Genomic DNA, 144,179 nt, shown 5'->3' on the forward strand with positions numbered 1-144,179 from the left:
TCTAAAGGCATGAAAAAGCTTCTAAAGAAAGAAAAATGAGGCATAATTGCACAATTATGTTCACTAGAGGTTCCCACATCGAAATCATTTATTTCTCCAGATCTCCAAAAAGACTTGGACAATCATTCCAAGGTATTTGAGACTCCCAAAGGCCTCCCACCTATTCGTGATCATGGCCATGCTAATGATTTGATTCCAGGAAGTGTTCGTCCAAACATCAGGCCTTACAAATATCCCTATGCTCAAAAGAGTGAAATTGAATGTATGGTTGTAGAAATCCTAGAGGTTGGTATAATTCAACCTAGTCACAGTTCTTTCTCTGCTCCAATAGTATTGGTGCACAATAAAGATGGATCATAGTGCATGTCTCCAGATTATAGGGAGCTCAACGAGCTCCCTATTAAAGATAAATTTCCCATTCCATTCATTGATGAATTACATGGAGCAATTTACCTCACCAAGTTGGATCTTCATTAAGGATATCATCAAATTAGAATGAAGACTAAAGACATTTCGAAAACAACATTTAACTCATGAGGGTCATTATGAATTCTTGGTCATGTCTTTTGGCCTTACCAATGCACCTTCTACATTTCAAGGATTGATGAATTCCATTTCCAAACCCTTAGAAAATTTGTGTTAGTATCAAATGTTATGCAACCAACTCACAAGATAGAAGAAAAGATAGATCAACAATTTTAAAATCAGCCTCTTCGAGGGGGAAACCTCCTTTACATTACACAAATGAACAATTCTTGGATGATACAAATGAAAAGACCTCCTTTCTATATATGAGTCTAAGGGGTCACAATATAATTAGAGCCGACATAAAAATAATAATGTAAGGGCACAACAATGACAATAGTGGGCTTCTATGGGGCACAATAATAACAATATGCAGACTACATGGGCACACAATACAATAAGGGGGTTGCACTAATAATAATAACGGACTATATCAGTAGTATAGGGACCTAACAACATCCGGATTAATCCCCTTAAGTTGGAGGCCATCATGAATTTTCCGCCTCCATCTTCTTTACATCAATTGCAAAGCTTACAAGGGAAAGAAAATTTCCTTCGTCATTTTGTATTGATTTACATTGAAATTTCCAAGGGATTTACTCATTTGTTCAAGAAAAGGATCTCTTTCATTTGGGATGAAGTTGCCCAAAAATCCTTCGATGCATTGAAGATTTCCCTCATTAGTGCTCCTTTATTGCATTCCCCAAATTATCACCATGATTATTTCTTGTACTTGGCTTTTGATGATAGTACTTTTGCTGTGGTACTTATTAAGAATGATGATGATGGAGACAAACACGTGATTTATTACCTGATTCAAAATATGTTTGATGCAGAAAATCGATATGCCCATCTAGAGAAACTAGCTTTAGCAGCTGTTCATTCTATTCAACGCTTTCGACATCATATTCTCTTACGAAAAACCATGTGAATTCTGGTTGCAACCCCATGACATATATTTTGACTTGTTAGTTGCTGGGGGGGTAAGTATTCTAAATGGATTTTTATCTTACAAGAATTCGATTTGGAATTTGTTAAATCTAAATCGAAGAAATCACTAGTTTTCGTTGGGTTAACTTGTGACCTTTCTTGTGTAACCACATCTACTGCATCCGACGAGCTAATTCCTGATGAAACTCTCTTCCTCATTAGTATTGTTGATCCATGGTACATAGATATCATTACCTATATCCAAACCCAAAAATTTCGACCGGAGTTATCCAACTATAAATGTCGATGCATCCGACATCAGTTCCAAAATTACCGAATTATCATATCTACTTTGTACCGTGTTGGTATTGATTCCATCCTTCGTCGATGTTTAACGCTTGTAGAAGCTAAGAGATTCTTAAATGACTATCACTCTGGGACCTTTAGTGGCCACATGTCGAGATATGCTACGAATCAAAAAATCCTTCGCGCCAATTATTTATGGCCTTCAATCTTCAAATATTGGATTTTAGCAATCCAGAAATGTCATGTTTTCCATATTTATGACCACAAATAGCGCACCCCACCCACACCCTTTCACCCAGTTATTAGCATTAGACCTTTTTCCAAATGGGGTATTGATTTCATGACATTTATCCCTTACTCGGCCAAGGGGCATGGTTATATCATTGTCATCATTGACTATTTAACTAAATGCGCCGAGACGATGCCCACATATGATTCTGAAGGTAAAAATGTGGCTCAATTCCTTTTTAATCATGTCATATCTTGATTTGGTGTCCCTCAAGCCATCGTCACTAACCATGGATCTCATTTTCAAAACTATAAGATGAAAGAGCTTACTACTCATTTGGGTTTGCGTCATGACAACTCAACTCGTTACTATCCACATACCAACGTCCAAGTTGAGGCAGTCAACAAAGTCATGCTTACAATGCTTCAAAATAGTGTTAGGATGCACAAATGAAATTGGCATCTTATGCTATTTTCAACTCTATGGGGTTACCGAACTGTAGCTAAGACATCAACTAGATTCACATCCTTTCAGTTGGTGTATGGTCTAGAGGTAGCCCTTCTGATTGAATAGGATATTCCTTCATTGAAACTAGTTTTTAAATTACTCCTTGACACTTCGTCAAAGGAGGAATAATTAATTTATGTAAGGGCCTGATTCCTATTATTAGATCCTCAATCTATTATACACTAACAGATCTATTTTCCTGCTGATTTAAAAGTAATAAAATGAGCTTACTAACCTTCTTACATAGCTTTAAACATTTAGCATCTTATCATTTTATCATAAGCAACATAAATTAAGGTGAGCATTCCATTGATATCAAATTAACAAGAGTAGTCCATGGAAAAATACCTGTTCCGGTGGTTGATGATGATACCTTTGTCTTATAGCTCCAGTTGAACACTCCTTATCACCGACCCAACCAGATTTACCTCCCAGCCAACTAGGAAATAAATTCCTAGCCCAGGAAACCTCCACAGGTTACCTAGCCCTCCATGCCCAAGTCCAACTAGATATAGTGTGTCCTCAAGAAGAATGTGCAAAACCAGATAACAATACTTTCCTCCTCTCAAACCCAAGAAACCTCCATAGGTTTCCAAGGTCTCCCAAAATCATAACAAGTCCAAACAATCACAACCAACCCCCACAATCATAAGAAAGACCCCCAACCCCATTTTCTTCCTTCCCCCTTCCCTTTTTATACCCTCCTTCCCTTCTCCATCTTAACCACCTCTCATTAATGTCATTAACTTCTCATCCATCCTTACAGTTGACTTATTTTCTCCCAAGTAAGCTAGGAGTACATTTGGAAATGTGACATGAATATAAAATTGAAAATTTAATGGGAAAGGATCATGTCTTCTCCCAAGTAAATCTGAAAAGTACATTTGGGAATGTGAGGTGAATATATATATATTGATAATTAAATGGAGAGGACTATGTCTTCTCCCAAGTAAATGTGAGGGTACATTGGAGAATGTGAGATGTAATTACATGGAGAGGACCGTGTCTTCTCCTTAGTAAATGTGAGGGTACATTGGGGAATATGAAATGAATATATATATTGATAATAAGATGGAGAGGACTATGTCTTCTCCCAAGTAAATGTGAGGGTACATTGGGGAATGTGAGATGTAATTACATGGAGAGGCCCATGTCTTCTCCTTAGTAAATGTGAGGGTACATTGGGTAATGTGAAATGAATACATATATTTTGAAATAATGGAAGGAGACCATATCCTACCTAATATTCAATTTGAGAAGGTAAGTGGGGAATTTGAATAATGGAAATCATGAATTTTATATTAGACCAATATTTCTCAATATTTTCAGATAATGTAAACATTAACAAAATTTGTAGGATAAGATTTAAGTGGGGCATTACATACACCCCTCCTTCAGAAAACTTCGTCCCGAAGTTAGAATGAAAAGATGCAAGGAGTTTGAAATCATAGCAACCAGAGAGAGTTATAGCAATAAAATCGGATAAGTTCGATAATGACATTTCTTCCCACCAAGAGTCTCCAACTGATCTATATCTTCCTATCCACCCTGGCCTACTTTCGTTCCCGCCCTATCTGTCCTCTGCTGCCTTATCAGTGGCAAAGGCCATACTGATCACTGATAAAACCAACATGGTGGGAGCGTCGAATGCCTCGACCGAACTTTCCCCAGCAGGCATCTGGCAATCGTCATCACACGTCTAGGGGGAGCGTTCAGCTGTCCTCCCCACGATTCCAGGTTTTGGAGGATACACGGTGGGAAACACCTCCACCCCTCCTTCAGAGCACAGACCACACTACAGAGCTGGTTGGACTTGTCATCGAATAATCCAGTCAGGTTGTCTTGCCACCTGTCATTTGCATTTTACTCGTGTCATAAGAGTGCATATCAAGTAGATACCAAATGTAATAGAACAATGTACATCGTACCTTTCCTCATTGGTCGTCTCGACCTTCCCCAATGGAATAGTAGATCTTGGTTATCATACGGTTCTTTCCAACCTGTAGTTTAGTTCTCATCCATGCATATATACAACCACAAAATAGATATAGATACATGATCTTAAACATCATGTTTATTAAGCCCAGTGTCCACATGTCAATTTTTGTTGTTCATACTGGAAATAAATCTTACATCAGATAAATCATAATTTCACTAAGTCATTGATTAGATAAATCATATCTATATAAGCCTATACGATGCAACAATAACTTTGACAAGTCATACACTAGATAAATTGTAACCAAGTAAGTCATACATTTGGTCATACATCCAACATGTCCATCATCAATACCAAATCCATCAATTGATTTTCACGTGTCCAACCAAATGTATATAATGTTCATAAATAACATAGAACTGCAAAATAGAACCTTAACATAGGTGGCTATCTATGTTAAAATGGGCATCATAAACGCTCATGTGACATCCTTGTGGAACCCCTTAATAACAATTAGAGTTGAAATAGATTTAACTGTCCGTCATGGAAAATAGCATTTGAACTTGGATATGCTATAAGGTGGTACCAAAACCAAAATAATGGCAAGCAACGGATTCGTGCACTATCAATTTCCACTAGAAGGTGCTAGTATAAGTTTCATGCATATAATTTCTTTAATACCTTAGTGAATATAAAAGTCCCACTCTTCCAATTTGTTGGTTTTTCATCTTCCAAACCAATTAGTTAATCTTGAAAATAAAAGACTCAAAACCTCAGAAATTGTTTCCAGCATGATTTTCATACTTTTTTTTTTTTTTTGTAATTTGAGATAAATGTCCTTTACATATCAAAGGTTCAATTTTTTATTTTATTTTATTTTTATTTTTTTATTTTTTATCATTGTTTACTAGTACTAAAACAATTTCATGATATATAATGCAGCTCACAATATGAGCTGTCAAATGAGAAATAATTAAACAAATGGAATAATTGCCTATATTAAAGATGTTTTTAAAGTAGAGTTGATTTTGAAATTTTTGTGTTTATATTTATATAATAATAAGCCATGTTTCCAAACAACTAAGAGGTTACATGGTTATTTTAATGCATGAACCAAGAAGACATTAACATAAACGGATTTTTGGAATAAGATCAATATGATTCCACAATATTCACCATCCAACAAATCTATGCATTTTATGCATATTAATGTTTGTGGAGAAGAGAAGATGAATTTATAAAATCTTCACCATAATATGATGCATGGCCACAACACATAACTTATACAATATCACTAAGATACCACAATACATAAATGCCACTGACAAGAGATGACAATTAATTTCATAAGGTTAAAATTTGATTTGATCAAACTAAGGTCCAAGAATCAATGTTGTTTTGTTCAAACTATAAATGACACCCTTGTAACACGTACCACATGAAAAATAAATGAAGATTGCATATTTATTATTTAAAAAAATGGACTAGTCAATTGGTTAGGCATTTTGATTATGAGAACTAGCATAGGCATTCAAATCCCACAAACAAAAAAAAAACAGTCAGTTTTCATTATATTTTGGACACTGCCCTCTTTCAATCCTTTCTTTTATTTATGTTCATGTGACTAAGGCCTAAAAAAAAAAGAGCTACGAATTGTACATCAAGCAACAATTTGTGTCCAAACACAAACAAAAATTGCATCATCTTGATGCCCTCAGATAATCTTTCTTGTGTGAGCCTCCTATTCAGGGGCTTTTCTTAAAAGCTTTCCCAAAGCATCATATTCTTGTCATATCTTCTACGGTCAACTTTGTATCTTTGCATAATTCTCAAAATGTTGTACAAGGGAAACGACTATCGGCTGCCATGTGGCAAGAGCACCCCTCTCTAGTGTGGTAGGTGCCTTTATAATATTGTATAAGGGCATGGGTTGTTTGGAATTATTCTCATCATTCCGTTCATACTTCCTATGCTGCATAACAATGCTTTGCTTCCATTAGTACTTAGCTGAACAGCCAGTGAGTGGGATGATTTTCATTTCGTTCTTGAAAATAAGCCAATAAATTTGAACTCAACCAGGGTAAACTGGTCATTGGAAGTGACACTCACCCAAAACAATGAGATCCCTTAGAAAGGAAAAAAATTTAATTTTATCTTTTCACATTACATCAAGGAATTATTCCAATTCAAACAACCAGCTTTGGAGATTATTATTCCATGATAAATACAAACACTATAATATTGTTGGATATAATTTCCTCACCATAATCCAGATCTCTCCTGGTTAATGAAAGTCAGGGTTTTCCTGGTATTCATATGTTCAAGGATACCTAGGTGAATATCTAATGTACACGATTGCAAATGGACAACAACATGATTGGAGATTTCCTATTGATGAAGCAGGGATTTAAAATGCATTTGAGTATCGTTGAACAAGCCAATCACACCTTGCTTACAAAAGTGGAAGAATAGGTAAATAAAATCTTACGACCTTAAAAACCACTTTTACAGTTCCAATAATGATATATGTAGGAAACATGAAGCAGTAATCCTGATTTTAAGTAATCGCCTCTAAAGGCAAAAGAAGTTGTACGGCAAACCAGTCAAGATGAACACAAGCTCTGGCTGCAAAACTTAATGAATTGGGATCGACCTAATTATCAGTTAAAGCAATTACAGTAGTGGCCACCACGCCCCATCTCATGAGTCATTTTACTTGCACACAACATAGGCCTCAAAACCAAAATGATTGCTATGTAATGATGGAGAGGATGAATCCTTGGAATGGAGTTGGATGTAAAACTCTATCCAGTCATTACCTACTTGCACACAAGGCATGCTAAACGCCAAATTTGGATGTAAAATGTTGCACCTGAGCTTCCTTCAAACACAGCAGAAAATAAAACCATCCAGGGAAATCACAAACACACTATGCATAATGGACATAATGGACATAAGGACAATTGCAGATGTACCCCAACTATATATCTATATATATATATATATATATATATATAGATATATATATATATCAGGTATGACAAGTTCTCTAGGTTAGGGTAGAGGGAGGTTTCGAAAATTTCAGGATTTAAAAAAAACAGATCTAAAGAATTGAATGTATGGAAACATAAAAAAAAATTCACTTGAAAGTATACACATTACTCAGAATTTTATTTGACGTAAATGCACGCCTGGGAACCAACAACAAAGTAAAATGTTATACAGTATGGATCTTAATGAAAACCCACTGAAGACAAGGAATTCAAAAGACTACAAGTTCTGGGAGATTCAAAATGAGTGATGTCCTCGGCTAAGCCAATTGCCAAAGCACAAATTTGACTCTTGGGCCCATCATGAACAGAGTATTGGAAATAAAAGATTTCTTTGATGTTATCTCTTTCACTCACATCAACAGAGAGTTCAACTGAAAAACAGATTAAAAATCTTCAGAGAGTTCAACTCAAAAGTAGATTATCTCTGTGAATCACCACTTACACTGCAGGAAGAAACCTTAATCATTCAAGAATACAAGGAGGACCCTTTGTCCACTGAATCTTCTCTCTTTTTTTTTTTATCCAAGCTGGAATCAAGGTTTTGTCGGAAACAAGAGAATTGTTTACTGTGGGACCTGCTTAAGGGCTTGCTCTGTTTTTGTTGCTGATTAACTGAAGACAGGAATGAAGGGCACTTGAACCCAATCTGCTGGGATGGATGACTGTAACACGTAGACTAAAATAGGACACATAGTGGTTATGAAATTTGATCGTGAGCTGTAAGGTTAAGCTGATCTATATTTTGATTTCAAGCACTGGGGCCAAGATATTTAGAGTTATATTGTTGTCTTCCTATCTGTCATGCATTTCTACAAATAGATAATCAGTGACTATAAAAGATAACTATATCCTTCTATTCATGTATCAAGCATCACATTCTAAGAAATTAATGAGAGTAGTTGCTGGTTTATAAAGATTCTCACAAAGCCAACTTTTGCTAGAAGTATCTATCATGCTGCCTTTCCACACAACATCTTGGGTTGTAAAAAGACAATAAGCGTCCTAAGAAAATAGATGGCAGTTATTTTGAAGCAGCTTAACATGAATGCATTTGTACAGGGCTAAAACATTTCAACTACATTGTTGAACATAATCAATTATACCGGTTAGATGCTTTACCAGAAAAAGGTAACCCAAAAAAAGACGCAAATACTGTATGAATGCACTTCACTTTAATGGCATCAAAATCAACAAGAACAAGTTTTGCATTTCTTGCTAGATAGCTCATTGATAATCTCTAAAATTTGGTTTCTCATCTCTCCAACTGTAGATGCTGTCACTCGGTTCTTCAAGATAGCTTCCCAATCATCACCAGAAATGTTTCCTTCATATGCACACAACTCTTTCACTATGGCTAAGACAAATAAACCACAGTCATGGATTGACTAGCTCTTGTAAGATATTTAGGTCGAAATAGCCAAAAAACCTAGTGGCATCACAGACTTCTTGCCATCATACCTATATATGAGCCTAAAAACAAAATTGGACAGGTATTGGCAAGGAACTTCTAGACTTTAATTATCAACCACTTACCCACTTGTAGTTGACCAAGTTGGCTACTCTGTATTTAAGAAATGCTATCCCAACATTCGCTGCTACTTCATCATACAAGGCATCATTATACTGATTACGGTCTTGCATTTGTAGCTATTATCCAGTATTCATCTGGTCAATTCCCACAGGACTGTAACATTCATTATGAATATACGGGCTACAGAGAATCAAGATTGATCCCTCCAAACATTATATGCAGGTGAGATATATTAACTGTTGGTTGTAGTTCTTCATGTTATACTTTAAGAGCATGATTATTGTTCGATCACTCACAATATCAACTACATGTGTACCTAAGGCACTATTATGGATGAAATTAAGTTGATACCGATACAACTAGAAATTGGTACAAAAAAGCAAACCATGAAATATTAATTGAACCAACAAGGTCAAGGATGGCTTAGACAAAAGAAAAGGTTCACTCTTGGAATTCTTCATTTGTAAACACTGTTAGTTGTTCACTTACCAAGCTTGTAAAATTTAAAGTAAATGTGAGTACAAAGGTCTTATGTTCAAATCCCCTATTATTTACCTGTGAACACCTACTGGGGGTGGCCCTGTTCACCCAACAATTATAATGGTCGCTGTTATAGTGGTAGTAGTAGGGTAGGAATCGACCCCATATCACACAAGTATGAGACCGGTCCAGTTGCTGATTCTTCTAATATTGCTGGCCAAGAATGGAAGTCAAATTGGAATTTCCATCTTTTTATTTGACAATTTTATGATCGTCACTACCCACCAAAGAAATATAGCAAGACACAGGTAAAGATATTAGCATGTCCCTGGTGATATGATAACCATAGCAAGATAGGAAACAGTTTGAAACAACTTATGTTTCTTGCCAGATGTAAATATTGTATATACAACTATACTATATAGACATACCGACAATTAAGCTAGTGTTCTGGTTTTTTTTTGAAAAGTCAATTTATTCAGAGTGGCATGTTTCAAAATTCTGCAATGATTGGAGTCAACGAGGATGCTAAGAAGAACTGTGATTAGAAAATACTCCATCAAACCAACTGGAAACACCCAAAATATCTATCTATATATATATATATATATATATATATATATATATATATATATATATATATATATATATATATATACATATACTTTCAAATTCCAAAATCAAACAATGGATTTACTCCCCTACAAACCTGCAATGTTGCCATTATTCTCCCAAATGTTTCAGAGGGTACAAGAAAAGTGAAACCTATTGTTTTTATTAATCCAGTGAACTCCGTTCATTTTGGAACATCGTACATGTTGGCACCACCTTAAACATATATCAGAAGGAATAATAGACACTAAATAAGGATTTCTTCGGTTGCAACTCTCATTTTCTCGTAGTTGTTTTTGTAAGTCTATTTTACGTTTCTGAATATTACATGGATGATGATGTTTGACTACTACAGCTTGTAACTTTCCTTTATTGCTGAGGTGATTTGCTTATTTTGCAACTTCACTTTCTCCTAGTGGTTTATCAATCTGTTTCGAGCTTCTGAACCTTGCACAATGATAGATTTTCACTAGTTTAGCTCAATCATTCTTCATTACGCCAGGGCATACAGTCAGCAGGTACATAATCAGATCCGTACAACAGCAGCAGGAAGTACACATTTAAGGAAGGCTCTTACAGCAGTAGCTCTGGCAACAGTTTGCCAAGGTCCTTGCGTGCATCAAAGTGTCAGCAAGGCATAGTTATGTAGAGTAGATGGCACATGCATGCACTGATCTTAGTTTATTTTCAGTTTTGCCACCTTCAATTAAACTTGGTTCCTTACTGTTCCAGATTTAAAAGTTCCAGTTCAGTTCAATTTCTATTTCAGTTCAGTTTAGTTAGACACATACATGATTTATTCAAGGGTGTAGATGCCAGGGTAATTAGAGCACTTGCATGAGGAGATAGTGAGAGCACAAATCCTGAGCAGTGTGCATGTTCGTGCATGCATACATGGCACAGTCACCCTCCGGTTGGGGTGCACTATCTCTGGCACTGTTATTCATCCAGGAGGGTGCACTGGCTGTATTGATTAGGGGTAGGGTTTAACTCTGTCAGTGGGGGCACTTCATGCATGGACCTAGTTATAATGTATCTTCTATCTTTTATTCTAGAAAATAGATGAGGGGCACACCAGTGGATTGGTTAGCAAGTAAGAGCTTTGAGCTTTTGCATTGTGATTTTATTCTTTTAGAGTTAGTAGAACACAGATGCTGTTTTGAGGATTCAAATCTGTGTGTTTGCTGTTCATATTATCAGCAGCATGTGCTTGTAGGTTTACGCACTCTATAGCTGTTATTTTGATTAGTGTTTTCTGTTTTAAGCTATCTAAAATTAAGGTTAAACTCCTGAGTGCAGAACTTACTTGCCATGGTCTAATTTGACACAGACGATGATCTTTGACTACTATGGCTTGTGACTTTCCTCTGTTGCTGTGACAATTTGATGTTTATAGGAAACAATATGAATAAGAAGCTAAGAAGCAGCCATGTACATATTGAAATGTAGACATAGCAGACAGATAGATAAAGATAATTTCAGTTGCAATCTCATTTTTCTCCTAGTAATTGTTCAATCTATTTAAGTTTCTGAATCCTACAATGGTGATGATCTTTGACAACAATGGCTTGTAAGTTGTAACTTTATTCTGTTGCTGTGGCAATTTGTTTTTATTGTGTCAAGGAAACACAACTTTCGAAGTTAATACTAGACAATATAAAAAAGAATCTAACAAGTCATTTACTCATTAAAAAGTAGATGTTCCAAATCATGACATTTCAGCTATTTCTGTGTTCATACTCAATAGTTTTATCTTGAAAATTTCAGCAGAGAGGAGAAAGATAAAAAACGACTATGAATCCCGTTAAGGTAGGATAACCTTGATGTGCGTGTCATATTATTATCAAACATATAGAAGTAGTTCATACACCCAGTTGGGGCAAATTGAGAATTTATCTTCTATGCCACAAGATGAAAAATGCAGATCACCGTAAAACATTCCAAATACAAACAACTTATTATCAATTTCGATACAACAACAATTAGAAGATTATCGTCATAAAGTATAAACAAAGCTCACTGTCTTTATAATGAATGTGATGCTGTTTTCCAATGATTTGTCGACGAATTAGATATATACCCCGAATGGCATTTTAATAGATCAAATGGGCAGCATGAACAAAAATTTCATATTTCCTACTAGAAAGAAAAGCAAGAGAGCAAGAGAATAAAGTGTTTATCCCATCCCAATTCCAATTTTCTCCATTTAAGCCCCTCTTCCCTCTCTGACCGCATGTCGTAGCACAAGTGTAAACGTGGAGACTTGGACACAATATACAGAACAGAGGGGTATCATAGACCCATGTGCATGTATTCTGATTTCACTGTTCTAAAAGAGGAGATGACAAAGATATACGTAAGAGGAATGCTATGATATTCTCCCCCATTGACACAAGGAGATATGTGCAGTAGTGAAATAGGGACCTGAAAAATCAATTTAAGATTGAAAAACAAATCAAATTGTCTCTCTACGGGGAAAATCAATCCAGCCAACCCAGAAAAACGAGTAGTAAATGCAGCCACAGCCAAAGGGGAGGTTGGACTTAAATTGAGGAATAAGCAGGAGTAAAGGGATTTGAATCGACATTATCATAGTAGCAGTCTGAATAAGATCCTACGATTTCTCACAACATATTAATATTTATCTAATAACAATTCAAGATCGAAGTCGAAAGCTCTAATGCGTTCAGTTTTACACTTAAAGACGTACGGTCTCTATTTCTTTGATCAAACTTGCAGGTATATATATATGTATATATATAGCCTCAGAACTGTGATACTTTGCCACAAGTTCTCGTCTTTTATGGCATTATACAAGACTGCAAAATATACCTTAAATAAGGTGACTATAATTTGATGACCGCTCTTGAGTGATTGTAATTTGACTTTAACAGAAGAGCTACTCTATATTTTCTATGTGAAACCGTAAAATCGATTATCCACTGATGTATATGATGCTTCGGATCTCATAGGTGGTTCAGAATTCAGATCTCTTAAATGCTTGAAAATTTTCTTAAATGATGAGACCCTTCGTTAACTTTGTCAATGCCCTGGAGTTTGGTCACACATAAATATGCACAAAATTCTGAGCTTCGGATTGAGGTAGCTCAGAGGCTTTGATTCTCTTCAAGGGTAAACACATACCTCATCTATTGTGTCTAGAACTGTGCTCTCCTTACCAATATATTTGATCATCTTTGGGCTCTAGAACTGGCCCCTCGATTTTCTAAAACAAGGTTTTATATGATCTTTATCTTGATCCACAAAACTGCAGCCTAATCACTGTTTGCAAAAGTCCCCAGAACTGCAAGCTTCTTCATCTAGGAGCTTGGTCCAGATTTTTTTTTTTTTCATTTCTATAATATTATTTATTCTGTCAGGAATTTTACAGGCGCATTTAAGTTGAAGCAAAACACTAGCTCTGTCATATCCCTAGGCACTAAGCCATTGGACTGCTGTTGAAACATTTTGACATTCTAATTTTCTGGATTTTCAACTATTTAATAAGAAATTTGATTATGAAATATCTATTTAGTGGGCTTTGGGTCCAGATTTTGAACCAAAGCTCTGATACCATGTGTAAGGGCCTGATTCTTATTATTAGAGCCTCAATCTATTATACACTAACAAATCTATTTTACTGCTGATTTAAAAGTAATAAAATGAGCTTACTGACCTTCTTACATAGCTTTAAACATTTAGCATCTTATCATTTTATCATAAGCAACATAAATTAAGGTGAGCATTCCATTGATATCAACTTAACAAGAGTAGTCCATGGAAAAATACCTGTTCCGGTGGTTGATGATGATACCTTTGTCTTATAGCTCCAGCTGAACGCTCCTTATCACCGACCCAACCGGATTTACCTCCCAGCCAACTAGGAAATAAATTCCTAGCCCAGGAAACCTCCACAGGTTCCCTAGCCCTCCATGCCCAAGTCCAACCAGATATAGTGTGTCCTCAAGAAGAATGTGCAAAACCAGATAACAATACTTTCCTCCTCTCAAACCCAAGAAACCTCCATAGGTTTCCAAGGTCTCCCAAAATCATAACAAGTCCAAACAATCACAACCAACCCCCACAATCATAAGCAAGACCCCCAACCCCCTTCCCTTTTTATACCCTCCTTCCCTTCTCCATCTCAACCACCTCTCATTAATGTCATTAACTTCTCATCCATCCTTACAGTTGACTTCTCTTCTCCCAAGTAAGCTAGGAGTACATTTGGAAATGTGACATGAATATAAAATTGAGAATTTAATGGGAAAGGATCATGTCTTCTCCCAAGTAAATCTGAAAAGTACATTTGGGAATGTGAGGTGAATATATATATATATATATATATATATATATATATGATAATTAAATGGAGAGAACTATGTCTTCTCCCAAGTAAATGTGAGGGTACATTGGAGAATGTGAGATGTAATTACATGGAGAGGACCATGTCTTCTCCTTAGTAAATGTGAGGGTACATTGGGGAATGTGAAATGAATATATATATTGATAATAAGATGGAGAGGACTATGTCTTCTCCCAAGTAAATGTGAGGGTACATTGGGAAATGTGAGATGTAATTACATGGAGAGGACCATGTCTTCTCCTTAGTAAATGTGAGGGTACATTGGGGAATGTGAAATGAATACATATATTTTGAAATAATGGAAGGAGACCATATCCTACCTAACATTCAATTTGAGAAGGTAAGTGGGGAATTTGAATAATGGAAATCATGAATTTTATATTAGACCAATATTTCTCAATATTTTCAGATAATGTAAACATTAACAAAATTTGTAGGATAAGATTTAAGTGGGGCATTACAATTTACCTCGAAAGGCTTGATGAAACTCATTGTATTGTTGCATTAGTAATTGAATCTCAAAATAAATGAGTTAAATCACTATATGTTAAAACTGTTACTCCCCATGTTTTTACTGAAGGTGATTTGGTCTTGTTATATGATCAAGCCCATGATAAATTGGGAGTTATGAAATTGGAACCGATATGGCATGGGCCTTACATTGTTAAACGAGTATTACAGAAAGGTGCCTATGAGTTTGTTGACTATGAAGGAAATTAGTTGGCTAAGCCTTGAAATGGGATTTACCTCAAGAAGTGTTACACGTGATTTCGTGTAAATACTTTGTACATTAGTGTGCAGTTTGGTTTTGGTGTGTTTTTTTTCTTTTGAAAACATGTTTTCCTATTCTTACCATGTGTTCTACTTGGTTTGCAAATGTCATCGAACATTTATGTTGGTTTTTTCTAATGGAGCTTGTTGTAGTACACAAAATTTATCTTTTCTCGCATGGGAAATCTATGACCCTAATGGTAAGTTAGTGAATTTACAAGGCATATGTTTAGGTTGTACTACTAATAACATTTTCAAATATAGTGTGGTTGTCGAGCTTTTGTAAGAAGCCATTGCTCTTGGAATTAGAGAGTTAGTCGTTAATCTTGATTCAGAGCTCATTATACTAGAAATTAATAAACAATATTCGGTTAGAAACCGTCAGATTTTGAGAATGTATTTACGAGTTCGTCTTTTGGAACAAGACTTTGATTATATCACTTATCAACATATTCTGAGACATTTAAACACATTAACAAATACATTATCTAATTATGAATTAGATAGACATCTGCAACATATGTAAAACAAAACCATCACATAGTGAACATAATAGGAAAACATGTATATATATATATATATATATATATAGATATAGATATAGATATATATATATATATATATATATATATATATATATATATATATATATATATATATATATATATATATATATATATAGAGAGAGAGAGAGAGAGAGAGAGAGAGAGTGTGTGTGTGCGTTTGCAAAAGTTTATTACATCAAATTGTAAAAAACTGTGTTATGAGACACACGGCTTCTTAAGCCTACATAAGTGCAGAAAATAAAGACTAAGAGATGACTATTCACCCACATGGTGCTTATGATAGAACAACACAAATCTAATGACGATTTAGTAACCAACATAGACTGTTGGGTACCCCTACAATGTGCCTCTAATATCGTAGTGGCACCTCATTAATCGAAGCATATTTTGGAATGCCCCTTTTCAAGACTTCCAGATTATCCTCCACCTTAACGATCGGATCTGCTCCTTCCTCATAAGGAGCATCCTCTATATGGTGTTCCACTCACCTAGCTATTGGAGAAACACTTGGAGGTATCTCTGGTCCAACATCTGCAAAAATCAAAAGTATCAAATCTCAGTACACTTATTAATTTTTTTTTGAAAAATTCAAAACTTTAAAAACGGGTCTTTACCTGCATCAGTCCACTATGCGTCTGGTGGAAGTGGAAGATTAGGATCTCCACATAGATTCGTGCCATCATATGCCCAATCATCTATCATGATCAGCTATTGTCATAACCACCCAAAAAATGTTGGGGGTAAAGACATCTGTTGACTGCCTCCTTATCGAGACATAAGCTCACCCCACCTCATCAACCGTGGATCTCTGGTGCTGGTGAATCCACTTCTATCCACTGATATCGAAACAATGGAATATGTTCCAAGAAGAGCATCACCAAGATGGATCTAAAACCAAATTGTTTCATCCTTCCTGACTTGCACTTTGTAAGTTGTCACTCATATTGACCAACAAACCCTCACACCAGTTGAAGACTGTGGGACTTAGACATTCGATTACATATTGGAAATGAGACTTTGTTGCTTCATGCAACACATGAGCCCTAGCTATTCAAGCCATAATATGCATGATTTTTCGTAGTGGGAGATTTGTGATGGTATTTATATCTATATTCCCAATTTGGGTCTTTCGAGTCCTTGGACAATGCCTTTCGATCAACATATCTGTGCTCTCTCCTCTAGTGTGAGAACCAGACAACTAAATCTATTGTCCCTTTCTAGACAATCCCCTAATGAAATAAATGTTTGTGACATCTATTTTGAGTTCTTGGTACACGATCATGAATAGTTTGTGATCCACATCCCACCAACTAATCAAATGTTGCAGTAGCTCTACCTAGCTCCTAATACCATGGGTTCAGAATAATTTCAACAACCCACAGTATCGAAGGGCAGCAATGCAATTTGGGTCCTAGGTTGCTTGATGGTCTTCAAATTCATGTCCTTTTTCTTTCCATTCAATCAACATTTTTGTTGATCAACCTGTAAAAAATCCATCAAACAACATTTCATGAGTTTCTATGGAAGAAAATATGGAAATAAAGCATTAAACTTGGAGGATTTTTTCAAAAAATTCGCTACTCTGCGCCAGCATGAATGTCCATGAATTTTTCCGTGCTTCCAACACCCTGCTATAGTTGGTTGCAGGGTGAAAAACGCACCCGTGTTGATCGCCCTCGACATAATTTTTTGCGAATCCCTCCATGCAACCTATATATTGATGAAAATGCATAAAAATAAAATTAAATTGAAGGGAAAGGACATATGTCTTACCTGCAACAAACGGCTTGGCGAATGGTGTCCGAGATTGATCGTGCTCTCTGCCTGAATATCAAGGTAAAATAGGGTAAAAATGCTCTCTGATTTGCCAATTCGTAAAATGGTGAAAATGATCTACTTTTTGGGCTTTTTATAAGTTTTTAAATGAATTTTTTACCAAATTAGGACATTTTTCACTTATATTTTAATATTTTTCCTCGAAATTGGTAATGTACATTCCACTTGTGTAGTGAAAGGTCATATAACATGGTGATGGTAAATAATTATGATTGATGCAACGAGTTTTATTTTATCACTTTTTCAAACTCGTAAAAAATAAACGAAAAAGAGATCCCTTGGAGTCATCTTTAAGCTCTTTTCTGACTCTCGAAACATGAAAAGATCATTGAGTACTTGTTGTTTCGAACTTGTTAAAGTAAATGAAATTACATCTACTCAGTATGATTTTAACCCTTTCCCAGACTGAGATATACGATTGTACGAAAAAGGAATACCTTAGTCGAATTTGGCTAAGAGGTTCTCTTGGATATCATTTTATACCTTTTCATATTCAAGAGATGATTTACGAAAAGGGACCTTTGGAGTTTTCTTTTTTTCCTCTTTTTCAAACTCTATAAACATGAAAAATATGTCAAGTTTCACCTCCGTCGAACTCATAAAACTTAAACCACACAGGACGTGGCGTCATGGCAAGATCGAGTTTCTCCTTCGAGGACTCATTAAACTTACTAGGATGGATTCATCTAAAGGATGAAATTATATGGTGAGCATATGTTATCCCCTTCAAGCTTGCAATAAAAAATAACGGGGTACTCACTAGAAATAGTGGGGGAAAAATGAAAGTGAACATCTCTTGTATTTTGTGTAAAGGCAACATGTTGCTCTTCAACATGACACTTATCTATTACTCGTGTTGGGTTTGGGTTATCCTCACTACATCACTTTCCTACTTGGGTTTGGGAAATCCATTTTTCCTCTTATATGATTATATTGCATTGTCATCATGACCTTTGATCCCATGTTGATTCAAATGATACCAAACTCCGGAGTCGTGTCACCGATGTGTTCAAGAGAAGCCATATTTGCAGTTTTTACCACTTATACATTGTCTGACCTTTCTACCACAGTCCTGAATCAAAATTACCTACTCTACCATATCCTTTGTTTCATGTCGATGATGTGGGATACGTTATGGCCCTCCTTTAATGGATCACTTCCTGTCAACTTCGGCTCATTATCCATGAAGATGATCTAGAAAGTCCCTTCCTGTACCTTAGAGCTTGCATACCTCAATTGCGAGTTCTTCGAATTCAACGATAGGTTTACTTCACTGGCCTTTGATTGAATAATTCTTCGGGTGTTCGACTTCAACTTCATTATTCACAATCATGGATTGTGCTGATTGTACCTTGAGAGCCATTATCATTATTGGTGGTTTCTCTTGTGCCTATTAACAATTTACATCATTTATCGGTAATTAGGTGATTTTCTATCATGTTCAACTTTGACACATCTATTCACATGCTAGAATTCGTACATTGATTAGATTGAGGCAGAGCTCAAGACCTTGGATTCCATCTGATAAAATCTAGGTTGTGTGGAGTTGTGAGTTATTCATGATTGTACACATGATTATACGGATGGCTACGATGATATCGTGGGTCCATATATATGATCCTTTCTATCTAGATGGTTACATCCATACCATGGATCCATACACATGATCCCTTCTATTCGAATGGTTGTGCCCATGTCATGGATTCATGTATCATTATGTATCATTAGGCATATTAGAGATATCAGATATGTATACACATATACTTGATTTGCAGGGCCCCTGGCAGTGTTTTTCTGGTCTTTGCCTTGACTTGTAAAGCTTTTCCCCCATCACTCCTTGTTATGCCTTCATGCTTTAGGGGGCATTTGTTACACATTATTTTGTCACACCTCCTATTCAATTCCTATTCCACATCCCAAAGTGAGAAAATGTTGACAATTGTGAAGTGTTTTCATTATGAAACACATACTAAAACATGCCTAAAGAATGGAAGAAAAATGACCTTGAGTCAATTCTAGAGAAGGTTGACTAAAACCTTAAATTTCAGGACCAACACTCTTTACTCCATTGCTTGCTCATGCTGATGGTAGGATATAGTTCTTTGACCTATCGCTGCCAACACCTTTTTTGATATGAAAAGTAGCATTCAACCTCTTATGGCATTTTTTGACAAAATGGAGGAGAAGCTTCATATGCTAGAAACTTCGAGAAACAATGAGTTGGATGTTGTTGGTTGCATATATGGTCGAGATCTCCCATTTGGAACTCTTGATCCTACCATTAAGGGCCTTCCCCTTGAGATGTGGACCTTCCTCCCTCTTTAGTGGATCCCTAACTCCCTCTCCCTTCCTATAAATCAAATCCCTTCCATCCCAAATGGTTGGTCATTGATTGCATGCATTCCTATGCTGATATTATGCCGAAATGTTGCCCATCTAACTTGGAGAAGGAGTGCTTGAAGAGTCTTGGCTTGGATGTGGAAATCCACCAAAATGAGGTCTCCAACATCAAGGAATTGGTTTTATTCTTCCCTTTTTAGTTTATTAATATATACATCTGATGTTCACTTTCCATAAATGTGTACATGTTTATTCATTTATCTTGATACTCCTTGATCTATTAAGTAGTTTATGTTTGATATATTCCATGTATGCTCTTGTATCTTGTATTGTCTTTTGATCTCTCTTGTAGGTACTCGGACATAAAGAACAAGCAAGGAGAAATCCTAGAAGCTAGGAGATCGAAGCCATCACCAAATGATTTAGCGATTAGCATCAGAGCGAGGTAGATTTCTTCTTCTCCCTGTATTTTTAAACATAAGCTAGGAAAGTCTACATTAGTTTGTTCATTTTGTTTTTAGACCCATTCATTGGGCTAGAGAGATCGCCTTTGTCTACAGAGGGGGTTTATATTCACAATAGGTTGTAACTCCTTTCAGTTGTAGATGATAAATTAGGGAGTAGTTTCTTCCTTCTGGTTGTAGCCAGAGAACATTATAACAACGTGTATAAGCTTTTCTTTGTGAACGTAAATTGAAGGAAAGTTTGAAGAACTTATACAATGTTTATTTGTGTCTCTAATGATTGATTCTTGTGATGTTAATTTGAATTAATTGTTGTAGTATTCATTAGTTTCCTAATAGCATGTGAAATTCAAAGAAGTTTTTTAATTCCTACAATACTAATTCATCCCCCCTCTCAACGTTGTCTTGGTTTCTAACACTCTCTTCATCAACAATGATTCTCCAAACCCTGGGGTATCTTCATGTGAAAGATGATTTACATTTTCTTCATCATCTCGTATTATGTGTTCACTTCTTTTATTTGTATTATTTTTTGGACATTAAAATTATCTATATCCAAGTTTGTTGCATCTATAACATCTCGGATGATAATATATGCTTCTTCCTCTACTTCTAGAATAATTATTTTTTCCTCTAAAATCACTTCCTCTTTATGATTGACTTGGTTGTTCAGAACCACATTCTTCTTCTCTTTAGGATTTGAATCTCCCTCTATTACATCGATGTCCTCTACTCCTTACTAAGCATTTCTCACTTCCTCTTTGATTGTATTTCCTTGCCAAGTTTTCTTCTGCTTTGAGGGAAGATTGATGTACCTCTTCATCTATCATTGGGGATAAAATGATAATTCCATCTTGAATTTGATACCATAATCCATTTATGTATCTACATACTTTTTTGATGTCTTCCTCAACATGTCCAACCCTAATATTTATCTTATAAAACTATTCAGTATATTCTTTTACTAAAATTATTTTTTTCTTAAGATTCTTTATTTGTTTGAAATTTTTTAAGATAGTCTTTAGGAATGAAAGTACCTTTTAATTTAGCATCCATTTTATTCTAGCTTTTAATCTTTGCTTTTCCCTCGTTCTTTTGCTTTGCTTGCACACCATCCCACCAAAATGATGCATGATCATTTAATCTAGTGAGAGCATATATTATTTTCTTCTCTTCAACTACATTCTCATAGTCAAAGTACTTGTCCATTTCATTGATCCAATAAATCAATTCGTCAATGTTTATGTTTCCCTTATACATTAGTACCTCCATTTTTTATCTATAACTTATTCATGTGAGCATATTGAGCAATATTTCCTCTGTGGTTTCTTCTTCTAAATATGTTTCTTCTTCATTGGAAGATTCTTCTTTGACACTGACATCTCCTATGCCAACACCCCTCCTCTATGTGGTTTTCATGGCTTCTATCCTAGTTTGAATAGACCTCATATATGTTTTAGAAAAACCAAATTTTCTACAGGTCTTCTTCTTCCTACTCCTACTCTTTCCCGATGTTCCATTCTCACTCTACGTAGCACTCTTCCTCTTGTACCAAATGATGCAACTAGACTCAGGCATTAAATCTCTATCTTAATATTTTCTCTTTGACCTTAGCTTGTTGTGCTATCAAAATATGCATTGAATGGAGTTTTTACACATTTCAATAATTAACATGAATTCACATCAGATACCATGATTTTTAACTAAACTTCAAAATATTGTCATCTATCATCTCTACTAACCAGGCCATTAGGAAATCAAGCTGCCATGGAAATTTATATTTTTCCTTTTGTTTTGAATCCAATCCTGTGGAAGTACCATCAATTAACATAACTCTAATTCTTATTACTTGACATTATCGTTAACCAAGCCATCGAAAATTCAACCCCTTGGAGACTAAGACTTGGAACTCATACCTTTAATTGATGGAAATCAAATAATGAAACTAGTTTTTTTCAAGTTAATGAACATCAAATAATGAAACTAAGTTTTTTCAGTTGATGGACATCAAATAATGAAACTGAGTATTTTCAAGTGTTGTTTTGTTAACCAATAATCAAGCCATTATGCCACTAGAATAAATACCATTGCAAAAATGTGAAACTTGTTTTCAAGTCTAGTGGACGAACTTCACTAAAGGAAATAACAAATTATCTTTGTCAAATAATGATAATGGCAACCAACCACAAGGGAGTTCAGAATCACCTAGAAATAAGAAAGGTTCCCAGTTTGGTTGATGAACTTTACTAATGGAAACAACAACCTAAATTTGTCAATTCATGTCAATGGGATATAACACCACTCATATGTGACACCACCACAATATAAGGCAACCAAGGAGTTTAGAAATTTTCTTTTTGGATAAGGACAATCTAGTTGAAACATAACCCACCAATGCCTGAAATAAATAAATTCCTCTAGACAGTCATAATTCAAACCTTTGTTTCTATTGTAAATTCCACATAAAAGACAGAGTTAACATAATACACAGATAATTATTTAGAGAAATTGAGCTTGGAGACAAATGTACATTTAATGGATCTGCAAATGCATAAATCAAATCTAAATAGTACATGTACTAGGGGGAAACTCAGTTGGTGATCGAAGTAGTGTGAAATCTATGAAAACTGAGAGATCAAATGTTCAAATCCCCATGTTTGTCACTTGGTATATGGAGAGGAGGATAGGTCATAGACCCCCAAAGGTTTACTACTTGTTAGGAGTGTTATAGACAATTTTGTGCCTTACAGAATTGAGCATGAAATGTCCATAATCTAAGGGATCCAATGTCCCTAAACATGTTGTTCCTACCCCTCGAGGAACAAGGCTAACAAACCACAACAATTCACAAAAAGTTCTCCACCTGAAACTGCTCAAAAACAAGTCAATTCAGGATCATGTCAACTGCTCCATTGACCATCTGCGCTGAATGTCAGTGGCTCCACTGTCTACCTGTGTTGAATGTCAACTCCAACACTAGCTACCTGCGCTGAGCGAGTTTGGACAAGTGGCAGACTCATTCCTCAAGGTGTCAATGCTCAGGAAGCTTCCAAAATGACACTTGCCTCAGGGAATTCGACTGGTGATGAGTAAGAGGTTCCAAATCTCCAAGTGGAAGCAAGAACCTCCAAGTGGACTCAAGAACTGAGAGAGGGAGAGGACACTAGTCAGATCTCAAGCTGACTCATCCTCTCTCCAAAATAACTATATATAGATCTCTCCTCCATGAGATCTAGAGGCTGGAATTTTGTTATTGCAAAGAATTGCTGTTGGTTTGAGACTGGAATCATTGGGTGCTTAATGCTTTGAAGGGGCTGAAGATAGGAATTCCATTTGCTGGGAAGGAGATGCTGGATTGGAGCCCTCTGGGTTGTATCTCTTCCTGAACCTTGTTATTCATCAATAAAGCTATCTTGGTTTCTCCTATATGCTGATGTATTTTGATGTATGAATGTATTAGTGTATTTGGTTTATTTCTAATCCTAAACTAGTTATGAATGTGAGTATCTATCTTTGTGTAGTGTTCTTCTCTTGTCGCAAGTAGCTGTTCTCTTGTGATCTTGCAGGAAGCTGTAGCTGGATAAGCAGGAAGGCAAGTAGCTGTGAACACCCAAAGAGAAGGGAGATTGGATCGAGGGACAAACGGAAGACACCGGTAAGTCTATTGATTTCTCTTCTTTCACATTTCATAAAGGAAGAAACCAGTATAGTTGTACTCGTTTGTTGCTAAGGCACTGTCACACCTTAGGTGGATAGGATCATCCTGCATAGGCATTTTTCCCCACAAAAAATTGGCGACTCCACTGGGGAGAATTTGTTTAGTCATTTTATTTGTGTTTCCATCATTTGTTTACTTCATAGACTTGACAGCAACAATCGAACTGCATCTTTCCCGGATGCAAAGTAGAAAGTTGCTGCTTTGATCCAGTTGCTGGACTTGTCTATGATCTGAACAATGGATTCACAAATGATTTGATGATCCTTGTGATAGATCTTAGTAGCTTTCAAAGCATCCCTTTGATTATACCTTGCTTGTGTTTCTGATTTGGCCTGAAACTGTTGATTTTTGAGCAATTTGTGACCCAGAACCGAGGAGAAACAAGAGTTTCTCCTTCAGCGCAACTGCTGTGAAGGCAGTCTGCATTTCAACGCAGGTCCCGTGAAGGCTACCTACGCTGAATGTCAAATCCTCAGTGTTGAGGTTGCGCTGAACCAGTTTGGCCTTGTGCAGCTGGGGTTCTCTGCTCTCTGTTGCCCTGTTTTGATCTCTGTTTTTGCAGCCTTTAACCAGCATAGGTACCAGTCAGATAACTCTTTTTCTTTGCTTAGATTCCACCTCCTTTTGTACAAAAAGACTGTGAGTGTTTTTTATGTGTTTGTGGCGTCATTTACAGTTTTCCTTTGCATGAGTAAAGTAGTCATCCTGTAGCCTTTGATTCAGATCTGATTGACTGTGATCTTAGAAGAGAGTTCATTGGCTGTTTGCAGATTGATTATACATTTACTTTTGCTTATTGGTTTGAATTTGTCTCTTTTAAGTGTCAAAACAAGTCTTTATTTCGAAAATCGTTAAGTGTTGTAATCTCTTCTATCTTCTCTGATTTCGAAAAAGTGAACTTGTTTGTATTGATCATTTAAAAGCAAATTCAAAGTTGTACAAAAAGCTTTCTTTGTAGGCATAAATACTAAGAAAGGGGAAAACAAACACCTGCATTGTGCATTTTGAATTTGATAGTTTGCATGTTGGATTTAGGAAAAGTGCATTAGAGTGTGCTGATTGCTCTTTGAGAAAAGATGGTGTCTTTCTTTTCCCTTAGTAGCTAGGATTTTCAAAGTTGAAAAGATATAAAGCTTGCTTATCATCTTTAGACTGCATTTAGGAATTTGTATCATACATCTCGTGGTGAACCTTGAAAGGAAAACTTTAAAAAGATCAACCTAAAATAAACTGAATGAACCTAACAACGCTTTGTAACATAACGCACAACATAGAGGTCTAGGCTAGAGACGTGTTCCGGCGTCGTTAAGCCTAGTGACTGTCGATCTCGTGGAAGGTGGGTGATTCCTCCTGAGGGACGATAGCGCTAGTACAAATTGTGCTCCCACGTAACGTCGCGTATATATTGGGGGACCCCTATAGGCATATATCCTTTATCCTTAGGAAGCCGTGTCGGCCGCCCTACTGATCGCAATGCAGTGAACACAACATTCACGAAGATCGGCCGCCCGTACCTTAAAAAGTATTCTGCGGTTTTGAGAAAAGTTTGGCACACCCTCTGCCTAGAACTCCAGAGCAGTTTCTTTTGGCCTTTTTCAGACTCTATAACAGAAAAAGTCCATCCGAGCATTTGTCACTTCGGGCTCGTTAAAACATCGAAGGAGACTAGAGTCATCTTTAGCTTTTTCTCGACTCTTTAAAACTGAAAAAGCAAGTTGTGTCTAAAGCGTCGTTAAAATTTATTTTAAACGGAACAATCACCCTTTAATTCTTGCATTGATCTTTAGGTTGAAAGATGGAGCACACCAACCAAGGAATTCCCCTTGGTGGAAATCCTAGTCCCTTCTCCTCTTGGGGAGATGTTGGTGCACCCCACATGGCCACATTGTCGCTTCCAGGACTGACAATTGGCCTGCCAGTTTGGCTCTTTTCAACCAATGTCGTTCAGAATGTCACCATTCTTGAACAGTCGAGTCAACAGTCAGACCAGACCAGAGTCGCCCACCAGCCTTCTACTTCATCTTCCTCTCCTCCTTCCTCTTCGCTTGACGGAACTGGTAAAACTAAAAACCAGGCTCCTAAGGAGAAGAAGGAGAAGAAGAAGAAAGAAAAGAAGAAGAAGGAGCCGAAGGCGATTGGGGGCAAATGAGAGTCGTCTGACAAAAATCCACACACAGCACTGACCAGGCCTAAATCGCCATGCGTCATATGCAAGGGAGACCACTTCCATAGAGATTCCTGTATCCCTCGAATACTAAGGGACTGGTCTCCCCGTTTTCACAATTGGGTAGCATCAACCTCTGATAGCCATGTTGATTGCTCACCGTCAACTAGTGGGAGTGAAGCCCCAGGACAAAGAGGGAAACTTAGATTTCCCTGCAAACTGTGTGAAGGTGATCACGCCATCCACCGTTGTCCCTTCTTAGATGAGGCTAAAAGAGTTCTAGAAGATCACCTGATTTTACGAGCGCAACTTCCTCCTGGATATCAAAAACTCCTGCCAAGTCCTTCACTAGTTGAGAACCCGGCTGGCCCACCCAGGTGGTCAGCCGAAGCACCTATCATTGAAGATGAATCGTCTGGATCCATGCCTGACGAAAGTTAAAAGGTTGATACGGCAGTTGACCCGGTTTTTCCTTCAGAGGCTCTATCTTCGAATGATACCATCACAGAGGAGAATAAAGACGACACCGTCCAAATTCTCTTCATTAACACTGACTCTGATGAACAAGGGGGCAATGCCACCATTCCTTTATCGCAGGAAGGAAGTTCATCAGAGCAATATCCGGCCATCTACTCGGTCCCACCACCAAGCAACCTAGTTGTCTCGTTCGACTGGAACCAACTAGGCAGACCCCGGTTGCCAGCCAGTATACCATTCAGAATTATTGTTCAAATATACAGAATGGTAATGGATGGCACTATCGTTGATGAGGGGGCATCTGTGAGTATCCTTTCCTCTATTTCTTGGAAAGCGCTTGGTTCGCCAGCGCTTTTACCTGAAATGAGAAATCTATCAGGTTTTGATAAAGGAACCAGTCGACCTTTAGGGATCCTCCCCAATGTGACTATAACATTGAAAGGGAAGACCGTTCAAATGAACGTGATGGTCGTTCAAGGACCCTTGGATTATAACCTACTCCTTGGACGAGACTATATATATTGCATGAGAGCTATAGTCTCCTCACTCTTTAGAGTAATGTGTTTTCCGCATGAAGGAAGAATGGTCAAGCTCGTAGACCAACTTTCGTTTCCCGGATCACGCATCGCAAATAGTCATGTACCATCCCTAAATGGTCTATTCATGCAAGAAGTGTCTCAACCCACGGTCCGCCCTCCTGATGAGTGCGAGTAATCCGGGAGGATATGACTGGAACCCAGGGGGCATGCGTCCTGGTCTGCTTCGGCAGAGAAACTTTGGGTATAGAGTAGGTTTCCGCGGGAGAATATGACCAGTCTGTACCCCGTCCATAGAGGAAGAGGGGTTATTCTAGAATAAGATTCTTTTGTCAAAGCTACGTAAGTTGACAAGAGTCGTCACTCACCTTTGTCTATTTCGGTAGACACTACCGAGGAAGTGTTTTGTTTGAAAGATTAACGAGACAATCTTTGGGTAACCTGAAAGAAGTAGGCCTCTCCCAGTGAAACGAAAGTTTTGACGGAAATGAAGTAGAGGTAACTTTGAAATCATACTTTATACTTGGGGGCATGCAAACCTTTTGGAGTGTTAGCAAGGGGCGGCTATTTATTTTTAAAATTTTTAGGACCTCTAACCCTTTAAACTCGTAGGATTAGTCGTTTCCAAGCTTGCATAAAAAAAGGATCCGGAGCAAAGCTTAGTGAGATGAAGCTCCATAAAAAATAGAATCTTGATAAGACACTCTTATCATATGACTGGGTAATCGAGCAGTTTTAGCATAAAGTTCATGCTCGTTAAAAAATAAACATAAGAAATGAGCAAGAGTTTCCTGCAGTGTTTAAGCTCATTTTAAAATAAAAAATGAACCTACCCGGTAAATAACCATCGTGAATGTAACCTCATCAGCCATTAAAGCCTTGGTCGTGTTTGCACCTGTCACCTCCACTTTTCATTTGGCCGATCGTTCACCTCCATATGATTGTTTACCCATTTTGAGGAACAGCTGCGAAGAGTGATTTCACCTAGCCATCCTTGTGACACTGCCGTGATTGGAAAATTCCAACCTGTACCTGGAATCAACTGCTAACCCTGTTTATCACTCGTTCCTCAAAAGATGAGTCTTCTTTAAGCTCTTTTCAACTGACTCGTAAAATATGAAAAGATTACCGAGTTTTGGCCTTCCAGCTCGTTAAATCGACCGGAAGAGCTATCCCTCCTCTAGATTTTAATCTTTTTGGACCTGAGGGATTATTGCACAAAAAGATCGAGCGCTTGTTTTATTCGGCTCGTTAAAACTATCGAAAACTCATCCCTTCTGTATTGTTTTATACTTTTTCGGACTTGAGGGATTAGATGACGAAAAAGGAATTTTGGAGTTGACTTTATGTATCTTTTCAGACTCTCTAAAAATGAAAAGGACCGAGTTATCCTTGTCATTAGACTCGTTAAAATTATTAAATAGCGACAAACTTGTCTTTAGACGAGAATGAGTTTCACTATCGCTAGGCTCGTTAAAACATAGCGATGGGCTTGCCGAAGGGTAGGTTATAGAACAAGCATATGTTATCCTCCTCAAGCTTGACAAAAATAAAGAGGTACTGGTCAGCAATGACTGGGGAAAAATTGGGAGAAACTAAAGAAAACTTTGATGGTAGCAAGTCGCTCTTGAACATGACACTTTTCCTCCATACCACAATCAGGTTGGGTTGTTTCATTCACCGGTCACATCACCATGGTCTCGCCATACCATCCATATTTGGGGTAATGCTACCGATCCATCGCATCAGTGTCACCATATGTTCAAGAGAAGTCGTTCAGAAAGAGTCAACCATGTCCCATCCACTGCCGTACATTATCCTTCATCCATTCATGACCGCCACCCTGAATCATATGTCACAGATGGTTTTCACCTCCATTAAAATCATTAGCTCCGTTCCGTGTCACTGATGTGGGATTCATTAAGGCCCTCCTATGACGGATCGCTTCTTGTCGACATCAGCTCATTATCCAAGAAGTTGATCTAGGAACAACCCCTTCAGTACTTTGAAGCTTGCATGCCTCAATGGCAAGTTTCTCACTTCCGGCGACAGGTATACATCAATGACCTTCGACCGAAAGATTTTGCGTGGTGTTCGACGCCAAGTCCTTTATTCACACCACGTGAATTGTACTGCAGTACCTTGAGGGTCATTATCATTATCGGTGATTCCTCTCGCGCTTGTTAACGGTTTACATCATTGACCGGTCTTCAAGCGATGTCTTTCCATGTTCGACTTCAGAACAATTCTCACATGGATCGACTTGTACTTAGAGTGAAGATCGAACGAGTTTGAAGACCTCGGATCTAGTTTCATCCATCTGGGCTGCGATATATATTCAGGAAAGATAAAGACATTGACATGTACATCATTGCAGCAGATAATCATCCTACTCAAAGGATGATAATTTCATCAAAATTATCAGTCTATCATCAGACGATTGTCTGTTCTATGTACAGAAAAATGAATTTATAAAGCTGAGCATGGGAATGCCCGCCTCAGCTAGATCATGAAAGCAGTATGGAAAATAATGTATTGTATTGTATTGTATTACAGGTCTCCTCCCAGCATTGGATGAACTTCAGATCCCCCTAATAAAGCATTTCGCCCGATAAACAGCCTCATACTTTAGGGGGCAACTGTTATAGACATTTTTGTGCCTTACAACATTGAGCATGAAATTTCCATAATCTAAGGGATCCAATGTCCCTAAACATGTTGTTCCTACCCCTAGAGGAACAAGGCTAACAAACCACAGCAATTCACAAAAGTTCTCCACCTGAAACTGCTCAAAAACAAGTCAATTCAGGATCATGTCAACTGCTCCATTGACCATCTGTGCTGAATGTCAGTGGCTCCACTGTCTACCTGCGTTAAATGTCAACTCCAACACTAGCTACCTGCGCTGAGCGAGTTTGGACAAGTGGCAGACTCATTCCTCAAGGTGTCAATGCTCAGGAAGCTTCCAAAATGACACTTGCCTCAGGGAATTCGACTGGTGATGAGTAAGAGGTTCCAAATCTCCAAGTGGAAGCAAGAACCTCCAAGTGGACTCAAGAACTGAGAGAGGGAGAGGACACTAGTCAGATCTCAAGCTGACTCATCCTCTCTCCAAAATAACTATATATAGATCTCTCCTCCATGAGATCTAGAGGCTGGAATTCTGTTATTGCAAAGAATTGCTGTTGGTTTGAGACTGGAATCATTGGGTGCTTAATGCTTTGAAGGGGCTGAAGATAGGAATTCCATTTGCTGGGAAGGAGATGCTGGATTGGAGCCCTCTGGGTTGTATCTCTTCCTGAACCTTGTTATTCATCAATAAAGCTATCTTGGTTTCTCCTATATGCTGATGTATTTTGATGTATGAATGTATTAGTGTATTTGGTTTATTTCTAATCCTAAACTAGTTATGAATGTGAGTATCTATCTTTGTGTAGTGTTCTTCTCTTGTCGCAAGTAGTTGTTCTCTTGTGATCTTGCAGGAAGCTATAGCTGGATAAGCAGGAAGGCAAGTAGCTATGAACACCCAAAGAGAAGGGAGATTGGATCGAGGGACAAACGGAAGACACCGGTAAGTCTATTGATCTCTCTTCTTTCACATTTCATAAAGGAAGAAACCAATATAGCTGTACTCGTTTGTTGCTAAGGCACTGTCACACCTTAGGTGGATAGGATCGTCCTGCATAGGCATTTTTCTCCACAACAAGGAGGATAGGTCATAGACCCCCAAAAGTTTACTAGTAGTTAGGAGGATAGGCCATAAACCCCCAAATGTTTACTAGTAGTTACGTGTTAGGTGGGTTGTTACATTCCTCTAAAATACAATAAAAAAAATCTAAATAGTACATCAATTCTTTATAATCACTCCCATTTTCATATCTACTCCCATTTATACATTTTCATGCGTAATAGTTTTATTTATACTGAAAAAATATCAATCTAAACATATACATTCATATCCTCTGAACTAAAAAAAATCCAAGCAAGGTTCCAACTCTCCCTATCTTATATAATTCCTTCAACTTACTAACTAAAATAAACATATATATTACATTACATGAAAAAAAAACTCCTTGTAAATGCACTTGTAATTTTCTAGAAATTTGACAATCTTGAGAAAATAAATAAAATTATTTAATTTCACGACAATGAAGAAACCAATTTTCTCACAAAAAAAAATTCGAAAACTTTTGGAAGTCAATTACTAGCTTGACTTTGAAAAAAACACCTGCAATAAATGTCCCTCAATAGTGAACTCCATGTTAACACTTTGAGCCAGCTCAACATTAGACCAATGCCATACCACATTAGTTTCCATGTTAAAGTTGTATCACATCAACCTATGATTATGCTAAAAAATGAATCCTGAACCATTGTCACGTCGTTCCATTAAAATAACATGTATACCCATGCTAAACTAATCACTAGTACTTTGTGTTTAATTAAACTAATCACTAGTACTTTGTGATTAATTGCATTCCATGCTTGCTATTTTTCCATAAACAATTTCAATATGCTAAATCACAAATTACCTTTGTTTATTTTCAATTAATGATTTTCTAAGTTTAAGAGCATAAATGTATTGGAAGTCAAATTTTGTATGAATCAAAATGAAACAACACATTCTTTTAATGGTCATGTTTGGTATTTCCCATATTAAACGACACAAATATTATTTGTCAATGTTAAATAATAAATGAACCAGTTGATGGAATGAAAGTTGATGGTTATCTTAGCTATTATTACTTTATACATAATTAATGGGAGTGTGTCTTTTAATATAGTATTGCTTTATATCTAAGATGTTATATTAAATTAGTATAGATAGTACATTATCTTTTTTTTTTAATCTACGACAGGGCCTTTTCTATTAACATCAACCAGCAAAACTATATACAAAAACAGGGATTCTCCTCCCGCCCCGAAGGGAAACCAGGTAGGAGGGCCACCAAAAGTTAGAAGTTATCAACATAAAGCTGAGACAGTACACGATCAAGTTTAAAACAAAACCTTCAGTCTACCTACCAGCTGGAACTATTTCCCTATCATCTTATGCATTCCACAGCCTATGCCAAAACTGATTCTATTGGTCCTAACAGGTGAAATTTGAAAGCAAAACAAAGACATATCAATCATCCATGATCTCCGGTTTCACCTCTTCCTCGCGGTGCTCCTTGGTTATCAGCTTCAGAATGTTTTGGATATCCTCCAGTTTTCTATCCTGTTTCAGAAGTGCGACGTGCAGACTCTTCATTTCCTCTTTCAGGCTCGGGTACCCTTGCGCAATCTCTGTCATTTCTTCCGCAATATGTTCCATTGCTTTGGCTAGAAGACACTTCATCACCCAATATATATGCAGGGCTTGTTTATACTGGGAGAGGCGACCCTTGGTGTTACCAGGATCCGGCATAAGAGAGCTCCATTCATTCATCTCAGGGTCCGAGGCCTCCTCCAGGACTCTCTTTACCAAATTCTCTATAATTCTTCTTATCTCCACATTGCCCTCATTATTGTACTCACGCTCTGCATCTCTGGCCATCTGGTTCATAGTGCAACGACCTCTTTTCCGTTGGTTGGGAGACTGAGATTCAGAATCATAGTCGCCAGCATGCCCGGTGCTTCCTTGTCCCCTACTTCCTCTGCCCTTGCCTCTCTTAGAAGGCCGACCACGGATGTTACCCTGGCTACCTTGTCCGACCTTGAACCTCCCTCTCCTCCTGCATTCCTCCTGCATATTCCTCATCTCTCCTTCTCTGTATATTCCCTCTTCTGCCGTCACCTCCTGATCCTTCCTCCTGAACCTCTCCTCGCTTTCCTTTATGCTCTGGTGGTTATCAGTCCCCTGAGAGCTATCGTCCTCCTGTATCCTCTGCTACCTTGTCGTCCTCTTCCTTCTGTCACCCTCTTCGCTATTTACACTAGCCTGCCTGTCACCCTCAGCCATAGTCTCTTGCTCTTTATGAAAACTGTTTCCAGGAAATTTACTCCAAGTATCAACCGCCCTCGCCACCTTGCATGTCCTTAATTTGCTCGCATTAATGTCTATTGCTAATCCCTTTAAATTATTGCCACCTCTTCTGCCCGCTACCGCCTGATCGCCGTCATGTCCCATCCCTTCTACTACCATGATGATCTTGGAACCATGTCTCGGGATGCTCTCTTCACAGTAATCTCCCTTCACATCCTTTATTATGATTGCCCAAGAGTGATGCTTGTACTGACAAGCCCTACCAATTATCATTAGGCTACCTGGAGTCCTTTCCTCCACCCCAATTGCGGTCTGTTTGTATCCTTTAGCATATCTATACTCTGTCATTATTGTCTTGGTTGGTGATGGAAATTAATTCCTCCCAACGAGTCCCTTCCAGCTGTGGTGGTCATATGCTATCCACTTTGCCATTCAATTCATTGCAGCCCCAGTTCGCCAAGTAATCAGCAGCTCTATTGCCTTCTCTCCTAACATGATGTATGACCTTGTACTCAATATGATTCATTGATTCTGCTATTTCCTGGATGAGGCCCGCCGTCCTCCAACTTCTAGCCACCTGATCCCAAGCTTTTCCATTATTCAATTTTCTTATTGTTTCTACAACTAGAGTTGAATCCCCTTCTATTTCTAGATTCCTGTAACCATTTCTTATTGCAATCTTAATTCCTTGGTACGCAGCCATGAATTCTGCTTCATTATTACTCATCGTGCCTCCTCGGTCAGCATAAATCCACCTAGTTTGGCCTTGACTATCTCTGAAAATCCCCCCGAATCCAGCAAGACCTGGATTTCCTTTTGATGCTCCGTCAAAATTAAGTTTGATAAAGCCTGCTTGAGGTCGGATGAACACCGTTGGACTTTGGTTCTGTATAATTTGGGGTTTTTGCTGCTAGGGATATGTTAGCCTCCTATTGCAACAGGGTTTCATCTTTCATGATTGACATTTTTACATGCCAAATATGTCATACTTTGCACGTTGCAGTGTTCCATATTTCCACAGGATGCCATGAAGTGTGCTAGTTCAATGCCACTGCTATATTCCAATTTTGATGATTTGTTCCATTTTTGAAGAGTTTTCATTTAAGGGAGGTCCAAACAGTCTAATCTTGGTCACCCTAGGTTTCAATTTCATATTTTAGAATATAGAGAATGCATCTGACCAAACAATTTAATCTTGGCAGATCTGTAGATAGGTAGAGAATCAAAGGGACCCAACTGCTTAATCTGGGCCCTGACAGAAATAAGTGTAGATTTAGATAGGAAACATTCAAAAAGAAAAATTGTAAAGCTGGGTTTGCAAGTCTAAGTGCACCCAAACCAAAAAGAAGAAAAAATGTTAGGTGAGCAGGCTGGGTAGGTAGCTGTGAGGTTGTAGAATGATGACTTATGATCAATTTGGTGTTACAAAGTGTTTTATCTCTTCAGATCACAATGCAGACAGTTTTTCATTTGAAGGAGCTCGAGGTGGACATCACTAACTCCCCCTTCTTCTAATTCCCCAAGTCACTTACTAATTTCCCCAAAGAGGTCAAGATCTGCTTGGTTCCTCTTAGTTCATCATTTTCCATGTCATTTGCCTTAGTGGTGATCTGCTTCGCTCAAGGATTTCATTTCTTTACAAATTCTTTTCCCCAAAATTAGCCTAAGGTCCCCCACCTTAGCGCTTTCTTATAATTTCCATATTAACTACTAACTCTAGTATATAACTCCCCATCATTTTTTCCCCTTCCCCTACTAAAAAAATGTATATAAAACTCCCCTATGTAAATATCCCGCCCCTGGCAATATAGCCATATTTCTTTTAAGTCCGGGGAAAAACAGTCCATCTGGGGCTATTTTTAGCCCATCCGTGTCATAGCAGGATTTAGATGACACCTGGTCATGCTAATAACCTCCCCCCCTAGCCCTAAAACCCCTCAAAAAACCCACACTTCGACTTTATCTTAAGTTTTTGTGCATAAATACATTAACCCGCGCTCATTAAACCCTGTAACCCACTTTCCCTAATTCTAAAGACCCCCACCGCGCTATATTTAAATCGGAATATTCCTGCGAATATCCCCGCCCACTAACCTGCCGTCGCCCCGTCCTTTCCGCCAGCCGTCCAATCGTCTTGCACCCAGATCAACGACTGGCGGGCCTTCCCGTCTCCCAACGCGCCTGAAGGTTAGCGTCCGGGAGATGGGCGGTATTGCCGCCATACTCCCGCCACATGTCGCCTTCTGGGCTGTGGCGGAGCCCCTCTCTCCAAAACCGCCCAGGTGCTAAGGCGATGCACCCAAAACCATTTACCACTCCTGCGCAATGACGTCACCTGCCTGTGTCACCCCCCTGCCCAGTCACCATGACACGTCATCCGCCTGCGTGGCCCTCCTGCCACTGTACTGCCGAGTCACCCTGCCACGTGCCCTGCCACCGTGTCATCTGCCGTATTGTCACTTCACCTCCATACGTGATGACGTCATCATGCTGATGTCATCCCGCCACGTCATCTTGCTGACATCATCGCTGACATCACCCACCGTACAAAGTCCCATCATGCTGACGTCATCATCAGTTTTTAGTGCGAAGGGCGAAAATCGCACTCCGGAGCCCTGGAATCAGTTTCTGAGGCAGTTTTTGCCGCTGGATAAAATAGGCCGAAGTGGGGAATCTTTTCATTACGCAACCCCTAGCAAGCCCGAAAGGCGCCGAATGACCCGTTTTTATTCGCGAAGCATTCAGGAAGGAGCCGAAGACAGTTTTAAGGAAGACAGAGCCAAACAACGGCCATTAAATGCTGATTTAATGCATAGCACATCAGAACAGCATCCCAATTTATTGTCAAAGAGTATCAGAGAAGGAAGAAGAGCCAAGTAGTATCAGTCAAGATTTTCTAGGGGCTCGAAGCACATGAGCATTGATGAAGCCCCCCAGAAAGTCAAAATAAGAGGTGTAAGCCCGTCCTTTCCCTCAAATCACAGTTAAAGCTTTAAATGCAGACAGACAGCAAAGAAGCAGAAACCCATACACATTTATTGCAGAAAACACTGCACCAAGCCACCGAGGACTACATCATTTACTCAGTTTTGATACGGCCGCCCTCAGCGCAGCCCGAGATATTTTCATGCATTCATTTCTGATAGAATTAGGTCAAATTAATCATTTTTTATGACCTGTTTTAGGTCAAGATGTAAAAAAAGTAGTTGTAGAGAGTTTTTCCCCTATATATACCGCTCTCTACATTGTTTCAATGGTTGGTCAATTGAGAATTTTCACTAGAGACTCGCATTGTATACTTGAGTTTTTTCTATAACCAAAGATTGCTGAAATCTTGGAGAGCAAACTGCCTGTTGTTAATGAATGTTTTGAAGAAATGAAGATGGATTTCTTGTGCTGCAACCTGAAACAATAAGTGCATCTTACCTCTGTTTTATTGTTTACCACTGTCTAAATAGCAGGAAGAAAGAATAGCTTAGAATTTGTTTAAATACACTCTATGCTCAATTTCTGCTATTTCTATATGTTTTCCTCTGAATGAATTGGTTATGAATATGAATTCCTCCTGGCTCATATTTACCCCGATTCACCTGTGTTTGCCAATTATCTAGGGATTCTTTACTGCCCCTAGGTAGAGCTCTGTTACCTCCATCTGTTAAGCTGATTGAGATATTCTTAACTGCCTCTCATTACTTAGCATTCTTTCCATCATTACTACCTGAAACATTGTTTCATGCGCAGCTATCTTGCTCCATTTTTCCCTTATTATGACCGAAGAAATGCACCAGCAGTTCTCCTCCTCGACTCCATGCCCAATGGTTTGAAACTTTCAGACTATGCCTTGCCTCTCTACCTGAAAATATCAATTTTCCCACCAAAAACAAAACAAAAACCCTCTGAACTCAAAACCTAGCCTAAAATCCTTTTCAACAAAGCTAAATCTGAAAGAGAGAGCCCTCTCTGATTGCAGGTGGGCGAGAACCTGCAGTCCAAAGTTGGTCTGTGGTTACCTCGGCTGTATCCCTTTTTACAACCTGGGGACAACCTGAGTGATAACATAATGGTGACTCCATTGGGGACTTTCCTCAGTTAATTTCACGAAGAAGGTTGTAAAAATCCGTAGGAAAAATCGATTTTCTAATTGTTGTATATCCCTTAAAACTACAGATGAAGCCTGAATTTCAGCCAGGAAGCCTTTGAAACGGTTCTTGTTTTGCATTTACAGGAGTAGATAAAAGCTGCTTCAGTCAATCTTCATGCTAGTTTTAAGCTATACACAGCCATTCCAAAATCTGATCTGTCCCTTGTTAATTACAAAAATATTCCCATAAAAATACCCAAAAAACAATTCGGAAGATGGCTCCCAAGAAGAATCCACGATATACAAGGTCAAATCCCGATCCAAACCCTCCAGCTGTTTTTGAAAACCCTAAAATAATCCCGAAAATCCTTAGAAAGCAAGAAAGACAGGAAAATTTCGCTGATAAAACTCCTGAAATAGCTTACCCTAGCTGTATTCTGACTCCTGTCAAGGTTTCCTGTTTCCCCTAGTTCATCATCTACATCTCGAACTCCTCCTTCCACACCTTCATTAACTGCACATACTACCACTACTGTTGTTTCCAGCGTTCCAGTTACTCCTGTGATCCCCGTTACTCCAGTTGTTCCATTTATCCCCATTGTCCCACTTATCCCTGCCAATATGGCTAATAGATATGCACCCCTACAATTACCTACTAATGCTGGGGCTTTACCTCAAGAGTACCAATCTAAAATCACATATTTTGATAGTACTAGCCCTTTTACTGCCATTCAGCAGACCAAAAAGATGCAAGACTATTTTGAAAACTACGAAATAGATGATGATAGCGTGAGAATGAGAATTTTTGTTCAGAGTCTAACAGGTGATGTGAGAACTTGGTTCAGATCACTCGCTGCAAATTCCATAACCACCCCAGATGAGCTTTACCAATCCTTTACTAACAAATGGGAGAAAAAGAAAGACCCCTTGCACATACTAGCTGAATATGATACGATTAAACGAGGTCCTCAAGAGACTGTTTTGGAGTACTGTGCAAGATTCAATAATGTTTACAACGCAATACCATAGAACCTAAGGCCTCCCCCTGATCTGGCCTTGTACAAATTTCCGGATGGTTTTGACCCTGATATGGCATATCAGTTAAAAGAAAGAGCTCCTCAGACCCTTGCAAACATGCAAAACGTTGATGTCAGTGTTGAGGCTAACTTAATTGCCAAGAGAAATAGAGCTAGAATGGAAAGAAGAACCACCTTTAAGGAAGAACCCTCAGCCTTTGATCAAAATCTTTATGCTATTATCAATGGTCTACAAAGGCTAGGAGAAAGAGTAGAAAATGTTGAGAGAAAAGCATCATGGGAAGGACAACAGTCCAATACCATAAGGAATCCAAATTTTAGGAAAACTCAGAACACAAATGCTGGTAGGTCTACCCAAGACCATGACATAAGACCCCCTTTTCAAGACAACTATGTTGAAGGATCTACTTCTAGTGAAACCATAGAGGACACTCACATGAACCTGATTGATCTAAAGGGTGAGCACCAAACTGTCCTATCCCAAGAAGACCAAAATGAACTCGATTACAATCAGTTTCAAACTAAATCTGGTGATTCTTTTGATTTTAAACAAGGATATGATACTGCTGTGTATGAAGTACACAAAAAATATAAGCTGAGAACTAGGACCATTGACATTTCGGAACCTAGTAAAACAAAGGATGGCAAACAACCCAATAAGACTAAAGGCAAGGCTGTCATAACAGAACCCGCTGATACAAATGTTCCAAACCCACATCAAGTGACTGTAGAAGACATAACAAAAATACAACCTTCCAAAGATCAGCCTTTGCCACCTTCTTCCTCGAAAGAAAGCTCGAACAGTGTTCCAAAAAACTTTCCTGAAACTAAAAAACCACAAGCTATCAGTCCTCATAACACTGATAAACAAGAGCAAATCGCAGATAATTTAAATGAAAAGGAAAAAACTGCCTTTATCAACACCAAGACTCCATTGGAAAAACCATTTAATTTAGAGGCAGAAATATATAAGTTGAAAATATCCATCCCCCTCTCAGAACTTGCCAAACACGATGTATATAGGCAACAAATTCAAAGGTCACTTCAAATCCCAGAAAACAAGGACGATGTAAATGTTTTGGATGATTCCCCTGAACTACTGTTTGGTCCAGAAGTTAATGGAAAGTCAACATATGGACCTATTACACCCTTTTATGTCAGTTTGCATATACATGACAAAGTTTTACACAATGCTATGTTTGACTCAGGGGCATCGCACAATCTAATGCCCAAAGCAGTTATGGAAAAACTGAACCTTGACGTTACAAGACCTTACAAAGACTTGTACTCATTTGACTCAAGTCAAGTGAAATGTCTAGGCCTCATCAAAGACTTGTGTGTGTCCTTAGTTCAATATCCGAATAAGACCATCCTCATGGGTGTAGTTGTCGCTGACATTCCACCAAAGTACGGTATGCTCCTATCAAGATCATGGGGAGCAAAGCTCCAAGGATCCCTTCAATTAGACCTTTCCTATGCCACCATTTTAGTCTTTGGGCAACCAAAGAGACTGTATAGAGAAACACTCATGAAATATGTGGTAAGTAGTGAGAGCAAGCCATAAAATTTTCCCATTTACTCAATCCATTCCGATATGGATTCCTTTATTTTGTTTAATGACGACACAAATTCTCCAACCAAGAATGAGCCCTTGGCCCAAGAACAACAAGCACAAATCAATGAAGAACCGGTTGCACACACTGATAAGACTGTCACAACAGTTATTGCAACCAGCATGCAAGAAGAGCCTCCCCAAACAAAAATTTCAAAACTGCCCAATCCTAAGTTGATTGACACTTTAGGCATCAACCACAAGCAAGAAATCACATGGTATTTAGAATTTGATGGCTCTGTTAACAAGTTAGGAGCCGGGGCAGGTGTCTGGATTCACAACACATATAACAATCATGCAGAAGGCCATGCCTACAGACTGAATTTTAAATGCACAAATAACATGGCAGAGTATGAGGCTCTGCTGTTAGGCCTTAAACTGCTCAAAGCACTAGGAGCTGCTAAAGTGTCTATTTTAGGAGACTCCGATTTAATCATACAACAAATGAAAGGTAATTTTGTTACCAATGAAAATAGAATGAGAGCCTCTAGGACTACTGCCACTAATATACTCAATGCATTCACTGAATTCAAGCTTGACAAGATTTCCAGAAATCATAACATTCATGCACATAGCTTAGCCACCTTTGCTAGTACATGCAAGCTTCCTTTTGACCCAAACCATCACTTCACAGCTGAAGTAAAGCATAGGCCCGCTGTCCCAAATAACATCATAGATTGGCAAGTGTTCGAAAATGACGTCCAGATTAATAATTTCCTTACCCTTGAGCATGAATTTTCAAATATCAACATTGACTTGGATGCTATGACAGATCCAGAATAGCAAACAAATGAGAATCAACAAACAGTAACAGCTGCAACAGCCAAACAGATCCTGAAACCAACTATTTTTGACAAAGAAAACATAGAATAGCTGAAACAAATACACTTGGAAGAAGTAGACAAAACAGAGGCAAAGATCATTGACTTAAAGGATAATTTTCTGCCTGTTGGTCTAACCCCATTAGAAGACATGTTCGACGCCAATGACGTTCCTAGAAAGCATAAATTGCAACCCATAAACACTGATATAGAGGAACACAACATAGGGACGAAAGAGAATCCAAAAATGATCAAACTATCCAAAAATTTACCACCTGATCAAAAGCCCAAGTACATTGACCTATTCAAAGAATTCCAGGATGTATTTGCTTGGAGCTATGAGGATTTGAAATCCTATGACACCTCGGTGATCTAGCACACAATCCCTTTAAAACCAAACCAGAAACCCTTCAAACAGAAACTTAGAAGAATTAACCCTATGCTTCTTCCACCGATTGAGAAGGAAGTAAAGAGGATGTTTGAAGTAGGTATCATAGCACCCATCAGATTTTCTGAATGGGTATCCAATCTTGTTCCTACGAGAAAAAAGACAGGCGAAATCAGACTTTGTGTAGATCTCAGAAATTTAAACCAAGTCTCCCTAAAAGACCATTACCCTTTGCCTAAAATGGATCACATCTTGCAGAGAGTAGTGGGATCATCTAGAATTTCTTTGCTAGATGGTTTTTCAGGTTTCAACCAAATACTTGTTCACCCGGACGACCAAGACAAAACAGCTTTTACCACACCCTGGGGAACATTTAAGTATGTGAAGATGCCATTTGGTCTTAAAAACGCTGGTGCAACTTTTCAACGAGAAATGGACATTGCATTTGCCAAAGAAATACATGACTTCCTAGTTGTTTATCTTGATGACTTGACCCCATTTTCCAAATCTGATGAAGAACACCTCAAGCATCTTAGGCAAATTTTTATGACATGTAGGAAGTATGGCATTTCCTTGAATCCCAAGAAATCCCTATTTGGCCTCAAAGAAGGCAAGTTACTTGGCCACATTATATCAAAAGATGGGATCAGAATTGACCCTGAAAGAACCCAAGCCATCCTCCAAATTCCATATCCAAGAAACATAAAAGAGCTACAAGCATTCCTTGGGAAAATCAACTTCCTAAGAAGATTTATCCCAAATAGAGTTGAATTAATAAGACTGTTAAGCAACATGTTAAAAAAGGATGCCAAGGTAAGATGGTCCCTGGAAACCAAGCAAGCATTCAAAAGTATCAAATCGGCATTGACACAAACCCCTGTACTCACCAGTCCACAGTTTGACAAAGATTTTATCATATTTTAATTTGCATCTGATCACACAATAGCTGTTGTCCTTTTGCAAAAGGATGAATAGGGAGCTGAAAAGCCAATTGCTTTTTTTAGCCGAGCCTTAAGAGATGCCCCTTTGAAGTACCCAATCATGGAAAAACAGGCCTACACACTTGTTAAGGCCATCAAGGATTTCAGAGTGTACATTTTATGTTCACATGTGATTGCCTATGTCCCACACGCTGCTGTAAAAGAAATATTGACCCAAGAGGGATTAGAAGGCAAAAGAGGCAAGTGGATTGCAAGCATCCTTGAGTATGATATAGAAATAAAACCAACCAAGCTGATAAAGGGACAAGGTTTAGCTAAATTGATGTCCGAAACAAACTTTCAAGCCCTAGACATAAACCAGCTGGACAATGAACCGGAGCTGGTGACTCCACAGATCAGTGAGATATTTCTGCAATGCCCTTGGTACACTGATATTTGCTTTGTATTGTTAAACCTATGTGCTCCCCCAGGATTGTCCAGAACCAAGAAAAGATTTTTGAAAATGAAGGCTTTAAAGTTTTGTGTTATAGATGGTGCATTATTTTGGAGAAATCATGAAGGTATATTGCTTAATTGTTTAACCATGAATGAAACTAACAATGTCATGAAAGAATTCCATGCAGGTGACTATGGAGGACATCTATATTGGAATTCCACTGCTGATAAAACTCTAAGGGCTGGTTTCTATTGGCCCTCTCTTTTTGCAGATGTAAAGAAGTTTGCCATGTCATGTCACAAATGCCAAATCTTTGAGGGCAAGAGAAAGCTATTACCCCTGCCCCTGAAACCCATCTCAACCGAACAACCTTTTCAACAGTGGGGTCTTGACTTCATTGGAGAAATCCACCCTTCTTCCTCAGGCTAGCACAAATGGATCCTAACAGCCACTAACTATTTCACTAAGTGGGTTGAAGCCATTCCTTGCAGACAAGCCAATGACACCATCATTATCCAATTCCTTGAGTGCAATATCCTGTCTAGATTTGGCTGCCCTGAGAAAATCATCACTGACAATGCTGCTGCCTTTAAGTCCAAAAAAATGATCAATTTTTTTCACAGATTTCATATTACTTTAGGCCACTCTACGGCCTATTACCCTCAAGGTAATGGCTTGGCCGAATCATCTAACAAAAGCCTCATCAACATCATAAAGAAAGTGCTAGAAGAAAATAAGAAGAACTGGCACAAAAAGCTGGTAAATGCCCTATGGGCAGATAGACTCTCGAGCAAAAGATCCATTGGGATGAGCCCTTATGAGCTAGTATATGGCATGGAGGCTAGATTTCCTTCATCCTTGGGCATTCCTACTATCAAATTGTTACAAGAAATTCAGGCTGAACCAAATGACATTCAAAGAAGAATCAATCAGACCATTCATCTTCAGCAAACCAGAGAACAAGTTTATGACAGAGCTCAAATTTTGCAAGAAAAGCTTAAAAAGATGTTTGATAAGAGAGCTAAAGTTGAGGATTTAAATGTTGGTGACAAAGTTCTAAGATGTGACTCAAGAAGGGAAGACAAGGGCAAACATGCCAAGTTTGATTTTTTATGGAAAGGTCCATTCGTTATTTCTGTTGTTCAGGGAAATAACACATATTTTCTCAAATCTGTAGAGGATAGTTGTGCTGAAGAAGGCCCTGTCAATGGCCGTATGCTGAAACATTACCATGACCCCTTTTAAGGGACACAATGCAGTTTTGTATATATCTTTGTACAATCTTTTTTGTATATATCAGCACTCTACTCTTATTTTTGTATAAGAAGGCCGATTGTTTAAGGAAAAGAAGTAAATTTGTGAAAGACACAGTTTTTAAAGCTCTGTTTCTACACCAGTTTTCAGCAAGGCATCAAGAGAAAAAACTGTCACATTACAAGCAATTCATGGTAGAAAAGAACTATTTGAAGTCATTGTGCATAATTATCAAGCATGCAGAAGAAAGCAAGCGATGCTGCACAGTTCACAGTAATTCAGTTGAGGAGGAGGTTGTTCATAGTTCAAAGTTTTACATTTCTAGCAGCCAGAACAAATGTTTCCAGTCTACAGCAACCATAGAAGATCAAGGCAGTCTGACCTGTTGTTCTTGGCTTTTCACAAGGAAAAGCCATCCCCAAGTGGAGCCACTGTTAGCCTCCTGTTGCAACAGGGTTTCATCTTTCATGATTGACATTTTTACATGCCAAATATGTCATACTTTGCACGTTGCAGTGTTCCATATTTCCACAGGATGCCATGAAGTGTGCTAGTTCAATGCCACTACTATATTCCAATTTTGATGAGTTGTTCCATTTTTGAAGAGTTTTCATTTAAGGGAGGTCCAAACAGTCTAATCTTGGTCTCCCTAGGTTTCAATTTCCTATTTTAGAATATAGAGAATGCATCTGACCAAACAGTTTAATCTTGGCAGATCTGTAGATAGGTAGAGAATCAAAGGGACCCAACTGCTTAATCTGGGCCCTGGCAGAAATAAGTGTAGATTTAGATAGGAAACATTCAGAAAGAAAAATTGTAAAGCTGGGTTTGCAAGTCTAAGTGCACCCAAGCCAAAAAGAAGAAAAAATGTTAGGTGAGCAGGCTGGGTAGGTGTTGTTGGGAAAAGTATCTATTCAGAACGCCCCTATCCCACTCTAAGGTGTGATAGTGCCTTAGCAACAAACAAGGAAAACTACTTGAGTATTCTTCTTTATGAAATGTAAATGAGGAGAAAGGATGTAACTAACCTGTGTCTTTCGCTAGTTTGTTGATCCAATCGCTCCTCTCTTCAATAGCTCCTAGCTCCCTGCTCCCTTACCGGCCCAGCTTCACCGAATTCCTGCAAGATCAGAAGAGAGAGAAACTACACAAAGATATAGATATACATTCATAAAAAGCTCAGGATCAGATTAAGCTAAACATGCAAATATAACAAAACATCATTGATACACAGCATGTAGGAGAAACTCAAATAATTTTATTGATATGATAAGAAAGTCCAAGAGGAGATACAACCAAGTGAGTCCCGATCCAGCATCTTCCTCCCAGCAAAGGAATCCCTTCCTCTCCTCCAACAAAGCATAAATCACCCAATGTACTAATCTCAATCTCAAACCAATAGCAATTCTCTGCAAAGTACAAAATTCCAGCCTCTGGATCTCTGGGATGAGGGATCCATATATAGATGTAAGCAGAGAGGATGAGTCAGCTTATGTTTTGACTTGTGGCTTCTCTCTGTCAGTTATTGCTTCCACTTGGAGACTGAGAGCCTCTTACTCATCACTTGGTCGAATTCAGTGAGGCAAGTGTCATTGGAGAAGATTCTGGAAGCTTCCATGGTCTTTCCACCTCGTTGAATGACTCTGCCACTTGTCATTTCCCGCTCAACGCACCTAGGTAGTGCATTCAAGTGCGTTGCAATGCACCTAGCCAGTGTATTTGGGTGCTTTGCAACGTAGGCAGCTAGTGGAGCTTCTGAATTGATCCTGATTTGACTAGTTCTGAGTGGTTTTTGGTGGAGAACTTCTGGGAGAAGCTGTCATTGGTTGACCTTGTTCCTTTAGGGGCAGGAACAACACTTTTAGGGACTTTGGATCCCTTGGATTATGGACATTTCATGCTCAAAGCTGTAAGGCACAAAAATATCTATAACAGTTGCCCCCTAAAGTATGAGGCCGTTTATCGGGTGAAATGCTTTATTAGGAGGATCCGAAGTTCTTTCAATGCTGGGAGGAGACCTGTAATAAGATACAATACAATACATTATTTTTCATACTGTTTTCATGATCTAGCTGAGGCGGGCATTCCCATGCTCAACTTTATAAATTCATTTTTATGTACATAGGACAGACAATCGTCTGATGGTAGACTGATGATTCTAATGAAATCATCATCCTTTTGGTAGGATGATCATCTGTTCTGCAATGCTGTACATGTCAATGTATTTATTTTTCCTGAATATATATTGCAGCCCGGATGGATGAAACTAGATCCGGGGTCTTCAATCTCGTCCGATCTTCACTCTAAGTACAAGTCGATCCATGTGATAAATGTTTTGGAGTCGAACATGGAAAGACATCGCTTGATTACCAGTCAATGATGTAAACTGTTAACAAGCGCGAGAGGAATCACCGATAATGATAATGACCCTCAAGGTACTGCAGTACAATTCACGCGGTGTGAATAAAGGACTTGGCATCGAACACCACGCAAAATAATTCGGTCGAAGGTCATTGATGTATACCTGTCGCCGGAAGTGAGAAACTTGCCATTGAGGCATGCAAGCTTCAAAGTACTAAAGGGGGTGTTCCTAGATCAACTTCTTGGATAATGAGCTGATGTCGACAAGAAGTGATCCGTCAAAGGAGGGCCTTAATGAATCCCACATCAATGACACAGAACGGAGCAAATGATTTTGATGGAGGTGAAAACGATCTGATGATATATGGTTCAGGGTGGCGGTCATGAAAGAATGAAGTATAATGTATGGTAGTGGATGGGACACGGTTGACTTCTCTGGATGACATCTCTTGAACATATCGGCGACACTTATATGATGGATTGGTAGCATTTACCCCAAAGGTGGATGGTATGGCGAGACCATGGTGATGTGACTGGTGAATGAAACAACCCAACCCGACTCAGGCACGGAGTGGAAGTGTCATGTTCAAGAGCGACTTGCTACCAATAAAGGTTCTTTGAGTTTCTTCCCAATTTTTCCCCAGTCATTGCTGACCAGTACCTCTTTATTTTTGTCAAGCTTGAGGAGGATAACATATGCTTGTTCTATAATTTTCCCTTCAGGCAAACCCATCGCTATGTTTTAACGAGCCTAGCGATAGTGAAACTCGTTCTCGTCTAAAGACAAGTTTGTCGCTATTAATCTTTTTAACGAGTCTAACGACAAAGATAACTTGGTCCTTTTCATTTTTAGAGAGTCTAAAAAGGTACGTAAAGTTAACTTCGAAATTCCTTTTTCGTCATCTAATCCCTTAAGTCCGAAAAAGTATAAAACAATACAGAAGGGATGAATTTTCGATAGTTTTGACGAGCCGAACAAAATAAGCGCTCAATATTTTTATGTAATAATCCCTCAGGTCCAAAAAGATTAAAATCTAGAGGAGGGATAGCTCTTCCTGTCGCTTTAACGAGCTTGAAGGCCAAAACTCGGCAATCTTTTCATATTTTACGAGTCAAATGAAAAAAGCTTAAAGAAGACTCGTCTTTTGAGGAACGAGTGATAAAATGGGTAGCAGCTGATTCCAGGTAAGGGTTGGAATTTTGCAAGCACGGCAGTGTCACAAGGATGGCTAGTGAAATCATTCTTCGCAGCTGTTCCTCAAAATGGGTAAACAATCAAATGGAGGTGAATGATCGGCCAATGGAAAAGTGGAGGTGACGGTGCAAACACGACCAAGGCTTTAATGGCTGATAATGTTACATTCATGGTGGTTATTTACCGGAGGATAGTTCATTTTTAACGAGCTTAAACGCGGGTTGAAACACTTGCTTGATCTTATGTTTATTTTTTAACGAGCATGAACTATGTGCTAAAACTGCTCGATAAGATGGTTTTGTTTTGATTTTTACCATAAATAGCTTTTCTTTTCAAAGATAGTATTGTATCTTCAATTGCTTCATCAAACTAGTTAGAAATGGACAACATTTACTTGGAAATGAGATTAAAACGCTATTATTTCACTTTGAACTACATAAAAAGCAATTAAAAAGTGTTTTTACCTCTCATTTTACCATTTCATTTGAACTTGGTTTGTTGGAGCTTTGGAGGTGCCTCTTCCCCCTCGATTTTCATCAGCTGATTTCGGGAGATTTTGTGGACGATTCTCAGCACTGTCTAGACCAGGTAGGAGCTAATCCTGAGCTCTTTCATTTCATGGTTTCTTTTCTACATTCTGTGCTTCAGTCCCTACTTTTCTGAGCCCCTGGGGTTTGATTGGTGCGTTCTGCCATCAACGCACCCTAGGCCTATCGAAACCTGCGCTGATTGTGGGTCATCATGAAGGTGACTTGACATTCAACGCACCCATAACACATGTGTAGGTGCGTTGGGCGCAGAAAGGAAAGATGTAGCACAGTTTTTAATGAAAATTTTCCCTGTTTCTCATCAAAATTAGGATTTAATCTCCTCTCTTGTTTGTTTTTGCAGAGATATTGGAGCAAAATGACCCTTACATGGTGAGAACGAGAACATGAAGAAGAGGACATGATTGCCCTACATGATCCTATTACAGTGAACGCGCTGCGGAACTGTGGTTTGCTGAAGTTCTTCCGCATCTCTAGCATGAGATAGCAGATCAACCTACTGCAGTATTTTCTCGATGCTTGGGATCCTATCAATCAAGTTTTCCAGATTAGGGGAAAATCTATCCCCTTGACTGCAGTAGACATTTACTTCTTGACTGGCTTGTCGCGGCGGGGTGCCCCCATTTCTTTGTCAGGTTCGGCCCGAGGGAGTGACTCTGTGAGAGATTATGTCCGCCAGTATTGCAGTGAAGGATCTCAGCCGAGTAAAGACGGCAAGATCATCATCCGAGATGTTACTGACAGGTCCCTCAGGTCTATCCTATTTACTTTTGGTAGGATGGCCGGGAGTGCATCTCTTCATGTAGCCAACAGGTCCTATATGCAGCATGCCTTGGAATGCCTCCAACCGAAAATATTCAACTGGTGTGATGCAGTACTTCTTGTGATGAAGAGTCAGTTAACCAAGATAAAGGATGGGAGGTTGAAGAACTTTGGGTTTGGTTCTATTTTGACCGCCTTTGCCTTGGAGAAGATACCACTGATGCAGCCGCAGTACATTGCACTCGACATACCTCCTCCTACTGAACCACGTATGCAGAGATGGGTTGACCATATGTCTAGGCATGCTGTTCAGTCTCAAATTTCGTTTTCCGATACCTTCTTTAGGTGGTTTGATCGGTAGGAGATGGCTTATGCCGAGTATCCATATGTTGGCATGGATTTCCGGGGTGATCCGGATTTAGTACTACCGGATGGCGAGCAGTGGGGCGCTATTGGTAAAATCTTTGACCATATCACTGTTTACTGTTTTTATTTATAATGTCCTTGTGCTTTATTCTATCAACACTTTTAATCAAACTCATGTGTACGTGCAGATGTTGGTCCTGTTCGTCCAGTAGTCCATTTGAGAGTGCCAGCCGCTGCCCCAGCAGGAGAGGCTGCTGGGAGGGTTATCCTTCGTGACCTTGATGTGGTCGAGACTCTCACAGCTGTGCAGGAGCAGGTTGAGAGCCTTACTCTCGGTATTCCCGATGTGAGGATCGACGAGCTACCTTTTCAGTTACAGCGGCATACTACTGGTGTGCCTAGACGATGGACTCGTCTCTTACGCATGATCGCACAGGCTGTGACTTGCTATTACGAGCATCATTAGACTAGGGTGCCCCCTAGCATTTTGAGTTTTTGGGTCATGTGACCGATTTTGTCTTGGTTACAGAACATTATATGTAAACCATAAACAGCTATATATATATTTTGATTTTCGGGGTTTTATTCTGGTTGAGTTATATGATCCACATGTAAAACATTGATGATGTGTTTCTTTTTACAAATGTCGCAAATGCCTATATAACACATAGTTTGCTAATGTGTCGGTTAATGTGTTTAAGTTTCTGGAAATATGTTGGTATTGAATAAAATCAAATTGTCTTTCCAAAATCTTAACCCTTAGGAACATGCGATAAATAGCTGGGTTTCAGACGGAATATATACTATTGAGTTGTAGAATTACGAGTTGTGAGCCTAGCCTGACAATTAGTCGGCGTATACCATGGGTGATGGCATCAGAGAGAAGTTCTATCAACGCGCTATACTCAGCGATGTTATTCGTTGATTGACCGATACATACACCTCTGAAACTTACTAACTCGCCACTTGGATAAAAAATGACCCAGGCTGCGGAGGACAGGTTCCGCGAACTACGACTCGCTCCGTCGGCATATCCAACACATGTCTCCAAAAGGTTTGACATCTGCAATAAATGTAAAAAGGTGGATTACTCGACCAAAATGAACACTTTAGCGAAAACAAAATACAACAAAAGCATATTGGTTACTATTTAAGCATAGTAACGCTTGAGGTACAACCCATTACGAGGTTGCGCCAGTGGAATTCTGTCATAATCCATTAACTCGTAGGCTCCTTTTGCTAACACTCGTTTAACAATATAGGGGCCCATCCATAAAGAATTAAATTTACCTGCTCCCAATTTATCGGATTCTTGGTCGTAAAGCAAGACCAAGTCACCTTCTGAGAAGATACGGGGTTTGACATTTTTGTCGAACTGCGCCTTGACTTGTTTCTTATGGGCTTCGTTAGCCAAAGCGACATCACGACGGATTTCATCCAATTGGATTAATTCCAAGAAACGGGCCTCTTCTTCTGAAGTTCCGGGGAGGAGATCGATTGCGAGTTTAAGAGACGAGATTTCGCACTGGACTGGTAAGACTGCTTCCAGGCCATATACCAGTTAGAAAGGTGTGAACCCGGTTGCATTCCTTACCGAAGTTTCGTAAGCCCACAAGGCTGAGTACAAGATTAGGTGCCACCTTCTTTTGTGAACTCCGATCATCCTTTGCAACATATGCTTCAGGACCTTGTTGATCGCTTCAACTTGTCCGTTGGCTTGCGGATAATACGGAGTAGAGCTGTCGTGAGACAATCCTAGCTTGGCAGCTAATTCAAGCATCATGTGATTGCGAAAATGCGATCCATGATCCGTGACTATAGCCTGTGGTACGCCGAATCTAGCGACTACATGATTGAAAAAGAAAAGGGCAGCTGTTTCACCAGTGTTATCTAATGTAGGCATCGCCTCGGCCCATTTGGTAAAATAGTCAACTGCGACTATGATATACCCATGCCCCCCGGTCGAGGTGGGGTTACATGTCATGAAATCAATGCCCCATTTGGCGAATGGCCCAACAACAACTATTGGCTGTAGAGGTGCGGGTGGTCTTCTGGTTTTGCTATCAAAAATTTGACAAGCATGGCAACTTCTGACTGCGGTTATGCAATCTTTGAACATTGTTGGCCAGAAGTATCCTGCTCGTAAGATTTTTTGTGCTGTAGCATATCCAGATTGATGCCCCCGACAAGCTCCTGAATGAAACTCATTCAGGGCTTTCTCGGCCTCCTCATGGGTGAGGCACCTTCTTAGAACTGTATCAATACCACGACGGTAAAGTGTATCACCGACGATCATGTAGTCCTTTGCTTGGTATCGTATACGTTTCTGTTCGGAGTGAGAGGTGTTAGGCCTAAACTTTTGGGTTTGGAGATAAATTATTATATCTCCATACCACTCATTGCTTGTAGATATCAGAAACAGATTCTCATCCACGATTGATTCTTCAGATGTTTCATCGTTGGACGACGATGGGAGATCGCATAATAATTCTGCAAAAACTAGAGCTTTCTTCGATTTGGATTTTACGAATTCCAGATCAAACTCTTGAAGGATTGCTATCCATTTTGAATATTTGCCCCCCAGCAACTGTCACGACAATATATAAGTCATGGGGTTGCAATCAGATAGAATGGTAGTTTTCCGAAAGAGGACATAGTGTCGAAATCTTTGTATCACTTGAACAGCTGCAAGCGCTAGTTTTTCAACATAAGAATATTTACTTTCTGTATCATTTAAGTTTTTACTTAAATAATATATAGGGTGTTCGATTCCATTGACTTCTTGAACTAAAACCATCGCGATGGTTGTATCTGCTGTAGCCAGATACAGGTTAAAATCTCTTTGATAATCGGGGGCGTACATTAATGATGCTTTCATTAAGGAATCTTTTAAAGCATCAAAGGAAGCTTGCGCAACCTGATCCCAGACGAAGGGTACCTCCTTTTTCAAAAGACGTGTATAACCTTTAGCAAGTTCAGCGTAATTTGGAATGAACCTCCTCAGAAAGTTTGCTTTCCCTTGGAGTTTCTGAATCTGAAGCAAATTTAAAGGTGGAGGCAAATTTATGATTGCCTGTACCTTGCACGGGTCGAGACGAATCCCATCCTTGGAGACTAAAAAGCCAAGTAAACGACCAGAACTGACGCAAAATACACATTTGTGTGGATTGAGTCGTATCTTGTAGTGTCGGCAACGTAGAAATATCGCTCTTAAATGTTGCAGATGATCAGTCCGCTTTCGCGAATGAGCCGGAAAGTCGTCGAGGTATGGTTGAACGATGTTCTTGATGTCATGGAAGGCATAATTCATTGCCCTCTGAAATGTCGCCCCTGCGTTCTTTAAACAAAAGGGTAATTTTCGATATGCGAATGTGCCCCACAGACAAATGAATGCAGTCTTTGACTGGTCCTGTGGGCGGATATTTACTTGATTATACCAGGAAAATCCATCCATGAATGAAAATATTTCACATCCGGCGCATTCATCAATTATCTGGTCGATGAAGGGTGTCGGGTAGTTGTCTTTTGGACAAGCTTGATTTACATCCCTATAATCGACACACACTCTAATTGTCCCTTGTTTTTTCATAACAGGGACAATATTCGATACCCAATCGGTTAGAGGAACTGGGTAGATGAAACCAGCATGGAGAAGTTTTTCAACTTATGCCTTAATTGCAGCAGATTTCTTGGGGTGCACCTGCCTGAGCCGTTGTCTTACTGGTTTGACATCTAGATACATCTTAATTTCGTGTTCAATGATACTCGAGTCGATGCCTGGCATTTCACTGTATGACCAAGCAAAGACATCTCTGAATTCGTGAAAAAGAGCGTTATATATTTCCAGTTCTGAAGGAGAACAACATTTGCCAACATAAATATTCTCTACAACATCTGTTTTAGTCGAGATATTTATGGCTATAGTCTCTTCAATGTTGGATAAGTTTCGCTCGGAATCCACCGTATTTACAGTATTTGAAAGGAATTCAAAAACTGAAGGATGATAAAGGTCATCTTGAGTATCTTCTTCATAATCTGGAAGAAGGGAACGATGGTGGCAATCATTCCATGGTGCCCCTTCAATCAACATTGATTGTACAATTCCTTCGTCGGTTCCATGCACTCGCGACCAAGGATCTGAAGGGGTACCATATTCTCTAGACCTATCTACCCAAACGCTTGACGAGCATTGATTCGGGTTTGCCTCCCATGCTAGAAACATTGATTGCTATAATACTTCTATTGGGCTTGGGGGAAAAACCATTGCATGATCCATGTTGATATCGTTTTCTGAAATCTTTGTGGAAGATATCATATTGCAGGTTCCTATCGATGCTACTTCCGCCAGATTGATTGGAGGTGGAAGAGCGAAAGTTCCCATTAGTATAGGATCTTTCAGTAGGCCTACTCCGATATTCTGAAGCGAATGGGGGCTTCCATGGATCATGGGAATGCTTCCTGTAACTTGTGAGCCATTGGGGAGGAAGTTTTGTTGGTCGACGATTGTAATCCCCCCCTGAAAGGGAAATGCAATCTTTCTAAAATAGGTCGACACAACAGCTGCCATGGCATATATCCATGGTCTTCCTAGTAGGATGTTGTAATCAAGATTTCCATCGATGACTTCAACATCTATTTCTACTGTTTTTCCCCCTAGTTCAACCTTCAAGTTATTTAGGATACCATATGGGGTATATGACCTTCCGTCGAATGCTTTTAACGTCGTCGAAGATCGCGACAAGGTTGGAGATCCTAAAGTTTTCCAGCAACTCATCGACATAATACATGTAGATGCCCCCTCATCAATAATTGTTTGATGAACAGTTTTGTTGAGGGCTTTCACTTGAATAAGGAAAGCTAGTTGAGCGGGTAACTGAGGATCGTATCCTTTGTGGTCGAAGGATACAAGATTGGAATCCTTAGGATCAACCCCACCAATGGCTGATAACAAAGCCTACCTTTGGGATGGGCAATTTTGTAGCACCTCAAGAGTCGACATAGCGGATGGCGATTGGGCCAAATCTTCCACTATGTTATAATGCTGTGCCGCTCTAGCGTGGGGATTAAACATCGACTTGTGTACTACTCCCTTTGGCGGTTTTATTGTTAATTCAGGAATGATGGGTGGTACAACTTCTGTCGAAGTTGTTGTCGAACTACTTGGTTGATCTTTATCCTTGTTGTTCGACAGCTGCAGATTCCCGTAATCTTTGTTCCTTGTCGAAATCAAAGCATCATTCTACTGTTTCGAAATCGAAAGCATTAGCACTTGCGATGAGGAAGCATTTCCACTATCAACTAGATTTTTTCCTGGATTTGGAAACGGATCAGTTAACACAGCTGAGGTTTTCGAACTTTTAAAGAATCTTTTAAGCTCAGCTTTGTATGGACATTCTTTCATCCAATGATCCTCGTCACATATCTGACACCCAAAGGGGGGTTTCCTATTTCTAGGAGGGTTTGAGGAAGTTTTTTCAGGAGATGACTCACCCTGTTTCTTCTTCTTCCCTTTGCCTTGTTTCTTCTTGCTTCCTGGTTGTTTGGTTTCTTTGCCCTTGCCTGCTGATACGACATTTACTTCCGAAGCAAGAATTTCGTCTTTTGCATTTTGATCTGAAATCTTACGGGCTTTCTTGGACGTAGCCTTTGTCGATTTCGCGTTTGTCGTGCCAATCACGCCATCGCCGGCGTGAGAGTCATTGTTTGATTTAGGAGGAGGAGGAATTGAGAATTCCGGTTTAGGGGCGCCAGGTATTTTGTCGTAGAGTGTGCCAGACTGAGTATAGACCAAGTCCATATATTGTGCACGAGCGATAACTTGCTCTTCCGTTACGACTCCCCCATTTGCCACATCTTCCATTATGGCAGGAAGGAACGACTTGATAAACCATTCAGCTAATAGCTGATCGGGAACGTACGTTTTTACCATCCTACGACGACGTCGCCACTCATGTATATGATCAGATATGTGAGTGGTCGTTGTCTGTTTGAAGTTGGTTAGGATTTCCGTTCCCGTTTCATACCTTATTGGTGCGTTGAATGTCAAGTCACCTTCATGATGACCCACAATCAGCGCAGGATTCGATAGGCCTAGGGTGCGTTGATGGCAGAACGCACCCATCAAACCCCAGGGGCTCAGAAAAGAAGGGACTGAAGCACAGAATGCAGAAAAGAAACCATGAAATGAAAGAGCTCAGGTTTAGCTCCTACCTGGTCCGGACGGCGCCGAGAATCATCCACAGAATCTCAATAGATATCAGCTGATAGAATCTCAATAGATACTGTTTTCACGATCTAGCTGAGGCGGGCATTCCCATGCTCAGCTTTATAAATTCATTTTTATGTACATAGGACAGACAATCATCTGATGGTAGACTGATGATTCTGATGAAATCATCATCCTTTTGGTAGGATGATCATCTGTTCTGCAATGCTGTACATGTCAATGTCTTTATTTTTCCTGAATATATATCGCAGCCCGGATGGATGAAACTAGATCCGGGGTCTTCAATCTCGTTCGTTCTTCACTCTAAGTACAAGTCGATCCATGTGAGAAATGTTTTGAAGTCGAACATGGAAAGACATCGCTTGATTACCAGTCCATGATGTAAACTGTTAACAAGCGCGAGAGGAATCACCGATAATGATAATGACCCTCAAGGTACTGCAGTACAATTCACGTGGTGTGAATAAAGGACTTGGCGTCGAACACCACACAAAATCTTTCGGTCGAAGGTCATTGATGTATACCTGTCGCCGGAAGTGAGAAACTTGCCATTGAGGCATGCAAGCTTCAAAGTACTGAAGGGGGTGTTCCTAGATCAACTTCTTGGATAATGAGCTGATGTCGACAAGAAGCGATCCGTCAAAGGAGGGCCTTGATGTATCCCACATCAGTGACACGGAACGGAGCAAATGATTTTGATGGAGGTGAAAACGATCTGATGATATATGGTTCAGGGTGGCGGTCATGAAAGAATGAAGTATAATGTATGGTAGTGGATGGGACACGGTTGACTTCTCTGGATGACTTCTCTTGAACATATCGGCGACACTTATATGATGGATTGGTAGCATTTACCCCAAAGGTGGATGGTATGGCGAGACCATGGTGATGTGACCAGTGGATGAAACAACCCAACCCGACTGAGGCATGGAGTGGAAGTGTCATGTTCAAGAGCGACTTGCTACCAACAAAGGTTCTTTGAGTTTCTTCCCAATTTTTCCCCAGTCATTGCTGACCAGTACCTCTTTATTTTTGTCAAGCTTGAGGAGGATAACATATGATTGTTCTATAATTTGCCCTTCGGGCAAACCCATCGCTATGTTTTAACGAGCCTAGCGATAGTGAAACTCGTTCTCGTCTAAAGACAAGTTTGTCGCTATTAATGTTTTTAACGAGTCTAACGACAAAGATAACTCGGTCCTTTTCATTTTTAGAGAGTCTGAAAAGGTACGTAAAGTTAACTCCAGAGTTCCTTTTTTGTCATCTAATCCCTTAAGTCCGAAAAAGTATAAAACAATACAGAAGGGATGAATTTTTGATAGTTTTAACGAGCTGAACAAAGCAAGCGCTCGATCTTTTTGTGCAATAATCCCTCAGGTCCAAAAAGATTAAAATCTATAGGAGGGATAGCTCTTCTGGTCGCTTTAACGAGCTGGAAGGCCAAAACTCGACAATCTTTTCATATTTTACGAGTCAGATGAAAAGAGCTTAAAGAAGACTCGTCTTTTGAGGAACGAGTGATAAAATGGGTAGCAGCTGATTCCAGGTAAGGGTTGGGATTTTCCAAGCACGACAGTGTCACAAGGATGGCTAGTGAAATCACTCTTCGCAGCTGTTCCTCAAAATGGGTAAACAATCAAATGGAGGTGAATGATCGGCCAATGGAAAAGTGGAGGTGATGGTGCAAACACGACCAAGGCTTTAATGGCTGATAATGTTACATTCACGGTGGTTATTTACCGGAGGATAGTTCATTTTTTAACGAGCTTAAACACGGGTTGAAACACTTGCTCGATCTTATGTTTATTTTTTAACGAGCATGAACTATGTGCTAAAACTGCTCGATAACATGGTCTTGTTTTGATTTTTTACCTTAAATAGCTTTGATTTTCAAAGATAGTACTGTATCTTCAATTGCTTCATCAAACTAGTTAGAAATGAACAACATTTGCTTAGAAATGAGATTAAAATGCTAATATTTTACTTTGAACTACGTAAAAAGAAATTAAAAAGTGTTTTTACCTCTCATTTTACCATTTCATTTGAACTTGGTTTGTTGGAGCTTTGGAGGTGCCTCTTCCCCCTTGATTTTCATCAGCTGATTTCAGGAGATTCTGTGGACGATTCTCAGCGCCGTCTGGACCAGGTAGGAGCTAAACCTGAGCTCTTTCATTTCATGGTTTCTTTTCTGCATTTTGTGCTTCAGTCCCTGCTTTTCTGAGCCCCTGGGGTTTGATGGGTGCGTTTTGCCATCAATGCACCCTAGGCCTATCGAAACCTGCGCTGATTGTGGGTCATCATGAAGGTGACTTGACATTCAACGCACCCATAAAAATAAGGTGACTTGACACTGTCACAATAGCTGGTGTAGTCGGGATGTTCGACATAGGTACACATTGTTGCATAGAATACACAACCCTTGGTTGTTGGGGTAGTATAGGTACCCAACCACTTGATGTAACTCCAGTATAACCTGAATACTGTTGTGAACTCCTGTATGGATATCCTCCCGGAGGGGGCAATGAAAGGGCATACTGCCCCCCATATGGTGGCAATCCGAAACTCAAAGGGATTGTCTGCCCTTGGGGACTGGATTGCCCAAATTGACCTCCAAATGGATCAATTTGTCGAGTCTCAACATAAGAGTTGCCGGATATTATTCCGGAAGAACAAATAGGAACGGACCATAATGTCGAAATAGCCCCTGGGTGGACTCCTTCTAGCGGTTGTGAGCTAGTCGGGACAGATGGTACGCCGGCAAACATTGTCAGAGTGACGGCAGGGAGTTCTGCTATCGCTGTGTCAGTCGACACAGTCCTAGATGTTGACGGTTGTTCAAACATTTTGAGTCTATCCAAAAGATTACCTAGCGATTCTACAGGAACTTCCACTGGTGGTAGACTAACTTCTAATGTCGAAGGAAATAGAGTGACCCCGACTCCAAAATGTGTTGGAGTACTTGCTTGCGGATCTTCTACAATTTCCTCTATCGCAATCAAACCAGGTGGAAGGGGATGACCGTCAGGTCCATAAAATATTTCTGGTGCCGAAGAAGGGGTTGAATTGACAGTGACAGATGTTTGAAGAGCAAGACTCTCCGAACCGGTTGCAGATGGAACTGGTTCAGTAACACAAGTGTTTTCTCTCAGACTAGGATCAGTATCACTGTCCCTTTGTGGCTGTTGAACTTCTTTTGTAGAGGCAGGGTTTCCAGAAATGTTTGGAGTAACCGAAATCTCAGATGTTGTTGGAACACTTGTTCTAACTTTAATAGGAGATTTCGAACCGGTTAAACGAGTTCGCTTTGTTTGTACTGTTTTTGATTCCGGAGACAAAGACGGTTGACTCGTAAGCCTCCGCGAACGACGGGGTTTCAATTGACTTTCTTCCACGATTGCGGATTACTCGATCAACTAAAATAAAAAAGGGGAAATATGTTTCCGAATTAAATGAATTTTAGACACTTTAGACACAACTTGCTTTTTCAGTTTTTAAGAGTCGAGAAAAAGCAAAAGATGACTCTTGTCTCCTTCGATTTTTAATGAGCCTGAAGTGACAAGTGCTCAGATGGACCTTTTCCGTTAAGGAGTCTGAAAAGGAACGAAAGGGACTGCTCTGGAGTTCTAGGTAGAGGGTGTGCCAAACCAATCGCAAAACCGTAGAATACTTTTTAAGGTACGGGTGATCAATCTTCCCGAATGCTGTGTTCAGTGCATTGCGATCAGTAGGGCGGCCGACACGGATTCCTATGGATAAAGGTTTTATGCCTATAGGGGTCTCCCAATATATACTCGACGGTACGTGGGAGCACAATCCGTACTGGCACTTATTGTCTCTCAGGAGGAATCACCCAACCATCAGTGAGGCCGACAGTAACCAGGTTTTATGACGCCGGAACACGTCTCTAGCCTAGACCTCTATGTTGTGCGTTAAGTTACAAAGCGTTGTTAAGTTCATTCAATTTATTTTAGGTTGATCTTTGAATTTTGCCTTTTTGGATCACCACGAGATGTAGATACAATTCCTAAATGCAGTCTAAAGATGATAAGCAAGCTTTTATCTCTTTTCAACAATGAAAATCCTAGCTACAAGGGGAAAAGAAAGACACAATCTTTTCTCAAGGAGCATAGAGCACACTGTAAATGCACTTTTCCTAAATCAAACCATACAAACTATCAATATGCAAATGCACAAATGCATGTATTTGTTTTCACTTTCTTAATATTGATGCCTAAAAAGAAAGCTGTTGTACAAATTTGAATTCGATTTCAAGTGAAAACACAAACAAGTTTCTTTTTGAAATCAAAAAGACGATTACGAGGCTTTATGATTTTGAAGTAAACACTTGTTTCGACACTAGAAATTCACAAATTCAAACCAAAAGACAAAAGTAAAAGCGCAATCAACTGTCAACAGCAAACAAATTTACTCCTAAGATCAAAACGACACTTACGACAGGTCTAGATCTAAGAGCGACAGTATGATTAGTTTACTTTTGTAATGGGAAACTGCAAATGATGTAACAAATACACAAAAACAAATACAGTTTCTTTTATACAACTGAGGCGGAATTAAGGTAGAGAAAAGGGGTTTTCAGATAGGTACACACACTGATAACAGGCTGCAAAAAACAGAGATAAAACTGAACACAAGGATGCAAAGAACCACAGCTGCACAGGGCAAAGGCTGATCAGCGCACCTGTTGCACAGAGAAACTGAATTGCAGCGCAGGTAGCCCTCTCAGGACCTGCGTTGAAATGCAGAGTCTCTTCACAGAGCCTGCGCTGAAGCAGAAACGAGAATTGTCTCTAGGTTCTGGGTCACGGTTTGCAGTTTGATCTAAGGTTTTTGGCCGGATAAAAGCTATCAATAAGGTACAATTAGAAGGATGATTTAAAGGAGGACTAAGAGCTATCACAAAGGGCAGTTAGAGCATTTGTGGATCAGCTGTTCATATCATAAACAGGCCTAGTGAGTGGACTAGAGTAGCAGATCTCTACTTTGCATTTGTAAATGACAAATGCAGTTCGATTCGCCACTCCTAAGTTTATGAGAAGAACAACAATAGAAACACAAATAAACTAACTAGATACGATCCGCAGCGGAGTCGCCAATTTTTTGTTGGGAAAAGTATCTATTCAGAATGCCCCTATCCCACTCTAAGGTGTGATAGTGCCTTAGCAACAAACAAGGAAAACTACTTGAGTATTCTTCTTTATGAAATGTAAACGAGGAGAAAGGATGTAACTAACCTGTGTCTTTCGCTAGTTTGTTAATCCAATCGCTCCTCTCTTCAATAGCTCCCAGCTCCTTGCTCCCTTACTGGCCCAGCTTCACCGAATTCCTGCAAGATCACAAGAGAGAGAAACTACACTAAGATATAGATATACATTCATAAAAAGCTCAGGATCAGATTAAGCTAAACATGCAAATATAACAAAACATCATTGATACGCAGCATGTAGGAGAAACTCAAATAATTTTATTGATATGATAAGAAAGTCCAAGAGGAGATACAACCAAGTGAGTCCTGATCCAGCATCTGCCTCCCAGCAAAGGAATCCCTTCCTCTTGTCCAACAAAGCATAAATCACCCAATGTACTAATCTCAATCTCAAACCAACAACAATTCTCTGCAAAGTACAAAATTCCAGCCTCTGGATCTCTGGGATGAGGGATCCATATATAGATGTAAGAAGAGAGGATGAGTCAGCTTATGTTTTGACTTGTGGCTTCTCTCTGTCAGTTCTTGCTTCCACTTGGAGACTGAGAGCCTCTTACTCATCACTTGGTCGAATTCAGTGAGGCAAGTGTCATTGGAGAAGATTCTGGAAGCTTCCATGGTCTTTCCACCTCGTTGAATGACTCTGCCACTTGTCATTTCCCGCTCAACACACCTGGGTAGTGCATTCAAGTGCATTGCAATGCACCTAGCCAGTGTATTTGGGTGCTTTGCAACGCAGGCAGCTAGTGGAGCTTCTGAATTGATCCTGATTTAACTAGTTCTGAGTGGTTTTTGGTGGAGAACTTCTGGGAGAAGCTGTCATTGGTTGACCTTGTTCCTTTAGGGGCAGGAACAACACTTTTAGGGACTTTGGATCCCTTAGATTATGGACATTTCATGCTCAAAGCTGTAAGGCACAAAAATGTCTATAACAGTAGGTAGCTGTGAGGTTGCAAAATGATGACTTATGATCAATTTTGTGTTACAAAGTGTTTTATCTCTTCAGATCACAATGCAGACAGTTTTTCATCTGAAGGAGCTCGAGGTGGACATCACTAACTCCCCCTTCTTCTAATTCCCCAAGTCACTTACTAATTTCCCCAAAGAGGTCAAGATCTGCTTGGTTCCTCTTAGTTCATCATTTTCCATGTCATTTGCCTTAGTGGAGATCTTCTTCGCTCAAGGATTTCATTTCTTTACAAATTCTTTTCCCAAAATTACCCTAAGGTCCCCCACCTTAGCGCTTTCTTATCATTTCCATATTAACTACTAACTCTAGTATATAACTCCCCATCATTTTTTCCCCTTCCCCTACTAAAAAAATGTATATAAAACTCCCCTATGTAAATATCCCCCCTGGAAATATAGCCATATTTCTTCTACGTTCGGGGAAAAATAGTCCATCTGGGGCTATTTTTAGCCCATCCGTGTCATAGCAGGAGTTAGATGACACCTGGTCATGCTAATAACCTCCCCCCTAGCCCTAAAAACCCTAAAAAAACCCACACTTCGCCCTTATCCTAAGTTTTTGTGCATAAATACATTAACCCGCGCTCATTAAACCCTGTAACCCACTTTCCCTAAGTGTAAAAACCCCTGCCGCGCTATATTTAAATCGGAATATTCCCGCAAATATCCCCACCCACTAACCCGCCATCGCCCCGTCCTTCCCGCCAGCCGTCCGATCGTCCTGCGCCCAGATCAACGACTAGTGGGCCTTCCCGTCTCCCAATGCGCCCGAAGGTTAGCGTCCGGGAGATGGGCGGTATTGCCGCTGTACTCCCGCCATGCGTCGCCTTCTGGGCTGTGGCGGAGCCCCTCCCTCCAAAACCGCCCAGGCGCTAAGGCGGTGCGCCCAAAACCATTTACCACTCCTGCACAATGACGTCACCTGCCTGCGTCACCCCCCTGCCCAGTCACCATGACACGTCATCTGCCTGCGTGGCCCTCCTGCCACTGTACCGCCGAGTCACCCTGCCACGTGCCCTGCCACCGTGTCACCTGCCGTACTACCACGTCACCTCCGTACGTGATGACATCATCATGCTGACGTCATCCTGCCACATCATCTTGCTGACATCATCGCTGACGTCACCCACCGTACAAAGTCCCGTCATGCTGACGTCATCATCAGTTTTTAGCGCGAAGGGCGAAAATCGCACTTCGGAGCCCCGGAATCAGTTTCTGAGGCAGTTTTTGATGAGCGATTTGTACTAGGCGCAAATCGCTAATCGCTGGATAAAATAGGCCGAAGTGGGGAATCTTTAGGGAATCTTTTCATTACGCAGCACCCAGCAAGCCCGAAAGGCGCCGAATGACCCGTTTTTCTTCGCGAAGCATTCAGGAAGGAGCCGAAGACAGTTTTAAGGAAGAGAGAGCTGAACAATGACCATTAAATGTTGATTTAACACATAGCACATCAGAACAACATCCCAATTTATTGTCAAAGAGTATCATAGAAGGAAGAAGAGCCAAAGAGTATCAGTCAAGATTTTTTAGGGCCTCGAAGCACATGAGCATTGATGAAGCCCCCCAGAAAGTCAAAATAAGAGGCGTAAGCCCATCCTTGCCTTCAAATCATAGTTAAAGCTTTAAATGCAGACAGACAGCAAAGGAGAAGAAACCCATACACATTTATTGTAGAAAACACTGCACCAAGCCACCGAGGACTACATCATTTACTCAGTTTTGATACGCCCTCCCTCAGCGCAGCCCGAGATATTTTCATGCATTTATTTATGATAGAATTAGGTCAAATAAATGATTTTTTATGACCTGTTTTAGGTCAAGATGTAAAAAAAAGCAGTTGTAGAGAGTTTTTCCCCTATATATACCGCTCTCTACATTGTTTCAATGGTTGGTCAATTGAGAATTTTCACTAGAGACTCGCATTGTATACCTGAGTTTTTTCTATAACCAAAGATTGCTGAAATCTTGGAGAGCAAACTGCCTATTGTTAATGAATGTTTTGAAGAAATGAAGATGGAATTCTTGTGCTGCAACCTGAAACAATAAGTGCATCTTACCTCTGTTTTATTGTTTACCACTGTCTAAATAGCAGGAAGAAAGAATAGCTTACAATTTGTTTAAATACACTCTATGCTCAATTTCTGCTATTTCTGTATGTTTTCCTCTGAATGAATTGGTTATGAATATGAATTCCTCCTGGCTCATATTTACCCCGATTCACCTGTGTTTGCCAATTATCTAGGGATTCTTTACTGCCCCTAGGTAGAGCTCTGTTACCTCCATCTGTTAAGCTGATTGAGAGATTCTTAACTGCCTCTCATTACTTAGCATTCTTTCCATCATTACTACCTGAAACATTGTTTCATGCGCAGCTATCTTGCTCCATTTTTCCCTTATTATGACCGAAGAAATGCACTAGCAGTTCTCCTCCTCGACTCCATGCCCAATGGTTTGAAACTTTCAGACTATGCCTTGCCTCTCTACCTGAAAACATCAATTTTCCCACCAAAAACAAAACAAAAACCCTCTGAACTCAAAACCTAGCCTAAAATCCTTTTCAACAAAGCTAAATCTGAAAGAGAGAGCCCTCTCTGATTGCAGGTGGGCTAGAACCTGCAGTCCAAAGTTGGTCTGTGGTTACCTCAGCCGTATCCCTTTTTACAACCTAGGGACAACCTGAGTGATAACAGGATAGACCATCCCTTGGTCTATATTTAGCTTCCGAAGAATTCGGTTCTCTTCCTCTGTGGTATCCAAATCCTCCTGGTTCCAGGATTCCGAAAGGATTGTTTCTCTTATAAGAGTTTGAGTTCTATTCCAAAGCTCCTCTGGAGAGATAATCTTGTCTTGGAATATCCTTCTGTTTCTCTCTTTCCAGATGGTCCATATGTTGAATCCTGCAGCCAGGTTCCACGCTCTTCTCACAACCGGACTTTGAAATTGTCCCTTTCCCCATTGGAAAATAGTTTGGATCACATCCTGGGGATTACGATTCGTCTTTCCAAAGAGGCTTCTAGTCTTTTCCCACTGATCCTGAGCTATCGGGCAAGAGTTTAGAATGTGTTCCTGATTTTCTATGTTTTGTTTACATAAGCTGCATCTTGATGGCCCTTGGAACCCTCTTTTCTGGAGTTGATCCCATGTCAGGATGCGTCTTTTTCCCACAAGCCAAGTGAACAATGTGACCTTTGGCCACCATTTGTTTTTCCATAATTGTTTCCAGTCTTGTGTCTGTTCTTCCATCGCTTGTTTAGACTTTATGAGGTATGCTTCCTTCACCGTGAAGGTGCCTTTTGTAGATCCGCCCCATCTGAGAATATCTAGCCCAGTTCTTTTTTTAATCCTTCTGGAGTCCATCTCTTTTACTATCCTTGTTTTAAGATCATCACTAATATTATTATCCCACTCTCCAGGGTCTTTCCATTCCCTCCACATCTCATTTTCGCCTCCTTCCTTCCAATAATCATTTACATAGGTTAAGCCTTTGGCCTTGGCTTCTCTATAGATGGTTTGCAGCCCCTGAATTTCCACCATTCTTTCCCGCTACTGCCAGGCTTCCTCCCAGAATTTTGTTGTCCTTCCATTTCTGACCTCCCAAAAAGCCTGCGAATTTATAATATCTCTGTTCTGGCATGCCAGATCCCAAATCGAGGATCCTTTTGGCATCTCTTCCTTTCGAATGATTCCTTCAGCTGTAGTTGGCATTGAATATTTCTGCATCCATATCTCTTTCCATAAGTCTTTACCCCCTTTCATCCAGCGCCACCATAGTTTCGCCGCTAGGACTTGGTTCAGAAGAAGCGGGTCTCTAACTCCTAGTCCCCCTGCCTCCTTTGCCTTTGTAAGACTATTCCATGAGATTAAGGCCCACTTCTTCTGCTGCTTTGGCCCTCCCCAAATGAAGTTCCGGAAGATTTCAATCATTTTGGTACTTACGCCTTTCGGCACTGCCATGACCGAAAGAGGGTAGATTGGGATTGATTGAAGAGTTGATTTGAGAAGAACCACTCTAGTTGCTATATTGAGAGTCCGGAAGGACCAGTTAGATAAACGGTTCTTGAGCTTCTCCAGAATTGGTTGCCAATTAGCAATCCTTAGCGGACTCACATCAAGCATGGTGCCCAGGTATTTTGTTGGAAATTCTCCCTGTCTGAACCCCAACGTTCTTGTCAAATGGGCTTTGACCATTTCAGGAGTGTTAAAGATAAAGGTGTTCGACTTATCCTTATTAATTTCAGTACCCGAAGCTTCCATGAATAAGTCTAAGACCTCTTTGATCCTTTTCACCTCTCTCAGGGATACCTTACAGAAAATCATGATATCGTCTACGAACTGTTGGTGGGTGACTGGGATGTTGTTTCCCCACAACCTCAGCCCTTTTATCTTCCTCTCTCTAAGCTCTTTTTTGATGTATCTTCCCAATCCCTCTGCCGCAATTATGAACAAGAATGGTGACAGGGGATCTCCTTGGCGCAGGCCTCTTGAAGCATTGAATGTCATAGTTGGGGTACCATTCAAAAGAATGGAAAAATTGGGCGTGGAGATCATGCTGAGAATCCATTTCACCCACCTGTCACAAAATCCATAAGCCAGAAGGATTGACTCTAGATATCTCCAATTAAGACGATCATAAGCTTTAGAAAGATCCAGTTTTATCATCATGCCTGGTTCCTTTTTCTATTTCAAAGAGTGTATTACTTCTTGAGAGACTACTAAACCATCTAGAATTTGCCTCCCTTCAACAAACCCGGTTTGTTCAGGGGATATTATGCTGGGGAGGATTGGCTTCAATCTTTTGACCATTAAGGTGGCTATAATCTTGTAGATGACATTACAAAGGGCTATTGGCCTAAAACCCTTAGCAGTTTCCGAATTAGCTGATTTAGGAATTAGAGAAATAAGAGTAGAATTGAGACCCGGCCAAACCTTTTGTTGTCTGCGTGCTTCCTCTACAACTTCTAGGATTTCCTTTCCTATGAACTTCCAGCTTGCTTGGTAGAATTCTGCCATAAATCCGTCGAGTCCTGGGGCTTTGTTTCGTTTCATACCCATCACAATTTCCTCAACTTCCTCCAAGGTAGCTGCTCTCATCAAGGCTAAGTTTTGGTCCCTGGTTACCAAGTTTGGAATTTCATTGCTTATCCTACCTATGGCCTCCGATCTATTCCTCTGAGGTTCAGTGAGAATACCTTTGAAATGTCCTACCAGCTCCTGCTCCAATTCGTCATGCTGGGTTATGCATTGTCCTCCCGTGTTTTTGATTGAGAAGATCCTGTTTCTCTGCCTGTGCTGAATCATGGCCTGATGGAAGAACTTCGTGTTCCTTTCTCCTTCTCTAAGCCACTGGACACGTGACTTTTGTTTCCATAAGATCTCTTCCTGTTTTCTTCTTTCCTCAAGTTGGCCTATTACAATTCCTTCTTCTCTACTTCTCTCTTCATTTCTGCCCTCTGTTATATTCAGCTGTTGTAACTCATTCATTTTTTGCTCTAATCGTTGTTGATCCCTGAATATGTCCCCGAATTCTTCTTTGTTCCATTTTTTTATTTTCCCTTTAAGTTCTTTCAATTTTAGCTGGAAAGTTTGCATTTTGCTTCTCCCACTTTGCCTACTCGTGGTCCACCATTCTTCAACTTTTGGCAAAAACTGATGGTTCCTGAGCCAAAAGGCTTCAAACCTGAACGGTCTTCTTTTGGGGCTCTGCTTGAGGTCGATTTCTAACTTTATTGGCCAGTGATCAGATCCAACAGCTGGAAGAATCGTTGCCTCTATGAATACATCTTTCATCATGATTTGTTCCGAAACTAAGAATTTGTCCAGTCTAGAAGCTATTTGGTTTGTTCCTCCTCTTCGGTTATTCCAAGTGTGAATACCATTTATAGTTTGTATATCCACCATTCGCTGCTCCGTTATCATATCTCTAAAGGCTTCCATGTCTTGATCTGTTCTTCTTAATCCTCCTCTCTTCTCTGTTAGTGACACAATCATGTTGAAATCCCCACCGATTATCCAAGGCATTTCAGGATAAAGTCTACGAATTGAGCTCATATTCTGCAGAAAGCCTTTGCGCTCATTGGGTGAGTGTGGACCATACACTCCAGATAGCGCAACCCATTCAAAAGACCCTATCAGATTGAACATACATGAGAGGATCCGCGGGAAACTTATCCAATTCCTGAATTGTATTTCCGCCGAGTTCCATAAGATTGCCAAACCCCCTGCGCTGCCTGCCGCATCCTGCCCCATAAATTCATACCGAATTTTCCACTTGCTGATTATTTCTTCCATTTTTTGCATGCTAATCTTTGTTTCCTGGACTATCATTATACTTGGCTTGTCTTTTTTCAATCTGTCTCTCAAATGTCTTTGCTTACCCTTGCTATTAAGGCCTCTAATGTTCCAGCTTGTAATTATCATTTAAATAGTTTTGAGGTTTGATGAAATACCTCTGATAGAGGTATTACCCTTCCTGAGTTCACCAGTGTTTCTCCCACTTCTTGAATTGTTTCACTTAGTGAGTGCCGACCTCTTTTTTTCCCTGCTTTGCTAGAGCTGCCCATTCCAAGTTCTGAGGCCCTTGCTTTCCTGTTTGATCCATTTTATTTGCTGCATCTACCCCCGCTTTCTCTTTATATCTTTGAAACGCTTCTTTGTAAGCTTGTTTTTGTTCCTCGGGTATGAACCTTTCATCCAAATATCTCCATTCCTGCAGCAGTTTTCTCATTATGCGCTCTTCTTCCTCTCCTTTCTCTTTCTGGGAGTCTACCTCCATTTGTATTTGTTCCTCTGTCTGTTCGCCCTTCTCTCCTGCTCCTCCTTGTGGTTCTTCTTCTTGTCCTGTTTCCTTTTTTTTTTCCTTTTCATTTAATATCTCCATTGGTTCCTCCTCGATTTCCTCCTCTCCCATCTCTATTTCTTCTTCCTATAGGGTTTTGAACTTATTTTCTGTCTCCAGGGGGCTACTTTTGCTGGACTCTTGTCTCTGTGTGTTATAGACATTTTTGTGCCTTACAGCATTGAGCATGAAATGTCCATAATCTAAGGGATCCAAAGTCCCTAAACATGTTGTTCCTACCCCTAGAGGAACAAGGCTAACAAACCACAACAATTCACAGAAGTTCTCCACCTGAAACTGCTCAAAAACAAGTCAATTCAGGATCATTTCAGTGGCTACACTAGCTGTTTGCGCTGAATGTCAAAGCCAATACTGGCTACCTGCGTTGAATTTCAACTGGAACACTAGCTACCTGCGCTGAACGAGAATGGACAAGTGGCAGGCTCATTTCTCAAGGTGTCAAAACCCAGGAAGCTTCCAAAATGACACTTGCCTCAGGGAATTCGACTGGTGATGAGTAAGAGGTTCCAAATCTCCAAGTGGAAGCAAGAACCTCCAAGTGGACTCAAGAACCGACAGAGGGAGAGGACACTAGTCAGATCTCAAGCTGACTCATCCTCTCTCCAAACATCTATATATGGATCTCTCCTCCATGAGATCTAGAGAGGCTGGAATTTTGTTATTGCAAAGAATTGTTGTTGGTTTGAGACTGGAATCATTGGGTGCTTAATGCTTTGAAGGGGCTGAAGATAGGAATTCCATTTGCTGGGAAGGAAATGCTGGATTGGAGCCCTCTGGGTTGTATCTCTTCCTGAACCTTGTTATTCATCAATAAAGCTATCTTGGTTTCTCCTATATGCTGATGTATTTTTGATATATGAATGTATTAGCATGTTTAGTTTATTTCTAATCCTAAACTAGTTATGAATGTGAACATCTGTCTTTGAGTAGAGTTCTTCTCTTGTCGCAAGTAGCTGTTCTCTTGTGATCTTGCAGGAAGTTGAAGCTGGATAAGCAGGAAGGCAAGTAGCTGTGAACTCCCAAAGAGAAGAGAGACCGGATCGAGGGACAAACGAAAGACACCGGTAAGTCTATTGATCTCTCTTCTTTCACATTTCATAAAGGAAGAAACCAGCATAGCTGTACTCGTTTGTTGCTAAGGCACTGTCACACCTTAGGTGGATAGGATCATCCTGCATAGGCATTTTTCCCCACAACAAATTGGCGACTCCGCTGGGGACATTTGTTTAGTCATTTTATTTGTGTTTCTATCATTGTTTATTTCATAGACTTGACAGCAACAATCGAACTGCATCTTTCCCGGATGCAAAGTAGACAGTTGCTGCTTTGATCCAATTGCTGGACTTTTCTATGATCTGAACAATGGACTCACAAATGATTTGATGATCCTTGTGATAGATCTTAGTAGCCCTTCAAAGCATCCCTTTGATTACACCTTGCTTGCTGCTTTTATTTGGCCTAAAACAGTGAATTAAATAGCAATCTGTGACCCAGAACCTGAGGGAAACGAGAGTTTCTCCTTCAGCGCAGACCCAGTGAAGGGATTCTGCATTTCAACGCAGGTCCCGTGAAGGCTACCTGCGTTGAATGTCAAAACCCCTGTGTTGAGGTTGCGCTGAACCAGTTTGCTCTTGTGCAACTGGGGTTCTCTGCTCTATTTTTCATTGTTTTGATCTCTGTTTTTTGCAGCCTGTAACCAGCATAGGTACTAGTTTGAAAAATCCTTTTCTCTGCTTAGATTCCACCTCCTTTTGTACAAAAAGACTGTGAGTGTTTTTATGTGTTTGTGGCATCATTTACAGTTTTCCTTTGCATGAGTGAAATAATCATCCTGTAGCCCTTGATTCAGGTCTGTTGATTGTGATCTTAGAAGAGAGTTCATTGGCTGTTTGCAGATTGATTATACATTTACTCTTGCTTATTGGTTTGAATTTGTCTCTTTTAAGTGTCGAAACAAGTCTTTATTTCGAAAATCGTTAAGTGTTGTAATCTCTTCTATCTTCTCTGATTTCGAAAAAGTAAACTTGTTTGTATTGATCATTTAAAAGCAAATTCAAAGTTGTACAAAAAGCTTTCTTTGTAGGCATCAATACTAAGAAAGTGGAAAACAAACACCTGCATTGTGCATTTGCATTTGATAGTTTGCATGCTTGATTTAGGGAAAGTGCATTAGAGTGTGTTGATTGCTCTTTGAGAAAATATGGTGTCTTTCTTTTCCCTTTGTAGCTAGGATTTTCATGGTTGAAAAGATATAAAAAGCTTGCTTATCATCTTTAGACTGCATTTAGGAATTGTATCATACATCTCGTGGTGATCCAGAAAGGCAAACTTCTAAAAAGATCAACCTAAAATAAATTGAATGAACTTAACAACGCTTTGCAACATAACGCACAACGTAGAGGTCTAGGCTAGAGACGTGTTCCAGCATCGTAAAGCCTGGTGACTGTCGATCTCGCTGATGGTGGGTGATTCCTCCTGAGGGACGATAGCGCCAGTACGGATTGTGCTCCCACGTACCGTCGCGTATATATTGGGAGACCCCTATAGGCATAAAACCTTTATCCTTAGGAAGCCGTGTCGGCCGCCCTACTGATCGCAATGCACTGAACACAACATTCAGGAAGATCGACCGCCCGTACCCTAAAAAGTATTCTGCGGTTTTGCGAAAAGTTTGGCACACCCTCTACCTAGAACTCCAGAGCAGTTCCTTTTGGCCTTTTTCAGACTCTATAACGGAAAAAGTCCATCCGAGCATTTGTCACTTCGGGCTCGTTAAAACATCGAAGGAGACTAGAGCCATCTTTTGCTTTTTCTCGACTCTTTAAAATTGAAAAAGCAGGTTGTGTCTAAGCTTCGTTAAAATTTATTTTAAACGGAATAATCATCACCATTCCCTCGTTGATCTTTGAAGTTAGTCTCTTTTCATCGTAAGTTCTTGTAGAATCGCTAGAAAATCTTTTGGATAGACTAGATATGTCTGAACAACCGTCGACATCCAGGACTATGTCATCCGACACAGCAGCGGCAGAGCCTCCTGCTGCTACCCCAACGATGTTCGATGGTATACCATCTGTCCTGACAAGTTATCAACAACAAGCCGGAGTCCCATCAGGGACTGCTTCGACGACATGGTTAGTTCCTATTTCTTCATCCGGATTATCATCTGGTATTTCTTATGTTGAAACTCAACAAATTAATCCAATGTGTCTTCAAAGGCCAATCTACCCTTTAAGTACTGGATTGCCACCATATGGAGGGCAGTATGCCTTTTCATTGTTCCCTCCTGGAGAACAACCATATGGGAGTTTACAACAAAGTTCAGGTCAAACTGGAATTACATCCAGCGGTTGGGTACCAATACTGCCTCAGCAACCAAGGGTTGTATATTCAATGCAACCAGTCCACCCTGTGTTGAATATTCCCACTATACCGGCTATGGTTACTGCGTCGCAAGTACAAGTGCTACCTGTTGTATGTCAACCCCAACAGCCTCAGGTTGCAATACAACAGCCTCTTGTCTCAACGACTCAATCACAACCTCAGGTTAGTGCCTCCTTATCTGGAGCGACTCAGGATCAAACAAGTACTTTGACTCCTCATCTTGGTCAATCATCCGGTATTGGTCAACAGCAAATGGTTCAACAACCAGAGCTGGTTCAAACTCAACAACCCCCATTCCAGCAATCATATCAAGGACCTGAGCAACAAGTCTTTGTAAGTAATGGGCAATCGCATTTCCAAAGCGGTAATCAACAACCATATTATAATGGTTATGCCCATCAACCTTGTCAAAGTTGCCAGCATCAAATACATTATGCTGGTATGCAAAGACCCACTGCTCAGGCGATTCCATCTTATCCTGGGTATGCTTCGCCTAACCTGAATCAACAGTTGCCCTTTGTAGCAACTCTAGAATTACCAGATCTAAACCGGATGACGAATGATCCAATTGCTTATGCCCCTTGGTGGCCAGCGAGTCCGCATAAACTTCCGTCAGATATTCCTAAATTTAATGGAAATAGGGGTGAAGATCCGTCGAATCATGTGATGACATTTCATCTATGGTGTTCATCAAACACCCTAAACGATGATTTGATTAGGCTTTGTTTTTTTCAGAGGACGTTAACTGGCCCAGCGGCAAAATGGTATATTGAATTGCCTAGAGCTTCGTTCAACAACTTTAGTACCTTAGCCACGACTTTCTTAACCCATTTTCAATTACCGATAAGGTATGAAACGGGAACAGAATTCCTAACCAACTTCAAACAGACAACGGCCACTCACATATCTGATCATATACATGAGTGGCGACATCGTCGTAGGATGGTAAAAACGTACGTTCCCGATCAGCTATTAGCTAAATGGTTTATCAAATCCTTACTTCCTACAATCACGGAAGATATGGCAAAGGGGGGAGTCGTAACGGAAGAGCAAGTCATCGCTCGTGCGCAATATCTGGACTTGGTCTATACTCAGTCTGGCACGCTCTACGACAAAATACCTGACGCCCCTAGACCGGAATTCTTAATTCCTCCTCCTCCTAAATCAAACAATGACTCTCATGCCATCGATGGCGTGATTGGTACGACAGACACGAAATCGACAAAGGCTACATCTACAAGGGCCCGTAAGATTTCCAGTCAAAATGCAAATGAGGAACTTCTTGCCTCAGAAGTAAATGCCGCGTCGACCGACAAGGTCAAACAACTGAAGCAACCAGGGGGCAAGAAGAAAAAGAAAGGGAGAAAAAGGAAACCCCCTATGGGGTGTCATATATGCGATGAGGATCATTGGACGAGAGATTTTCCACATATAGCTGAAGTTAAGAAACTCTTTAAGAGTTCAAAAACCTCAGCAGTATTGACTGATCTGTTTCCAAGCCCGGGTACCAAACTGGTTGCTAATCAAAATGCTTCCCGATCCCAAGTGCTTATGTTGTCTATCTCAAAGCAGCAAAATGATGCTTTGGCAACGAATAAAGATTACGGGAATCCACAGATGTCGAATAACAAGGCTAATGAACAACCTAGTAGTTCGACAACAACTTTGACCAAAGTTGTGCCACCCACCATTCCTGAAAAAATGATAAAGTCGCCAAAGGGAGTAGTGTACAAGTCGACATTTAATCCTCGTGCAAAAATAGCACAGAATTATAATATAATAGAGGACCTGGCCCAATCGCCATCCGCTATGTCGACGCTTGAGGTACTGCAAAATTGCCTCTCCCAAGAGCAAGCTTTACTATGAGCAATAGGTGAAATTGACCCAATGGACTCCAATCTTGTGGCCTTTGATCATAAAGGATATGACCCTCAATTACCAGCTCAACTAGCTTTCCTTATTCAAGTGAAAGCCCTCAACAAAACTGTTCATCGAACAATTATTGATGAGGGGGCATCTACGTGTATTATGTCGATGAGTTGCTGGAAGAATTTAGGCTCACCACCCTTGTCGAGATCGTCAACGACATTAAAAGCATTTGATGGATGATCATACACTCCATACGGGATTTTAAGTAACTTGCAAGTTGAACTAGGGGGAAAAACAGTAGGAATTGATGTTGAAGTAATTGATGGAAACCTCGATTACAACATCCTACTGGGAAGGCCCTGGATATATGCCATGGCCGCAGTTGTGTCGACCTACTTCAGGAAGATTGCATTTCCCTTTCAAGGAGGAATTACAGTCGTCGACCAACAAACTTTCCTCCCCGACAGTTCACAAGTTACGGGAAGCATTCCGATGATCCATGGAAGCAATCATTCGCTTCAAAATATTGGAGTAGGTCTCCTAAAAGACCCTGCCTTAATGGGTACTTTTTCCCTACCGCCTGCAAGTAATCTGGCGGAAGTGGCCACAGTGGAAACCTACAATATGAAATCTTCTATATCTAATGGATTCGGAAGATTCCTAAACATTTTGTCAGCGTGGATCATCGCCCTAATAGAAATACTGTAAATACAGTGGGCTCCGAGGACGGTTCTAATCTCGTGTCAACCTCGTTAAAAAATGAAACAAGGAGTCATGAGGATAGTTCTTTTACTGTGTCAACCTCATTAAAAAATGAAACAATCTCCTTTCCAAATCTCAAAGGTAAACCTTCATTCCAACCACCAAGTTGAATGCAATGAAGCTTGGAGGGCATGCACCTCGATTTGCGTTGTTATGCTGGGGGCATGCAAACTTATCACGAGCAGTGTTACTATAGGGTTCAAGCTCGTTAAAAAATAAACCCGCCATGAGCAATGTTACCGCAGGGTTCAAGCTCGTTAAAAATAAACCCGCATTGAGCAGTTTTAACTCATAGTTCATGCTCGTTAAAAAATAAACATAAGATCGAGCAAATGTTTCCACCTGCGTTTAAGCTCGTTAAAAAATAAACTATTCCGGTAAATAACCACCGTGAATGTAATATCATCAGCCATTAAAGCCTTGGTCGTGTTTGCCCATCACCTCCACTTTTTTATTGGCCGATCGTTCACCTTCATATGATTGTTTACCCATTTTGAGGAACAGCCGCGAAGAGTGATTTCACCTAGCCATCCTTGTGACACTGCCGTGATTGGAAAATTCCAACCTATACCTGGAATCAGCTGCTATCCCTGTTTATCACTCGTTCCTCAAAAGACGAGTCTTCTTTAAGCTCTTTTCAACTGACTCGTAAAATATGAAAAGATTGCCGAGTTTTTGCCTTCCAGCTCGTTAAAAGGACATGAAGAGCTATCCCTCCTCTAGATTTTAATCTTTTTGGACCTGAGGGATTATTGCACAAAAAGATCGAGCGCTTGTTTTGTTCGGCTCGTTAAAACTATCGAAAACTCATCCCTTCTGTATTGTTTTATACTTTTTCGGACTTAAGGGATTAGATGACGAAAAAGGACTTTTGGAGTTAACTTTATGTACCTTTTCAGACTCTCTAAAAATGAAAAGGACCGAGTTATCCTTGTCGTTAGACTCGTTAAAATCATTAAATAGCAACAAACTTGTCTTTAGACGAGAACGAGTTTCACTATCGCTAGGCTCATTAAAACATAGCGATGGGCTTGCCCGAAGGGCAAGTTATAGAACAAGCATATGTTATCCTCCTCAAGCTTGACAAAAATAAAGAGGTACTGGTCAGCAATGACTGGGGAAAAATTGGGAGAAACTAAAGAAAACTTTGATGGTAGCAAGTCGCTCTTGAACATGACACTTTTCCTCCGTACCACAATCGGGTTGGGTTGTTTCATTCACCGGTCACATCCATGGTCTCGCCATACCATCCATATTTGGGGTAATGCTACCGATCCATCGTATCAGTGTCACCATATGTTCAAGAGAAGTCGTTCAGAAAAGTCAACCGTGTCCCATCCACTGCCATACATTATCCTTCATCCTTTCATGACCGCCACCCTGAATCATATGTCACAAATCGTTTTCACCTCCATTAAAATCATTAGCTCCGTTCCGTGTCACTGATGTGGGATCCATTAAGGCCCTCCTTTGACGGATCGCTTCTTGTCGACATCAGCTCATTATCCAAGAAGTTGATCTAGGAACAACCCCTTCAGTACTTTGAAGCTTGCATGCCACAATGGCAAGTTTCTCACTTCCGGCGACAGGTATACATCAATGACCTTCGACCGAAAGATTTTGCGTGGTGTTCGACGCCAAGTCCTTTATTCACACCACGTGAATTGTACTGCAGTACCTTGAGGGTCATTATCATTATCGGTGATTCCTCTCGCGCTTGTTAACGGTTTACATCATTGACCGGTAATCAAGCGATGTCCTTCCATGTTCAACTTCAAAACAATTCTCACATGGATCTACTTGTACTTAGAGTGAAGATCGAACGAGTTTGAAGACCCCGGATCTAGTTTCATCCATCCGGGCTGCGATATATCTTCAGGAAAGATAAAGACATTGACATGTACATCATTGCAGCAGATAATCATCCTACTCAAAGGATGATAATTTCATCAAAATTATCAGTCTACCACCAGACGATTGTCTGTTCTATGTACAGAAAAATGAATTTATAAAGCTGAGCATGGGAATGCCCGCCTCAGCTAGATCATGAAAGCAGTATGAAAAATAATGTATTGTATTGTATTGTATTACAGGTCTCCTCCCAGCATTGGATGAACTTCGGATCCCCCTGATAAAGCATTTCGCCCGATAAACAGCCTCATACTTTAGGGGGCAACTGTTATAGAAATTTTTGTGCCTTACAGCATTGAGCATGAAATGTCCATAATCTAAGGGATCCAAAGTCCCTAAACATGTTTTTCCTACCCCTAGAGGAACAAGGCTAACAAACCACAACAATTCACAGAAGTTCTCCACCTGAAACTGCTCAAAAACAAGTCAATTCAGGATCATTTCAGTGGCTACACTAGCTGTTTGCGTTGAATGTCAAAGCCAACACTGGCTACCTACGTTGAATGTCAACTGGAACACTAGCTATCTGCGCTGAACGAGAATGGACAAGTGGCAGGCTCATTTCTCAAGGTGTCAAAACCCAGGAAGCTTCCAAAATGACACTTGCCTCAGGGAATTCGACTGGTGATGAGTAAGAGGTTCCAAATCTCCAAGTGGAAGCAAGAACCTCCAAGTGGACTCAAGAACTGACAGAGGGAGAGGACACTAGTCAGATCTCAAGCTGACTCATCCTCTCTCCAAACATCTATATATGGATCTCTCCTCCATGAGATCTAGAGAGGCTGGAATTTTGTTATTGCAAAGAATTGTTGTTGGTTTGAGACTGGAATCATTGGGTGCTTAATGCTTTGAAGGGGCTGAAGATAGGAATTCCATTTGCTGGGAAGGAGATGCTGGATTGGAGCCCTCTGGGTTGTATCTCTTCCTGAACCTTGTTATTCATCAATAAAGCTATCTTGGTTTCTCCTATATGCTGATGTATTTTTGATATATGAATGTATTAGCATGTTTAGTTTATTTCTAATCCTAAACTAGTTATGAATGTGAACATCTGTCTTTGAGTAGAGTTCTTCTCTTGTCACAAGTAGCTGTTCTCTTGCAAGAAGTTGAAGCTGGATAAGCAGGAAGGCAAGTAGCTGTGAACTCCCAAAGAGAAGAGAGACCGGATCGAGGGACAAACGGAAGACACCGGTAAGTCTATTGATCTCTCTTCTTTCACATTTCATAAAGGAAGAAACCAGCATAGCTGTACTCGTTTGTTGCTAAGGCACTGTCACACCTTAGGTGGATAGGATCGTCCTGCATAGGCATTTTTCCCCACAACACTGTGGTATCTTTTTTCTTGCCTTTCTTTTGTTTTGTACCTCTTGGAAACCCTCTTCTTCCCTTCCTGCGACCTCAGTTGTGGGAATCGCCTTTTCCTTCCTGTCTATTGGTTCCTCTGTTCTATTTAAAGGGCATTTTCTGTAGAGATGGCCATATTCATGGCATCTTCTGCACCGGAATGGAATGTGTTCGTAGTCCACTGGTTGTTGCTAGATCTCATCATGATACTCCAGCTCAATAAATTCTGGGAGGGGTTCAGTTATATTCATATACACGCAAATCCTGGCGTAAGATGTGTACCTCCCTCTTTTGGTGGATTCAGCTACTTTCACAAATGATCCTATTGCATTGCCTATTCCTTCTAAGATTTCCGGATCCCAAAATTCCATTGGAAGCCCAAAGAGTCTGATCCAGACTGGTGCTGCTAACATTTTCTCTGTGTCTGGGTTATAACAGTCTTCCCAATGTCGGATGAACAGACCCGCATTATTCATGAAATAGGGGCCGCCTTCAAAAATCCTTTCTTTATCCTCTACATTTGAGAAGATGACTGTGAAGAACCCCTTGGCTCCCAGTTTTAATTCTACATGTCCTTTCGGTTTCCATTTCTACTGTATCCACTTGGATAAGTCTTTCTCAGTCGGCCAAAACCCTACAAAATTACTTATTAAAGCATAATATTTCATATAGCTTCTGTATTCTTCAAGTTTATTGTTTGGAATCACAAACCTGGGTTTTTTCGATGCCCTTGGATGGAATTTTCCGCTTAATCTCGTCTGCCAACTGGTTCCTTTTGCAGGGTTTTCCCCGTCATTTGCCCTCGGTCCCGTCTTGTTCCGTTCCTTACTTGATTCCCCCTTTGTCATATTCTTGTAGGAGGGGATCTCTCCCCTCCCCGCACTTGCTTCCATTTCTCCCTCAGTTCCCTACTGTTTTCTACTCTCTCTCCTCCACCGAAGGTAGTGGGATTCCGGTTTAGATCGTCGCAGGCGAGCTCCTTCTCCCCGCGATTAGTCGTCGCTCCCAAGCTACCACCCAAGCGTGCAGGATACAACCTCTCTATCGTTGAAACCCTAGCTTCATTGTAGACCCACGCGCTCTCCTCCGCTTCTACTCCATTTTCACTAGGCATCCCGATAGTACATTATCTTTACTTATGATGCATTATAAGCATTTTATTATTCATTCTTAAGTTTTGAGGATTTAGCAATACATTCCATTCTCTACTATAATAAATATCTATCATATTTTTTTTAATCTAATATAAATACTATAGTAAATAATATTCAAATATTTTGATATTTTTTTTTGCATGCATTTAACTTAAATACAAATATACATCTTATTATTCATTCTTAAGTTTTGAGGAGTTAGTAGTACATTCCATCCTCTACTATAGTAAATATTTAATATATTTTTTTATTCTAATATAAATACTATAGTAAATAATATTCAAATATTTTGATATTTTTTTGCATGCATTTAATTTGAATACAAATATACTTTACAAAATGTTACTTTAAATCGAAATTCAAACATGAGTGAAATTATATATTTTAGAATATGTGATTCTTTATTATTTTCTTAATAAAGTTTAATAATTTATTTTTTACTTTATTTTCTAACCATAAATAGTATCAATTATTTTCATCTATTTTTTTTGTTACCACTAGAAGTGACAAACTATGGAACAACTTTCACAAGGAAAAGTTTGATCCAATATAATATTTTGGGCATCAGTGGTGATGAGAGACCTTTGATTCAAAGTTGAGATATCTTATAACAAACAAGGGTATGGATGGAATAAAAACCATGTTACATTAGACATGAAATTTTGCAAATAACCAATCTAGGAATAAGGAAATAAAATTGTGTTCTTTAGAATGGTGTCAATTCAATTTCCAGGGCATAGAGGTATACTTTGCTTTACGCCTTATTAAAGTTTTGTTGTCTCTCCATTAGCATCATGAACAAAATTGCAATTGAGTGAACTCACACAAAATATAAAATAAGTAATCAAATTTGATGAAGTCATTGAAAGACCTGTACTTAAATCAATGATCAAATCTAATTAAATGTATATGTCAGCCAAGATAATTTTGTGCACCAAAAAAATGATTAACCTTGTGCACAATGCCTAAGGCTAATCATCAAGGAATACATGAGATGAAGCAATAATCTTCTTGTTCATGTATAAATATTGCATCATATCATTTCATTATAATTCCTAACAACATCTTATAGTTTTTGTTTTTTTTTCTTGGCAAAATGATTAACCCCACCTTGCCTCCCTACATGGATATGGGTTAATGGGTTCTTATACAATTTCACAATCATGACACTACATTGTGTAGTCAGCTCTTATATTGTGAGGATTTGTAATGGGATGATTTGAATGTTTATGGTTTATGTTTCATTAAATACACAAATAAGAACATTTTGTAATCATCTCTTATATGGTGTGATTTATAATGGGATGATTTGAATTTTTATGGTTTATGTTTCATTAAATACATAAATAAGAAATATATCTTCTTGCTATAGTTCCAAATAATAACATTTAAAATCTTAAGTACCTATGTTACAACATAATACTTTGTTATGTTCTAGTTCATTCTTTTCTTTGCCAATAAGCATCATAATTAACTGGTTACTTTACATAATAAAATTGTGCAATACTTTGTTTGACATTCTTCATTTGTCATTGCATAACTATCTCTCACGTGAGACAAGTCTAAGATAATGTCACTTCTACAATGTATTGTTATATTTGTTAATAAAGTTCCATAATATGATATGTTGATCCCTCACTATAGTTATTGTTTTAAATCTATCTTGAGCCTTGTTACCAAAAAATCTTGTAGGCCTTGAAGAGGGAAACCCTGCAAGGCTAAGAACTAGACTAAGTGATAACAATGGGACAATGACCCAATGTCTCCATAGCCAATGTCCCCTTCTCTTTATGTATTTTCACCAATGGGAGGAGTCCAAGTAAGATATATGGTCACCTTTGATGGATATTCTATGGTTTATGGTGTTAGGTGATAATGTAGGACCTTTCAAGGGAAGCTTTGTGTGATGATAAGGCAATTCTAAGAGTTCTTTTCTCCCTCTAAGAGACCTCTAAAATACTTTTGCAAGACCTAGGGTTTCATGAATTATCGTGGACAAAGGTAATCACAAGATCAAGGTAAGGAGGGGAAAGGGATTCTTATGATTTACTTCACTGAGTACTAAGCTCATACAACCCTCAAATAATTCCCCAAGTTGAGGAACTATAAGCTAGGGTTTCTCTCTTAGGGCACACTTTGGGCAATATATTTTATGGATGAAAACCTATGAGATGCTCATAAAAATTTGAGGAATGGGAGATAAGATCATAGGCTTGGTGTTTATGCTCTCAAAATCCACCAACTACTCTCTAATGCAATCCGTTGTATGCACTAGCCTAGTTGTCCTACTTTATGGGAATGAAATTCGGGAAAGGAAATTTATGGAGAAAAATTGATTTTGATCACCAAAGGCTTAGATCAGTTCCTTGTCCTTTAGGAATATAGAGTCCTAGATGCTTTAGATTAGCCAAAATTACCTTTAAGGAGGTAAAAAATACACCCTCAACAATTACCCACTCAAGAGTTATGGAGTTTTATGGAGAAGATTATTATTTCACCACTAGGAACATTCATCACATGTCATACAATGAATAATATATGCAATTTTCAACCAAATAGCTTTCAAAATTTATCATGAAAAAAATTAGGGTACAATATAACATTAATCTATCTGTAGCAATTTCATACATTAGACATATTTCAAGAGAAAATTTTCAACAAAAGGAACTTACAAGATGAGATGCAATATATCCATGCACAATCAAGAGATAGCTCTAAAAGAAGATAAAAAATAATCTCCAAATATTGAAATGCATCCAAGATACTCCAATAGCCAATCTAAGAAGAACTGTAAAATTACTAAAGAGGTCTAAATTCCCAAGTGATAATGACGATTCATATAAATGAATTGATGTTCTATTTATATGTGTTCTACTAAGTCGAATTATGCATACTATCCCCTTAAAATTATAAAAATGGGAAAGATACATCCCTTGGTCACAAGTCGACTAAGTAGCTTTGCAAAATTATGAATTAGCCATCCAAATGCAAGTCAAAATGATGACGTCATGCTGATGTAGGGTCATTGGAAGGCAACATTGAGTCCTCTTGGTGCTAAAATGTGTGATAGGGCTCCATAAATATCAAACACGGGGATGGCTCCTCAATATCCATGTCAATCATCATGCGGGCACCAATTTGTGTTTGATGCACAAAAACTAGTCTCATGGGTCCCTTGGTGATAGAACAACTTGTAAATTCTCCAATGTTGAGGGCTCTGGTGATGGTTCTCTCCCTCCCATGTCTCCAAAGGTGAGACAAACCTCCTCCAGGCCTTGGATCAACATCCACACCATGTGGTAAATGCTAATCCAATCGGAGAACACTAGTCCAAGTGCATCATTTCATTAATAATGTGGGGAAATGAGCAAACTATTAAAGGTGTTGAAGGTTCCCATGGTGTGAAATGATGCTTGGCACATGATGGGAGTCCCATGGATCTCAATGCTTCACCTGAGGGTGTCAATATGATTCTCTAGTGGACTTGCACCCTAATTAAGTTTCCAAACCCATGATGAAACCACCTGCCAATTACATATAATGTCCAATATTGCAGCCTCACCATCAGGGACAATAATTCATTAGTGCATCTAAGTGAACCAAACTTGTTAATCAAGGGAAAATTGAGACGCAATATGGGGCTTCCCTTCCAAGTTTAAGGCTTTGATCTCGAAGTAGTGTTACCTCCCTAGGTCGGAGTGGTTAATAAAAAACCCTATTAGGTGTTCCCAACCCCTAAGGGGAAAGACAAGTCCCTAGTACTTCCTTCAATTGATAGTTGTCATGTGAATGATGATGAATGGATGGGGATGTGGGGTTCTCAAGGTCAAATGTCATGGGTTCAAGGGTGGTAATGATGAGGGGTGTCCACATATTTGGTGTACATATATAGGATGGAGAAATCATGTATACATGAGTTACCATGACCTTTGTTTTTCCACCCTTATTTATTTTCATTTTGCCTTTTCTTGATTTTTTCTTTGTATTACTGCTCGAGGCTCTAGGAAATGAGAGCATGTTGTGTATAACATAAAGAATTTATTATCCCCTTAAGGTGGGGTATTTCATTTCCAACTAGAGGTTGGGACATTAATGGGTTCCTTAATGATGTGAAGGCACTCATGGGCTCTAGGAACTAGGGTGATGGCCATAGTGACAAGGGGTAGAGCTCATGTTTAGATTTTCCCATGTGATATATTAATGTCACAACCATATTTTTCATTTTATGAGATTCCCTTTCTTTTGTTTCTTTCTTGTGGCCATGATATGATTTTAAAATTATTTTAGTTGCATCAACCTCTGAGGAAACATTTCTAGGATTGGCACATATATGTGGACAAAAGGAGGGGGTGCGCCAATGCCTTATGGACCTAGTGGCCATGTGGACCCAAAAAATGAAAATGATGAAGTATGGATTGTAATGTGTAGAGGGGAGTGAAAAATGTGGAATGAGAAAAAGGACCACACTAAAAAGTCAGGGTTTCCCTAGTAGTGACATCCTTGAAACCATAGGTCAATAAGGGATATCCCACATGACCAGGATTGAGGATTAACCCCCCATTTAAGGTGAGGGAACAAAACCAAAATCAAAACCATTCCTTCTTCCAAGTCACCCAATAATCCATGCCTAAAATGCACAAGAAAAACACGTATAAGCACCCAATTGCACAATGAAAAACATACCTTTTGGGTTGGATTTCCCACCTTCTAACATGTGAAATCGACGGATGGGTGAGCGGACATATGGCTAATGCAGGGAGAAAAGATCAAATGGCATAATATTTTGGCTACATTGGTGGCCACCAGGTGTTGTTGGCTGCCAAAAAATGTTAGGCGGATAAATCCCTCTTGCTGACAACGACGATCTCCCTAGATCCTAAAGGAAACTAGAAACAAACAGAAAATTGAATAACTCTTTCCCTAAGATTACTTTGTTTTAATTATGAGTATAAAAGGAGGTGAATAAGCCTCTAACCTATTTGTGAAATGATTGATGAATATCCCCACATGTCTTAATGTACCTTCTCAATGCTTGAAAAGGCTGCAACCACAAACATAAGAAAGATCAAAGGCATATGCAACATAACAATTCAAACAAGATTAATTTAATGATCAAGGAGATTAGAAATGGAAATTGCCTTAATGAATATCTAAAGAACTATAAACCATTCATCATTTTAGTAAGACAATACAATGGAAAAAAAGCTTCATTTGTATTAATTCAAGGAGAAAGAAGAGTCTTACAACCTTTGCCTTGATTTCATGAGGTTCCTCCCAAATGCCTCCAAACCTTTCCTTAGATGATAAGCCTTGCAATCTTAATTCAATAGCATAAGTCTATCTTTTTTGACCTCCACTATCCCTCTACCCTCTGGTTAATTTATAGGACAAGAGTAAGAAGTTTCAGATCCAAAAGAGGAGGATGAGATCCCCTAATTGGGGGATTAGGTTTCCTTGAGGAGAGGGATTTAGGTCCATCACTTGAGTGGTTTGGCTTGAATAGATATGACCTAAGAGCTTTTAGTTGGGATATATTCGCCCAACAATGCTTTTAGATCTCCCTTTTTATTTTTACTTTTCTTTGATTCACCTACATGGTCTATAGTGGCAAACAAAGTGCAGTTATGTGCTTTTCTGAGGGATAAGTACACAAATGTGCAGAAACTTCTAAGAAAAGTGTGCAGGTCATACTTAATAGGGTGTACAAGCCTGTCACACGGAATCTGTCAAGGGTGCGGACACGACTGACCTTCCTAGAAGTCTAAGACATTCTAATGACAAACAAGACAAAATGGAGTGATCTTTCTCTAAATACACCTTTTACAACATGAAAACTACAAGTGTTTAGGCTTACCTTATTCCAAAACGCTGTTGTTGAAGTCCGTTCTTGACGATCCGGATGAGCTCCTCCTTCAAGTCAATTCCTGCAACCACAAACAATCAAACAATTACCAAGCACTTGCATTTCATATAATAAAACATATATTCAACATGCAGACCAAGGAACACATGAAATAACTCATTAACACAAGCTATTGAGAAAAATAAACCAGTTTGTATTAATAACGAAACAAAGAAACTGTTACAACCTGGCCTTGGTGTTGTGCAAGTTCCTCCCAGGGTCCATCAAGGGTTTTCCTCTACTTTGACAAAGCTCACCCTCTCCCAAGTAGAATCAAGTGAAGACAATCTCTCCTCACAAGGGCTCTAATGGAAGACCTAAATCCTGCAGCATTTACCCAAAGAAAATGTATAGCTCCAACCTCCTCTCCTTCTGGCTCAATGCCTTCATTTATAGTGCTGTAAAGAGGTTATTCAGGTCCACTATCAATGGGATCATCCCCCTCTATGGGTGGGATAGCTCCCTTATTGATGGGATGAGTTCCCCCTTAATAGAGATACATGAACCAACTGGAGGCGCATCCATTTCATCAAACCGACCTCTAGAATGTTCTAGAAGTAACCACAAGTAACTTTTTCAAGATAAAACTCGCGCATTTTGCCTTTTACAGAGGGACGCACCTGTCCCTTAACATACAGAGCGTCTATGGACGCGGATTTTGTGAACATGGTCAGCGTCCCCGCAGGTAAGGCTAGAGAGAACCTGCGACCCCAGAGATAAACATGATTTTTACAAGACTTTCTCTCTTCTTTGAGTTTGAGATGGATAACAGAGGCATGAGACTTGCCTAAGAGGGTAGCATGACTTGTTGATTTGAGCCATACTAACTGTAAGTAGTCAAGGTGACATTTTTTAGTGTAACAGATTGCCCCCTAAAGTGCGAAGCCTGGAATAGAATAGGGTTTTGTAATTCTAGGAAGGGTGAAGCGCTTTATCATTTCAAGGATTGCCTTGTGGATGGCCTGGTTGGAACCTGCAATTTTCAACACAAAATACATGGATAAGATTATATCATCACTGAGGTAGGCATTCCCATACTCAGATTCAAAACTTTAACTAATGGACTAACTATCCTGATACAGGAATGATCTTGCAGTACATTATTTTTATAGACTTTTGTAGACACAGTATGGACGCAGCCATCTGTTTATGATAAGTCTACATAGACAATGAATACAAAACTCCTCGCAGCCTGGATGGTAGAAACTAGATCCAGGGTCTTCACTTCTACTTCCCGAATTGGTACGATTCTAGTCATGTGATTAAATGATTCGATGTCGAACATGGTAGAAACCACTTGATTACCAGTCAATGATGTAAACTGTTAACAAGTGTGAGAGAAACCACCAGTAATGTCAATGGTTCTCAAAGTACCAAGCACAACCCGTGAAATGTGAATAGATGTTTTGATGTCGAACACTTCACGGAATCCTCTGATCGAAAGTCAATGATGTAAACTGACGTCAAAGGCGAGAAACCTGCCATTGATGCATGCAGACTTCAAGGTACTGTCGATTCCTAAGTCATCTTTCTAGATAATGTGTCGATGTCGATAGAAAGCGACCCGTTGCAGGCAAGCCCGCAACACGAAATCATTGTTCAAGTTGAAGAAATGTTGCTGTAAGGACTGACTCAGGGATGGTCAATGGATGACAAGTATTTTGCAGATGAAAGTTTTGCTTGCAGACCTCTTGAACACATAACGACACAACAGATGGTTTGGTGACGAATAACTCAAAGTTGATCCCTGAACCCGGTTAAAGATTTTCAAAGTGATTTAGTCAACTGTGAGGTAAAAGATTTCCCAACCCAGGTGAATGAAAAGTGTCGTGTTCAAGAGCGGTAATAAAGTTTCTTCTGAGGCAAAAGGTGACAAATAGGTTCATTCTTCTCTTTTTTCCCCCACCATTTCTGGCAAGTACCTCTTTATTTTTAACAAGCTTGAGGAGGATAACATATGCTTGATTATAAGCTCATCCTTCGGACGAGTCCAACCTAGTTTAAATGCGAACCCTAGGAAGGAGTGGTTCGTTCCTGTTTGTAATTGAACAGGTCCTTTACTGTAAAAGTTTAACGAGCCCAGTATAGGAGAAACTCGGCGTTTTTCAATTTTAGAGAGTCTGAAAAACTTAAGGAAACTCCACGTTGAACTTTTTCGTATATTTGTGTCCCTCAAGCCCGAAAAAGTATAAAATAATACCTGGGGGAACCGCTTGATCTTGCGACCAAGGAGTACTTTCATAATAGTATCGTTGACCTGAAAAGTAAAAAGCGATCAAAGACACGTCGTTTTATTTCCTTATCGAGTTTGAAACGACAAAAACCCGGCAATCTTTTCCTGATTTTGCGGTCAGAAAAGAGCTAAAAGGGGACCGTCTTTTAATTCCGTTTTAACGAGTGAAAAAGAAACACTCGGCGATCTTTTCATGTTTTAGGAGTCAGAAAAGGGCTTAAAAGATGACTCTGAAATTTTGTTTGTGAAAAATTACAATTTCCCTTGAAATCCCTTCGTCCTGCACAAAAGCGACACATTACTCATACCTGTTTAAAATAGGCAAAAATACATTTGAAAACATCTTTTCATGGTAAAAAATGAACTAATTCATCCAAAAAACCTATAAAAAGACCTTTTACCATGTCATTTTTACCGTTTCACTGTTGAGGTTGAAAAAGGAGCTTTTGACAAGAAACTTCCCGTGGTTGCTGCGGAAAATCTGACCGTCGGAATCGAACGCCGCTTCACCGAGGTATTTTACACATCCCACTCTTCATTTTTATCCGTTTAGTTTTTTGTTTTTGGTCTCTGTTTCATTTTTTGGGGGGGTTTTGGGTTCAAAATGCGCCCCTCGGCGGACGCAGGTGCCCTTCGGGTGAGCCGCGTCCCCCGACTTTTTCTCACACGGGAAAAAGGTCTGGGGACGCAGTCCGCCTTCAGGCGAGCTGCGTCCGGACGCCCTGTGCTAAAAAGCCGGGGTGCGTCTTCCGCAAAGGGCGCATTTCAAAACCCTAACTCTCTCAAAAAACCACCAAATTTTCTCAAATTAATTTCTAATTGACTCTTTTGATGTGCAGGGCCCAAAACATGTTAGACTGGAGAGAGAGAGAGCACGTAGAAGACGATGAAGCTGCGATTAACCACCAACCCTCTCTGGATGCCTTAAGAACATGTGGATTGTACAAATATTGGACCATACCGGGCATGAGGGGCCAGGTAAGATTTTTGGAATGGCTAGTTGAGCGATGGAACGTTCAAGATCAATGCTTTTACATTGGAGGGCACCAGCTCGAGATAGAGCCCTCGGATGTATACTTTCTCACTGGCTTGCCAAACAGAGGTGAGCAACTCAACCTTGCGGGGACCAGGCCGGGTGGCCAATCCCTTGATGATCTCCGCGAGGAGTGGTGCAGACCAGGGACTCGCCATAAAAAAGGCGTGGAGATAAAGCACATCGCTCTGGCGGAACTTAGAGTTATTGCATTTACGGTCACTAGGATTTGTGGCGCGGCCGCCTTGCACATTGCCTCCGGATCCCAAATGCGGATGGCAGTTGACTGTTACCAAGGCACCATCTTCAACTGGTGTGAAGCTGTGTCGGCTCATATGAAGAGCCAACTAACCAAGGCAAAGAACGGACGACTAAAGACTTTTGGATATGGGCCTCTAGTCGTGAGCTTTGCCTTGGAGAGAGTTCCTATGCTGATCCCTCAGCAACTCACTGTTGATGACTTGGGTCCTCGGGAGCCAAAGCTTGTTCGATGGGTTGCGGTGATGGCCCGGCATCCTGACGAGGGTGCTGCAGTGGTTCGATTCTCAGACAGTTACTTCGACTGGCTAGAGGGCCAGCTTTTTGTGATACAAGACTTTCCATATGCCGGAATGGATTTCAGAGGTGATCCGGACATGGTTCTTCCACAGGGAGAACAATGGGATGACAGAGGTACTTTCATTTTCACAAGTTTTCTAATTATGTATTTTTTATTTTTCATATATATCGTCTCAAAGTAACAGTAAAATTTTAAAAATGCAGATGTTGGACCACAGCGTCCAGCCAATCTCCGGCCTTACGACAGACGACATCCAGCTGCACCGGCACCGGCCTTACAGGATGCGACAGCAGAAGTACTAGCCGATTTGGAGCATGATCTAGAGCGTCTCACGGCAGATATACCTGAGACTACTATGGATGATATTCCAATGAGGCTTCAGCGCTTCGTGGTTGCAGTCCCTGGACCGTTTAGGAGATTTCTGCGCAAGATAGCCCGCGCAGTGGTGTCGTACAGAGAGCACCACCAGTGATTGACTAGTCACTTTTGTAGTCACATGTGACATTTTTGACTTTTTGCACTATCATTTTGCCGATCATAAGGTGTGTTAAACCTATGATCGAAGACGATGTATATATTTTTGGACACACTTCTATCTATATCTATATATCACTATTATCGGCTTATCTTGTTTAACATGTATGATGAAATGTTCTTAAATTTACTTGCATGATTATTATAAATGTCTGTCCAACACTTGAGAAGCAATTGCATCTGCTAATGTATTCAAAGACCTTGGAATATGTTGATATTCAATGTAATCAAATTCACGTTCCAAGAGACGCACTCTCAAAAACAACCTTAATAACACAGGATTTCTAATGGCATAAACTCTATTAAGCTGTAATACAACAAGTTCAGAATCTAACCTCACTATCAAACGTCGAATTCCAAATGAAATAGATTCGGATAATAATTCAACCACTGCACTGTATTCTGCAATGTTATTCGTTGTTTGACCGAGGCTTACCCCATGCATAGAAACTAACTCGTCAGAGGGCGAATAGATAACCCAAGCTGCGGAAGAGATATTCCGTGTACTACGACAAGCACCATCAGCAAATCCAATGTATGTTTGGAGAGGCGTCGACATCTACAATATCAAGAGTAAAACCAAGATGAGCCAAAATAATGACGAAAAACCACACTTGCTAAGCTAAGCACACTGACTAAACTAACACACTTGCTAGCTAGAAAGGAAATCTAACCTATCTAAAAATTTCTCCATCCATCATTTTAAGCATAATACCTCTTTAGGTAAAGTCCATTTCTGGGTTTGCCCAAAGAGTCCCCATCAAAATCAACTAACTCATAAGCCCCTTTTGCTAGCTTTCGCTTTACAATGTAGGGCCCATGCCACATGGGAACGAATTTTCCAGCACCTAGCTTATCGTTCGCTTGATCATATAATAGTACTAGGTCTCCTTCCGAAAAACTTCGAGGGGTTACATTTTTATCGTACTGAGCTTTCATTCGTTTCGCGTGAGTCTCGATAGCTAAAGTAGCGTCACGTCGAGTCTCATCTAATTTAGCTAAGTATAACAACCGTTTCTCCTCTTCGGAAGTAGCTGGAAGTAATTCGACAGCCATTTGAAGTGATGGGATTTCGCACTCAATAGGTAACACAGCTTCTAAGCCATAAACTAGCTGAAAAGGGGTGAAACCTGTTGAATTTTTCACTGAAGTTCGATATGCCCATAGTGCCGAAAATAACATGTTATGCCAATTCGTTCGATGGATACCAATGATCCGTCGAATCATGACGACTAGAACTTTGTTGATTGACTCAACCAAACCGTTGGCTTGCGGATAATAAGGTGTAGAGCTATCGTGGCGCAAACCAAGCTGGCTTGTAAGTTCAGTCATCATGACATTTCGAAAATGGCTTCCATGGTCCGTAATGATTGCTTGTGGGACACCAAACCTAGTTATGATATGATTGAATACGAAAAGTGCAGCTGTCTTGCCGCTTGCGTCGAATGTAGGCATCGCCTCGGCCCACTTAGTAAAATAATCAACCGCAAGGATGATATACGCATGCCCCCCGGCCGAGTGAGGGTTACAAGTAATAAAGTCAATGCCCCATTTGGCGAATGGACCAGCGGCAATTATAGGGTGGAGAGGAGCAGGTGGAGCGCGCATCTTGCGATCAAACACTTGACAGTTGTGGCATTTTCTGACGGCAAGGATACAATCTTTAAACATAGACGGCCAGAAATAGCCAGCGCGCAACACCTTCTGAGCTGTGGCATACCCAGACATATGACCGCCACATGCTCCAGAGTGACAATCATTCAAAACTCTCTCAGCCTCATCGTGAGTTAAACAACGTCGAAAAACTAAGTCTGCCCCCAGGCGATAAAGTGTATCTCCAATAATTCTGTATTGCTGGGATTGAAACCGAATTTTTCGACGGTTTTCCTTGGAAGTTTCAGGCCGAAAGGTTTGGGTTTGGAGATAGATGATTATATCCCCATACCACGGATCTACAGTGCTAATAAGAAACAAAGATTCGTCCGCAATGGACTCCTCTGCCACAGTCTCTGTGTCAGCACTCGGGAAATCACACATCAATTCCGCGAAGACTAAAGATTTCTTAGACTTGGACTTCTCAAACTCCAAGTCGAACTCTTGCAGGATGACGATCCATTTAGAGTACTTGCCCCCTAGCAGTTGTTTTGTCAAGATATAAATCATAGGGTTGCAATCCGAAATAACAGTAGTTTTGCGGAGAAGAATGTAGTGACGAAAACGCTGGACAGCTTGAACGGCTGCCAGGGCCAATTTCTCCACATGCGAATATTTTAACTCAGTTGGATTTAAGGTTCTGCTAAGGTAATATATCACATGCTCTGCTTGAATTCATCTTCTTGAACTAACACCATTCCAATGGTGGAATGCGAAGCTGCGAGGTATAAGAAGTAGTCCTGGTTGTAGTTGGGAGGATGCAATAACGGTGCATGGGTCAACGCGTGTTTCAGTGCATCAAAAGATTGTTGAGCAATCTCGTCCCAAAAGAATTGTACGTTCTGTTTCAACAACCGTGTAAAACCTTTAGTGACCTCGGCGTAGTTAGGGATGAATCGGCGTAAAAAGTTTGCTTTCCCTTGCAAACTTTGGAGTTGGCGCAAACTCGAAGGAGGAGGCAATTGGATGATAGCCTCGACTTTCGAGGGATCGACGCGAATGCCGGTTTTGGAAACAACAAATCCCAGCAATCGACCTGTTTCTATACAGAAAACACACTTGTGGGGATTCAACCGAATTCGATAATGCCTACACCTCATAAAGATTGCTCGTAAATGGACAAGGTGATCAGCTCGGTGTAAAGAATGAGCAGGCAAATCATCGAGATAGGGTTGCACAATGTGCTTGATGTCATGAAATGCATAAGACATGGCCCGTTGAAAAGTAGCACCGGCATTCTTAAGGCCAAAAGGTAATTTGCAATAAGCAAATGTCCCCCATGGACAAATGAATGCCGTTTTTGGTTGATCGGCAGGTAGAATATTGATTTGATTATACCCGGAGAAACCATCCATGAAGGAAAACATCTCACTTCCGGCACAATCATCAATAATTTGATCGATATAAGGCGTAGGATAGTTGTCTTTTGGACAAGCTCGATTGATATCCCTATAATCGATACAGATTCTTATTGTTCCTTGTTTTTTATTGACGGGAACAATATTCGATACCCAATCCGTTAACGGGATCGGATAAATGAAACCTGCTTTCAACAGCTTTTCGACTTCGGCTTTGATTGCAGCTGCTTTTCGAGGGTGAATCTGACGCAACCGTTGCCGAATGGGTTTAGCATCCGGGTAGGTTTTGATTTCATGAACAACAATGGCAGGATCGATTCCTGGCATTTCTTCGTAGGACCAGGCAAACACGTCGCGGAATTCTTGGAATAGGGCCTTGTAAGTTTCAATTTCTTCGTCAGTACATGCGGCACCTATATGAATGTTCTCCTTGATTCCGGGCTTCACTGAAATATCAATGGGAATAGTACGAGAAATATTCCCTAAATTCAGCTCTGAATCAGAATGTTTCGTTGGATCCTGAGCGTCTTTGACATATTCAGCGGTAAAGATAGATGAAAAATCATTTTCAAAGCATCATCCTTAGGTAAAAACGAAGATCTGTGATGGAGATCGTCCCATGGTAGATCATCTACACTTAGGATTTCGCGAAGTTGTTCGTCAGATGACACTTCTTCGGGAAACGTTATCCGTTCTAAGGGTGAGGTGAAAAGTGACTCTTCACTGACCACATTCATTTGGTCGGTTGAATGAAAGTCGGTAAAAGACATAAGAGCTTCATAAGCAATCTCATACGGACTCAACGGCATAACATCACCGAGTGAGTCTAGCTCAGAGTCAGAGGGAACATACCAAGGATCATCATAAATAATGTTTTCTGACGTGATCATATGAATTGTTGCGAACGAAGGGTCTGCATTGAGTGGAGGGAGAGGAAAAGTTCCCAGTAAACCGGAATCCTTAACTAAACCTACACCAATGTCCCTATAAGGGATTGTCGTTTTACCAACATGCTGGATAGTTTCTAAAGAGGTTGGGTCGGATGAAAAGTATGTCAGCTGATCAATAGTCACGATCTTACCGTTATGTGGAAACTTAATGACTCTGAAGACCGATGAAACGACCGCTGTCATAGCATATGACCAACTTCGACCCAAAAGAAGGTTGTAGTCTAGAGGGGCATCAACCACTTCCACATCCAGACTAACGGTTTTACCTTCGACCCCTATAGGCAATTCTTGTAGAATACCAAACGGACGGAACCCACGGCCATCAAAGGCCTTAAGGATGGTGGGGGATTGGTTCAACGAAGGAGAACCAAGCGATCTCCAACATTGAATCGACATAATACACGTAGAAGCTCCCTCATCAATCACAGTCCGATGAATAGGCCTGTTTTTGACTATCACTGGAATTTGGAAAGCCATTTGATGGGGGAGACGCGGTGTACTACTTTCTAGATCAAAGATCATTAGGTTCGGGTCCTGAACATCGACAGCTCCAATAGCCGACAAAAGCAATTTTCGTTGCGCTGGACATGATTGCAGCACTTCGAGTGCCGACATTGCTGAAGGTGAAACAGCTAAGTCTTCAACAATGTTGTAATTCTGGGCTGCTCTCGCATGTGGATTGAAAGCAGACCTTCGAAGTACACCCTTGGCGGGCGGCTTAATCACTAAGTCTGGGTTAGGTTTTTCGATCTGTAGTGGATCGGAACCAGGAGCTGAGGTTGATGGGTTAGAGTTAGAAGATTCTGCTTCTTTACCATCAACAGGAGCCTTACTACCATAATCTTGCGATCGAGTCGCAATCCTGACATGAGACATCATCAAAATGGGTTCTTCACTGGCATTCGAAGAAGAACCTATCATCTTATTTTCCTGCTCGGGGAATGGATTCTTTAACACAGCAGGAGTCGGAGAACCTTTAACTATTTTCACTACCTCGGCCCGATGAGGGCAGTCTCTCGTAAAATGATCTTCTTCACAAATGAGACAAGGATAACGAGGTTTGCGCTTTTCGTCATTAGTTTCCGACTTTTCCGTTTTCTCCTTTGGAGCCTTGTCTGCTTTAGCCTTCTTCTTTCCTTTCTTCTTTCCACCGTTTTTGGATTTGGCCGTAGATGACTCTACAGCGTGAATGTCGGCGGTAAGTTCAGGAGGAGAAGACTCTCCTGTCGGAGAATCAGGCAAAGTGATAATTGGAGTATTGGAGGTCTTGGAAGACTTCTTCTTACTCTTCGTAGTCACGATACCGATCATACCATCAGCGGCATGAGATCCCGAAGGAGCAGCAGCGATTTGGTTTGACTTTGGAAGATCCGGAATTTTCTCGTGTAACGTACCCGACTGAGTGTAAACTAAGTCAAGGTATTGTGCCTGAGCAATGACTTGCTCCTCAGTAACTACGCCGGCCTTAGCTACATCTTCAGTAATTCTTGGTAATAATGATTTTACAAACCATTCAGCTAAAATTTGGTCCGGGATAAAAACTTTCACTAATCTCCTTCGACGTCTCCACTCATGGATGTGATCAGAAATGTACGTGGATGTCGATTGTTTTAGCGAAGTTAATAATTTCGTACCATTATCGTATCTGACTGGTAACTGAAAATGAGTTAAGAATGAAGTAGCTAACTGGCTAAAGTTGTAAAAAGAAGCCCGTGGCAACTCAATGTACCACTTGGCTGCGAGACCAATGAGTGTACGCTGGAAAAGACGTAAGCGGATAGAATCATCTGAGATGGAATTTGATGCACACCAGAGGTGGTAAGTCATCACGTGATTAGACGGATCCTCTCCAGACTTACCTTCGAACTTGGGTATATCGCTGGGCAACTTATTTGGCATTGGCGGCCAGAACGGAAGATATTGAATTGGATCGTTCGTTAGGCGCGTCAAGTCGGGTAAATCTAAAGTCGCAATAAATGGTAACTGCCGGTTAGGATCTCTGAAACTCTGAGTCACAATACCAGCCCCAGGAGGAGGATATCCAGGATAACTAGGAACAGGATTCGCATTGGGGATATTATATCCTCCTGGAAAACCAGGATTAACCGGACCGTACTGGGGTTGTTGAGGTGGTTGATAATTGTACCCAGGATACGGTTGATACTGGTAAACCGGTTGTTGGGCAGCTTGACCAGGTTGATACTGTCCCTGGTACGGAGGTTGAACAAATTGAGGTTGAGTAGTAACAACCGTACTTGTACCAGGTTGACCTGCAGGCATCTGGACTGTGGTTTGAACCGTGGGTCCAGACAACGGTACAGATGTCTGAGGAGCGGTTACAGGGACAGTAGAAACCGGAGCTGCCGATACTCCAGATGTAAGCATGGTAGATGAAGCGGTAGTTGCTGCAGCCGTGTGAGGTGGAGTACTCAGTGCAATTGGCGGCTGAGTAACTACAGAAGTTACAGGGGTCTGAACACTTGACTGGACAGGTTGCGGTTGCTGGGGTGGACCAGGAACTGCAGGTTGTCCTGCTTGAGGTACCGACTGTATACTTGGTTGCGACATCTGTTGACCCTGTGACGGATCCCATGTTAACATTCCAGGGTATTGACTCGTAACAGGTTGAGGATACTGAGATCCATAGCCGTATTGAGGATAGGGTTGATAACTGTAAGGTGTAGTCCCATATGATTGCCCTTGAGGTGGTTGATAACCTTGACCAGGGTATTGACCCGTAGGTTGATAACCTTGAGGTAAATACGAATACTGGGGTTGACCTTGACCTTGAGGTTGGTATCCTTGAGGTTGATACCCTTGGGGTTGATACCCTTGGGGTTGCCATCCTTGAGGTTGCCATCCTTGAGGTTGATACTGATACTGAGGTTGACTTTGGGGTACGTATTGAGGCTGGGGTTGATACCCTTGGGGTTGATACCCTTGAGGTTGCCCCCCAGTCACAAATGAAGTACCTTGAGGTTGCCCCCCAGGCATTAACGAAGGTTGCCCCCCAGGCGGTAATTGGCCACCTTGAGGTTGGTTAATGGGAGTTGAACCTGACATCATATAAACTTCACCTATACTCAATGGTACATTACCACTGTTTCCAACTAATAACCCATGATCAACAGGTTGAGGAGATGCTCCCGCAAAGGTACCAGAAAGTGACTGATACCCAGTAGGAACAGAAGGACCGCCATGTAAAAATGATTCAGGACTTTGTGAAAACACAGACGACTGACCAGACATATTTACAGGAGAATGAATTCCTCTAGGTGGAACCGGAGTACGAGGTGTAGAAAAACCTACTGAGTTGTCTAAAAAATTGGTTAATGCAAGGTACCAAGACTCACTTCTAGGAGGACTGTAAAAGATGGATTCACGCTCCCTTAGATCAAGGGTAATTAGATCTTCAGAATCAGAAACGCCTATTTCTTCCTCTGGAACAAGTTCTTCTATAGCAATTAATCCAACAGGAAGATTTTCGGTGATAATTCTTTCTATTCTTGGTGAATCAGGAACACTAGGAGTTGGAGTAACAGGTTCTGAAATTTCAGGTTCTTCGCCTGTTTCACTGGCAGATGAAAAACTACCAGCAAGCTCGGAAACTGTAACAGCTTCGGGATTGTAACCTGTTTCTAATCTTTGGTAATCTGGATGGACTACCAAAGAAGATTCTCCTTCTTCAGGTGAACCTACTCTACTGCCACTAGGAGGAGTTACAAGGACCTTTAACCCTTCTAAATGACCCGGAATGTTTTCAGGAGATTCACCCCGCGATTTACGGAGTTTTCTTAACAAATCTATCCCGGTAACAATCTCAGGAGACTTGCCCCGAAGTCTACGGGACTGTCTCGGTAATTCCGCCACAATTAAAGATTTTAACTACAACACACGAAATCAAAGTAAAAAATTTCAAATCAAACCACCTAAAGTCTTCTAAAGAACCAATCAAATTTGAAGCACACGCCTAAATAATCTAGAGCGTCAAACCACACACAAACAGTAGTCTTCCGGACCAAAAGCGCTAGTTGGTGATTAGGCCCAACCTCGCAGGATTCAGTACAGAAATAGTGGGTGGAACAGTTACCCCGGCAACCTGCTTAATGAATAGACTGGACCAAGTTCCTCCACTTTAACCGTCTCGAAGTGAAGCGAACCCCCCAGAAAATCCAAGTGAGTATAACCGACGTCTGCTCCAGGTACAGTGGGACCTTCCCTCCACCGTCACCTTGGGTAGAATCCTAGATATTATGGCCACTAAGGTTACCAATCACAACAATTACACCTGGGGGAACAGTCTAAACTCCGACAGCACGCAAGGGCAGAGTAGCAAGCTCCAATCCCCTTACCGGCTCCTTGACAACAATCCAAGGTTTACCGATAAGTGACCCCTGGCTCCTCGACAATGGTTAATCCGAGGTTTACCGTTTGTAATACGTACTGCCTGGCGTCGTTCCCAACGAGGGAGGAATGATCCCCTCACTGGTTCGGACACGAGCTCGTGTTTCTCCTTTAAGAGGAGCTTTCCCAGAATGTAACTGAAACAATTGGATTTGTTCTACTCAAGATAGACTATCTGTTTGGTTTTGTAGTCTTGGAGAGTTAAGTACTCACCTACTCCAAGACCCTAGCCTAAGCTATGTTGGTGCTTCAGAGCCCTAGAAAAATAAAGATTACTAGATTGATTTTAATTTAAGCGTTACTTTTAAGGTTGTTTCTTAAGTCAAAAGGTGATGGAAGTGAAACTAGTGGTATGTTGACTCGACTCGAAACCACTACAAAATGCACCTAAAATGATTTATCCACTACTTTACTTTTTCGATGAATTGCTTAACTAAAAAGTTGAGAGAATGCAATCCTTATAAAAGCAACTTCTTAATTGAAGACAATCAAAGAAACAATTCGTTTTTCTTTTCCAAGCATAAAAACATAACTTCTCTTTACATGCACGAAAAAAACTCTTTTCTTCTTTTGAAAACAAAAAGCTACTTGAAACAAGACTTTTAAGAAGATGTTTTTGTATTTTTCTTTTAATAAAGCAAATAAATCTAATATAACCAAAAAAACAATCTTAAAAACTCTTAAAATCTATGAAAATGCACTCATAAGCAAACTAAAGGCAAATTTACTCTAAGCAATCTTAACGAGGCCAAAACTAACAATGATTATTTCTAAGGTGTTTTACTTGATCACAATCAAATCAAGGACTAGCTTATTGCAGAACCAAAAACTAGTCAAAACAAAATTCTAATCTTTTTGTCCTTTTTGAAAATGGAAATCAATACTTTAAAAACAAGCAATTCGAAATTTGACCCAAAACAACTCAAATGACAAGTTGCTCAAACAAGGAGACTTTACGGCAGGCTCAACTTCTAAGAAGGTTGACTAACCAGAGATATCTAAGGCTGGACAACTTTCTAAGCTCAAAGTCACTACAAAGCCTTTCCAAAAATCAAACCCTAGGTCTAAACTTCGTTGAAAACCACTAAAACACTCAAAGCTCACAAAACAAGTTCAGGTGAGAATTCTTGACAGGGTACTAAAGGATCTGGGCAGAAAACACTAAGAAAAAACAAAATCTAAAAGTAATTTAAGGCAAAAATGGAATTTTCTTAACTTTTACAGGAAGACGCAGGCCAGCCGTTGTCACAGGTGCGGCCCCGCACTGTGCAGTCGACAACAGCGCGTCCAAGGACGCACTGTGCAGCACACAGAGACTGCGTCTTTCTGGAAAAAGGAAGAAAAACTAAAGCCAACTAAAGCTACAGCTAAGCCACCCAAATACTAATTCTCACAGTCAAAAACCAGAAAATAAAAATGATTTTCTCAAAGCAAAGTTCATATAAAGGAAAAGACTCTCTCATTAATGGATTCCCCAGTGGAGTCGCCAATTTGTCACACGGAATCTGTCAAGGGTGCGGACACGACTGACCTTCCTAGAAGTCTAAGACATTCTAATGACAAACAAGACAAAATGGAGTGATCTTTCTCTAAATACACCTTTTACAACATGAAAACTACAAGTGTTTAGGCTTACCTTATTCCAAAACGCTGTTGTTGAAGTCCGTTCTTGACGATCCGGATGAGCTCCTTCTTCAAGTCAATTCCTGCAACCACAAACAATCAAACAATTACCAAGCACTTGCATTTCATATAATAAAACATATATTCAACATGCAGACCAAGGAACACATGAAATAACTCATTAACACAAGCTATTGAGAAAAATAAACCAGTTTGTATTAATAACGAAACAAAGAAACTCTTACAACCTGGCCTTGGTGTTGTGCAAGTTCCTCCCAGGGTCCATCAAGGGTTTTCCTCTACTTTGACAAAGCTCACCCTCTCCCAAGTAGAATCAAGTGAAGACAATCTCTCCTCACAAGGGCTCTAATGGAAGACCTAAATCCTGCAGCATTTACCCAAAGAAAATGTATAGCTCCAACCTCCTCTCCTTCTGGCTCAATGCCTTCATTTATAGTGCTGTAAAGAGGTTATTCAGGTCCACTATCAATGGGATCATCCCCCTCTATGGGTGGGATAGCTCCCTTATTGATGGGATGAGTTCCCCCTTAATAGAGATACATGAACCAACTGGAGGCGCATCCATTTCATCAAACCGACCTCTAGAATGTTCTAGAAGTAACCACAAGTAACTTTTTCAAGATAAAACTCGCGCATTTTGCCTTTTACAGAGGGACGCACCTGTCCCTTAACATACAGAGCGTCTATGGACGCGGATTTTGTGAACATGGTCAGCGTCCCCGCAGGTAAGGCTAGAGAGAACCTGCGACCCCAGAGATAAACATGATTTTTACAAGACTTTCTCTCTTCTTTGAGTTTGAGATCGATAACAAAGGCATGAGACTTGCCTAAGAGGGTAGCATGACTTGTTGATTTGAGCCATACTAACTGTAAGTAGTCAAGGTGACATTTTTTAGTGTAACAAAGCCATTTTCCCAAAAATTATCATCTTCTTCAAGGGATTTTTTATTTTTTGACCTCTAAGGGAGTTCAATGGAACATGTTCATAGATGGAAATAAATCCATTTGTATCGATCAAGTGTCATGGTGAAAAAATGATGTGTAACATATTTCCCCCTAAAGTGCAAAGTCTGAAAAATAAGTTTTAAATATTGAATCGTTTTATCATGCCAAAGATCGGATTAGAGACAATGGTCGGAAACCTGCAAGAAACATTCAAGGATTACAATGGAAATACATATAATCATCATTGAGGTAGGCATTCCCATACTCAGAGTAAAGCTAACTAAATGAATAAGTACAGAAAAAATGCAAGAATCATATCAATAGTAGACACAGTATGGACATAGACATCCGTTATGAATTAATCTACATGATCATGAATATAAAACTCCTCACAACCTGGATTGATGAATCTATCCATGCGAGTGAATGTCTCGAAGTTGAACATGGTAGAAACCACTTGATTACCAGTCAATGACGTGAACCGTTAATAGGTGCAATAGAAACCGCCAATAATGAAAATAGCTCTCAAGGTACTCCTAGTACAATCTATGAATTGTGAATAAGTGATATGAAGTCGAACACTTATAGAATATTTCGATCGAAGGAAAATGATGAGAAATTGTCGTCAAAGATGAGAAACTTCCATTAAGGCATGCATGCCTCAAGGTACTAAAGGTTTCTAGATCAACTTCCTAGATAACAAGTTGAAGTTGATAGGAAGTGACATGTCGCAGGAAAGCCTACGACACGAAACATAATGTCAAGTTTTGAAGAATAGTATGCAAGGACTGACTCAGCGATGGTCGGCATGATTGAAGGTTAAAATTTTCAAAGGAACATGAACTGAGGTTGAACTTCTCTTGAACACATAACGACATGATAATTGACTTGGAAACATTTGACTCAATGATAATACTCAAAACCAGCTAAAGAATTTCAATGAGGTTTGATTAACTGTAAGACAAATAGATTTCCCAACCTGGACATAAATGTGACGAAGTGTCGTGTTCAAGAGTGACATACTTCCTTTATGATGAATGTGAAATGAACACATTTTCCCAATTCCCCCCCACCATTACTAGTAAGTGCCTCTTTATTTTTTTTACAGGCTTAAGGAGGATAACATATGCTTGTATTGTAAGCTCATCCTTTGGATGAGTCCATCATAGTATTTTTAATGAACACTGAGAAGGAATGGTTCGGTCTCATTATGTTTAATGAGTCCTATACTGTTTAATTTTTACGAGTCCAATAAAGGAGTAAATTGATGTTGTTTTCTTTTAAGAGTTTGAAAAAAACACAAAAAGGAAACTCATTCAGTTCTTTTACCATAAAATTTTGATGAGCTTAGAGAAATTCAAGCTCAGTGTTTTTCAGTTTTAGGGAATTAGAAGAAAAACATAAGAAAAATTTGTGATGTTACTTTTCATACATTTAGTCCCTCAAGCTTGAAAAAGGATAAAATAATGTAGGAGAGAACTCTATTGACCATAATCAGTCAACGTATACCTTTTTTGTAAATCGTCTAGTTTGGTCCGTAAAAAGGGTAAACTTATACTGAGTGGATGATTGTTCATTTACTTTTACGAGTTCGAACAATCAAGTGCTCGACAATCTTTTCATGTTTTAAGAGTTTGAAAAAGGGTTTAAAGGAGGACTCCATGGTTTTGCTTTTTGTAATTTCTTAAGAGCATGGAAAGTGATAAAAATTTGCTGGTAGTTAAAATGATTCATTTTCACACTGTAACATGTTATGCACATGAAACTCAAATAAGATATCATAACTACTCAATATTTGGGTAGAAAGAGTGAAAAATTTGACTTTTAAAAGGTCCTAGGTATAAAAATAATATTTTAATCACCTAAAAAACTTATAAAAGTTGAAAAAGTAATTCTATTTTCACCATTTGTTTTTACTCATTTAGAGAGCAGAAAGATGGTTTTTTACCACCGAACTTCCGAAGTTGATTCTGAGAAAACTGTTGGACAAAATCATGAGCCGTTTCGCTAGGTAATAGATCTCTTCATTATCTCCATTTTCATTTGTTTATTTTTTAGTTTTAGGTGTTCATGTGATTTTTTGGGAGGGTTCCATTTTCAAAAATGCGCCCTTGGCCCTGCACAGGAATTCTCCATTGGGTTCATGTAGGCTGACCATTTTTTTTTTATTATAATAAAATATGATGATTACAGATAAACCCACCCAAGTATCTGCATAGCTGCGCTCTGTTTCGAAAAATTCCAAAATTTGTTTTAAAAAAATTGTTCTAACTCCTTTTAATTGTTATTTCAGAACTATTTGATCATTTAATCAAGGAATGGAGGGATAGAGAACGTGAAGCCCAAGATTTTGCTTCTTTGGATGATCCTGCCACTATGTGGGCTTTAAGAAACTGCAACCTCTACAAATATTGGATCATTTCAGGGATGAAAGCTCAGGTAGACTTACGACTTATTTGGTGCAACCACAGGATGTCTAGGACCAATGCCTTATTATCGGGGATAATTGCGTCACCATTGATGCTGATGACATCTTCTTTTTTACTGGGCTTTCTAATAGAGGAGATGGGATTTATTTGTTTGGGTAGAGGCAAGGTGGAGACACTACCACTGGATATTTGTGTCATTTTTGTGGGAGTGCACAACTCACAGATGTCAGGATTGATATCAAGACTATTGGGAACCTAACTTTGAGGACCATTTCTTTCACAATTAGGAAACTATGTGGCAGTATCGCCCTTCACTTGGCCACGAAAGCCTAGATGCAGATTGCCATGGAGTGTTGGGAGTCCATGGTTTTTAACTGGAGGCAATGGTTGTCAACATGAAAGGACAATTAAATAGAGTAAAAAATGGTAGACTGAAGAACTTCAGCTATGGAGCCATTTTGATTTCCTTTTCTCTAGAGAGGATTCTAGTCCTCAGGCCACAATAGGTTCCAGTGGATGAGGCAGGACCTCAGGATCCACAGATGCTTCGGTGGGTCTCTCTTATGGCTCGTCACTGGAACAATGGTCTAGTGGTGCGATATGTCCCTGAGTTATTTGTATGGCTAAGTAAGTAGATCATCTCGATCGAAGACTTTCCATATGCAGGGATGGATTACAAAGGTGACCCAAATATCCCTCTTCCATAGGGGACATAGTGGGGTGACCTAGGTGAGAATGTCTCATTTTGATGTTTTCAAAATTTTTATTTTTTTGTGTGTTTTTTGTCTTTCAAGGCTAATTATTTGAAATGCTTATGCATATGTGGGCCCAGTTTGACCAGCAGGACTACGACATTTTGACAGGCACGATGATCACCCTCTAGCAGTTGAAGCACCCTACCCAAAGTTGGCAGAGACATTGGTGGAGTTAGAGCACAACCTGGAGAGCTTGACTATTGACATTCCAGGGACTAGGATGAATTATTAGCCTCTCCAGTACCAGAGACATGTGACTGGGATTCCAAGACCACTCAGGAGACTATTATGTTGAGTTGCTTGCGTCATAGTCTGCTATCATGATCATCATCATGCTTAGTTGTTTATACTTTTAGGGCTACATTTTTATTTTTGTATTGACATATTCATATATTAAAGGCCACAGGGCCTTATGTCCTTGGATGACATATTTTTCGTGAAACATACTATCTACAAACTTTATTTAATGGAAAACTACTACTTTCGAATTTAGATTATTTTGTTAAATATATGGATGAATATTTATCTTACTTACGAATGTTTCAAATGTCTATTTAACACATGGTTGCCTAATGCGTTAGTTAATGCACTTAAATTTCTTGGAGTATTTTCCTTGTAGCAATTGTTTGGTAAGAATATACATCATATGGTTTCAATCTGAAATGACAGTTGTTTTTGCAAAAGTATATAGTGATGAAAACGTTGAAAAACTTGGACAACTACCAAGGCTAGTTTCTCCACATGTGCATACTTGATATGAGTTTTAGTGAGATTTCGACTTAGATATTAAATCACATGTTCACTGTTAAAATCATCTTCTTGTACTAAAACCATGCTTATGGTGGCATCTAATGCAACTAAATATAAAAAGTAATCCCGGTGATAATCAGGGGCATGCAATAATGGTGCATGGGTCAATGCATATTTTAATGCATCAAAATCTTTTTTAGCAAGCTCATCCCGAATGAAAGGAATTCCTCTTTTCAAAAGTTGGGTAAAACCTTGGGTCAATTCAACATAGTTATGGATGAATCTACACAAAAAGTTTGCTTTCCCTTGCAAACTTTGGAGTTGACGAAGTGTAGAAGGATCTGGAAAGTTTAGAATTGCCTCTAACTTCAAAGGATTGACACAAATTATTTCTTTTGAAACTATAAAACCTATAAGTTGGCCACCTTGTTACACAAAAATGCATTTTTATCGATTCAAATGAATATTGTAATGCCTACATCTAATGAAAATTGATTTCAAATGTTATGGATGATCATATTGTTTCATTGAATGAGTCGGTAGGTCATCCAGGTAGGGTTAAACAATATGATTGATATCACGAAACACATAAGACATTTCTCTTTGAAAAGTTGAGACATAATTCTTCAAATGAAATGGGAGTTTGCGATAAGCAAAAGTTACCCATAGATAAATGAATGCAGTTTTATGTTGATTAGCAGGGAGTATGTTTATTTGATTGTAACCAGAGAATCGATACATAAAAGAGAGTCTCATTTCCAACACATTCATCAATGATTTGATCAATATATGGGGTTGGGTAATTGTCCTTTGGACAAGCTTTGTTAATATCCCTGTAATCAACACATAATATAATGGTTCCTTATTTTTTATTGAATGGTACAATGTTTGATACCTAATTAGTTAATGAGACCTACTCTTAATAGTTTTTCAACCTCAACTTTTATAGCAACAACTTTTTGCGGATGAATCAGACGCAATATTTTCCTAATAGGTCTAGCATCCAGATAAGTCTTGATTTCATGGACTAAAATACTAGGGTCGATTCTTGGAATTTCTTCGTAAGACTAGGAAAAAATGTCGTGGAATTCCTGAAATATGGCTTTATATGTTGAAATTCCTTCTAATGAACACCTATATGAATATTTTTAGTAATCCCAGGTTTGAATGAGATGTTGAGGGGCACTATTGCTGATATATTTCCTAAATCCTTTTCAAATTCAAAATAAAGGATAGAAATTAGAAAATTGGGATCATTAACAATATCAGGTGAAAATATATATGAAAAATCATTCTTGATTTTGTTAAGGCAAGGTAGGAAAGATGAGTGATGATGGTAATCATCCTAGGGCATTTCATCTAACATCATTACCTCCATAATCCCTTGATCAGTTATAAAGTTTCCATCAAAACGATCAACAATTGATATTGGTTCTAAATGAGACAAATGATAGTAATCATCGATGATCATATTCACTTGATCATTTTTAGATCTTATGTTGGAAAAGGACTGAACTGCCTGATAAGCCAATTCAAAAGGGCTAAGAGGAATCTCACTACCATATAAGGTTACTTTTGACTCTAAAGGCACTTTCCAAGAGTCAAAAGACTCAGAAGTGCTTGATGTAATCATATTGACCCGGGAAACATTATGACGAAAATTTGGTGGAAGGAATGTGAAAGTTCCCATAAGTGATGAGTCTTTAAGAAGACCAACACCAACAACTTCATACTGAGTAGTCGATTATCCAACAAAAGGAACGCTACCAACAAATTTAGGGGATGAATTATAATAGGAAAAATGGTCTACTTTTATAATTTTTCATTTATGAGGAAACATAATCATTCAGAAAAACAAGGAGACCACTACGGACATGGCATAATTCCAACTTCGGCCAAGTAAAAGTTTATAATCAAGCTGAGCATCAAAAACCTCAACTTCAATCACAATTGTTTTACCCTCTAATTCTACGGGAATATAATTCAAAATTCCATAACGTCGAAAACTTCTTCCATCGAAGGCCTTGAAAGTAATGGGAGACTGATTGATTGTTGGAGAACCTAAAGCTTTCCAACAAGCAATAGACATAATGCATGTATACACTCCTTCGTTAATTAATATTTGAAAAATTTGTCTAGCTTTGACAAAAAATGGTAAGTGAACTGTGAATTAATGTGGATGATGAGCCTCGGTATTGCAACAAGAATGTTGCAACTCTCAAGGCTACTGCCTTTAATTATCAACCTGGGGTTCATATAAACTTAAGAGGTATCAGCACTATATGTGCAGCATACAATGTGTCATTCCTTTGCTGTCATAATGTAATGGGGTGTATGTATAGAATTCAAATCCAAAAATAATTGAAGAAAATGAAATGTTTGAAATGAAACCTTAACCTATAGCAAGAAAGAAAGTACAAGGAAAGAGAATGAAATCAAATGCTAAAACACACAATTTTCTAACTAACTCCTAAGAGGATTTGCTTCAAAAGAATGCTAAGTTAACATGTATGCAATCCTACTATCCTAAGCATGTAGATTTAAACCATCAAACCTTCTATTGTTGTGCATGTAAATGAATAAAATAAATTTGTTTTTCTTTTTGTATTTTTCATGTGAGAGTGTGAAAGCTAATCTCTTTTGGTGATGTGGCAAGGGGCTTGGAGATGATGGTGAATGGCCAGAAGGCTTGGGAGAAAAGTAGGGACCCTTTTCTAGCTTCCTAGAGGATTTTTCCTCAATTTGGCCTCAAAACAAGCTTTCCTATAGGATGCTACAGTGATTTCCTACAGGATCCCCTGATTTCCTACAGGATGTACAAATTTATAGTAATTCATCGAATGACCAAGAAAATCAAATCCAAATTGGATGGGAAAGTTTTTGGTATTAACTATGATGGCTTACATCCCCATTCCAAGTGGAATCACTCAAAAAGACTCTGTTAACCTATGCAAAAAAAAAAAAAAACATTACTAGTCGAAAATCTAGAAATTCGAGAACTAGTGAGCTAGTAAATCTAAAAAATGCCTAAACAAATCAAGTGTAAATGAAATGGGGTGATTTTTTTTTTATGAACTAGAATGGTTTTGTGATCTAATGCAAGTGGAATAAAGTCGATTGATTTTCATTAGCATGCTCTAAAAAATAGCGTAAATTTATTGTTCTTTGTTAAAAAGGAGGTCCACCAATCTAGATTTGGGAATAAGAAGACTAATACAAGAAGCTCAATGATTTCTATGAACATCCAAAGCTTTTCCAAGAATGAAATAATGCTTTTGATCTTGCAAAAGAACTTATATAAACCATTTAACTCAATCCTACAACAAGAAATTATTAATCCTAAATGCAGAAATAGAAAGAAATAAAAACTAGAGATGCATGTGAATAAGCAATGAAAAGAAGGAAAGAAAATGATAAAAAAGGGCTCTAAGGATCCTGGGATGTCCAAGACCAAGGAAAATCAGAGACCTTTGGATGAGAACAAGATTTAGAAGATGAAAATGACACCAATCTTTGTTATTTTCATCAATAAAATTACATCCCTGCAAGAAAATACAATGGAGCTGCGAGAATACAAGCTCTCTCCACAATAACACTAATGAAAATCTCCCCCTAGAGGCAAATTCGACTTGGTACTTATACAAAATGATTTGGAATCATTCCCCATGAATGGAGGAATCTTTCCCCACCAAAATCCCTTGATTAGTGGATCTAGTCCGCAATACTACGAATTTGCATTAAATGGTAGGGAACACATTCCTAGATTTTCTCAATCATTCCCGGGAGGCAAATTCAACTTAGCACTTATACAAAATGCTTAAGAATAATTCCCCATGAATGGAGGAAGCTTTCCCCACCGAAATCCCTTGATTAGTGAAACACATTCCTAGATTTTATCAATCATTGGAGTTCCAAAATTTGTGCCATAATTCCATAAGATCTTGTTGACTTATTATTTATTATTGATCCTCCAATAGTAGGGAACAAGTCCCTAAATTATCTCTTCCTCCAACTCTTCATAATATGCCCAATATTCTCATAATATTCCACAAAAATAAATAATATAAGCCTTCCTAATGAATATATTAAAGTTAAAAATAAATTATCTAATGCAAAAAGAGAGGTTTCATGTGTTGAAGGATGGTCATAGGCTTTAATTTATGTTTTAAGTTAGAGGCATGGGCCTTAATTTATGCTTAATTTAGAGGCCCATCATACCTCCCTGCTAAAAGTGTTGCTCATCCTTTGAGCAACTTAGTGACCTCATTGTGTTTCATCCATGGCCCTGGTGGCATCTCTCTTGTACATTAGTAATCTTAGCTGTAAACTCTGCAAGGACAAGCCTAAAAACATATTTGCTCAAAGACAAATCATTGTTTCTTGAGACCATTAGCTTGCTTTCTTTCCCTTATTCAAGATGAGTTCTTGAATATTTTTTTTGTTTATCAAGGTCTTTCGTATCGTTATCAACCTTCTGCCACCTTGTTCCACCATTTGAACACCTCTAACACCTTCAAAATGCATTTAGATGAGAACTATGACATGTTGTAGGAATTCCTGTCAAAACTACAAGAAACCTACAAGAAACCCTGCTAAAACTACAAGATACCAGCTTTGAGCATAAAAGATAAACTGAGGTTAGGTCAGGCCCTCAATTTGACTCCCATGCATTTCTCCCATTTTTAGTCCCTGGACAAAAGCTAGAAAGATATTGGAGACCTCTTGGAACACCTCTTTTCATCACTGTAGTTTGATTTATATTTTGATGGTGAATGCCTTATTTCTTTTTGTTTCCTTCTTCTTCTCACTTGTGGCCTAGATGATTTCCTAATGACCTTGGAGTTCTCTATTTTGATTAGGTCTCTCTTAGGCACTGTCATTTTGGGTTTTAGCACAATTTTTCATTTCTTCCTTCTTGTAGCAGCATTCTGCCTTCCTGTAGTAGTCATTCCTTCTTCCTTCAGAGTCTTCTAATTGTATGGGAGTGATGAGAAATGACGAAGAGGGATTGGATGATGATGCTAGGGCTCAAAAGGAGTGGTGTAGGTTTGTGAAAATGGAGAGGATGCTCTTCTTATTTTTTTTTTCTCAAGAATGAAATGGGATCGATAAATGATGAATAGATAATGAATATGAAGTTTATGGAGGGGCTTGGAGTGTTGTGGTGACTTGGCCTTCGCAAAAATTTCTTCTTTTAACTGCTATCCTCATTCCTTGAAATCATCACCCTTCATAATTTGACTTTTCAACATTACATGAGTGAAGGAATGAGCTGCAATCAACTAGTTGAAGGTAGCTGAGACTGCTAACCCATCCTTAGATTATAAAATCTCATCTCTCATGCATTGACAACAAATTTCTAACTATAATATGCTCAAGAGGAGAGGTCAAGAATATTGCATACCTGTACCTACCTGATGGTTGTTGGAGAGACATGCATGCTGTTGCTTAGTTGATGTTAATGTGCAGGCATTGGATGGTGATGTTGATGATCCTGATGCTGCTGCTAAGCTCAGGAGGAGCTCCTTTGACCTCTGGATCTCCTTTAAAACTGTTCACTGCCAATCCTATAGCTGTTGTTTTGTATCCTGTAGGTTTATATGACAACAAATTTTTTTCCATATCTCCCAAACGGTAAACTGGATTGAGCTGAAACTTTTTGAGCATGTTTCCATCATCAATATGCACCTCCACATAGAAAAAGTTTGGTCAATGGATGCACAGATATTGATAAAAACTAAAAATGGTTGTAGGTCATGGAGGCCGATTTCTTGGAAATCGTGCAATGGAATTTGACGAAATTACTTGGGAATGTTACCATCATCCATATACATCTCCCCATGAAACAACATTTTAAATGGATGCACGGATATTGAGAAAATGCAAAAATGGCTGAAGGTGATGGAGGCCAATTTCCTGGAAACCGTGCACTGGAATTCGCTGAAACTGCTTGAGCATGTTAACATGATCCATATGCATCTCCCCTTAAAACATCTTGGCAAATGGATGCATGGTTTTCAATTTATGGAAAAAGAAAATTCTGCTCTATGTATTTTTGTGTCTTTTAGTAAAATAGAGCATCCTATAGTTTTTTAGGACAACAAGGAAAATGAGTGGTAGAAGCTTGAGAATGATGGGTGGATGGTTATGATAGATGAGGGTGATGGATTAGTATGGCCTTGGCCCTATTGGAGCATTTGAGTGAAGTAGGAGAAAGTCAAAATTTGACTTCTTTTGACTAGGCTTGATCAATTTTCCTTTTGGTACCAATTTGTTCTTGTTGCTTGCAGATGTTGGAGAGTACATGTATTTATAAAAGAGATGCATGGAGAAAGGACTTCTTTTATTTATTTTTTTCTCTTTTTTCTTCTAGGCCTACTAGCCTCCTCAATGAGGTTTCCAACTAGTAGGTTTGCATAGGTGCCTCAAAAGAGGTTTTCACCTAGGATCTTTTCTTTTTTCTCTTTTTTTCTTTTTTCCCAACCCATTGACTACCTCATGGAGGTTTTCAATCAATGAGCCAATATGAGGTGCCTCAAAGGAGGTTTTCACCTGATATTTTTATTTTTTCTCCTATTTTTCATTTTTTTTTCTACCCTACCCTACTTGAAAAACAAAATCACTTTCAAGTATAAGAATACTTCCAATGGAGCCATGTGCATATCAAGATGATAGACAAAATGATGTGGAGGCTTGAAATGTATGTTTTGACATGTACCTGGATTTTAGAGACCAAATGATTTAACTTCGAAAGGATCAAGAATAGTTGAGGAATAGAGTGATGTTGCAACTTAGTAACAGTCTGGAACCATATTTCAATATAGTTGTGATGTCCTTGGTCCTTTTGCTGATCTGGATCATTCTTCATGTCTTGTTCTACCATGACCTTCAAATCTTCCTCTTTTTGTTGATTTCTCTCTTGAATACATGGAGGATTTGATGGTAACCATGAGGGAGTTCTCTCGATCTCTGATTTTGATGTATGCTCTTCATCAATCACAGCCCATGGTTCTGTAGTCTTCTTATTTGAATCTTCTTCTTCTATATGTGGTCCTTCAATGCTATCAAGCTAATATATTTTTTGCAATACTCTTCCTGAGCTATGGTGAATAGCATTGAGATCAAGAGGAGATATTTGGAAGTTTTGTACCTAAGCATTGTAAGTGGGCTGAGCTACTTCAATTTGTGGGTTTGGAAATGGTGGTATAGGTACTTGAGTGGGAGTGTATATTTGAGATGGAAGTGGATGGGGTTATGGTTGTGGTGGAGATGAATGGTAGGGATAACATGGAGTTTGGTATGGAGGATATTGAGGAAAATATATTGTGGATGGCTCCCATAAATTCCTTGCCACCCTTGCTGCCAAGATTGGTTTTGGGGTTGAGATGACCAATGTTGCCAAGGAAAAGGTGTGTTCCAATTACTTTAAGGTGGATATTAATAACCTTGAAATTGTGAATTATGCTTTTGCATCATATGAGGCTGAATAGGCTGCCATGGTCCTCTTGGAGCTACATAACAAAGCTTCATTGGAAATTGACTTGCTCCATTGTCCTCTTGGTAAACGTCCTTCAACCTTGGTAATGATGGAGAATGTTTAACATCATGTGATTCTGCAACACAAATATTGACATTTTCTTTTCCTTCATCTTGCATTCTTAACATTTCTACTTGTTTTGTTAGATTGCTAAGAATTTTTGTTTTAAAATCGTCAAACAAATTTCCAAGTTTAGCTTGACTTACTGATCTTGATGCTAATTTACCTACTCTTGCTTTTCCTCTTGATATGTGTTTGCATGTTTCACAAATTTCCTCAAATGATAATTGATATACATCACCTTTATTCATGAGATTAAGGAGATAAATCCACTCATCCCTAATTTTTCTAAGTAATAGGGTTTTAGTGTGTCAGATCCTAAATGATGTAGTTTTTCCCTCTTAACATACATGAACCTCTCTATTAGGACCTCTAGACTCTCATATTCTCTTTGATTCATTCTAAAGATTTCTTCTTTAAGATCATGATATTTATATTTTTCTAGGAATATCTTTTGCATATCATTCCATTATCTTATTTAATTAGTCCCTAAACTCATGAACCATTTAAGAGCTTTATCCTTCAATGTTGTCGGAAACAATCTCAATTTTTGAGTTTTTAATAAGTAACCATAAGATCTACAAATAATATCAAATTCAAAGAGAAAGGTTTCCAGATCCTCTGACCTTAGACCATGAAATTTTGTAAGAAAAGAGGGAGGGATGTTCTTCATGTGCACACTACCATCAATATCTTGAATGGGGAATCCTAGAGGATCTTCCTCATTATCATCATCTCCATCCATTTCTTCTACATTCTTTGCCATCTTCTTCCTCTACCTGCAAAAGTGAATGGTGATATGGCTCTTACTACACCATGTGATCAAATGGGGGGGTGGTTTGGTGTTGGAGAATTTTGTTTTTGTTTTTATGATTGAATGAAATCTATAATGCAATGCAATTTTCTACTTTTGAAATTAAATATGCCTAATGCAAATATTTTTTTTTGTTTTTGTTTTTGCAAAAATAAAAAATAAATGAATCAACTAGGGAAGAAAACAATGCATACTTTGACACCTCCCTGAAAACGGCGCCAAAAACTGATCAGCCTCAGTATTGCAACAAGAATGCTGTAACTCTCAAGGCTACTGACTTTAAATATTGACCCAGGGTTCGTAAAAACTTAAGAGGTATCGACACTATATGTGCAGCATACAATGTGTCCTTCCTTTACTGTCATAGTGTAATGGAGTGTATGTACTGAATTCAAATCCTAAACTAATTGAAAAAAATGAAATGTTTGAATTGGAACCTTAATCTATTGTAACAAACAAAGTACAAGGAAAGAGAATGAAATCAAATACTAAAACACACAATTTTCTAACTAACTCCTAAGAGGTTTTGCTTCAAAAGAATGCTAAGTTAACATGTATGCAATCCTACTATCCTAAGCATGCAGATTCAAACCATCAAACCTTCTATTGTTGTGCATGTAAATGAATAAAATAAATTTGTTTTTCTTTTTGTCTTTTTCATGTGAGAGTGTGAAAGCTAATTTCTTTTGGTGATGTGGCAGGTGGCTTTGATGATGGTGAATGGTCAGAAGGATTGGGAGACATATAGGGACCCTTTGCTAGCTTCCTAGAGGATTTTTCCTCAATTTGGCATCAAAATAGGCTTTCCTACAGGATGCTATAGTGATTTCCTACAGGATCCCCTGATTTCCTACAAGATGTAAAAATTTACAATAGTTCATTGAATGACCAAGAAAATCAAATCCAAATTGGATGGGAAAAATTTTGGTATTAACTAGGATGTTTTAGGTCCCCATTCCATGTGGAATCACTTAAAAAGACCTCTGTTAACCCATGTAAAAAAAATTAAAAACATTACTAGTAAAAAATCTAGAAATTCGAGAACTAGTGAGCTAGTAAATATAAAAAATGTTTAACCAAATCAAGGGTAAATGCAATGGGGTAATTTTTGTTATGAGCTAGAATTTTTTTGTGATCTAATTCAAGTGGAATCAAGTCGATTGAATCTCATTAGCATGCTCTAAAAAATAGCAGAAATTTATTGTTCTTTGCCAAAAAGGAGGTCCAACAATCTAGATTTGGGAATAAGAAGACTAATCCAAGCAGCTCAATGATTTCTATGAACTTCCAAAGCTTTTAAAAGGATGAAATAATGCTTGTGATCCTGCAAAAGAACTTATATCAACCATTTAACTCAATCCTACAACAAGAAATTATTAATCCTAAATGCAGAAATAGAAAGAAATAAAAACTAGAGATGCATGTGAATAAGCAATGAAAAAAAGGAAAGAAAATGATACAAAAGGGCTTTGAGGATCTTGGTATGGCCAAGCCCAAGGAAACTTAGAGAAATATGGAGGAGAACAAGATTTAGAAGCTGAACATGACACCAATCTTCATTATTTTCATCAATAGAATTACATCCTTGCGAGAAAATACAATGGAGCTGCAAGAATACAAGTTCTCTCCACAATAAAACTAATGAAAATCTCCTCCTATAGGAAAATTTGACTTGGCACTTATAAAAAATTATTAGGAATCATTCCCCATAAATGGAGGTAGCTTTCCCCACCAAAATCCCTTGATTAGTGGATCTAGTCCCCAATACTAGGAATTTGCATTAAATGGTAGGGAGCACATTCCTAGATTTTGTCAAGCATTCCCTAGAGGCAAATTCGACTTGGTACTTAAACCAAAATGATTAAGAATAATTCCCCGTGAATGGAGGAAGCTTTCTCCACCGAAATCCCTTGATTAGTGGATCTACTCCATTGATTAGTGGAACACATTCATAGATTTTCTCAATCATTGGAGTTCCACAACTTGTGCCATAATTCCATAATATCTTGTTGACTTATTATTTATTATTGATCCTCCAGTAGTAGGGAACAAGTCCCTAAATTATCTCCTCCTCCAACTCTTCATAATCTACCCAATATTCTCATAATATTCCACAAAAATAAATAATATTAGGCACCAATATTCAATTATTCATAAACCTTCCTAATGAATATATTAAAGTTAAAAATAAATTACCTAATGCAAAAAGAGAGGTTTAATGTGTTGAAGGATGGTCATAGGCTTTAATTTATGTTTTAAGTTAGAGGCATGGGCCTTAATTTATGTCTAATTTAGAGGTCCATCAGTGGGAGTTGTGGTACATCATTTTTTGGATAAAAAACAATTAAATTCGAGTCGTGATGATCTATTGCTCATATAGTTGATAATAGTAATTTCCTTTGTGCTAGACAGGTTTGAAGCACTTCAATAGCCGACTTTGTTGAAGGTGACATAGCCAAATCTCCAACAATGTTGTAATGCTGAGCAACTCTACCATGAGGATTAAAAGATGACTTTCGAAGAACACCCTTAGCATGTGATAAAATTATCATATCAGGATTGGATTTCTCAATACATAAAGGTTTAGAAGTAGGGGGAGCGGATGTGGACTTTAGATCAAGTAAACTAGAATTATCTCCATCTATAATAGGATATTTTGATCCATCGTCTTTGGATCTCGTAACTACCATAACTGGTGAGGACATAATCATGATGTCCACTGATTTGGAAGAGGAATATGGTATATGGGAGACCATCTTACTGTTTGAAGGAGGAAAAGGATCCTTCAAAACAATGGGAGCAGGTGAAACCTTAACGAATTTAGAAACTTCAATGCGATAAGGGCACTCCTTGGTGTAATGATCTTTATCACATATTAAACAAGGATAACGATGTTTCTTCTTTTCGTGAGAAGGTTATTTCTTGGTTGGTTTCTCCTTAGGGGCAATGTTTTCTTTCATTTTACCTTTTCCTTTCTTTTTACCTCCATCTTGCTTGTTCCTGCCAATAGATGAATCGATTGCATTAATTTCATAAGTAATTTCAGGAGAAGGATCTTCTTCAGGTGAATTAGGTAAAGCCAAAATCTGAGTTTTCTTAGAATTTCTCCTTTAAGGCTTAGATTGTTAGCTAATAGAACCAACCACACCATTAGCGGTGTGTGATCCTATAAAGGCTGGATTGGTTTGGCCTAGATGAGGAAGATCTGGAAGTTTTTCATACAAAATTCCAAATTGAGTATAAATGAGATCTAAGTATTGGGCATGAGCGATAACTTGTTCTTTAGTTACAACAAAACCCTTGGAAACATCTTTATTAATTACTGGTAAAAGTGATTTTATGAACCATTTGTCCAAAATATGGTCTGGAATATAAATTTTAACCAAACAATGTCTCTGCCTCCATTCATGAATATGATCTGAAATATGGGTTGACATTGACTGTTTTAAAGAAGCTAAAAATTTGGTACCATTATCATAATGAATGGGTAACTAAAAATGTGTCAAAAAGGCATGGATATGGCATTGAAATTACTAAAATAACCTCGCAGTAATTCAACATACCACTTGGTTGCCGAACTGGTTAAGGTTCATTTTAAAAGACATAATTTAATGGAATCATCGATTAACAAGTTCGAAACACATCAAAGATGATAAGTCATGACATGGTTTGGCGGGTCTTCTCCTAATTTACCTTCAAATTTTGGAATGTCACTATGTAACTTTATAGGGGTTGGTGACCAAAATGGTAGATAAAAAATGGGATCATTTGTTAACTAAGATAAGTCCGATAAATCCAAAGTTGCAATGAATGGTAACTGATCCTTAATATCCCGCTGCAAGTATTGATAACCTTGAGGGACGAGTCTTATTCCTGGAGGAGGATACCTAGGATACCTTGTAATAGCCTAGGCAGTTGGAATTTGCATACCTCGTAGATATCTAGGATGAGCGATACCATATCGCGGTTGAATAGGTACTTGAAAAGTATGATTGGGATATGGTTGAGTCTGGAAAGGAGGACCCTGACCCATTTGACCCTGGATAAACTGTCCTTGAAAGGGTTGATTCTAGTATGGTTGACCTTAGAAGAATTGAGTTTGAAAAGCTTGGCCTTGAAAAAAAGGACTCTGAGTTTGACCTTATAGAACCTGCCCTTGAAACGACATTTGCACATACGGTATATGAGATTGCACCATAGTGTTGGGAATAGGACCCCTAGGGTCAATTTTGGGGTTAAAATCCCACGTTTTGGAGCTAAAGGCCCAATTTTTGTATAAAGAATGTAAAGTCTCTACATTTTGTGGTCGCAGAGTGCGTAGATGTAAACATTCAAAAAGGGTTTCCACCCTTAGTTTAGATAGTTGTGTCGGCTTGATGAAATCTACCCTTGGTCCGCGGGCCATGTGAAGGTATAAAAAGGGAGTCTTAGAAGAGTCTAAGGTAGTTTTTTTGGTAGATTTATAAGTAATTTTTTTGGGTCTATGAGAGCTAAGAGCGAAGAGTCTTAGCGTAGGAAGAGGCTTTGCAGCTGAGTGCACAGAGGCATAGGGTAGAAGTTCGCAGCTGAGTGCACAGACCCCTGCAGCTCTGTGCGCAGGGAAGTTAGAGTCTGTACTGGGGATCTGAATCGTCAATAAAGAAAATTACTCTAGAGATATCTATGTATGAGTTGTTTTACTTCGGTTATGAATGTTGTGATTATGTTATATTGAATATTGGGGAATGTATTAATGTTATATTGATGCATGAATCTATGTATTTTACTTTGTCATATGAACGCAAGAACTTTTGTTTATGTGAAGATAATCATAATGCATGTTGAAGTTAACCAATGCTTAAGATGACTGGAATAGACACAAAAGTAAGGATAATTACAGAGGTGTGTAAGTGGCTAAATTAGCTATTTAGGGTCCGCGAAGGATGATTGGGGACTTTCATGGAGGCTTCAAGGACGAATAAGAGAAGTACATTGATAAGCCCTAAAGGGTTTATAGGTCTGCGTGAAGGAAGGGTTAGGGTATAAAATGACATTACAACCATCTCAGGGTACATAAAATTGGTTCTTTCATCCCCCCATACTGCTTCGCGTGAGACTTTAGTTTGCACTCTATGGATTGATGCTAGAAGGGCTAGTAGTGTAGGGATTTTCCTGGCTAATTAATGCTGAACTTGGGTTAGGGCCCATCAAGCCAACAAATGGTTCTTTTTCCAGGACCATGATCTGCATAACAATATATGCGATGTCACATCATTGGAATCCAACTAAGAAAGAGATCGAAAACTAGTTGGATAGAAAATAGGAATTTGCAATTAATGAAATAACAATGGTTGGACAGATACTTGTACACAGAAATACACGAGATCTTCTTCTATTCCTTCCTGGTTAAGTTGTACGAGTGGATCATGAAACTGGCAGATGGCCAAGGAAGGTGGAGGCTTGACGATCCAATAGTCTGGACCTCGGAGTTAGTGCAGAGATTAGAAACCTTTGAAGGTAAGATCACATGTGCTGTCGATCATTGGCTTGATCATGTCATTGGAGGGTTCGTGACAGAGTTCGTGTTCGATACCTCGGTTAGTTACAACGAAGCAGAGCACCGCTTCTTCAAGGGGCTGTGAGGTAAGTATTTAAATTTGTTAAATACTTGGATTAAGATGCTCTTGTGTGCAAAGTGAGTTATGCAACTACCTTGATGTTTGGGGCTACAAAAAGTGGGAGGACGTTCAGGAACAAGGGAAGAATAGGCCCTAAATATAGCCTGCTAATTGAACCCCCTTTGAGCGATGACGAGGAAGCAACACAGGCATCTACACAGAGCACTATTCACTCGATAAAGCAAGGGTTCCCACGAATACCCCATTAGCCCACACCACCTCCATCTTCACCTTCACTGCATATGCCTTCACCTACACCACCACCACCTCCACCACCATTCAACATGGTGAGCTCCATAGAGATACCTGTGTTCAAGGGCATGGGAAATGAAGATCTAGATCAATTTTGGTTCGTCGCGAAGGTTGTATGGGAAGCTCAAGGTATCATGGATGATCAAATGAAGAAAGCAACATTGGTTAGTGCTTTGCAGGACCACAAACTAACATGGTACATTAAGTACTACACTAATAACCCGATGTCTGTGTTGGAAGATATCTAAACTATGCTGAATAAGGAATTTAGTAGACCTAAGTCTAAAGCGCAATCAATTGTGGGATTCAAAGAGATCATGATGAATCCTGGTGAGACACCTTGGGATTTGGATCAAAAATTTAAGTGTATGATCCGCAAGGCTAACATGAATCTAAATGATGGCTAGCACTGTGAATGGTTTGTGAGGGTTGCACTATCACAACAGAAGATTGGGACCCAGGCGGAAGCTCTGGAAATCACAATGACATTTCATGAGACGCCAATGCAAGATGTTAATCTAGGGGTTCATCAGATTCATGCACAGTTGCATAACCTTTTCCTCAAAATGCAGAGTCTGAAGAAAGTTATAAAAACTCGGCTTGAGGTGCACGAAGAAGTTTGGTGCCTGAAGTGCAAAAGCCAGGGGCATGACAAAGATCACTGTCTAGTTTTCTCAAATTATGTTGCAGCATGGGGACCAATGCCTTTGAGGTTGGAAGCTGCATTAGGGACAAGTACAAGGCCCGCACTATTGTGTGCTATTTTTCAGGTAGTTAGAAAACATGTGACAAACAATTGCCATTTGCTGCAAAAATTCATACAAACACCGCAACAACTCTTCTGCAACTTCTGTCAATCAGTGGGTCATGATGAGCGCAATTTTCTGAGTTACAAATTAATGATGGATAGGACACTTGCATACAAGGTGCAAGAAGAAATGTGGCCTCCGGAACAAGGTGCTGGAGGAGCATGGGGTGAGTATTAGGGGCACAGATGAGGTTGAGGAAGACGAGGACCTAGTAGGCATTGAGGACAGGTGATTTGTTACAACTGTGGGGGACTAGGACACTACGTTCGAGACTGCCCAAATTCAATGCATCCGTCATGCCGCTATTGTACTTAGTTTGACCATGCAATGGAGGATTGCCCTATATTGTTAGCTAAGATACATGAAAAGGGGGCACAACCTTAGCAATCAACTTAGAACCTGCAGGAGATGAGGTTTGAGCCTCACGAGGAAGATCCTAAGGTAAATATTGTGCTGCGGAGTGGAGCAACAACTGGTGAAGATAAGGGGAAGCAGCGTGAAGAAGGGGAGTGGGTCCGTAAAGCACCAAAAAAGGAGGCCGGTTTTGATTTAGAATGCATAAAAGAAATGTTTATGGAAGTGAAGAAAAGCTTTGTTGAGGCCTCTACCTCAGGGAGTAAGGAGAAGCCAGCTAAAGAAATGGACCTGTCCATGATTACCATGTTCTTGGAGACCTGCATCAAAATGTTATGTGATAGCAAGGCTGTGAAGGGACTGTAGGAATTGATCAATAGGTGCACTGGGAAGGAAAATACTACTAACGAACTGTGTGTAGTCAGAAATATTGGCAGGCATAAGACGAGAAAGGGGTGCGAGATGAGGCTTACTGCGTAGATAGGCGAATATGAGATGGATCAAATTATTTTAGATTTGGGGTCGGATGTGAACGTTTTGCCGAAGTAGACATGGGAGAGAATGGGGAGATCTGCACTACATTTGTCTTCGATTCAGTTAACGATGGTGAATTAGTAGAAAATCATCCCAATGGGGAGGTTGTAGGGGGTAACAGTTGATATTGAAGGCAAGAGCACACTAGTTGATTTTGAAGTGATAGAGATTGTGGATGGCAGCAATCCCTACCCCACAATCTTGGGATCAATTGGGCCACTGACATGAATGGGGTAATCAATTTGAAGAAGAGGAAGATGATATTTGAGAAGAAATTGCTCCATGTAGTTGTTATCACCCTAAAATTTTTGTTTCTAAGCTTTGGAAAGTTTGCATTGTTTCTAGTCATAGTCTTATAGGTTTTGAGTCATCTCATCTCAATAAGTGTCATTCTCTTTTCCAAAAAACGTTTCATAGCCTCATTCCATGTCCTAGAAGCCTCACCATGTGTTTTTACATCATTTTGATTCCAAAGAATTGATGTTAGTCTTGGTCTAGTCTTTCCATGGTTGTTTTAGAGTCTAAGATCTAAAAGAGAGCCTTGTTGGTATGGTCAAATAGGTTCAATACTCTGTTCTTACCTATCACTGGTCCCACATCACACATAATTTCCATGTGTCAAACTTGTGTCAAGGTTTTCATGCACTACAAAACCGCCTAGGAGTTTTTTTAGCGCAAAACCCAGAATTTTCACTGAACCAGGAGTTTTCGTAGCGCGCTACGAAATCCCTGAAAAAACCCTGTTTCAACGTAAAAGACTCAGTTTTTGGCTTTTACTAGTCAACTTCCAGAATATTTCTTGAGCATCTGAGAACTCAATTTTGAAAAATGAAAGAGGCTTTTATTCCTAACATAATGAACTACAAAAACCTCTTTCAGTTTCTTCAAATTCGTTCTGAGGTGGGAGAAATTTATGGTTAAACGTGCGGTACAAAACTGCTGAAAGTCAAGCTTTGTCTTTTGGTTTTAACGATCTTTTTCAAGCTCAGTTTCTGGTCACAAGAAAAGGTATTTGGGGATTTTGAAGGAGTTTTCTCTTCATCAACTCTCCAGATACAATAACATATCTCACTTTCTTCATAAGTGGGAGATACTAAGCTTTCTTTGAAACCCTAATTTCAGAGAACATATTTTTCCTGTTTTACACATGTTTTTCAAGGACTGATTCTGGACAGCTGGAGAAGTTTAAAAAAAAAAGAGAGGTTTTTGTTCTAGAAAGAATGGAATACAAAAAACTCCTTCATTTTAGTAAAATATGTTATGGATGAGAAGATAAAGGCTCTGTCCCACGTGCCAATTTTCAAGGATCCTAAACCTAAAAACAGGGAAACATGTTCCCTAATTTTTAGGGTTTATCATCAGCAGTAAGGTGACAACGTGGGAGGCTTCATCAAATTCGACTTCATGAGGTTGCAGCTATCAAATAATTCTTTCAATGTTTAGATAAGGTTGTTGTAATCATAATAAGGAGTTACACTCCTAGTTGTATTAGGTCACTAGCACTGCTAGTTAACAGCTAGTTCTAATTAATGGTTTGTTTTATGGTTAGAATAGGTGTCACTCATAGAAAATTCGAATTCTCTTGATGAGGGATGAAGGAATACATGTTGTAAATGCTATATATAGAGCAAGAGGTCGAATTAGCAAAGGGTTGGAGACTTTTTGGCTCAGCTGCTGCTCTATGTGCAGACTGTGTATATTTTTAACCTAATGCAGAGTTTCTACTTAGACAACTCAAGATTCATGAAGAGTTCTTGTATGTTCTTGTTTTGATGGCATCTTCCAATACTTACATTGCAATGGTGTTTACTTATGATACTCAGAATTCATCAATGATGCTCTGACTTCCTTCATAGATAAACTAACTATGTCACTGTTTTATATTTGCATTTCTGCACCTGAACTCTATAATGCATTGACTTCTATGCTAGGTAGAATGTTTTGGCTTCACTACTCAGGATCCAAAGAGAGTTTTTAATGTCCTATTGTCTCATGGATTTCCTCTTTCACTTACTTGCAGTGGTATGAATACATGTTACTTAGAACTCATCAATGATGCTCTAACTTCCTTCATGTATTTATAAACTGTGTTTCCTTGCATTGTATCTTTGTTTTGTTGATGTATAAAGACTCTCTATGCCTTGAATTTCATGTTAAGTTGATCTTGTTGTGGTATTGAAACATAATTTGACTCCATAGCCCAATGGTAGCCATCCTTCATCTTTCAACCTATAAACATATAAAATCACAAACCATAGAGTTAGCCATCTATCCATATCTTTAATCAGTATCATTAAACCTTTGAGAGAGTCCTCTCAGGATGAGGAGGCTAAGCCTTAGCTAAAAGATTGGTTTGAAATAGTTACACTGAGATATTCTGATCAGCAGCCTATCAGGGTCCTATTTTGGTGATAACAGTAGTAGTGCCCCTGGACCCTACAGAAGGACCGCGCTATACTGAACTGGTCTGCGATTATGAAAGTGATGAAAATTTGGATTAGATTTACAAGATAACAACATGAGATTAGGATTGGGTGAATTTGACGGCAAATGGATGTATTGCATGGGACTGTAAAAGTTCCTGCACATTAGATTTAGACGAAGAACTAGAGAACTGGCAGAATTGACTGCATGAAGTATCTATGTTGCGTTGTAATATGATGACCAAGTCGTTGTGTTGTGTATAAGAAATCTGCCTTACTATGATGGTTTAACTAATGTTGATCAATTTTTGGATGCATTTGAGAAAGAATTTCCAGAGAAGCATCGCCTCCAGGCCCTGGAATAAGTGTTGTGTGCTACGCCTATGAGATGGTGGGGCACACACAAGGACAATTTTGATGATTGGAGCATATACAAAAAAATGATGAGAGTTTTTTTTGGTCACCCACAAGTGTGGATAAAAAAAAAGTATGATAGGAGGAATGATTAGCGCGACCATTTGGCTAAATGGACTGAAGTGTATGGAGTGAAGCCTCAACCAGAGTGGGTCCATCTATTTTGTCATACCTTGGATGCTATACCAATGAATTGGTACTTGGAGGTGGAACTCCACCATGGCACTGAAGAGTGGGATGTTTTGCGCCAAGGATTTTTGATGACGTTCAGCTTTGAGGACAGGTTTGAATGTATTGACGAAGTGTTGCAGGAGGTTAAGGCAACGATCTTTAAGATACTGCAGGATCCTCTAGATTTGATTCAACCTAATTGGACTACCCAACTGACCCACGCACTAGAGTGCTATAATGTAACAATAGGAGAAGAAGATGAAGACTCGAGGAAGATTAATATTCGAGAGATTGAAGGTCACTGCGAAGTTGAGGTACCGCAACTAGAGAATCCAAACATAACCAAGCTGCTCAAAACTAGACATGTGAACATTGGAACGGAGGCAGAGCCGAAGTTTGCAAAGATTGGGGACTACTAGGATGACGTGACAGTAGCTAAGGTCGTTGAACTACTTCATGAATATCAGGATCTATTCCCCACGAAGTTTTTAGATCTTAAAGGGATAATAGGGGACTTGGGTGTCGTGAAGATCACCCTAAAACCAAATGCGAAGCCTGTGAAACAAAGGCCTTACCGCTTCAATCCAAAGTATAAAGAAAAGGTTTGCTTAGAATTAGATAAAATTCTTGCAGCAGGTATTATTGAACCATTAGAAGAATTTGATTGAGTGAGCTGAATAGTAGTTCAGGAAAAGAAGTAGAAGGATGAAATAAGGATATGTGTATATCTCAGGAAGTTGATTGATGTCTGTGTGTATGATCCCTTCCAAACTTTTTTCACCAATGAGGTACTGGATAATGTTGGTGGCCAAGAAGCATATTTGTTTACTGATGGGTTCTCAGGGTACCATCAGATCAAGATCACGTCGGAGGATAGAAGTAAGATGACCTTCACAACTAAATGGGGATGCTTCTAGTATATTGTGATGCCATTTGCATTGAAGAATGTGCCGATGATATTCTTGCGCATAGTCATCGCAACATTTAAAGATTTCATCCACAAATTTTTGGAGGTATACTTTGATGATTGGACAGTGTTTGGACTGGTAAAACACCACGTAGAAAGTCTGCACTTGATGTTAGATACATGCCAGAGGTACCAGATCGCACTCAATCTAAAGAAATGTTTATTTTGTGTCCCTTTTGGGATCTTGTTGGGTCACGTGATATGCAAACAAGGCTTGATGGTAGACCTCACAAATATCACGATTATAATCAATTCAGAGGCACCAAGAAGTGTGAAATAGTTGCACGCAATGTTGGGGCATACATGGTCCTACAAAAAGTTCATCAAATCTATGTCTAGATCACCACGCTGATGGAGAAACTGTTAAAAAAGGATGCTACATTCTGCTAGAAAAAGGAATGTTAGAAGAGATTGGATGTGCTCAAAGAGAAAATGGTCACCGCATCGATCCTAGTCTTCCCAAACTAGAAGAAGGAATTTCATGTGCATGTGGACGCGTCATGTATTGCGCTAGGAGTAGTACTAACACAGGCAGGTGAGGGAGAATTGGATCATCCCACAGTGTTCGCAAGTAGGAAGATATCTAAAGTTGAGAAGAATTATTCAACGATAGAGCGCGAAGGCCTGGCCATGGTATACGTGCTCCAGAAGTTTAGGCAGTACTTGCTAGGTAGACACTTTAATATGTATACAAACCATTCTACATTAAAGTACTTGGTGAACAAGCCTGTGTTGGGGAGGAAATATGCATATGGTTGTTGTTGTTTCAAGAATATTCTTTTGAAGTTATTATGAAACTAGGACAATTGAATGCTAAACCAGATCATTTGTCGCGCATTGAAACAGGAGAGGAGCCTACTAATTTGGAGGAAGGACTACCTGATGTGAAACTCTTTGTGGTGTGCATCGTGGACAACCACTTTGAAGATATTATACACTTCCTGAAGACGGGAATAGATCCAAAAGGATATATTAGCCAACAAAAGAAGGAATTGGTGGTGCGTGCAACAGACTTTTATGTCATTGCAGGACACTTGTATAAAATGGGATCAGATGAAATACTGTGATGTTATGTGCCAGAATTTGAATGAAACAACATCCTCACTGAGGATCATGGAGGAGCTGTGGGAGGACATTATGTGGGAAAAACAACAACGCAGAAGATTCTATGCGCTAGTTTGTGGTGGCCGACACTGTATAAGTATTCAAAATCGTATTATAGGGCATGCGATGTATGCCTAAGGACTGACAAACCATCGTGAAGAGATGAGATGCCATTGAATCCATAGATATTGTTACAACCCTTTGAGAAGTGGATGGTTGAATTTGTGGGACCAATTCAACCTCCAGGAAAGAAAATGGGTGCAGGGTACATCATCACTACTAAGTATTTAACCAGATGGGTGGAGGCGCAGCCTATGAAGGACCGCACAAGCGCGACAATGCCAAAATTCATCTTTGAGTATGTGTTGACAAGGTTTGGTTGTCCAAAAATTTTAATAAGGAATCACGGTACACATTTTCTTAATGAGACGATCAACTCGATGACGAAGGAATTTCAGGTTTACCATCAGAAGAGCATGCCATATCACTCGCAGGCTAATGGAACGGTAGAAGCATTTAATAAGATATTGGAAAAACATGCTGACAAAGGTTTGCAATACAAAAGGAAATGACTAGGATGTGCGCATACCCACGGTGCTATGGGCTTACAGAACCACTTGTAAGAAGCTGACTGGACAAACGCCTTTTAGGCTGGTTTATGGCATTGAAGTTGTGATGCCAATGGAATACATTGTACCTAGTCTACACATAGAGGCATTCACAGGAATGATGGATCGCAAAGTCCTGGAAGAAAGGCTCGTGAAGCTGGAAAACCTCAAAGAAGATAGGTTTCTGGCTGGATTCCATTAGAAAGTTCACAAGGAATGCGAAAAGGCATGACACGATCAACAAATCAAACTGCGCACCTTCAAGGTAAATGATTTAGTGTTATTATATGACAACAATTTTGATAAATTTCTAGGGAAATTTTGGATGCATTCGCTAGGGCCCTATGTCATCAAGGAGATTACCCATGGTGGAGTGGTTCAGTTTCTCAAGTTGAATGGAGAGCCATTCCCAGGAAGGGTGAATGGTAGCCAATTGAAGCCATACGCTAGGGATTCGGCCAGATGACTACATGGTGGAAGCACAATCTTAGCACTCTAGATATCTGAAAGGATGCGTGAGACTATAAACTACACTTCCTGGGTTGTAAAGTTACGTTATTGGGGTACTGCATGGAATGAAGGATTGTCATAGTGTGAGCAGAAGCGCGAGGGGAGCTATGCTATTGAAGGAGATACCATGTAGGGTAGTCAGAAAGTGATCGTTATGGTCACTGTTCATGATTTGATAGTGGGAAAACGGCTAAATGGAGCGGGGGTGGCAATTAAGTCACAATTTAAGAGCAAGATCTTTGAAAATATTCTGCCACTCTAGCATTTATGAATCGACGTTGGGGGGAATAGTGGTATTCAAATTCGAAATTTCCTATAAATTACAGATGGCCGACCAACAAAAAAAACTTGGTATTTTGAGAATTGAGGCATTGAACTATCAGGTGCGCATGAACCTTGATTATTTCGAGGCTTTCGTAGTGAGTTCAGTGTTTGAAAAATTGTCAAAGGAAACTCAAGAGATTTTAATTGGAGATCATGTGAGCACCCATGGAGACTGCAAGTGTTGGAGATGGCAGCTGAGGGAGATGCCCTAGAGGTAGCGAGTGTTGAGGTACCTGCAGAAGTACCCAAATCAACAAGGTCACCCAGGCCAAGGCCCACGTTGTCCAAAGAAGGTCCCAAGATGAAGAAGGATAAGCAGAAAGCAACACAACTGATGCGTGAGTTGCCAAGGAAACACCAGAAGAAAGAAAAGGCTACTGCACAGGAGAAGGCCAAGGTAGTAGACCTAGAACCTGACGAGGACATCAAGTACATTGTTGTGGTCATAGAAGATGTTGAATTTGAGGGGGATGACCCTATCTCCAAGCTGCCACCATATATCCCTCTGCACCGAGGCAAGGCGAAGGTACCAAAGGACATCAACGAGAACAAAGTCACACTTTTTACCCTGTTGCTGCTAGACAAAATCACATTCAAAGGACTGCGCTTGGCACGTATCCCCCTTTTGAAGCTGGAGGACTGGGATTTAGTAAATATAGAGTGATTTCCCCACTTGGCGACGGATACATCCATACACCACGTCTTCTATAAAGACTCTGGTGTGATCGTGGTGGAGCTAAGAAAGTGGATAAAAGGGGTGGAGAAGGTAGGATTGTTGAACCTGCTATGGGTGCTACATTAAAACCAAGCACCCATAATTTTGACAGTGATCAATCAACTACTATGCTTGGTGCACGATGGGTGCCTGTGGTTAGCCGATCCGATCCCAATCACTGACATGTTGATCCATATGATCACCTTGCTCCCACACTCAGGCTTGAATCCAACCATGAACTTTGGTGGAAAGTCGGGTGAGCGCAACCTTGCTGAATGAATGAAGGACAAGTTCAAGCTTTCCAAGAAGCCACGTGGATACTCCATCTCCAACATCACCGATCATGTGGTTAAAGTATCCACTCATATTTTGGTAGGGAAAATTATGAGGAAGTGTCGCGTAGATGAAGTGTTGGCACAGGTGGTATATTTGGCAGCCCAATGCGCGGAGGGCGTACAATTTAACTGGGCGTGATATCTTTGCAACAAGTTCCTCATGAACTATAGAGAAGTGCAAGATCAAAGAAATACTTTTCATTATGCATGATTGTTGTTGTCAATTGTCCTGGTTGCATGGGACTTACCAGAGGAAAGTCAGTTTCCCTCGATTGCACTGGAGATGCCAGAAGCAGCAAAGTTTGCTTTTTCGTAGGCCACGGAGGACCCCAAAGGATCAAGGACAGTAATATATTCTAGATTATCATGGAATAAAGCATCCACGCCACCATCAACCACAAGCTGCGGCTCTCACTGACTATCTTTGAGGAGTTGTCCGAGTATGTGGAGTTCAAGGCGAACTTCCACTATGTGTCCATTAGAGCACAGAAGGACCCCGCACAGAAATGGTGTGATCTGGATGATGAAATCGCCACAATTCTAGAGAGTTGGACTGCAGAGTGGCACAAGGCCTCAGACTTATCAGCAAGGACTAGTAAGTCTGCTGTGAAGTAGAAGAAGGAAGAGGCCAGGTTAAAGATGGAACAGTTGGCTGAAAAACGAGGGAAGGAAGATGAGGATAAAGCCATAGTAGAACGCGTAGCCAAAACACAGGCAGTAGAGGAGGAAGAAGATGACTGCGAATATGATAAGAGTCAAAAGACGCCTTCTCCATAAACAGACGAGGAGGAGCAATGCTCATAGCAGGGAGGAGCAGACCTGGAGACTACTCCATTCTGGGTTAAGCGCACAAGGGAGCAGGAGAAAGTAGGGCCACGGAAAATTTCCAAGGCCCAAAAATCGTCCCTCGACCCAATCACCTTGTTAGAGGGTGATTTTAACAATATCAGTGATACAGTGAGGGACACGACTACATAACTGCTGCAACAATTTGAGCAACAACAGAAACAAACCTTGGTCGCTATTCAAATGGGTCTGCGAGAGCTGTAGATCCAAGTGACTCAGGTGCAGACACTGTAGGGTGGGGCAACATGGCATCAAGAAGTTTGGCATCTAGAACCTCAGACGCAGAAGAGATGGTCCATACAATGGATCACCAGGTTGTCTCGCTGCTGGATGGAGCATTGACCGCGGAAGCAGAGGCTAATGGGGCCACTATCAGCACCATCAAGCAAGTCGGGTTAAACTTGGCTGCACTTCCAAGTGAAGCCCTTCACACCCTATTGGATGGTGTGATCGTGGAAATACAGGCTCGGGAACAACGCACTTTGAATGTTATCAGCGAGTAGAAGGTGAATAATGCACAAATGTTCGCCGAAAAATCATTTGTGATTGATCTTCTTAAGAAGATCACAGAAAAGAATGAGTGCACAACAACTGCGGTGGATGAGGCATGTCAGACTATTCCAAAGTTGAACATCCCCAAAGATGAGCGAGTTGACACAAGGATTCGAAAGCTTATTGCAGGTGTGTGTGAAGTACGAACAAAGATGGCTAAGGTTCAGTTTGAACTAAACCTTAAGATCACAGAACTTGAGTTGAGGTCCCAACCCTTGACTCTGCCAGAAGTTAGAGAGTAGGGCGCGACCACTGTAAAAGATGTTGTTGCAGCTATTGACACCACAGTGAAGGATTGCACTATGCTCTTTGAGTAGGCGCTCGAAGTAGTGACCAATATGTAGGAATATCCCAACCTCAAATGACTAGAAACTAAAGCACAGGAGCTACAACAGAAGTATGATGAGGTCAAAGTGACGACACGAACTGTCTCCATCACACAAAGGTTGGCAAAGTTGTAGGAAGCAAAGGAATTAAAGGAACAGGTGGATGCAGCTTAGCGCAAGGAGGTAGTATTGAAGGCCAGATTGGGGCCTTGGCTGGAGGAAGCCTATGTACTCACTGCCTCCATTGAAGGGAAATTGACCAGTCTGCAGGTGACACAACAGAAAATACAAGCAGACAGTGTAGAACCAACGACGAAGAAGCTCGTCGATCAGGTTAAGAAAGTGCCGACGCAGTGTACTTCCGAGGTTGCAGTCATAAAGGTGGAGCTAGGAGGTCTTCGTGACAAGATCTCTGCACTGGCTGAGTGACTCAGGGCGAGTCACCAAATTTTTGTTGAGGGCCCATTGGGAACGGGTCCCTTGGGGTCAATTTTGGGGTAAAAGCCCAAGATTTGGGGCTAAAGGCCCAAGTTTTGTATAAAGAATGTAGAGTATCTACATTTTGTGGTCACAGAGCATGAAGATGTAAACAGTCAAAAAGGGTTTCCGCCCTTAGTTTAGATAATTGTTTCGGCTTGATGAAATCCACCCTTGGTCTACAGACCATGGGAAGGTAAAAAAAGGGAGTCTTAGAAGAGTCCAAGGAAATTTTTTTTGTAGAGTTCTAAGTAAGTTTTTGGGTCTATGAGAGCTAAGAGCGAAGAGTCTTAGCGTAGGAAGAGGATCTGCAACGGAGTGCGCATAGGCCTAGTGTAGAAGTCCGTAATTGAGTGCGCGGATCGTTGTAGCTGTGTCCGTAGGGAAGTTAGAGTCTGTACTGGGGATATGAACCATTAATAAAGAGAATTACTCTAGAGATATCTATGTATGAGTTATTTTACTTCTATTATGAATGTTGCGATTATGTTATGTTGAATACTAGGTTTATGATTTAATGCTATATTTATGCACGAATCTATGTATTTTACTTTGTCATATGAACACAAGTAAGAACATTTGTTTACACAAATATAATCATAATGCATGTTGAAGTTAACCAATACTTAAGCTAATTGGGGTAGACATAGAAGTAAGTGTTGGGTGTGGATCCTGATTATCTTCTATATTCAAAGGTATTGCCACATAGGACCCTAGTTCGAAATGGGGGCGGAAACGCCGCCCATAAAATATTCGCCCATAAAATTTCCTTGTAAAAGTATAGTAATTTCTAGTCAATCTGGGCCGTTAATTAGGTGGATGATCTGACGGTAGAACTTATGTTTAGTTTAGGGTTTTTTGCCCTAGAAGGCAACCCCTCTCTTTGTATGAGGGTATTGTATTTGAGGCTATGTGATAGATGTGTATTCTGTGAGCGAGAAACAGAGAGGTGAGACTGTGGGAGAAAACAAAGGATATTACAACGGATTTGTTGTAGGTTGTGTCTCTTCATTTTGCTGGATAATAGAAAGGAAGGACTGGTTGTTCAGGGTGGACGTAGCCCAAACTGGGTGAACCACGTATATCTGTGTCTCTCTTGTTTTGTGCGTTTTCTATGTTTATATTTCTGCAATATTTTATGTGTTCCATTGCTCCGTAATATATAATTTTGTAACAGTAAGGATAATTACAAAGGCACGTAAGTGGCTGAATTGGCTATTTAGCGTCCACAAAGGACTATTGGAGACTTTCGTGGAGGCTTCAAGGACGAATAAGAGAAGTACATTGATAAGCCCTAAAGGGATTATAGGTCTGCGTGAAGGAAGGGTTAGGGTATAAAATGACATTACAACCATCTCAGGGTGAGGAAACTTGGTTCCTGCATCCCCCCATACTGCTTTGTGTGAGACTTTAGTCCATGCTCCATGGATTGATGTTGGAAGGGCCAGTAGTGTAGGGATTTTCTTGGCTAATTAACGTTGAACCTGGGTCAGGGCCCATCAAGCCAACACATAGGTATTTTGGGTATAGACTGAATTGTAGAAAGTGTTTTATAAGTAGATACTCGAGGAATAGTCTAAGTAGTTGGTTGTACTATTACTTGAGAAGTAATGGGAATAATTACATGTCATACTCTTGGGATGGGAGTTCGTGGTGAACTTGTAACTAGATTTTGAACATATGTTTCATAGCAGAATAAACTGGGGTTTGTGGAGTACTCGAGACAATTCGTTGCAATGGTTGTTGAACAAGTGTCGATGGATTACCTTGAAAAGGTTGTTGAACAAGAATGCCTTGAATAAGAATTTCATGGATAGGTTATCCGACTGGCTGAAAAAGTTGATAATTGGACACTTGAGGAGCAAATGGAAATAGTTGTTGGTTATATGAAAAATTCCAGATAATGTTCATCCCAAGGAATGGAGTACCAACAATGGGTTGAGATACAACAAGTTGACCCAAATTGTAGAAATTTTGAATAATATGACACATATTCACAGAGATTATCCTGATTATACACTTATAAGCAGAACATGCATAATACATAACCTCTTCTACATTGATCATCAATTTACAGAAGCAGAAACATTCACAGGCGTACATAGAAGCATCAATCACACATATCAACGCAGTATTTTCCCAGGGAAAGCATCTCGCTAAAAACCACAACTATATGTATATTATAGTGATTGAATCATGTAACAATACACAGTACAATACTCCTCACAAGTACTCAGTACTATCTCCACATGTGTTATAGACATTTTTGTGCCTTACAACTCTAAGCATGAAATGTCCATAAACCAAGGGATCCTAGGTCCCTAAAAGTGTTGTTCCCACCTATTGGGTAGGTAAATCCCCTCTGCGGACAGAGGCGATCCCACTAGCCTAAAACAGAACTAGCCACAATCAAACCACGCTGCTACGCAAGTTCCTAGTTATGCATCAAAGGTGAATTAAGAAGACCAACTTGGAATCCAACGCTATGATTGAAGCAGAGTTGATATTCCCGCTCCCTTGCTCCAGCAGATCATAAACGAACACCTGCACATGCAAAGGAAGAGACAGATACCAACATAAAATCTACCAAGGCACAACTATATTTCAGTTAGAAAGGAAATAAATCAACACATCACCATAATAGACAATGAGATTGGAACTATAATAGCAGTCGCTCATTAATTAATAATAAACAGGAAAAGTTACAACCATGGTTCTGACGTTGAACCTCTCCTGGCTGGGCGAGTAACTATATGTGTCTTGCAATGCATCTCCTCTCCGGCAACATAACCTCTGTAGCATTCACTAGCATTCCTTCAAGAACTCAAGAACTCAACATCTAGCACTCCATGACTAATGACTATCACTAGCTTGTCAAATGCATAAGGACAAGCTTATATAGATGAAGAAGGGAGGAGGATACAATGAACCGGGACACTTATTGTGGATTAACATTATCCCCAAAAGCCATTAAAGATGGAGATAGGATAGAGCTCGACATAAGACTGATTTTTTATCCTCAAAAAGCTCCATGTAATGAAGGAAACAACAGTCGGACATGCGTTAAGGCAAAAAGCATGACCAAACTTGGTTGGCGCGACTGCTGCTCTAAGACAGAGCACCAATGGTCGCGCCCTCTTTTGAGGATCTCCATGATTGGCGCTGGTAAGATACTGCGGACCTGCGCCAATGGAAAAAGAGCACTTTTTAGGGACAATCTGTAGAAGGTGTCTTCAGGGAACATGAAGTACATACTCAGGGGAACATAATGCAAGTGTTTTTAGACTTTGTCACTTCTTATAACTCCCGGGATGAGTCCTCCAAGGTACGACAAGAGGAGTAACAGGGATGGTGACAAATTACTGTGTAACAGATGCCCCCTAAAGCATGAAGTCCGAGAGGTGGAGAGGGGTGAAATGCTTTACAAGAACACACAAGAACACATAAGAACACATATAGTTACTGCTGCCGAGGATCTGTGTTAAGAGACATGACTGATAGTTCAATTACATGATGTACGTGGTATGGTCGCAGCCATCCATAAGAGAGTACATAAATAATCTAGATCCATAGTATGGACGCAGCCATCTGGTTAGGATCAATGAATTGACTCAGGTATGGTCGCAGCCATACAGTGAATGAGTCAAGTATCAAGAATCACGCCTGGATTACAACAGACACAATCCAGGGTCTTGCGCTCCATCTCAACCTGAACAAGAGTACAAGTTCAAGCATGTGAATATATGAGCTGAAGTCGAACATGCATGAACATCATCTGATTACCAGTCAATAGTGGAAACTGTTAATAGACGCGAGAGGTACCACCAATAATGACAATGGTCCTCAAGGTACTATAGGTACAATCTACGGCGTGTGAATTAATGATCTGAAGTCGAACGCCCGTAGAATCATTCGATCGGAGGCCAATGATGAAAACCTCACGTCGAACACGAAGAACCTGCCATTGAGGCATGCAGGCTCCAAGGCACTGGAAAGGAGTCTCTAGATCAACTTCCTGGATAATGAGTTGAAGTCGACAGGAAGTGACCTTGATCGAAGGTGGGCCATAATGTTTCCCACATCATCGACACGAGACAGAGAGATAATGTTGTGAATCAAGATTGTGCGAACTATCAGAGGGAGGTTGTTTCTTTGCAGAGGTCAACTTCTCTTGAACATATCGGCGGCACATTAATGGAATCGGCAGTATTTGACATCAATGTATCAAAGGTCATAATGACGAGGCAATGAGTGGATGAGAGGTCAAATAAGGTACCCAAGTCCATGGAAGCAAGTGAAAGATATGAGATGAGATATCCCCACCCCGGACACGAAAGCAGAAAAGTGCCATGTTCAAGAGCGACATATTGCCGTCACGGTAATAATTATGGTTCACAAATTTTCTTTCCCCCCCCGCCATTTCTGGCGAGTACCCCAGTTATTTTTAACAAGCTTGATGGGGATAGCATATGCTTGTGTTGTGACAAAATCCGATGTCATTAAGTTTTAACGAGTCTGACAAAGGAATAACTCGGCGTCTTTTCATGTTTAGAGAGTTTGAAAAGACAGCAGAAAAGGAAACTCCAGGGATGTCCTTTTTCATAAAGTTGTGTCTCTCGGGCCCGAAAAAGTATAAAATAATACCCGAAAGAACCGCCCAATCATTATGATCGAGGAGTACTTTTCATAATTAGTGATTTCGACCTGAAAAAGTAAAAAAGCGGTCAAAACCACGTTGTTTCGTAACCATTAATGAGTTTGGAACGACAAAAACCCGGTAATCTTTTTATGTTTTAACGGTCGACAAAAAGAACTTAAAACGACCGCCCCTTATTACCATTTAACGAGTCAAGAGGAGCGACTCGGCAATCTTTTCCTCTTTAAATGGTCAGAAAAGAGCTGAAAGCGGACCTCCATTTTTATTTTCTTTAACGAGTCAAAAAGGAAAAATACTCGGCAATCTTTTCATATTTTATGAGTCAGAAAAGAGCGTAAAGGCGACTCATCCTGAAGGAACGAGTGGTATAAAGGATAGCAACTGGTTCCAGTAATGGTGGAACTTACTCGAAACATGTAAAGGTTAAGAGGCTGGCTAATAAAACCACTCATCGCTGCGGTTCCTCAGGAAAGGAGAAACAAGCAAGTGAAAGCATATGATCGGCCAAAGAGATGGTGGCGATGGAATGAAACAACCAAGGCTCATCTAGCAGAATTTAGCAGATAAAAGGCAATCACAGGATGTAAATCAGGTATGGGTTCATTTTTACACAAGCTTGAACCATGGAGAACTCTGCTTAGATTCAGTTTCATGTTTACACAAGCTTGAAACGAAAAACTATGCTTGTTATTAGTTCGCATGCCCCCAGCATAATAATGCAAATCGAGGTACATGCCCCCCAAGCTTCATTGCATTCAACAAAGTGGATGGAATGAAGGTTCACTCTCGAGATCTGTTAAAGAATCGACTTGTATTTTACGAGATCTTAATCAAAAGAATCGATTTGGAAAGGGAGTTGTTTCATTTTTTAATGAGGTTGACACAGTAAAAGAAGTATCCTCATAACCCTTGTTTCATTTTTTAATGAGCTTGACACAAGATCAGGAACTATGCTCGAACACCTAGTTTCATTTTTTAAGGAGCTTGACATAGGAAAGGAACTATGCTCCGACCAAACTTCATCATAATGAACAGGAAGTCAGGGCTGCCAAGAGTGCCACTCCCGGTGGAAGGACAACATCTCGGAAGTCAGGACCCAATGCCCCCAGGACACTGTGCACGACGGCGGTATCGCTGGATACAGGCACGGGATAGGTGGCCACGTAGTTGATCTGTGGTGGGGCAGATGCAACTGGTGGATGAAAACCAGGAGGGAATGACGACTGCGCAGGAGGGACCCGTGGACGAACGAACGATAATTGATCGATAGTCACAATTCTTCCATCGTGTGGAAAGCAAACCACATGGAAAAGTGAAGAGACAAGGGCCCCCATGGCATAAACATAGTCACGACCAAGGAGAAGACTGAAATCTAAAGCACCTTGGGTAACCATTACGTCTATATAGACGGTCTTGCCTCCCAAAGTAATAGGGAACTTTGGAAGGATCCCTAATGGTTGACTAGTTCCTCCGTCAAAAGCCGTCAGATTCGATGCTACTGGCACAAGCTGTGGGGAACCCAAAGCTTGCCAAGTGGTGGCAGACATAAGACTAACAGATGCACCCTCATCCAAAACAGTGCCAGGTATCGCCTTATTATAGGCGTGTACCGTGATCCAGAAAGGCACATGGGATGGAAGGTGGAGTTTAGTCAAACGACTCCAGTCGAAGGAAATGACTGAACTACTTGGTGGGGGAATCGTATGATTGCCCCCCTGCGGGACCGAAGCAGGACTCTCGGGAGCAGCTGGGATAGGAGAGTCATTTTCGGACGCAGGAGAATCTGAGGAGAGGAGAAGAACATGGGAATGATGCTCTTCCGAAACAGAGTGATCGGGTGGTGAACTCAAGTTGACACTCTTTCCGACCAATGGTTGGTCTGGAACAGGCTTGGCAGAGCCAAGTTCAGGAAGAGGAGGCTCGACAAGAGAGGAATCTTGGTTGATCTTTTTGTCAGTAGGTGAACGATCTGCGGCTGCAGAGAGACGTTGATAGCCAACGGGAAGTTGGGGTGAGGGAGCTGTAAGACTTTCCAAGACAACAGAGGCTTTATCCATGAGCGGACAAAGGTGAAGGGGATGATTGCCTTCACAAAGTCTACAGGGGATTCGAATCTTCCCTTTTCCCTTACCATTCCTAGCTGGTAAGGTAACATCGCCATGATCTCCAGAGGACGATGAGGGGCAGGCCGGATCACGAGACCACACTTCTAAGACCCTGGGAATACCAGGACAATCGCGAAGAAGATGGTCCTCCTTGCACAACCTACAAGGAAATTTGACCTTCCGCGGAGGAGCAGAAGGTGGCTCGACTTGAGTTGTACTTTTAACCTCTCGCTTAGGAGTCTTCTTCTTCTTCGTCTTCTTCTTCTTCTTCTTAGCCACCTGGTTACTTGAATCCAGACTTTCGCCAGGCGAAGTAGAAGATGAGGACGCAGAAATAGGCGAAGAAGGGGAGAGGTCCACCTTGGAATCAACATGATGTTGTTCGGGTGGAGGAGGTGGTGGTGGACCCGAACTGAACGGAGGAGCACTAGAGGGTATCTCAGGCTCCTTCCCGGTAGATGGCGGGTAATCTTTTGTTCGAGTACTGATATTGATGGGTATCGTTCCAGCCATAAACACTTGAGAACCAAAGGAAGAGGGAGGCTGAGATGGGTCAGCCACCATTTGAGTTTTTTGAGTTTGCTGTGAGGGAAAGGGTTCTTTAAGCACCGCAGGAGTCCCGGGAGTGCCTTTCAACAAACGACTAACTTCGGACCGCCTGGGGCAGTCCTTTGTATAGTGATCCTCATCACAGATAAGACAAGGATACTTGGGTTTGCGTTTGGCACCATCCTCGGGCGGAGGGTTAGGGGCTTCCTGCTTGGGTTGATCTGGCTTATTCTTCGGTTTCCCTTTCTTCTTTGCTTTCGAGGCTTTGTTTGTCGTATTGGATTGGACGGCATTGACCTCGGAAGTAACATTCGAAGTGGGTATTACCTGGGAGGTGGGTTCATTCGGAGCAGAAGTTATCACACTCGAGACCACCGAGTTTGAAAACAACCATACGGGCAAACCGATGGTTAACCCAGGCAAAGACAAAGTTGCGATATACTGAACACCGACATTTCCAACAGCAGGAAATGGACTAGGGTTTCCATCAGGGGGAACACCTTGGCCGGTGGGCTCAGGGAAGGATGCCATTGAACGAGAAAGAATCCTACTCAAGCTAACGCAAACAAAATCTAATTGGGAAATGTTATCGTGGCCAATAAATTTTAGGACGCAAAGACACAACTTGACCTTTTCATGTTTTAAGAGTCGAGAAAAGGACAAAAGATGACTCTAGTCTCCTTCGAATATTTAATGAGCACGAAGTGACAAGACGCTCACAGGCACCTTTTCTTTTAGGGAGTCTGAAAAGGATCAAAAGTGACTACTCTGGAGACTCTAGGTAAAAGGTTTACCAAACAATCTGTAAAACTGCTTATACACCTTGGCAATCAGATGAAAACCAAGGACTTCCCATACTGCAGTCAATCTTCCCGAATGATGTGTTCAGTGCATTACGGCTTGTAAGGCGGCAGACTCAGCTTCCTATGGATAAAGGATAATAGCCTAGTGGGGTCTCCCGTATATACGTGACGGTACGTGGGAGCTCAGTCCGTGTTGGCACCTATCGTTTCACCGTGGAGGAATCACCCAACCACTCGACGATAAACTACCAGGTTTAAAGATGCCGGAACACGTCTCTAACCTAGACCTCTAGAGTATTTGCATTATGTTCCAATGTGTTGTTATGTTCATTGAGTTTATTTTAAAGTTTATCTTCGATTATGTTTCAGTTTTTGGTCCTACCGTATGTGATATCTCAAAAACTTCTTAAATGCAAACTATATGCCAAAATTATATCATTTTGATTCGATGAATTCTATCTACAGGAGGGTTGAGATCTTTTCAAACGAAATGATCACTCAACCAAAAACAAAGATCCTAATGCAGCTAATAACAAGAAATGAAATTTTTTCTTTTTCTTTTTAATAGCAACAAACAACAACAAATGCTAACTAATATGATGCAAAAGATTTTTTTTTTTTCTTTCCTTTAAGATGGCATGATGCATTTAAACAAATTTTAAGAGATATGCACAATCCAAGTTCACTCAATGAAATAGAACCAATTCTGAAACACCAAAATGAACTATACAAGCAAGGAAAAACACAAAGACTTTCAATGAACCATGTAATCTAAGTTCAAATGAAGTCAATTCAAAGAGGCTAGAAGTGAATCACTCAGAGTATAGAAGATCAAGCTTTAAAAAATCACTGGATAGGTGCAGAACACAACCAACAATTTGACTGGATAATCAAGAGACCGAAACTTCCCACAGAAGGCTAGACATGCAAAGTCACTAGATGTTCTAGGGCTGAGACGAAAATTAATAGAAATAAGCAAACAACTGAAGGATAAAGGCTAAGACCAGTCAAGCAGAGGTTCAACACACTTCCAGAGGCTGTAAGAGATATAAAAAGAGACTGAAAAAGCTTTCCACCCACACACAGGCAAAATTTACAGGGCTGGCGCGACTGTCAGCTTGCAACTTGCTCTACCACAGGATTGGCGCGAGTTGCTTTTGAGCAACATGCGCCAACTGGCACGACTGTCAGAGTAATAACCGCGCCAATTAAGCTTGCCGGCTAGAAAAATAAATAATACGACCTCAGGTCGGGTTGACAGTGCTCAGATGGGTCAAACAGTAAAGAATAAGCTCAAAACTGACTCAGAAAGCTCATTCACTCAAGCAAGTAGAAGAAAATTAACATGCAAGACAAATTCCAAATAGCTTCTCCCCAGTGGAGTCGCCAAATTGTTGGGTAGGTAAATCCCCTCTGCGGACAGAGGCGATCCCACTAGCCTAAAACAGAACTAGCCACAATCAAACCATGCTACTACGCAAGTTCCTAGTTATGCATCAAAGGTGAATTAAGAAGACCAACCTGGAATCCAACGCTATGATTGAAGCAGAGTTGATATTCCCGCTCCCTTGCTCCAGCAGATCATAAACGAACACCTGCACATGCAAAGGAAGAGACAGATACCAACATAAAATCTACCAAGGCACAACTATATTTCAATCAGAAAGGAAATAAATCAACACATCACCATAATAGACAATGAGATTGGAACTATAATAGCAGTCGCTCATTAATTAATAATAAACAGGAAAAGTTACAACCATGGTTCTGACGTTGAACCTCTCCTGGCTGGGCGAGTAACTATATGTGTCTTGCAATGCATCTCCTCTCCGGCAGCATAACCTCTGTAGCATTCACTAGCATTCCTTCAAGAACTCAAGAACTCAACATCTAGCACTCCATGACTAATGACTATCACTAGCTTGTCAAATGCATAAGGACAAGCTTATATAGATGAAGAAGGGAGGAGGATACGATGAACCGGGACACCTATTGTGGATTAACATTATCCTCAAAAGCCATTAAAGATGGAGATAGGATAGAGCTCGACATAAGACTGATTTTTTATCCTCAAAAAGCTCCATGTAATGAAGGAAACAACAGTCGGACGTGCGTTAAGGCAAAAAGCATGACCAAACTTGGTTGGCGCGACTGCTGCTCTAAGACAGAGTGCCAATGGTCATGCCCTCTTTTGAGGATCTCCATGATTGGCGCTAGTAAGATACTGTGGACCTGCGCCAATGGAAAAAGAGCACTTTTCAGGGACAATCTGTAGAAGGTGTCTTCAGGGAACATGAAGTACATACTCAGGGGAACATAATGCAAGTGTTTTTAGACTTTGTCACTTCTTATAACTCCCGGGATGAGTCCTCCAAGGTACGACAAGAGGAGTAACAGGGATGGTGACAAATTACTGTGTAACACCACCCCTAGAGGAACAAGGTCAACCAATTACAGCTTCTCCCAGAAGTTCTCCACCAGAAACGACTCATAATCAGTCAAATCAGGATCATTTCAGCTGCTCCACTAGCTAGCTGCGTTGCATAGCACCCAAGTACACTAGCTAGGTGCGTTGCAACGCACCTAAATGCACTACCAGGGTGCACTGAGTGGGAAATGACAAATGGCAGTGTCATTCTACGAGGTGGACAGACAATGGAAGCTTCCAGAATCTTCCCCAATGACACTTGCCTCACTGAGTTCGACCAAGGATGAGTAAGAAGCTCTCAGTCTCCAAGTGGAAGCAAGAACTGACAGAGAGAAGCCACTAGTCAAATCATAAGCTGACTCATCCTCTTTGCATACATCTATATATGGATCCCTCATCCCAGAGATCCAGAGGCTGGAATTTTGTACATTGCAGAGAATTGCTGTTGGTTTTGAGATAGAGATCAATGTATTGGGTGATTTATGCTTTGTTGGAGGTGAAGAGGGGATTCCTTTGCTGGGGGGTTGATGTTGGATCAGGAATCATTGGTTGTAACTCCTCCTGGACCTTCTTGTTACATCAATAAAACTATTTGAGTTTCTCCTACATGCTTGTGTATCAATGATATTTTGTTATATTTGCGTGTTTAGATTAACTCTGATCCTAAGCTATTTATGAATATAAATCCATGTCTTTGTGTAGTTTTCCTCTTCTGTGATCTTGCAGGAACTTGGTGAAGCTGGGCAAGTAAGGGAGCAGGTAGTTGGAAGCTGTCAAAGAGGAGAGAGATTGGATCAAAGGACTAGCGCAAGACACAGGTTGGTTCATCCTATTCCTCTTCGTTTATAGTTCATAAAGAAGAATACGAAAATAGTTTTCTCTGTTTGTTTCTAAGGTACTGTCACACCTTAGTGGGATAGGGGCGTTCTGAGTAGACACTTTTCCCGTTAACAAAATGGCGACTCCACTGGGGAACGTGTCTAGTTAGTTTGTTTGTGTTTCTCTTGTTGTTTGTTTCATAAACACAGAAGTAGCAATCAAACTGCATTTGCCATTATCAAATGCAAAGTAGACACCTGCTACTTCAATCCATTCACTGGATTTGTTTATAATTTGAACAACTGATTTACAAATGATCTGATTACCATTTGTGATAGCTCTTAGACCTCCTTTAAATCCACCCTCTGATTGTGCATTACTGATTTCTTTTACTCGGCCAAAAACCATAGATTAAACTGCAAACCGTGACCCAGAACCCGGAACGAATTCTTGTTTCTGCCCCAGCGCAAGCTCTGTGAAGAGATTCTGCATTTCAACGCAGTTCCCGAGAGGGCTACCTGCGCTGCAATCCAGTTTCTCTGTCTAATAGGTGCGCTGATCAGCCTAGCCCTATGCAGCTGAGGTTCTTTGCTTCATTTTTTCAGTTTTGTCTCTGATTTTTGCAGCTTGTAATCAGTGTGTGTCTTTTTAAAAACCCCTTTTCTTTGCCTTAATTCCACCTCCTTTGTACAAAAATACTGTAGATGTTCTTTTTGTGTTTGTTACATCATTTACAGTTTTCCATTGAAAAAGTAAAATAGTCATACTGTCGTCCTTGGATTTAGATTTGTCGTAAGTGTCGATTTTGATCTTAGGAGAAAGTTTATTTGTTGTTGACAGTCGATTATGCTTTTACCTTTGGTTTGAATTTGTCACTTTCTAGTGTCAAAACGAGTGTTTATTTCAAAATCATAAAGTGTCGTAATCTTCTCTACCTTTTGATTTCGAAAAGAAGCTTGTTTGTGTTTTTCACTTGAAAGCAAATTCAGATTTGTACATCAACTTTCTTTTTTAGGCATCAATATTAAGAAAGTGAAAACAAATACATGCATATGTGCATTTGCATATTGATAGTCTGTTTGGCTTGATTTAGGAAAAGTGCATTTACAGTGTGCTCTTTGCTCTTTGAGAAAAGATTTTGTCTTTCTTTTCCCCTTGTAGCTAGGATTTTCATTGCTGAAAAGAGATAAAAGCTTGCTTATCATCTTTAGATTGCATTTTAGGAATTATATCTACATCTCGTGGTGATCCCAAAAGGAAAACTTCTAAGAAAGATCAACTTAAAATAAATTGAATGAATCTAACAACGCTTTGGAACTTAACGCACAACATTTAGAGGTCTAGGCTAGAGACGTATTCCGGCGTCGTAAAGCCTGGTAACTGTTGTCCTCACTGATGGTTGGGTGATTCCTCCACTTTGAGACGATAAGTGCCAGTACGGACTTGTGCTCCCACGTACCGTCGAGTATATATTGGGAGACCCCTATAGGCTTAAAACATTTTATCCATAGGAAGCCGTGTTGGCCGCCTTACTGATCGCAATGCACCGAACACAGCATTCGGGAAGATTGACTGCCGTACCGTAAAAAGTATTCTACAGTTTTGCGATTGGTTTGGTACTCCCTCTACCTAGATCTCTAGAGCAGTCCCTTTCGTTCCTTTTCAGACTCCTTAATGGAAAAGGTCCATCTGAGCACTTGTCACTTCAGGCTCATTAAAAATCGAAGGAGACTAGAGTCATGTTTTGTTTTTTCTCGACTCTTTAAAATTGAAAAAACAAGTTGTGTCAAAGCGTCTTAAAATTTATTTTAAATGGAATATTCATACCCTTTTCCTACGTTGATCTTAGGTTGAGAAAATGGAGTCTACCAACCAAGGAATTCCCCTTGGTGGAAATCCTAGTCCCTTCTCCTCTTGGGGAGATGTTGGTGCACCCCATATGGCCACATTGTCGCTTCCAGGACTGGCGATTGGCTTGCCAGTCTGGCTCTTCTCAAACAATGTCGTTCAGAACACCACTATTCCTGAACAATCAAATCAGCAATTAGACGAGTCCAGAGTTGCCCACCAACCTTCTACTTCCTCTAATTCTTCTTCTCCTCCTTCCTCTTCGCTTGATGGGGCTGGCAAAGCCAAAAATCAAATTCCTAAGGAGAAGAAGGAGAAGAAGAAGAAAGAGAAGAAGAAGAAGGAGCCAAAGGCAAATGGGGGAAAACGAGTGTCGTCTAACGAAAATCCACACACTGCACTGACCAGGCCTAAATCGCCATGTGTCATTTGCAAAGGAGACCACTTTCACAGAGATTGTCATTGCATCCCTCAGATACTAAGGGGCTGGTCTCCTCATTTGCACAATCCGGTGTCATCAACCTCTGATGATCATGTTGAAAGCACACCGTCAACTAGCGAAAGTGAAGCCCCAGGACAAAGAGGGAAAGCTAGATTTCCCTGTAAACTGTGCAAAGGAAATCATGCCATCCACCGTTGTCCCTTCTTAGATGAAGCGAAAAGAGTTTTGGATGATCGTCCGGTTTCACCGTTACGACTTCCTCCTGGATATAAAAAACTCTTGCCGAGTCCGTCGCTAGTTGAGAATCCAGCTGGCCCGCTCAATTGGTCGGCTGAAACGCCTATCATCGAAGATAAACCATCTGAATCCATACCAGACGAAAGTCAAAAGGTCGAGGCGGCAGTTGACCCGGTCTTGCCTTCAGAGGTTTTATCTTCGGATGATACAGTCACTGAAGAGAACAAGGATGACACCGTCCAAATTCTCTTCATCAACACGGACTCTGACGAACATGGGGGCAATCTACCCATTCCCTTACCGCAGGAGGGAAGTTCTTCAGAGCCATACCCGTCCGTCTACTCGGTCCCACCTCCAAGCAACCTAGTTGTCTCCTTCGACTGGAATCAACTAGGCAGACCCCGTTTACCAGCAAGCATACCATTCCGAATTATCGTTCAAATATATAGAATGGTCATGGCTGGTACCATCATAGATGAGGGGGCTTCTGTGAGTATCCTTTCCTCTATTGCTTGGAAAGCGCTTGGTTCGCCATCG

General features: G+C 40.0%; 1 protein-coding gene across 1 annotated transcript; it reads right to left on the reverse strand.

Annotated features, from left to right (window-relative positions):
• Positions 1-33,727: 33,727 nt before the first annotated feature.
• Positions 33,728-34,045, reverse strand: LOC149182929 (uncharacterized). Its single transcript, XM_089414728.1, has one exon. The coding sequence runs from the start codon at positions 34,043-34,045 to the stop codon at positions 33,728-33,730; it is 318 nt and encodes a 105-aa protein (XP_089270854.1).
• Positions 34,046-144,179: the final 110,134 nt, after the last annotated feature.

This window comes from Pinus tabuliformis, chromosome 3_2 (genome assembly GCF_031772625.1).
Source record: "Pinus tabuliformis cultivar Carrire ecotype Pingquan chromosome 3_2, CPIR1, whole genome shotgun sequence".
NCBI lineage: Eukaryota > Viridiplantae > Streptophyta > Pinopsida > Pinales > Pinaceae > Pinus > Pinus tabuliformis.

Bases quoted from the DNA above. Each gene is read 5' to 3' on its own strand.
- LOC149182929 (XM_089414728.1), bottom strand. From the start codon at position 34,045: ATGAGTAATAATGAAGCAGAATTCATGGCTGCGTACCAAGGAATTAAG.